This window comes from Microtus pennsylvanicus, chromosome 1 (genome assembly GCF_037038515.1).
Source record: "Microtus pennsylvanicus isolate mMicPen1 chromosome 1, mMicPen1.hap1, whole genome shotgun sequence".
Taxonomy (NCBI): domain Eukaryota; kingdom Metazoa; phylum Chordata; class Mammalia; order Rodentia; family Cricetidae; genus Microtus; species Microtus pennsylvanicus.
The window spans coordinates 116312924-116456660 of NC_134579.1; the positions used below are offsets into that span (position 1 = coordinate 116312924).

General features: G+C 46.3%; 1 protein-coding gene and 1 pseudogene across 2 annotated transcripts; both read left to right on the top strand.

Annotated features, from left to right (window-relative positions):
- The first annotated feature begins 5963 nt into the window (after positions 1 to 5963).
- Ptpn11 (protein tyrosine phosphatase non-receptor type 11) lies at positions 5964 to 81266 on the top strand. Of its 2 annotated transcripts, none has more exons than XM_075980807.1 (16): positions 5964 to 6143; positions 28153 to 28275; positions 32460 to 32654; positions 35700 to 35892; positions 37367 to 37483; positions 39767 to 39880; positions 50132 to 50228; positions 52446 to 52525; positions 52627 to 52785; positions 55478 to 55609; positions 59905 to 60059; positions 60903 to 60970; positions 61449 to 61600; positions 70653 to 70765; positions 76883 to 76975; positions 77558 to 81266. In XM_075980807.1, exons 1-15 carry the CDS (start codon positions 6130 to 6132, stop codon positions 76950 to 76952), a joined length of 1782 nt encoding a protein of 593 aa, XP_075836922.1. In that variant the 5' UTR covers positions 5964 to 6129; the 3' UTR covers positions 76953 to 76975; positions 77558 to 81266. The 2 variants fall into 2 exon arrangements, with proteins under 2 accessions (XP_075836922.1, XP_075836912.1); XM_075980797.1 differs by having other exon boundaries at positions 5967 to 6143; positions 59893 to 60059.
- On the top strand, positions 18156 to 19075 carry LOC142840880 (large ribosomal subunit protein eL19-like; annotated as a pseudogene).
- Positions 81267 to 143737: the final 62471 nt, after the last annotated feature.

Here is a 143737-nt window from a genome sequence, read left to right on the forward strand (position 1 = left end):
AAAACGAGGTAAGGGAGGTCCTTTGTCTTGCTAGTGACATTCATGTGGGCAGATGCAGGACTCCTGGGACCCTTCCTCTTAGATTCCTTGAAGGAGTCCTAAGCAAGGGCAGCTGTCTTTGCACCACAAAGATAGGAGAGGCTTCTTATCCCAGAGGAAGATGCCTCCAGTCTGAGGTTATAGGCAGAAACCTGGGTCCTTATGGGGGAAAACCCTCCAGGGACAGGAAGTAGATTGTTTCACAGCCCGTGGGGGTGGGGACTGACGTCACTCAGTGTCAAGAGAGAAAGAGGTGAGTGGTGGGGAGGTAAGGGAGTGGAGAAGCGAGTTGGGTTTGTTGGACCATGTATTCATTCCAAAAATTTAGACCATACCCTAAAGGCAGTGAGAAGCCATGGAAGGACTCAGTGTGAAGAGTACTGGGCTGCACTGTAGATGAGATCACATACTCAGCGTGCATGGAGATGAGCTCAGGGACCCCAGCACAAGACTGAATCCCAAAGGTGTTTATAACCTGTATGTAAAACGGCACAGGTGTAGAACCTGTACACATCTCCCATATACTTTGATTCTTCTTTGAATGATGTATGGTGTTTGATCCAATGAACATAGTTGTCACCCTGTATTGTTTAAGGAATTATAAGAAGAAACTGAAGCCGGCGTTGTAACTCAGTGTTAGAGTGCTTGACTAGTCTGTGACAGGCTCTGGGGTCCACCCTCAACATCACAGCAGAGGGTCAACTTTATTTAAGCATAGAAAATGTGTGCCTATAACTCCAGTGCTCCTTGGGAGGTGGAGAGAGGAGGATTGGAAGGCTAGTCTTGGCTAGTCTTGAGTTTGAGGCTAACTATTCTGACCTACATGCGATGTTGTCTCCTTTTTACTTCTCTCTCTCTCTCTCTCTCTTTCTTTCTTTCTTTTTTTTTTTCCTTGAGTCAGGGTTTCTCTGTGTAACAGTTCTGGCTGTCCTGTGACTCACTTCATAGACCAGGGTGATCTTGAACCCACAGAGATCTGCCTGCCCCTGCCTCCCAATTGCTGAGTTAAAGGCATGCGCCACCATTGCCTGAGACCCCATTTCTTTTTTTTTTTTAATATTTATTTATTATGTATACAATATTCTTTCTGTGTGTATGTCTGAAGGCCAGAAGAGAGCACCAGACCCTATTACAGATGGTTGTGAGCCACCATGTGGTTGCTGGGAATTGAACTCAGGACCTTTGGAAGAGCAGGCAATGCTCTTAACCGCTGAGCCATCTCTCCAGCCCCCGAGACCCCATTTCTTTTCTTTTATCTTTTTTTTTTTTTTTTTTTTTTTTTTTTGGTTTTTCGAGACAGGGTTTCTCTGTGGTTTTGGAGCCTGTCCTGGAACTAGCTCTTGTAGATCAGGCTGGTCTCCACCGCCCGGCCTGAGACCCCATTTCAAAAGTAAGTAAACTAAGCTGGGCGGTGGTGGTGCACGCCTTTAATCCCAGCACTCGGGAGGCAGAGGCAGGTGGATCTCTGTGAGTTCGAGACCAGCCTGGTCTACAAGAGCTAGTCCCAGGACAGGAACCAAAAAGCTACAGAGAAACCCTGTCTTGAAAATCAAAAAAAAAAAAAAAAGTAAGCAAACTATTTGGGAGGCAAAGGCAGGCAGATCCCAGTGAGTTAGAGGCCAGCCTGGTCTACAAAACAAGTTCCAGGCCTATAACACAGAGAAACTGTCTTGTGAAAAACAAAACAAAGCCAGGCAGTGACGGCACACACCTTTAATCCTAGCACTTGGGAGGCAGAGGTGGGTGGATTTTTGTGAGTTCAAGGCCAGCCTGGTCTGAAAGAGCTAGTTTCCAAGAAAGGCTCCAAAACTGAGAAACCTTGTCTTGAAAAACCAACCAACCAACAAATAAGCAAACAAAAAAAGTAAGCAAGCAAGAAAAAGAAAATAAGAAAGAATGAAAAAAAGAAAGAACCACTTGGAATGTGATTATTTGTGTGAAGAGTTGGGAATGGTGCCTCTGTGGGCCTAAGAGTCCAGGTGCTAATGTTACATCCATGGCCCACATTAACTGCTTGAACACTTCTAATGAATATGTTTTGTATATTCATTGGCATAAAAACAATTAAATTATTGTTCATCTTAGTCAGGATCATTTATAGTCCAGGGTAGCCTTAAACTATTATACTGCCAAGACTGTCATTGAACTCCTGATCTTTTGCTCCCACCTTCCAAGTGCTGGGACCACTGGCATGTGCACTGTTGTGCCTGGCTTTAAATTTGTGTGTGATGTGAGTATGTGTGTATGTGAGTGTGATGTGTGTGTATGTTGATGTCAGTGTGTGGTGTGTATGTGTGTGTGTAATGTTTGTGGAATGTATATGTGTGATGTGCATGTGAGTGAGTGATGTATGTATGTGTGAATGTGATGTGTGTGGTATGTATAGGAATGTGTATGTGGGAATGAGTGATGTGTGTGTGAGTGTGATGTATGTGAATGTGTGAGTTTTATGTGTGTTTTGTGTGTGAGTGTGATGTGCATGTGTATAATATGTGTATGTATGTGATATTGTAAGACTTTAAGACAATTCTGAAGCCATTTCTGACAATTCTGAATCCTCTCAGCCTCCGTGCCACAGTGCTTCCCCTCCTCCCCTGGGAACCAAGGACCTAACAGCTACACATGCACGTACTCAGTTCCTGAACAATTACCCTTATACATATGTTTTGATTCAGTTCCCTGGGAAACGGGGTCAAAATGACCTCTTACCTCATCTGATCTGGCAACAGCTCTCCGGCCAATTATTGGTAATAGCCCTTTCGAATAAGCCAATCATAATAGTCAAAGAACAACCCCCCTTGCTTCTGTGGCCTTCTCTTTTAAAAGTAGCCTGTGCCAGCTATTCGAGGTCTCTCGGCTTCCCGAATGCTGAGGGACCCTGTAGTGACAGAATTAATAAAAATCCTCATGCTTTTGCATCGACTGTGGTGTGTGAGGTGGTCTCTGGGGGTGACTCCTCCTTGGTGTTTGGATGCTAGAGTCCAAAAATATGTATGATGTGTGTTGTGTATGTGGTGTGTGTGAGTATATGATGTATGTGTGTATATGATGGGTGTGTGATGTGTGTATGTGAGTGCTGGTGTGTAGACAAATGAAAGTCAAAGGACAATTTTAGAAACCCATTCTCACTATCACCATGATACTCCATCCCCCCCCCCCACAAACCAAAGGTACAGATAGCCTATAGGACTGAAGCCTATGACTACTCGACTACTTTCTCCTTCCCTTTATCTATTCATCTTTTAAGAAAATCCCCCTCTCCGTAGCATTGGCTGCCTAGAACTTTCCCTGTAGATCAAGATGGCCTTGAACTCACAGAGATCCTTTTGCCTCTGCTTTCGCTTCCTGAGTGCTGGGATTAAAGGCACGTGCTACCATGCCTATATCTACCCTTTTCTAAACTCAGCTCCTTGTGTTTCTTCATTGTCTCTCCACTTTACACAGAGACCTTCCCAGTGTTTTCCAAGTACAGGAGACAACCTCTGCCACAGGGTTTTTGCAGCAGCCTCTTTCTGTGCTTGAATTGATATTCTGCTAAATTATTCCTCACAGATTGCTCCTTGGCTAGACATGTATTCAAATGTCACTTCAGAAAAGCCTATGCTGCCGGGTGATGGTGGCACAGGCCTTTAATCCCAGCAACATAATGCAGATGTGGGCGGATCTCTGTGAGTTTGAGGCTACAGAGAAACCCTGTCTTGAAAAACCAAAACAACAACAAAACAAACAAACAAACAAACAAAAAAAGAAAAGCCTACGATAACTATCCCATTTAGAATGGTCATATGGGGCAGCAAAAGGGCTCCATGGATAAAGGTGCTTTTGTAAGACTTTAAGACAATCCTGAAGCCATTTTTGAATCCTCTCAGCCTCTGTGCCACAGTGCTTCCCCTCCTCCCCTGGGAACCAAGGACCTAACAGCTACACATGCACGTACTCAGTTCCTGAACAATTACCCATATACGTATGCTTTGGTTCGGTCCCCTGGGAAACAGGGTCAAAATGACCTCTTACCTCATTTGATCTGGCAACAGCTCTCCAGTCAATTATTGGTAATAGCCCTTTCAAATAAGCCAATCAGAATAGTCAAAGAACAACCCCCCTTGCTTCTGTGGTCCCTTTAAAAGTAGACTGTACCCGCTATTCGGGGTCCCTTGGCTTCCCGAATGCTGGGGGACCCTTTTATGACAGAATTAATAAAATCCTCATGCTTTTGCATCGGCTGTGGTGTGTGAGATGGTCTCTGGGGGAGACTCCTTCTCGGTGTTTGGACGCTAGAGTCCAACACTTTCAGCACAGGACTGTTGACCTGAGTTAGATCCCTGGAATAGACCCTGAGAAAGATGTTCACTGATCTCCACACACAAGCTGAGGCATGCATATGCCCCCTGGCCCTCCCCCAGTAACAATAATAATTGAAATAAAAGAAATGGCCAGAGTCCGGGCAGTAGACCTCTGAGGTCAAGGCCAACCTGGTCCACAGTGCACACAGTCCGGGACCCTGTAGAGAAACCTGCCTCACAAAACCAAAATAAAGCCAGGCAGTGGTGTCACGTGCTTTTAATCCCAGCACTTGGAGGCAGAGATAGGCAGATCTCCGTGAGTTGGAGGCCAGCCTGGTCTACAAGAGCTAGTTCCAGGACAGGCTCCAAAACTACAGAGAAACCCTGTCTTGAAAAACCAAAGGGGGGAAAAAAATAATGGTCATGCTGGTTAGCCTTTCCTACTTTTTCAGAGTTTTGCTTTCTCTGTTATCCACAGCCAACTGCAGTCTGAAGCTATTAATTGAAAAACTCCAGAAATACTGATCAGGGGTCCAGAAGAGGGAGTCTGACTCTTAGAGCTGCCATGTGGGCGCTGGGAATTGAACCTGGTCCTCTGCAGCTGCAGCTAGCTCGCCAATCTGCTCACCCATCTGTGCAGCTCCTAGATCATCAGTTTTAATTTCAAGCTTCAAGGTGCAGCTGTTCAAGAAAACCTCAGCCCCCACCCCCACCCCGCGCCGCCGTAATGTACTGATACTAACAACTTGGACATTCCGAAGAGAAGTTATGAAGTGCTTCTTTTAAGTGAAAAATCTTAACTTAGGAAAACAAAAACAAACCAACCAAACGATACAACGCCTGCCAAGATTGCTAATCGGATGTGGGTGAAACCGCAAAAACGGAGAAATTCGTATTAACTTCAACTTTTACTTCAAACTGAAAAATTATGGTCACAGTGCATAGGTTGTTTCTTTTCTTAAAAACAAAACAAGGCAACAACAACAACAACAACAAAACCCATCCCTCTCACCCCTAAGCAAACCATTGGGGCGGCGGGAGAGGTCAGCAGTTAAGCTAGTAAAACACTGCTTTTGTTTGTTTTTCGAGACGAGGTTTCTCTGCGTAGCTCTGACAGACCAGGCTGGCCTCGAACTCATAAGGGACCCACCAATCTCTGGGCCCCTAGTGCTAGGATTAAAGGAGTGCAAGTCCACCAATAGGCAAAAGGAATAAATGTTAAAACATTTAATTATGTGTATATGTACGAGTGTGTGCAGGTTGAGTGCAGTGTCTGCGGAGCTAGGAGAGGACGGCGGAGATACTGGAGCTGGAGTTAAAGGTTGTGGGCCGCTCACTATAGGAATGGGGAACCGCATTCCGGTCCTCTGCAGGAGCAGCAGCAATTGCTCTTGACCGCTGAGCTGCCTCCTTATCCCTGATCGCCTGCACTGGAAGCACACGGTGTACTCCCATTGGCGTGCAGCGCCCAAGGTCTAGAGGAGGAATGGCCTCCCACGAACCGGTGAAGCTTAGAGGAAGCCCCCGGGCAGGGCAAACCGGAAGCAGGAAGTGGAGGTGGCGCGGTGCTGACGTCACTCAAGCGCCAGCGGTAAGGGGCGGGGCGAAGGCGGAGCGAGCCGGGCGGCGGGGCGGCCGCGCAGTGTCCGGGATCCAGGCCTGGCGGGGGTAGTGAGCGCGGCCGGCCGGCTCTGCCCGCACCGGTGTCGGCTCCCCAGCGGGGCCTCGGTCGGGTTCCCCCATGTGACGGCGCCCCGCGGAGCCTGAGCGAGCAGCGGGTCCGTGCGGAGCCGGAGGCGGGAGGAACATGACATCGCGGAGGTGAGCCGCCCGCAGGGGCCGGGCCGCGGCCTGGGTCCCCGCCGCCTCCCATCTGTCCTGCCGTAGGGAGGTACACCCGGTGTCCCCGTCGGTCCAGCGTCCCCGCTGCCCCACTGCCCCGCCCGCGAGTCCCCATTCATTTCCTGCCGCCCCAAGTTCCTGCTCCCGCGGCCCGGGATGCCCGTGGGGACACCCGCGGCTCGGCCGGCCGCCGCATTCCTGACCCATTGCCTCATGAGCGTGGTCTCCTGGGGATTCCGAAATAACCCCGTGCGCTCGAGGAGGCGCTTGGACCACCGGGGGGCCTTCAGGCGGGACCCATTAGGTGCCCCCTTTTTGCGTCTTCGCCCTCGCCCTTAAGTGCCAGAAGTGGGAAAACTGACGCTGTCTGCTGCCCATGAGAGTATTCCCTACCCCTGTGATCTTCTCTTTGAAAGGTGGGAGGGAGGGGAACCTTATCTGGTCGTGGAATCCTTCCCTCCGGTAACTAGTGTGTTCCCGTTTTACGGATGTGGAAACTGAGGCTCCCTCCTAACGTGCTCGTGACAGGACAGGATTTGAAGCTAAGGTCTGGAGGAGGATTAGTGAGTTAATGGGCCCCTTTGAAACGTCAGGGTAACAAGACTCAATTGCTGAAATTGACTTTGGTCTTATTAGAGGCCAGCCTAATACGTTTTGGTACCGCATTCCTAAGAGGTCAGCGGTGGTCTCCCGAACTAAAGATGAACAAATTGCCGGGCGGTGGTGGCGCATGCCTCTAATCCCAGCTCTTGGGAGGCAGAGTCAGGATTATCTCTGTGAGTTCGAGGCCAGCCTGGTCTACAAGAACTTGTTCCAGGACAGCTAGGGCTATTACACAGAGAAACCCTGTCTCAAAAAACAAACAAAAGAACAAACAATAACAACAACAAAAGATGAACAAATAGAGTTTTTAGAATTAAGTACATTGTCGAATGTTACCCTCGGAAGTGGTGAAGACAGAATCTAGATGTTAATTACTACGTAGCTGTTATTGTTCTGTAACTGTTGCTAATTATTTGGAAGCTATAATTTTGTTGCTAAACACTGGGGTGACCTCTGGTTTTTAAATAAGGATGGGGCTGTTTCTGTGTGTCTCCAGACCACTCTCACACACGACCCATTGTCTATTCTTTTCCATGATGCTTCATTTTTATGGCCACCAACTGAGACATTTGAAAAATGGTTTCAAGCTGTTGGTGTGTACCTGAAAAAGAGACCTTTCAAAATATTAGCTCCTCAGAAATACACCTGAATGGTATTCCTTCGTGGTTCAGAAACCAAAAAACGTCGAAAAAAAAGAAAACTGAAAACTTGTAGGAAATGAGTGACTTGAACAGGTCTCGTGGCATGTGCTTGCAGATCCGGGTAATAGCGAACTCCATTTCAACAGAGCAGTGTATAGAACTCAGATGTTCTAATTCTTCGGGGAGCTTTTTAAATAAAACAGTTGTCTATTCTTTAATCTGTCAAATAGTCATTGAGTCTTTTGTCCCTCTTGTCTGCTCTTCCAGACTTGTAAGAATCTGCTGCTTTGGGAGACAAAAAGACGGCCCTGGGGGTAGGGAGAGGAGCAAGGAGTAATAGACCCTACATTGTTCAGCTTCCTAGTGTAGAAGCAGGGCTGTGTGGGCACAACGTAAGCAGCAAGTGGTCGGGATGACAGTTTGGAATAGAGTTGTCCCTTCTCCTCAACCCTGGCACGTCTTGCACCTATTGTAGAAAAGTGTTTCCTGAAGGTCACTTTCTGGAACCCAACACACACAAAGTGTCCCTTGTGTATTTTTTTAAGTTGTGAGGCTGATGAATTGAGACAGGGCCTCTCTCACTTGTGTTGTCCAGGTTACCCTCCAACCACATCCCTTTGACCTCAACGTCACAGACTGGATCACTGTGGGAGCTTGTTTTATTTAGTTTTAAAATCAGTTTTATTAGATAAGTTTCTTCTAATTCAGCGTGCAATTTGATAAACCTTGACTTTTGTGCACACCTGCGAGACTGTTAGGGCAGTCAAGATAATAGACGTATCTATTACTCGTGCTGAGATATCCGCAGCTCACTCTTACCAGTCCTTTGTTCTCCCTTGACCACTATTCTGCTGTGACCATTGTTAGTTTGCATTTCTTAGAACTTTATGTAAATGGAACTAGACAATATGGACCCTTTTTTTGGGAGGGGAGTCCTGATAGTTTATTATTGAAAGTTTTGTTTTTTTTTTTTTTTTTTTTTTTTTTTACATTTACTCATTGTGTGTGTGGCCCATGTCATGACTTGGTAGCAAGTGCCTATGTTGCCAAGCCATCTTGCCAGCCCTGTCTCACCCTTTTTTTAAAAAACAAACATTTATTTGGTGTGCTCATGCAGTTTTTCGAGTATATGAAGATCAGAGGGTCTGTGCTTGCCCAGGTTGTCCTGGGGTTGAACTCAGATTGTCAGGGTGGTCAACAGGTGCCTTTAACCACTGAGCCACCACAAGGCTGTGCTTTTTATTTTTCTTCTTTTTTGGGAGGCTGTGCTTTTTATATGCAGCATACGTATTCCTTTTTTTCCAGGCTTCACTGTGGAGCTCTGACTGTCCTGGAGCTCACTCTGTAAACCAGGCTGGCCTCAAACTCACAGAGCTCCTTCTGCCTCTGTGACCCAAGTGTTTCCTCCACTGTCTGTTTTCCAGCCATACTCTGAGATTACATACAGCTTGTTCATATCTTCGCTGAATTTAATACTGTCAGTCCTTTTAATCTGAGCCAATTTTGTGCAATGTCATATGTCAATTCAGTTCTGATTTCTTCTTTTCTTTTCTGTTTTTTTTTTTTTTCCCCGAGACAAGGTTTCTCTGAGTAATAGCACTGGGTGTTCTGGAACTCACTTTGTAGACCAGCTGGCCTTGAAGTCACAGAGGCACCTGCCTCTGCCTCCTGAGTGCTGGGATTAAAAAAAGGCATGTGTCACCACTGGCCCACCTTTTTTTTTTAAAAAAAAGATTTATTTATTTTTATTTTGTAGGTATGGCTGTTTTACAGGCATGTGTGCCATACACATGCCTCATTCCTGCAGAGGCCAGTAATTCATTATTGTGTGACATATTGGTACTTCTTTTCTGTGGCTGTTCAGTTGCCCCAGTACTGCTGCTGGGGAGCCTGTCTCCATGGTAGAGGCTGCTCTATTGTTGAACAACACTTGACCTTCATGTGGATTTGTTTCTCGACTCTGTTTTCTGCCACAGATGTTTCTTTGTCTTCATGCCAGTTCTGAGTGGTCTTGGTTCTTTTTTTAAAGACAGATTTTTTATTTAATTATGTTGTGTGAGAGATGAGGGTGTATGTGTTCACATGGGGAAGTCAGGAAACAACTTTGTGGAGTCACTTCTCATTTCCACCTTTGTAAGCATTCTAGGGATCAACTCAGGTCCTTATGCAAGTGTTTCTCCCCCCCCACCCCCCAACCCTCTTACTGCCTGAGGATCTGAGAACACACTGAGTTTTGATGGGGATTCAGGGAAGGTCTTTGAGGAAGTGATCATAGGAACTGACACTTGAATGTCAAGCACAAAACTGACATTTGTTTTACTTAATTATCACAATAACCGCCCCCCCCCTTTTTTTAAAGACAGTGTCTCACAGTGTCACGCTGGGTTGTCTAGAACTTGCTACTTAGTGCAGGCTGACCTTGAGCTCACAGGGATCCAACTTTTGCCTCTGAATGCTGGAATTCAAAGTGTGTGCAACCACCCCCAGCCCTAAAATAGTTCATTCTGATTAGTGTCTGCAGGCTTTAGATCTTATTTATTTACTTATTTTTTGGTTTTTTTTGAGACAGGGTTTCTCTGTAGCTTTGGAGCCTGGCCTCGAACTCACAGAGATCCGCCTCTTGAGTGCTGGTATTAAAGGTGTGTGCCAACATTGCCCGGCTTGCAGGCTTTAAATTTTTGTGAGCATTCAATAACCAGCATGTTGGTCTATTCAGTGTGTTGACTTCTCAACCTTGAAGTTAGGGAAACTAAAGCATGGAATAATTAAATGACTGGTCCTGGGGAATCCAGCTGAGAATAATGAACTTGGGTGTAAAAATTTCATATATGCCCTACCTTGCCCTCACCCAGCTGACAAAACTGCCTGTCTTCTCAAGCCTTCTTCCTTCAGTCTGCTTTTGTTCCTCCAAAAGATACGTGTGATGGCTTGAGCTGAGGGTGGAATGCTGAGCTGTCCTCACTAGAGGGTTCTGGTTTGTCATCGCAGGTCAAGCACATTTTGTGCCAGGTGCTCTCTGGCAGCCACATTGGTTTATCTCCTGGGGGAGAAAGTAACCTTGTGCTGCTGAAAACCAACAGTCCCTGTGCCTCTCCAGTGGCATCTCACTGCCTTTATTCATGTTGTGGCCTCACAAAAAGCCCAGGTTTGGGCTGGAATTGCCCAAGAGCATGGGTTCTACCTGTTGCTTTCCATTCTTGCTCATGCTCAGTGTGCACATGGTTAGGAGATACACATGATCTTGGAATGGCAGAGCCAAGTCATGTTTGCAGTTGTCACTAGTAGACGCTGGTAGACGTAGTTAGGCAGCCACAGAATGATAGGGAGATTACTTTTTGCTTTAGAAAACAGATGGTGCTCGCCATCTGAGGCTGACATTTTTAGGGGAAGGGCAAACACTGCTGTTTGACAGGTGCCAGGGGAGTTTTGGATAGTACCAGTTTTTGATACCCCTCAGATAGGTTCAAATGCTCTAAAGTGCAATCCGATTCATTATCGTGACTTTGAGAGTGTCTTGTGTATTTAGCAAAGGTGCCATTGGTACTTGGCAGAGCTGACATGGGAAAGGCTCTGTGGATTTTGCATCTTTGCAAGGAGCATTGAGTTTATGGAGGAGCCTGACTTCTTTTCTTTTTCCTTTTTTTTTTGTTTTTTCGAGACAGGGTTTCTCTGTGGTTTTGGAGCCTGTCCTGGAACTAGCTCTTGTAGACCAGGCTGGTCTCGAACTCACAAAGATCCACCTGCCTCTGCCTCCCAAGTGCTGGGATTAAAGGCGTGCGCCACCACCGCCCGGCTAGGAGCCTGACTTTTTACCAGCACCAGATGAATTGGATAAAACCAGTTCCAAGTTGAGATCAACAGTTGATCAGTGTGTAATATACTGTTTAGAATACATTTGTTTGTATACATTGTGATGTATACATTTGTGCAACTGTGTATATGTATCTAAGTAATGTGTGTGTCTGTACACACACACAGAGAATTTGTTTTAATTAGTGTAGAGACAAGGTGTCTATGTAGTTCAGGCTGGTATCAAACTAAGAACCCTCTTGCCTCAGCCTCTCCTGAGTGCTGGTATTACAAGCATGTGCTACCACATTCCAATTCAATTTTTGTAGTGCTAGAATTGAATGTTGAGCCTCTTGCATTTCTACATAGTCTACTTTTTAGAATTATCTAAAGATAATTTTGGGTTTGGTGCACACCAGTAATCCCAGCACCCCGAAAGCTGAGGCAGAGTTGCTGCTGTGAACTTGAGGCAGCCTGGGTATAGGAAGACATGGATTTAAAAAGCAAACCAGAAACAAATGCAATACCAAATTTATCAGCTCACAGTGATGAAATTGTTTATTCACAGACGTTTATTTTGTTCACTATGACAAGTCTTATGTAGCCTGGCTGGTCTAAAACTTTACATGTAGCTGAGGATGTTTTTGAACTTGTGATCCTCCTGCCTCTACCTCCATAGTGCTGGGATTATAGGTGTGTGCCACCATGCCTGGCTTATTTATTTAGAGACAGAGTCTCACTTAACCTGGGCTCATTGGGACTCAAGACCCTCCTGCTTCAGTCTCCTCAGTGATTGTAGGCATGCTCTACTCATGGTTCACTGAACACAGGGTGAGATTACTGGGCCAAGGAAGCAGTGCTCTAAAAGTACTGAGCTGGGGGAAGTCCTAGGGCTGTTTGTGATCAGGAGGGAGCATGTGTAGGGCCTGTAAGACTGGGGGTGCATGTGTGGTAGGGATTGGACCATAAAAAAAATCCATCCCCCCCTTCCTTGTGCTGGGGATGGAGCCTAGAGTCTCGTCTCGTGTGTGCTCAGCCTGTGCTCCTTCACTGAGCTACATACACCCCCAGCCCTGTGGGGACTCCTAAGGTCTTCAGTGTCATTTGCACCTTAGCGCAAATGAAAACCATAGAAGGCTGTAATGGGGAATGGCATGAGCTGATCTGTTTAAAAATATCCTTCTGACTCCTGGGAAGGTAGGCTCGTAGGAGGGGTTCAGTGAGATCAGACAGAGTGAGGCTTTGACGTGGGGGAGAAGCACTCTGGAAAGAAGCTTTTGGAGATATTTTCTTTTATTGCCTTGTCATCAGAGTAGAGATGCTGACCAGTGAGACTTCAGGAGAAGACATATGTACGACAGAGTGTCTGCTACCCCACAGTGATTTATACGGACAAAGTGTCTGTTGCTCCAGAAGAGCTGTTCTTGCGACTTTTTTTGTAGCATCTTGCTTAGATTGCTGTCCCTAATGACTACCTTTCTTCGTGACTTAGCCTTTTCCTGTAGAATACTCACATTTAACTAGGGAAGAGGACTGTTGTCACCTGCACAGTGCTCTTTCTGTAAGACATGTGATTTTTCTGGGGCCAGAGGTGAGAAGGGTAAAACAGGGTCACTTATTTGCTGGCAAGAAGCTGAAAGGAGACTACAGACCTCCAATTTTAACCCCTTCTTCACTGCAGCTGCTCTTTCTGTATCCCTGTGGGGGGAAGCTCTCATGAAACAAATATCAGCACTGTCATATTTCATCGACATTTGTTTTATTAAGTTTTATCTGTTATTGTCGTAGAGGCAGGAGAATCTCTGTGAGTTTGAGGCCAGTCTGTTCTACATAGCAAACTCCAGGATAGCCAAAGAGAGATCCTGTCTCAAAAACAACAAACAAACAAACAAACAAAACCCATTTTTTTCCCACTTGACACAGGTTCCTATCCCCGAAGAGCAGAGCTTTGGATTTTGTTTGTTTGTTTGACAAAGACTGGGTTTCTCTGTGGCTTTGGAGCCTGGCTGGCCTTGAACTCACAGAGATCTGCCAGCTACCTCCCTGAGTGCTTGCTGGGGCTAAATGCCTGTGCCACCACTGCCCGGCTGAGCTTTGGATTTTTTTTTTTTTAAGATTTATTTATTTATTAGGTATACAGTGTTCTGTCTGCATGTTTGCCTGCAGGCCAGGAGAGGGCACCAGATCTCATTACAGATGGCTGTGAGCAACCATATGGTTGCTGAGAATTGAACTCAGGACCTCTGGAAGAGCAGCCAGTGCTCTTAACTGCTGAGCCATCTCTCCAGCCCCAAGCTTTGGATTTAAATTAATTAATCAATGCAGTACTGAGGATTGAACCCGGGACCTCCTGCATGTTAGACAAGTGCTCTACCACTGAAGCACTAATCAGGATTTAGATTCTCTTTGAATTCCCTGTAGTTTTTTTTTTTTTTTTTTTTGAGCCTGTTCTGGAACTCGCTCTATCTCTGCCTCCCGAGCGCTGGGATTAAAGGCATGTGCCACCAGTGTCCCCCCCCCCTTTTTTTTTTTTAAAAAAAAATTTTTAGGCAGGACTCATATAGCTCAAATTAGCCCAGTTAGTCCCTCTGTACTAAGAGTGACCTTGAACTTCTCATCCTCTTCCCTCCACTTTATGCATGCTGGGATTATAGATGTGTATTACCATGCCAGATTTTGTGTGTTTGGTGTTTTGAAATGTGAGACGGTCTTATGCACCCCATGCTGGCCTCTAGAACTTGCTGTGTAGTTGAACTGGCTTTGAATTTACAGACCTGATATCTGGGCTTCCACTTGGCTTGAGTTTATAGCTCTTGCAGGATTATGACTTTTATTTTTTCAAGCTCACTCAGCAGAGGGTTTCTGTCTAGTAAGTTCTAAAACCTCTTCAGATGCTGATTTGAGGCTCCTTTTTTTTGAGACTGGGTTTTTCTGTGTAGCCCTGGCTGTCCTGGAACTAGCTCTGTAGACCAGGCAGGCCTCTTCCTCTGCCTCCTGAGTGCTGGGATTAAAGACCACCAGCAGCAGCACTGAGGCTCTTTCTCATAGGTACTTCTGCTGGGGATGCTCTGGTGCTCGTGCATCTTTCTGTGAAATGGGATCCACCTGAGACATTATAACCAGAGATCCTTCTTTGTTTTGAGACAGGGACTCACTATGTAGTCCTGGCTGGCCTAGGACTCACAGACTGGTTTTGAACTTGTGGTGATCCTCCTGTCTGCTTTCCAGGTGCAGTGATTACAGGCATCTACTACTTCCATGGCATGTGTGATCCTTAATAAATATAGGTGGTTACCAGAGGTTGGCATGAGTGACAAGTTTCAGAATGAGCAAGAGAAAAGCACTCACTTCTCTCCCTCCAGCGTCTTTGAAATTTATTTTATGTCATGGCTCTGCAAATTAAGCACAGGCTACACATGCTCTGTCACTGAACCACACCCCAGCTGTCCTTTGTTGTCTTGGTCACCAAGTATCAGTCACTTCATTGGTAAGCTCTTTGAGTCATTCCATGTGCCTTCTTTAGATAATACAGACACAGCTCCATGGTGGCAGGTGTGACTGGTTTGTGGACTAGTCCCTACTGTAGTGAATTCTGCTAGGTAGAAGGTGGGAGGAAGAGCTATTTGGAGACTTTTGTTTGTTTCAGTACCTAATGTCCAAAGTAGTAGAGCCAGAGTCTGGGGTAGTGCAGGCTTATAATCATAACACTTGGGTGATAGAGGCAGGAGGATCAGGAGTTTGAAGCTAACTAGCTTGGGCTACTCAAAACCCTACCAAACCAAACCAAACCAGAAACAACCCCCCAGAACAAAAACAAGTGCTGGGCCCAGTAGAAGGCTGCATATGTCTGACCAACCGAATACAGTCCAGGCTCCTGCTATGAAGGAAAGCACTGACTCCCATGATTTGCCCTCTGGCCTCTAGCACACTGTGGCATGCAGTACACTCATATACACACATCATAAACACATAATAATAAACCAAATACTAAAAAGAAACAAAAAAATCTCTTAAGTGCATAGAGCCCTGAAGGCCAGTCCTATGAGTCCTGTCATTTCTCTGCGTCTCCTCAGTGGGATTCTCAGCAGCTGGAGTCACTGCTTCTCACTAGCCAGCATGCTGCCAACCACAGAACTATTTTATTGTCCATATAGTTGAGGGAAAGACTTTGGTCATCGGAAATGCTTTTGGAAAAATTAGCTAAGAGCGGGGTTTAATGTATATTCAAGCTCAAGGGGATGGCTTATGGCATGGAAAGTTGGATTAGTAAAGATCTATTTGAAATACCATAGGGACAGCCCCAGAGCCGCACAGAAGCGAAGTGTCGGAACTGAAATGACACACTAAACAGCTTGTGGGAAACGATCATAATTAAGCATAAGAGCTCTGTCCCTCGGGACATCCACCAGTAACAACGGCGGGAAACTAATGCTTATTAACCCTTTCCTCTGTTGGTCCTCTGCACTAAATACTGGTTTCTGTGGTTCCCCTGGAAACAGCCCTCTCATCTGCTCACCCTTAATAACAGGACGGGCCTAATTACAAGTTGTAAATGAAATGCGGCAGTCTATTTAATAGAAGGGTAAGCAAAGGGCCACCTGCCTTATCGCCTGCTTCTGATACTGCTGAGGGGTAAGGGGTGTTTACTGGATCTTGCCTGAGATGCCGCAGCAGTTCTGCCAGGACCTCCCACACCTACCTCCGGGTTCGTAGTGATGCTCTAGGGAAGAGAGGAGACTGAGATAGCCAGGGTGAGGACCCACCCAGCCCCGAATGAGAAATGAGACTAATGATTAACTTTGATTTCAGGCTGTATGTGCTTGTTCACTATAATACTAGCAGTTTGGAGGCTGAGGCATGTGGATTGCCAGTTGGAGGCCAGCCTGGGTTACACACAGTGAGACTGTCTCAAAACAAACAAACAAAAAGGAAAAAAGTTATTTTTATAGTTTTTGTTTGTTTGTTTATTTAACAGGGTTTTTCTATGTAACAGCCCTGGCTGTCCTGGAACTTGTAGACCAGGCTGACCTTGAGCTCAAAGAGATCCTGCCTCTGTCTCCTGGGTGGGTGCTGGTGCTAAAGGTGTGTGTGTGTGCCACCATTGCCTGGCTTAGTATTTTTAAAAATATACAAACCTTTTACAATTTATAATTTATATTATAGTTTAGACGTTTTAAAAATGCACTTTTTCTTTTGAATTTATTTTGAACTTACGATCTTTATTTTTTTTAAAAAACTTGCATATGGGTCTTTAGTGTGGGGCTATGAATGTGAGCACAGGTACTCCAGAAGCCAGAGGTGATGAGTCCCCTGAAATTAGAGTTACAGATGGAAACTGAACCCAGGTTCTCTGAAAGTTTAGCAAGTGCTCTTAATGACTGAGTCATCTCTCCAACCCTCACTAGTGTTAACATTTTAATTCCATTTTGTTTTATTATTTTGTCTCTTTGCTCACTCCATGTATGTGCATATCTGCAGATATATAGTATTTTGCAACACTTTTCTGAACATTCAGGGTAAGTTACATAGCTCATAACGCTTTATTGCTAAAAGTACTTAAGAATATGTTTTCCTTTGTTCAGTTTTGGTGCTTAAATCCAGACCCTTATGCATACTTAGGGCAAGCTTTCTACCATTTATCTACCTCATGCCTTTGAAAGATTCAAAAATTTTCATTTATGTGTACATGTGTGTTCTACATGTCTTTATACACATTTATGCCTTGGGAGACCAGAAGAGGACATTGGTTCCCCTGGAACTGGAGTGACAGGTGGTTGTGAGCTGCCTGATGTGGGTGCAGAGAACTGAACGCCAGTCTTCTGCAAGAGCAGCAAGTGGTCTAATTATGGAGTCATTTCTCTAGCCCCTTGTAACAACTTTTGTGAAAACGGTTTTTATTCAGCTGTATGTATATATGTCCTGGAGACAGTATCTGTCTGTCCAGCCCTGACTGGCTCTGCTGTGTAGCCGAGCCTGGCCCTAAGCTGTGGGCACTTGCACCTTTTCCTTCTGAGAGCCAGGGTTACAGGTGCTCACCACCATGCTTGGCTCCAAATTTCAGCAATTTTTACAAAATTTTATTTATTTTTATGTGTACGAATGCAATGTCTGTGTGTATGTCTATTTACTATGTGACTATGGAAGCCAGAAGAGGGCATTGGATCTCCTGGAACTGGCATCACATACGGATATGTTGTCTCCAAAGTTTAATTGGAGACAGGATCTTACCATGTTGCTCAGGCTGGCCTGGAATAGTTTATGAAGCCTATGGGGGCTATCTTTGAACTGTCTGTATAGTCCAGATTGACCTGTAACTTGATGTAGCCCAAGCTGGTCTCGAACTTGCAGACTTCTTGCCTTGACTTCCCTCAACCTTGTAATAGCTGGGATTATAGGAATATGTCATGTGCTTGGCTTCTACTGTACATTTCTTTTTCCTTTTCTTTTTTTGATGTAGCTCTAGCTTTCTGGGAATAAACAACTCATGAAATTATTAGCACTTTTATACACATTGAAATACCTTTTTTCCAGTTAGATCACATATTGATAAAACCTGGTGGCTGGAGAGACAGCTCAGTGGTTGAAAGCACTGGCTGCTCTTGCAGAGGACTGAGGTTCAATTCCCAGTACCCACATGGTGGCTATCAACTTTCTGAACCTCCAGTTTCAGGTAATTAGCACTCTCTTCTGGCTTTCCCAGGCACTGCAGGCAAAACACCCCGTATATAAAATGAAAATAAAATCTTGTAAACAAAAATAAATCCTTCAGGGGGCTGGGAAAGATGACCCAGAGGATAAGAGCACTGACAGCTCCTCAAGAGGACCTGAATTCAATTCCCAGCAATCACATGGTGGCTCACAACCATCTATAATAGGATCTGATGCCCTCTTCTGGTATGCAGGTATAATGTAGAACACTCATACATAAAATATAAATAAATAGGCTGCGTCCGCAGCCATGAGTATGCTCAGGCTACAGAAGAGGCTTTGCCTCTAGTGTCCTTTGCTGTAGTAAAAAGAAGGTCTGGTTGGACCCCAACGAGACCAATGAAATCGCCAATGCCAACTCCTGTCAGCAGATACGGAAGCTGATCAAAGATGGGCTGATCATCCGGAAGCCTGTGACTGTCCATTCCTGGGCTCAATGCCGGAAAAACACTTTGGCTCGACAGAAGGGCAGGCATATGGGCATAGGAAAGCAGAAGGTTACTGCCAATGCCCCAATGCCTGAGAAGGTGACCTGGATGAGAAGGATGCGGATCCTGCGCCGGCTCCTCAGGAGATACAGTGAATCCAAGAAGATTGACCGCCATATGTATCACAACCTGTACCTGAAGGTCAAAGGGAATGTCTTAAAAAACACGCGGATTGGGGGCTGGAGAGATGGCTCAGAGGTCAAGAGCACTGCCTGATCTTCCAAAGATCCTGAGTTCAATTCACAGCACCCAGATGGCAGCTCACAACCATTTATAATGAGATCTTGTGCCCTCTTCTGGCCTGCAGTCATACATGCAGGCAGAACACTGTATACATAATAAATAAATAATTAAAAAAGCGGATTCTCATGGAGCACATCCACAAGCTGAAGGCAGACAGGCCCGCAAGAAGCTCCTGGCTGACCAGGCTAAGGCTCGCAGGTCTAAGACCAAGGAAGCACGAAAGCGCCGAAGGAGCGCCTCCAGGCCAAGAAAGAAGAGATCATCAAAACTCTGTCCAAGGAGGAAGAGACCAAGAAATAGAGCTTCCCTTGTGTCTGTACATAGTGGGCTACCTGTGGCCTCAGGTGGATCAGTCATTAAAATAAAACAAGCCTTTGTCTGGTGTCCTGTTAAAAAAAATAAATAAAATTAAAAAAATAGTTCCCTAAACAGAAACAACCCAAACTCCAGAACTGCCCTCTCCCTCACCCCCGGTGTTTATTTTCTTTCTTTCTTTCTTTCTTTCTTTCTTTCTTTCTTTCTTTCTTTCTTTCTTTCTTTCTTTCCTTTCTTTCTTTCCTTTCCTTTCTTTCTTTCCTTTCTCTCTCTCTCTCTCTCTCTCTCTCTCTCTCTCTCTCTCTCTCTCTCTTTCTTTCTTTCTTTCTTTCTGACAGGGTCTCTATGTAGTCTTGGCTGTTCTGAAACTCACTCTGTAGACCAGGCTGTCCTTGAATTCACAGAGATCCATCTGCCTCTGCCTCCTAAATGCTGGCATTAAAGGCATGCACCACCACTGTCCTACCAGAACTGAATTCTTAACTCTCTCTCTCATTAGGTCCTGAAGAATCATCTAGTATTACAGCCTTATTTTGTATATTTAATGCTTATAAAAGTACAACTTGTGTTAATAAATGAAAGTGCATGTATTTTTTTTTTAAAAAAATACATGTCCTTATTAACTTTATGAGAGGGATTTCCAAAATGTGTAAATTTTAAAAAATTGTTAAATGCACTTAATAGAAATAATGGCTGTTGGGGTTGGAGAGATGGCTCAGTGGCTAAGAGCTCTGGCTCCTTTTCCTAGAGGACTTGAGCTCAGTTCCCAGCACCCACATGACAACTCCCAACTGTCTATGACTTCAGTTCCAGGGAATCTGATTACCTTCACACCAGTGCATATAAAATAAAGTTAAATAAAAAAAGAAAGAAAATGGCTGTCTTTTCATACTTCAAGACCAAAGGTGAAGTTTGTCTCTGTGTCTGTACTGACCTTTGGAGAGCTGTTTGACACTGGGTCGTTTCCTGTAGTGCTGAGCATGGTAGACCTTCCTGGTTATGTCAAGAGGAGCTTCCAAGCCTTTGCTGTGGAATATATTTGGTGCGCTTCACTGTGCGGTCTACTTGAGCTGTTGGTTGTGTTGAAAGACTCTTGGCCCCTGTTGTTTTAAATTTGTGTTGGTTACCAATAGACACCGCTTTGTGAGTGATGGTCTTGGGACAGAACTGGGTGAGGTGATGCTAGGATGCCAGTGCAGCAGTGGCAAGAAACGGCAGAATTCTCTCCACCAGTGATAAGCTAGTGAACATACGGAAATTTGATATTTCTCATGAGAGAAGCTTTGGAGCAAGCTTTTAGCTTAGGCTGATTCCTTAGATAATCGCCTTTATTTATTTATTTTTATTGAGACAGGGTTTCTTTGTGTAGCCATGATGTCCTGGAACTTTTTCTGTAGACCAGATTGTTCTGGAACTCACAGAGATCTGCTTGTCTCTGCTGGGATTAAAGGCATGTACCACCACTGCCTAGCCGAATCCAAATTATTATTATTATTTTTTAAATAATTTGTTTACTTTTCTTTCATTTGCATTTGTATGTTGCCTGCATGTATGTCTGTGAGGGTGTCAGACCTTGGACTTAGAGACGATTCTTAGCTTCCATGTGGGTGCTGGGGATTGAACCCTGGTCCTCTGGAGAGCAGTTAGTGCTCCTAAACACTGAGCAATCTCTCCAGCCCTGAGTCCAAATTCTTAACGTTTCTGCAGTAGCCTTTAGATCAGCTGCGTGTGTCCAGTATAAGGGATATACTAGAACCAATAGTGACTCTATGCCATCAAGTGGAGCCGCTTCTCCACTGAGTATTGCATTTCTGTACCCAAACTGGGAAGACTGGGGCTCTGGAGTCTCCTGGGCTGCAGAGTGAGATTCTAACTCCAGAATACATTGCTGCATGTTAGCCCTTTGCAGGAGTTTGGGGTCCACTGAGAAAAAGACACATCTACCTCCATGGGATTGCTGGTCCAGCCTTGAGTGTAGCGGTTGTGGAGCTCTGTGATTAGACACTGAGCTGTGCATCACCCAGGGGAAGTATGGGACTCATCAGGAAGGTGAGATGGGGTATCTGATTGTGGAGCTGCAGAGGGCCACATAGGTCACCACAGAGGCTGCCAGAGCACAAGAGGCAGTAGGGACCCATTAAAATTTGTGACTTTACTGTGTTTTCTTTTAAAATTATTTCATTAAATTTTTTTATTTTATTTAGTTTAAAATTTTGCTTTCTTATTTTATGAGTGGGAGAAAGTGTGTGTGTGTGTGTGTGTGTGTGTTTGTCTGCCGCTCAGTGTGGTTAGAAGACAGCATTGGAGATTCCAGGGGTCTGACTCTGGCTGCCACGATTGGCAGTAAGCGCTTTACCCACTGTGCTGTCTCACTGGCCTATTTATTTATTTATGGTGTGTGTGTGTACACTTTGGGGGGAAGGCACATGGGTGCCATGACACACATGTGAAAGTCAGATGGTCAGTCATGATGGCGAGCGCCTTTAACCCACTGAGCCATCTTGCCAGCTTTTCTTTTCACTACAGTGCTCTGCTTCCAACGCACCGAGCTGGCCTGCACATGACAGTGTCTTCGTATTAACTTATGTCCATTGCATGACAGTGCCCACTCAGTTTCATCTCTTAGCGTAGCAGGAAACTCAGAACCCACAATGGAAACATCTCACAAATTTAACTCCATCAAGAGGAACTTCTGTAGGAAAAAAACAACCAAGGAAGAGGGGACAAAAGCAAGAAATACCTGCCATACTTGTAGTTAAGGATAATTTTCCGGCTATGTCATAAGCTTCTACATATTAATAAGAGGAAATTTCAAAAGTGGGGAAGAGTCCCAGCACTTGGGTGAGGCAAACAAACAAAAACAAAAATGGACTGACACCTCAGGAAATTGGTAGAAAGTTATCAAAGAAATGCAAATTGAGCTAAAGCCACTTTACTCTGGTCAGAGGCGCAGACAGCGTGATAATTATGCTGTGTTGGTAAAGATGAGGGATGGAATGTCTGGAAGGTATGCCTTGTTAGGGTAGTCGGCGGCATTTTTCACCATAGAAGTTAGGGGCTGGGGATACAGCTTAGTGTTTAGTGTGTACCACATATGTCCAAACAAAAGAATCCCTTAAAGTGGGCCTAATGGTGCGTGCTGTAACCTCAGCACTTGGAAGATCTTTCGAGCTCAGTGTTGCCTGGCAACAGAGCAGCCCTGTCTCAAGACAAAACACAACTGAAAAATTACTTCTGTAGATTAAACATTTTATTGCTACATTAATTGTTTTAATTGTTACTATTATTGTGGAGGGAGCATGCTTGCCATTTGCATGTGGAGGGTAGCACTGCTTCTCTTCCACCTTTACCTGGGTTCCAGGGACCAAACTTGGGCTGCTGAGTCATCTCACTGACTTAATTTCTAAAAATCTGATTACCTATGTGAATGTGTCCAAAGATGAGTGAGTGCAGCATTATCCCTCCCTCCCTCCCTCCCTCCCTCCCTCCCTCCCTCCCTCCCTCCCTCCCTCCCTCCCTCATCTTCCTGCCTTCCTTTCTTTCTGATAAGGTCTGGCTACAAGCCTGGGATAGCCTGGAATGTGCTGGGACAAGGCTGATTGTACTCTGCCTTGTGAATGCCGGGATTGCACATGAGCACTACTGTGCTTGACTGTTCCTTTGTTTTTTTTGAGACAGTCTTGCTGTGTTGGCTAGGTTGGCTCTGTCACTCAAAAGATCTACCTACCTCAGCCTCCTGAGCACTGATATTATAGATGTGAGTAACCAAAGCAACTGCATAAACCTCTTATATCAGGGATATAACTGTGGTGACACATTCATACAATAGAATATTCTGTACTGGGCTGGAGAGATGGCTCAGTGGTTAAGAGCGTTGCCTGCTCTTCCAAAGGTCCTGAGTTCAATTCCCAGTAACCACATGGTGGCTCACAACCATCTGAAATGAGATCTGCTGCCCTCTTCTGGCCTTCAGGCATACAGGCAGAAAGAATATTGTATACATAATAAGTAAATAAATATTAAAAAAAAGAATATTCTGTACTTATGAAAAAAAGGTATTCCCACAGGAAGACCTCAAGTTGTAGGTTAAAAGTTGGGTGGTGGTGGCACACGCCTTTAATCCCAGCACTTGGGAGGCAGAGGCAGGCGGATCTCTGTGAGTTCGAGACCAGCTTGGTCTACAAGAGCTAGTTCCAGGACAGGCTTCAAAACCACAGAGAAACCCTGTCTCGAAAAACAAAACAAAAAAAAAAAAAAAAGAAAAAAGAAAAAAAAAAGTTGGGTTCCTGCTTGTGTGTGCAGTGCTGAGTTTCTCACAGGTGACTTTTTTTTTATTTTTTATTTTTGATTTTTCAAGACAGGGTTTCTCTGTGTAGCTTTGGAGCCTGTCCTGGAACTTACTTTGTATACCAGGCTGGCCTTGAACTCACTGAGATCCGCCTGCCTCTGCCTCCCAAATGTTGGGATTAAAGGCCTGCGCCACCACTGCCCAGCTGTGACTTTAGTTTTGAGAGAGGGTTTCTCACTGAATCCAGAGCCCACATAAAAGTGGAAAAACCATCTCCACAAGGTTTTGGCTAGAGTATCTGGCCAGCAAGCTCTAGGGGCTCTTCTGTCCTCACCTCTCTGGTACTAGAGTTATACAAGCCACCACACCCAACTTCTACATGGGTGCTGGGGATCTGAACTCAGAGAGTCCTATGCTTGCATGATAGGCACTTTACTGACTGAGCCATCTCCCTAGCCCTGATGTACTGGTAAAACATCCACATATCAAGGATACACAGTCTTAAAAACAACTCTTGGGGATGGAGAGATGGCTCAGAGGTTAAGAGCACTGACTGCTCTTCCAGAGGACTTGCGTTCAATTCCAAGCAACCACATGGTGACTCACAACCATCTGTAATGAGATCATCTGGTGCCCTCTTTTGAACATTGTATACATAATAAATAAATTCATATATAAAAAAATCAACCCCTGATGATTGTAGGCTTAAGGGTAATTTTTCAAACACTGTAAGATTTTTGTTTTTAAAATAGAAGGAAGAGAGGACAGTGGGGACAGATAGGCCAGCAGGTAAATGTTAGGCCCAGACTAGATAACTGCACAATGAAGCAATTGCCGAACCTGCTATGCTCAACTCAGGAGTACTGATAGTAGGCCTTGACTCCAGAGAGGGAGGCTGGGAGTGCTTCACTGTCTATCCAGAAGAAGCACCATTTTCCCTATTAGTGTCCTGGTAATTTGGGACTGGAAAGAGCCTCTTGGCTAAGAGCACTTGTTGCTCTTCTTGAGGACCTGGGTTTAATTCCCAGCACCCATGTAGCAGCTCGCAACTGTCTGACTTTAGAGGATCTGATGTCCTTTTTGGCTTCTGGGTACATGGTACACATTTGATGCACCAGTAAAACACTCCTATACATAAAAGTATAAATAAATCTTGTAACTCTGATTATTGCAGACTTACGGATAATTTTCCAACACTACAAGATATCCAGCATCATGATTTAAAATAATTAAGAGTCAGCGAGATGGTTCAGTGGATAAAGGCACTTGCCCTTGGTCCTTACAACCTGAGTTCCATCCCTAGGACCAAGTGGTGGAAGGATAGAACCCACTCCAAATTGTCCTCTTATCTGCACGTCAGTGCCACGGCATGAACACACCCATACAGAAAATTAGAATCTTAGTAGAAGCAGGAAAATTCTGCAGATTACTAAAGAGCTAAAGTGAAAGTTGACAATGATGGGTATAGCCAGGCACTGGCCTGGAACCCCAGCAAGCTGTGCCCCCACCCAATGACTGATTTGAACAGAACTTTGCAACCTAAACTCTGCTTAGAAAATAAATTGGCACAGGGGAAACATTGGCTAAATCACACAGACACAGGCAGAGATAGTCGGTTCCTGAGAACAGGCAGAGCTGTCTTGGAAGAACACAACCAAAAACACCTAGTGACCTGTAGGCATAGCTGGGGCAGGTGTGTGACTCCTTTTGGTGCCTTGACCACTTGTCCTCTAGACCTGTGAGAGGCAGGCATTCTGTCACCCACATCACACTGGTGAAGAGAGCAGAGGCACGAGACCTATAAGCTTGCCCAGGATGACCTTGAACTTCTGATTCTCCTGCTTCCACCATCAAGGTACTTACCGCCGTCTGCCACAGTGACATCTAGGCACTATTCTAGGCAGTTCTGTGCTTTATGAGCTACATTAACTCATCCTCTCAACCCCCTGTGCCATAGGGGGTTCTTCCTGCTTCATAGATGGCTTAAGAGGGGTTAATTAACTAGCAAGGGTCATTGAGCTAGAATTTGAACCAAGACAGTCTGGCACCAGTTTAGGGTTTCTACCTTTGAAACCGTACTATCAAATGATTTTTCATCCACTGGAGGGTGCTTTTAGCAATAACACCATAAATCTGGTACTCTGATAGATTGATTCTGTCTCTGACCTGTATTATGAAATTATTTATTTATTTATTTATTAAAGATTTCTGTCTCTTCCCCGCCACCGCCTCCCATTTCTCTCCCCCTCCCCCAATCAAGTCCCCCTCCCTCGTAAGCCCAAAGAGCAATCAGGGTTCCTGCCCTGTGGGAAGTCCAAGGACCACCCACCTCCATCCAGGTCTAGTAAGGTGAGCATCCAAACTGCCTAGGCTCCCACAAAGCCAGTATGTGCAGTAGGATCAAAAACCCATTGCCATTGTTCTTGAGTTCTCAGTAGTCCTCATTGTCTGCTATGTTCAGCGAATCCGATTTTATCCCAGGCTTTTTCAGACCCAGGTTTTTTAGGGGTGCACCCATACACTGAGACAATGAAATAATTTTTTAAAGTCCCCCTCCCTCTCCAGACAGGACCTTACTGTGTAGCCCTGGCTTGATCTAGAACTCTGCAGGCTTTGAACTCTTAGAAATCTGCTTGCCTCCACCTCTTGAGTGCTAGGACTGATTTAAGTCGTGCAACACCACACCCGCCTGTTTTTTATTGTGATGAATAGAAGGTGTTCATGCCTCTCAGCTTTAGACTGCCATGCCAGAGTGAACGCTTTTAGAGGTTTGTAGATGGAGTAGAAGAGACTTGGTGTGGGTAAGGCAAGAGTATTGAAGAGCTGGAAACCCACCACTAACTTGCATTTTGACTCCTGATGGGACTCTTTGAGCTCCTAGATGGGAGCCACAGTTCAGAAGCTGCGGCAAAGACTTTTTGTTGTTTTGTTTTTCAAGAAAGGGTTTTATCTTGGAACTCACTCTGTAGACCGGGCTGTCCTAGAACTCAGAGATCCACCTGCTTCTGCTTCTTGAATACTGTAATTAAAGGTATGGGCAGCTACTGCCTGGCTTTTTTTTTTCTTTTAAAAACAAGACAAAAAAAAATAATGGATGGCTGAAATTATCATTCTGAGTGCCAGAGTATTGGATGCTGGGTTAATGGGTTTCATAAACCGGGGTCATTGTGTCCCTCGGTGAAATTCTCTCTTGCTCTTTTGACCAGCTCTCAGAGGGAGAAGTAGACAGTCAACTCCTATTTTATTCTTTTGACTTGAGTCTTGAGCCTTTTCTCAGATGAGGTCAAACAGAATGATGTTCTAGGCCTCTGCAACTGGTAAGATGTAGTGATGTCCATGCAGGACTGCTGTGGGTTTGTCAGTCCCAGCTTGCATGTTGTTAGAACAGAATGTACTTATGAATTTAAAGACCAGCTCCTAAGATTGCTGCTTACTGAGGATCAGGCACTCAGTGACTAGCAGGCAACTCAGACTGCAATGGCTCTGCCTTATTCTTCACCCTTCCCAGGTTGCTGCCCAATTGTTACCTTTGGAACTGGGCATGTCGCTCAGTGGGAGAGCACATGTAGTGTGTGTAGAGCCCTCAGTCCTATTCTCAGTAGCGTACAAAAAGCTTTTTTTTTTTTTAAATGACAGGGATTCATGTAGCTTAGGCTGTAGCTGAGGATGGCCTTCACCTCTCAAGTACTGAGATTTGGGTGTGTACCCCACTCCCTGTTTTTTGTGGTATGGCTAATGCAATACTGAAGTGGAACCCAGGGTCCCATGCATGCTAAGCAAGGACTCTAACATTTAATATTGACTCTTATTTTCTGGGAGTATTTAGATATTTAGAAATAACAGCCGCTAAAAACACAGGATCTTAACATTAATTCACTTAACATGAATCTTGGTGATTTGAAGTCCATAAAGGAGATCTTAAATATTTTATTTAAGTAGTGTGTGTTTGTTCGTATGTTCATGTGCACACTCTTGGATGAGTAGGGGTGCCCTTGGAGGTCAGAAGACGGAATCACATTCTCTGGAGCTAGGTTACAGATTGTTGTTAGCCACCATGTAGGTGCTAGAGGAAGCAAAAAGGAGAAGTTGCTGGAATTGGGGGGAAATCTTTTGAGGCAAATGCCATCCACAATGATCACTTTTGTCTTCTAAAGGACTTTGTATTTAAAGTGCCCAGTGTGGGATCTGGAGGCACACAGTCTGCTATTTGTAACAGGTGACACTGCCAGTAGGGCATGCCACTGTGGGCATGGTGTGGGAGAGTTCAAGTTCTAGGCTAGCCTTGGGTACCTAGTGACCCCTGTTTCAAAAACAGAAAAGAGAAAAAGAAAGAAAACAATTCTGTTACTGTGATGTTTGTCAGATTTTTTTTTAAAAACAAATATTCTATGGGGAGGCAATTTATGTTTATTTTTGGAAATACCTTGTTCTGCTCTTATGTCTGTATTTTTGTCTCTACATGTGTATTCAACGTTAAGTTTGCATGGGTGTCTCCCTTTGCAGTCTGGTACCCTGTGAGTGTTCTGGTGCTTTAGCAGTGTGAACCTGGCTCTTGTGAGCCTCCGAACCTGTCTGATTCATGAGGTAGTTTGTGTTTGTCTGGTTTCATTGCTTGCAGACAATTTCCTGATCATATGGATGACCTTTTGGGGCAAAAAAACCCACGAGTTCATTGTGTGAATAGCCCAGCCCTACTGGCCGTGCCCCTATCCCACCTCCAGTACCTGCACGATGGCAGGATCTCAGTGTTCCACCCAGGAAAAGGGACTAAGGAAAGGGGAAGGTCTGGCCTGGAAACTAGCTGTCAGCTGCTGCTCACAGGCCTCCACCATGATGGTGTGAGGGTTCTCAGCTGTGGTGGTGTGGGTGTTACTGAGGTGTCTGGTTTTCAATGTTGTTTTTCCTCCTTCCAGATGGTTTCACCCCAACATCACTGGTGTGGAGGCAGAGAATCTCCTGCTGACCAGAGGAGTCGATGGCAGTTTTTTGGCAAGGCCCAGTAAGAGTAACCCTGGAGACTTCACTCTGTCCGTTAGGTAAGTTGGAAGGTAAAGGGAGACACTCAGGGTGTTTTCAGAGAAAGGGCGAGGCCACATTTGACTGCCTCACCCCTTCCTGCAGAGCTTGAGGGCCTGTTGCCCTGTGGAGCCACTCAGGGCATTGGCCTGCTCTTAAGCTTTTTTTTTTTTTTATGATTTTATGTGTATGAATGTTCTGCTTGTATGTATGTGTGTGTGCCTTGTGTGTGCTTGGTGCCCACAGAGGCTAGAAGAGGGCATCAGATCCCCTGGAACTGGAGTAACAGATACTTGTGAGCCACCATGTGGGTGCTGGGAACTGAACCTGACTCCTTAGGAAGAGCAGCCAGTGCTCCTAACCGATGAACCAACTCTCCAGCCCCAGTTCCCATGCCTTTTGTGGTCACCCAGAGTCACAGCCTTGGGAAGCAGTGGAAAGGTTACTGGGCTTCTGCTTACAGCAGTAACCAAGCATACCTTGGGCAGAGATATACACCTGGAGCCTCCAGGGCTGAGTCCTGCCTCCTGGTTTTTCTTTTCGGCTATGGATTTTGTCGGGGAACGGGCTCTGTTAAGGTTCTTCACATCACTTTCCTTGGTCAAGAATGAAAACCTCTGTGTAGTAATATGGAGCGGCGGTGGGGCTGCGTCCCCAAGACCCCAAGCCGCCTGCTCCGGCTAGCTTATGCCCCGAAATAATTACACGGACACTGTATTCTTTTAAACACTGCTCTGGCCCATTTCTAATCATCTGTGTAGCGCCCCTAGGTGCGCTTACCGGGAAGATTCTAGCCTAAGTCCATCCTGGGTCGGAGCTTCATAGCGTGCGTCTTCCCTGGAGCAGGTAGCATGGCGTCTCTCTTGCATCTGCTCCGGAGAGGAGAGCTGTCGAGTCTGACCTCACTTCCTCTTCCTCCCGGCATCCTGTTCTGTTTACTCCACCCACAGGGCCAAACAGTTTCTTTATTGCTTAACCAATGAAATCAACAGATTGATATATGACACTCCCACATCACCTCTGTGAGGAAGTTGTGGTCCCCTTGAGTCCCTGCCCTGTCCCGTTTCCATCCTCTTTCCCAGAGGAAGCCATTGTCCAGAGTTTGCATGGATCCTCTTGCTGTGTTGCATACTCGACTGCCTCATGAGCTCTGTGTTCCCAGCATGTTAATCATTCTGTAGTTCATGTATCCATTGAAGTGCTGTTTGAGCTGCATGCTGGGACATCTAGCTGTTCATTGTAATGGCTACTCGGTGGTCAAACGATGCAAACATACTAACTTCTTCATTCTTCTAGTGATGGACATTGGGAGGCTTTGGTTTGTTTTAAATCCTTGGGGACAGTGTGGTGCATCCTCACAGTCCCATTGAGCAGGCATGGGGGAGTTTCCTAGATGATGATTTCTATATGCCTTTTCTAGCTATTTAAACTGAAGTGTATGAGTTTGATTTTATAGACATTACTTCCACATAGGGAAGAGTAATTCATGTCCTTGAGAATTTATTTAGAATCTCACTGGGACTTAGGAAGTGCCCATTTATTTAATTAATTCATCCATCCATTCATCCATCTATCCATTCATTTATTTTTATTTATGACACAGGGTCTCACTAGATAGCACTGGCTGGCCTGGAACTTGATATACAGACCAGGTTGGCCTTGAATTCACAGAGATTTACTTGCTTCCCTGTTAGGATTACAGGCATATTTCACATCACGCCAGATTCTTGAGCCTTTTGAAAGAAAGGGGATCCGTAGGAACTCAGCCTGAGTCTTACATGAAGAGTTGTTATTGTCGACTGGACAGTGCATGCTAGACTTCTGTATTATTCATCAGGTTTTAGATTTCCTTGTTCATTATGTGTGTGATGTGCATCTGCCACAGTCCCCTCCTCCTGCCTCAGTCCTTTCCTCCTGCTATAATCCCCTTCTCCTATCCAATCTCACCTCCTCCTGCCTCTGTCCCCTCCTCCTATCTCACCTCCTCCTGCCTCAGTCCTCTCCTCCTCCTGCCACTGCTCCTTTTCTGTGGTTCCATGGACTAGGCTTAGGTTGTCAGGCTTTCCCTGCAGAGCCAGCTAACCATCCTCAGATTTGTTTTTTTTCTTTTTTAACATTTAGATTTTTTAAAATATTTATTTATTTATCCAATAATATGCATTATTTATTTATTTGTTTGTTTGTTATGTATACAATATTCTGTCTGTATGCCTGAAGGCCAGAAGAGGGCGCCAGACCTCTTTACAGATGGTTGTGAGCCACCATGTGGTTGCTGAGAATTGAACTCAGGACCTTTGGAAGAGCAGGCAATGCTCTTAACCACTGAGCCATCTCTCCAGCCCCAAAATATTTATTTATTTATTATGTATACAATATTCTGTCTGTGTGTATGCCTGCAGGCCATAAGAGGGCACCAGACCTCATTATAGATGGTTGTGAGCCACCATGTGGTTGCTGGGAATTGAACTCAGGACCTTTGGAAGAGCAGGCAATGCTCTTAACTTCTGAGCCATCTCTCCAGCCCCAACATTTAGATTTTTATGTACTATTTTTTTTTAACATTTATTTATTTGTGTGTGTATGTATGTGAAAGTGTCATGGCATGAATGTATAGGTCGGAGGACAGCTTTGGGAGTTGGTTTTCCCCTTCTACAATGTGCGTCCTGGGACTCAAACTTGATTTGTCAGGTCAGCTTTACTAGCAAGCCCCCTTTACCCACTAAGCCATCTCACTGGGCCCTGTTGATTTTGGTTGTTGTTGGATCTTTTTGTTTTGTGTTTTTGAGACATGGTCTCATGTATCAAAGGTTGGCCTTAAACTTCTGATCCTCCTGCCTCAGCCTTGCAGGTGCTGGGTTTATAAGTGTGTATCACCATACTTTTTAGGCAATATTTATATATTTAAAAGCAAGCCTTTAAAATTTGTTACTTATTTGAAACATTGTCTTGCTCTGTAGTCCATTGTTTTCCTGTCTCAGCCTTCCAGATGTCTGGCTGTTGATATATTTTTTTGATAAATATTTTGAGTTTCTATCTTTTATTTGTCTACTTTTGAAAGTCTTTTTGGTACCTATTCATTTTTATTGCCTTTGGGCAAAATGATTAGGAGTGGATTTGCTGGACTACAGGGAAAGTGGGCGTTTTATATTTATATTTATTTAGGTATCTTTGACAGTCTTGGAACTAGCCCAGTAGACCAGGCTTGTCTTGAACTCAAAGAAATCTGCCTGTCTCTGCTTTCCAGGTGCTGGGATTAAAGGCGTGTGCCACCACTGCCTGGCTGGGTGTTTGATTTTAACCTTAACTGTGTGTCCTTCAGTGTTTTTTTTGAAACAATCTTTTCATTTTAAATTATCAATCCCAGTTCCCCCTTGTAGGAGGAATGGGCTGTGTCCCTCCACCCAGCTAGTTTAATCCCCGAAATAATCACACAGAAACTGTATTCATTTAAACACTGCCTGGCCCATTATTTTTAGCCTCTTATTGGCTAACTCTCACATCTTGATTAACTCATCTCCATTAATGTGTATTCCCACTTGACTGTGGCTTACTGGCATGAGTCTAACCAGCATCTGTCTCAGGCAGGAGAGCCATGGCGTCTGCCTGACTTTGCTCTTCTTCCCAAAATTCTGTTCTGTCTTCCCTGCCTACCTGAGTTCCGCCCTATCAACTAGGCCAAGGCATTTTCTTTAATGACTAATAAAAGCAACACAAATACAGAAGGACCTCCTATACCACCCCCCCTTCCTCCTGCTCCCCCTACCTTCTCCCCATCCCACCTTCCATCCACTCTGCAGAGAAGATAAGACCTCCCATGGGGAGTCAACAGATCACATTGAGGCGCAAGACCAAGGCCCTTCTCCCTGTATCTAGGCCAAGCAAGGTATCCCTCCATAGGAAATGGGCTCCAGAGAGCTAGTTCGTGTATTAGGTGCCCTTGATTGTTAAGAACAGTAATTGTTCTCATTTAACCTATCCTGTAAAATAGGCCACTTGTTCAAAATGGAAGCTACACAGGGCACAGGTGCAGATACAGTGCTGTGGGTTGGCATAGTTGAGGGGGTTCCTTGACCTTCAGTTCCTGGGATAGGGTAAATCTTTTCATTGGGTTTGTTCCAGTTTTTGGGTGAAATCTACCAAATGTGAGGTCTCTTTTTCCAAGTATTGGTCTTTTGACATCTCTCCTCCCAATGGACTATTTTAGACGAAATGGAGCTGTTACCCACATCAAGATTCAGAACACTGGGGACTACTATGACCTCTATGGTGGGGAGAAGTTTGCCACATTGGCTGAACTGGTCCAGTATTACATGGAGCATCATGGGCAGCTGAAAGAGAAGAATGGAGATGTTATTGAGCTCAAGTACCCACTGAACTGTGCAGACCCAACCTCTGAAAGGTCAGTGCCATCTTAGTGAGTACAAATCTGTACTCTAAGACTGTGTGCTGTGTGCCTGCCTTATGGGACACAGAGGATCTGTGTGACTTCAAAGCTGGTGTCTGTCCTTCGTACTGTTAAAACAATTGTTTTGTTTTGTTTTGTTTTGTTTGTGACAAGGTCTAGTATAGTTCAAGGTGACCTGGAACTCACTGTGTAGCTGAGGATGACTGAATTCCTGATCCTCTTGCCTCTACCTCCTGAGTGCTAGGGCTACAGACATGCTTTACCATGCCTGACTTATGTGGTACTGGAGATTGAGCACAGGCTTGGCCATGCCAGGGAGGCTCTCTACACACTGAGCTACAGTGTATTAAAGTAAGAATGATGGCTTTGGTTTATGCAGAATGCCCTTTTCTTGCAGCAGCTGCTGTCAGTGCACCTTACAGACTCCACAGCGCTCTCGCATTTTCCCTGAGTAGATTTAGATGTACTTGAATCGTAAGGTTTATCAACAGCCGATGATAGAGATGCTGAAACAGCAGCAGTGCTCCATGGTGGCTCAGACCAGTTGTTCAGCAGCACTACCAACAGAGGTCAGGCTAAGCCCATGGCTTTTCATCCTCTTTATAATATCTTCCAAATGCGTAAGCGTGACTGTCTGCAGAGAATTGCCACTGTGTCCATTGGGAACTGTCATGTTGTGGAGCTCTTGCTGTGTGTTTGGAGTTGAGAGCTGGTACTTGCTTTATTTGCCCTGACATTGGCTTCTGACTGCAGATTCTGGGTCTGTATATCTTGTCTTTCTCCAGCTTCTGTATTATGTGCTAGTAGTTTGTTTCTCTGGCTCCTGTAGCCTCATGCTGTCTCCACCTCTAGTTCTGCATGTACTTTTCCAGCAATGTGTAGCTGGTCAAGGCTTCGGGGATGAGCGTTACCCACTAGGGTGTGCTTGTTTTCTTACTTAAAGCCATGGCATTCCTGTGACTCTCTTATGATGTTTCTGTGGTCACTTAAGAGCTGGGTTGTCTCAGAATCTGCCATTTGATGGCCCTAGACAGCCTGCATCAATATTCTCCAGCATAATAGTTAAAGTACGGCCTTCTGGGTTCCATGTAGACATTGCTCTCTCTGCTTGTACGAGTTCACACTCTTAGGGAAATCTCTGTCCTTGCTCCAAGATGTACATACCATTAAAGCTTGACTGATAACCCAATGTACTTGAAGAACTGGACAGCAGCTCTAGGGAGGCAGGCAGAGGCAGGTGGATCTTTGTGAGTTTGAGGCCAGCCTGGTCTACAGAGCTAGTTCCAGGGCAGGCTCCAAAACTACAGAGAAACCCTGTCTCGAAAAACCAAAAAAGAAAAAAAAAAGATTCATTCTTATGTAATGTCAACAAACACAGATTCGTGATTATTTTGTCTGTTTCATAATTTTTTAAAAAAATATTTATTATGTGTACAATATTCTGTCTGCGTGTATGTCTGCAGACCAGAAGAGGGCACCAGACTTCATTACAGATGGTTGTGAGCCACCATGTGGTTGCCGGGAATTGAACTCAGGACCTTTGGAAGAGCAGGCAATGCTCTTAACCACTGAGTCATCTCTCCAGCCCCTCATAATTTGTTTATTTGTTGCTTGAGTTCAGGTCTCCTGCGGGCTGGGCTTGCCTCCTGATGGCTGTGTAGCTGAAGATGACCTTGAGATCCTCATTTTTTGCCTCCACTCTCCAGTGTCTGATGTCTCAGTCAGGGTTTCTTTCTTTTTTTTTTTTGTTTGTTTGTTTTTCAAGACAGGGTTTCTCTGCGGCTTTGGAGCCTGTCCTGGAACTAGCTCTGTAGACCAGGCTGGTCTCGAACTCACAGAGATCCGCCTGCCTCTGCCGCCCGAGTGCTGGGATTAAAGGCGTGCGCCACGATCGCCCGGCTCAGTCAGGGTTTCTAGTACTATGATAAATACCACAGCTAAAAACAGCTTGGGGAAGAAAGGGCTTATTTCATTTTACAGCTTATAGTCCATCATTTAGGGAAGTCAGGGCAGGAACTCAAGGTTGAACCTGAAGGCAAAAACTGATGTAGAGGCCATGAGGGAATGCTGTTTATTGGCTTGTCCTCTTGGTTTGCTCAGCCTCCTTTCTTACAGCACCCAGAACCACCAGCGAAAGGATGGCATGACCAACAGTGGGCTATGCCCTCCCTCATCAATATTCTATTAAGGAAATGCACCACATTCCCATCTGGAAGGAGTTATTGTCTCTATTGAGACTCTCTCTTCCCAAGAAAACTAGTAATCACACATGAATTCTAGGTATAGGCCACCATGCCCAGGCTGCTAACTTTCTTATCTTTTCACTAAATGGCTGCAACTCAACAGTTGGTTCTTTTAGGGTTAGGCACTTAAAAAAAGTCAAGTGCATTTTTAAAAGATGGGAAGTTTAAAAGAAAATAGTAAGCATTGAAGGTATTGTTTTCCTTCCTTCCTTCCTTCCTTCCTTCCTTCCTTCCTTCCTTCCTTCCTTCCTTCCTTCCTTCCTTCCTTCCTTCCTTCCTTCCTTCCTTCTTGAGACAAAGTTTCTCTGTGTAGCCCTGGTTGTCCTAGAACTCACTCTACTCTATAGACCAGGCTGCCCTTGAACTCAGAGATCCATCTGCCTCTGTCTCCTGAGTGCTGGGATTAAAAGCATGCGCCACCATCATCTGGCAAATATTGTTTTCAAGTGATCCTGGGCTCCTTTTTTAATTTTAGTGGAGGCTAGGTGTGGTGGTATTGCCTGTGATCTCAGCACTCAGGAACCTGAGGCAGAAAGATCCATGGCTCATGACCAACCTGGGCCACACAGTGAGATTGTCTCAAAAAAAGAAAAACAAACTTTAGTGTCATTTTTAACACATTTTTGTCATTTTTCCTATCTGTTTGGGATGTAGAGTCTGTCTAGTCAGACCCTCTGCCCCTTGGAGGAAGTTGTCTGTTTGGAATCTGTGTTGAGGAGTGCTGGCTCAGTGTGTTACATGAAAGAATACTGCATACCCCAGCTGAACTCAGCTTGTTTCCTTTTCAAACACTTAGGTGGTTCCATGGTCACTTGTCTGGAAAAGAAGCAGAGAAACTGCTAACGGAGAAGGGTAAGCATGGCAGCTTTCTTGTCCGAGAGAGCCAGAGCCACCCTGGAGACTTTGTTCTCTCCGTCCGCACCGGTGATGACAAAGGGGAGAGCAATGATGGCAAGTCCAAAGTGACCCACGTCATGATCCGATGTCAGGTAGAGCACCAAGGGGACTGTGGGTCTGGTGCAGTGGCATCTTGGGGCGGGAGGGACGACTGACTTCTGCTGAGAGAACACTAGACACCCACGTTGAGATTATCTTATCTTTGTTTACTTGCTCATGGCCGACTCTCCTGTGTAAGTCTCATCGTTTTGAAGCACTGTTACTTTTGTTGTTTTTTTTCTTTTTTTTTTTTTGTTGGCTTATTTTTGTTTTTGTTTTTGTTTTGGTTTTTTGAGACAGGATTTCTTTGTGTAGCCCTCGCTCCCGGAGCTTACTCTGTAGACTGGCCTGTAATTCACAGAGATCTGCCTGCCTCTGCCCAGTTGTTTTTGTTTTTCTGAGATAGGGTCTCTCTGTGTATCCCTGGCTGTTCTGAAATTCACTATTATGGTTAGCCAGGCTTGGAACCTACAGATCTCTGCCTACCTTTGGTTCCCTAGTGCTACCACCTTGCCCAATTTTCCCTTCTAGTTTTTCTTTTGTGTCCATCTCTGCACATGTTCAGTGTACACTGGCTGTCCTAAGAAGTGTCACAGGCAATTGACACTGTCTGTGGACACCCCCTGGGGTCAACAGTCTTGAGCATCCTGTCTATCCAAACATGTGCAGGCTTTCTTGTCCCATCTAGCTTCTCAGCTGTGTATGTGACATTACATGAGCACTGATGCCACGCTAGGCATTTTGAAGAGTCTGGAGGTGATGGGAAATGTCTTGCAGCTGTGGAGCTTTTATTTGATTTCGATTTAATTAACTTTTGTATCATTTCTTGTCTTTGATGATGGGATGAAACATAGCACCTGTTCCACCACTGAGTATTCCGAGTCCCCCCCCCCCCCATCCCCTCATCAGTGCTGTTGCTTCTTTTCCTTCACAGTACTATGGACATTGAGAGTCAGTCTCTGGGCTTCAATCGATAGTGTTTAGTTTTTTTTGTAGTCAGTCTCATTAAGTGTACCCATCATCTTGTAACACTTCAGATGTTCTCTTGGCAAATCTCCAGTGCATGTAACCCTGTCCACTGTTGTCACCATGCTGCGGATTGGGGTTCCTGAGCCTGTTCACCATACAGAGAGGGTCTGTGTGTCACCAGTGGCTTCTCCTGTACCCAAGTCCTTCATAGCCACCATTTGATCTCTTTCACTCTGTATTAGATTTTTTTTTTTTTTTTTTTTGGATCTACACGTAAATGAGGTGGCACATGTTCCTTTTAGCACTTGGCTTATTTGATTTATTGGGAGGGTCTCTTGCCTCACCCAGTTGTCACCAATGACAAGACTTTCTTCTCAAGGCCCAGTGTGGCTCCACTGTGATGACACGGACATGATACATGTGTGTCTTGTTCTCATCATGCCCTCTAGGCAGACAAGTGTACAGGTTAAGTGTCACTAAGAACACAGTGGCTTCAGGAGAGTGGGAAGACAGTAACCTAGCTTCAGGTAATGAACACCATCTGTTTTGTTTTGAAAGGAACTGAAATACGACGTTGGTGGAGGAGAGCGCTTTGACTCTTTGACAGACTTGGTGGAGCATTATAAGAAGAATCCCATGGTGGAGACTCTGGGTACCGTCCTGCAGCTCAAGCAGGTTAGGAAACTGAAGCTGCTTCTCCTAGGAGAATGTTAGCATGGAGTCTCTCACATGTGTATACCAGTCAGCACCCCATCTCTGTGACAAGATGCATGAGGACTGGTTAATAGGGGCAAGAGCTAAAGGAGTCAGCCCACAGTCACTTGGCCCTGCTGCTTTGGGCATCTGGTGACACCTTTACTATGGTGGGAGCACATGGGTATTGTTTACCACATGGCTGAGAAACAGAGACAGGAAGGGCTCTGATCTGCTTCAGTGACCTGTCCCTGACTGTCTTCCCTAGTCTTTTAGGTAGACCCTACCTTTTAAAGGTTCTGCTACCTCCCAGTAGCACCTAGGGTTGGGATCAAACCTTCAACATGTGGCCCGTTGGATGATATTCAAGATCCATAGTGTAATGCAGAAGTAGATAGGATATCAGCAGTTCCTCATACCGTACCCGTCTTCAGTGGCTGGGCATGCAATCTCTAGTTTCTTCACAAATCACCTCCTTTAGTATGCGGAAACATCTAGATGCCGTGTCATTTCCACATCTGTGAAAGATCTCATAGAGTGAACCCAAGGCACACCACACTTGAACTCTGGCATATATGACCTGCCTTCTTTCAGAGGTTTTTGTTTTTTTCCTTCAGTCCTAGGGAATCAAACCTTAGGGATTTGCATGGTAGGCAAGTGCTCACCACTGAAGTACATCCCAGCGCCCACATGTGTAGACTTTATTTTGTCCTTTACTTTTGACAAATAGTCTTGCCATGTAGCCCTGCTGGTCTCATGACCTTCCTGGCTCCATGCTGGGATTATACATATTTACTATTGTGCCCTTTAAAAGAAATCTTCAGTGGCTGGAGAGATAGCTCAGCAGTTGGAAGCATTGGCTGCTCTTCCCTAGGACCCTGGTTCAATTCCTAGCACCCACCTGGCAGCTCACAGCCGTGTGTAACTCCAGTTCCAGTGATTCTGACTCTTTCCCACAGACATGCAAGCCAAACACCAATGAACATTAAAAAACAAAAACAAAACCAGAAGTGTTCACTGCAAATTACTGGTAGTTCCCTTTGGGGCACATACTTTCTCAGCTTTGAGTCTTTGCTATTTCACTTTTTTTAAATAAAACTTTTTATTGGTTCTTTGTGAATTTCACATTATGCACCTCAATCCCACTTACCTTCCCATCCCACCATGTTCACCATCTGCTCTTGCAACCTTCCCTCCAAAAGGAAACAAAAAAATAAATAAACAAAAATAAATCTCAGTGGAAGCTGCTGTGTGACATGGTGTGTCACACAGTAAACCCTCTTGTCCAAACAGCTTCGTTTGCAAATGTTCGCTGCAATGAGTCGCTGGACTGGGTCGAGGCCTCTGGCTTCTGATATACTATCAATACTGGGTCCTCACCCAGAATCCTCTTGGATAGCTTGTTGTTGCCCTGTGTGTGGAGATGCCGCAGCTGTGGTTCTGTAGGACTGGCCACTTCACGTGCTCTAGCAGTTCATGGATGGGGTACATGTTGGGTTGGGCCAACTCAAAGCCCAGAATGTAGGTTTGGGTGGGAGCTAAGTTGGTCAGCCCTCCTACACCCTCGCAACCAGGGCCAGCTCTCCTGATTTGCCCAGGTGAAGGGAGGGGCCAGTTCTACCTATGGCAGCTGGCAAGGGGCAGGACAGGCTCTCCTGAGCTCAGCTGTTTCACTTTTATGAGAGTGGTCCCATCTGAAATCGTGCTGTGATTTAACAATTAAATCTAGAAATCTAGATTTGAAATTGTGTCGGCCGAGTTCCTAACGTGTTCATTGAGAATGAAGAGACTTTTCCTGATGGAATAGAAGAGAAAGTAAAAGTTCATTTCCAAGTGATCTTGGGGCTCAGGGTGGCTTAGGTAGAGTGTTGGTATTTTTGAGTTCTATCCCTGCAGCCCACCTAAACAAGGAAGGGGAAAACCATCTCCTCAGTACTGCCCCTGATCTCCACACATGACACATGTCACTGTCATGCCATATGCACACACATCACATGTACCACACGCAGACATGCACACATGCACCGGCACACACAGAGATACACATCACTCACAAACACTGAACACACTACACAAACAAACACAGCCCACATGCATGCATGAATACATGGATGCACATAGGTGCACACAGGCATGCATAGGCACACACTTGAACACATTTGGGATGATGCACACCCTGCCTTTGCTTTTGTGAAGTCTTTTTCGTTCTGTGTTAACACTGTTAAACATGTTTTCTTCCTTTCCCACCACTGCTGAACACAACAGCCCCTCAATACAACTCGTATTAATGCTGCTGAAATCGAAAGCCGTGTTCGAGAGCTAAGCAAGCTAGCTGAGACCACAGATAAAGTCAAACAGGGCTTTTGGGAAGAATTTGAGGTAAGTCACTGACAGGTTGGTTTTATGTGAGTTATTAAGTGCTTTTTTTAACAGGTGAGAAGAATGTCTTTGCTGTGGCATGGAGCAGGTCTCTCAGGGGACTTGTTTGAAGCAGAAAGGCATTGTGTTCCTGGGAAGGAGTTGGCAGCTTTTCTCAGATGGATGAGCCAGCAGCTCTATTTGTTGGTTCAGACCACTGGCAGGACCCCAGAAAAACCAAAGGATTGAAGTCCTCTGGCATCCAAGGGGCTTCAGACAAACTGAAGCTTCCTTGCTTTTAGTGAAACCAGGAGAAGGGCCCAGGTTTGTTTAGCTATGAGTTCACACTAATAACAGGGAAGTTAAGGGGTTCAGATGTTGATGGAGGAAGGTCATTGGTTAAATAAAAAGAAACTGCTTGGCCCTCATTGGTTAGAAGATAGGTGGGAGGAGTAAACAGAACAGAACGCTGGGAGGAAGAGGAAGTGAGCTCAGACTCCACAGCTCTCCTCTCGGGAGCAGACGTCTCAGAGAGACGCCATGCTCCCAGCTCCCAGGCCTGCCCTGTGGACCTGTGTGCTCATAGGCTGCTGACCCATGTATCCTCTAGTCTTTTTTTCTCTACTTGTGCGTTTGTCTGGAGCTTTGGCCTCTTTCCTTCCACAGTCACACTCCTATGTCACTCATGTCTGCATACAGTTCATGTTTTTTTTTTTTTTTTCTCCCCAAAACAGGGTAGACCTGGCTGTTTTGGAACTCACTGTGTAGACCAGGCTGGCCTTGAATTCACAGAGATCTGCCTGCCGCTGCCTCCCGAGTGCTGGGATTAAAGATGTGTACCACTATGCCCAGTTTAAAGAATATTTTTAATTTATTCTTTAATAGTTTGGTATACAGCTATCTTGCTGATTCCTACCCTCTTCCATTTCCACTCTCCTCTCTCCACTTTCTGTTTTACAGGAGTGGTTAGGCTGTGCTTTGTATAGGACTTGAGGATTCACAACTTTGTGTGGCACCATGTGCCAGACAGCTTTCGGAGAGGAGTGCTAGTTCCATTCCACAGAGGAGTGTGAGATAGAGAGGTCTAGTAGATGGCCCACCTTCTTTAGCACAGATGCTGATAATCCTAGCCCCAGAGATGGGTCCATTCTAGAACATTACTGGTGCTTGCTCCTCAGTGATGGGTCTGGTCTCATACTAGGCATTGGGGTGGGCTCTTCAAACACATTGGAGAGACACAACAGACAGGGTCTCCACCATTCGGAACTTTCTTGTTGGAAGAGAGAAACAACAGGGATGAGGGTGTCAGTGAAAGTGTGATGAGAGCAGAATAAGCCATGAGGTCATCTTAAAATTCTTTATTTAGAGGGGCTGGAGAGATGGCTCAGTGGTTAAGAGCATTGCCTGCTCTTCCAAAGGTCCTGAGTTCAATTCCCAGCAACCACATGGTGGCTCACAACCATCTGTAATGAGGTCTGGCGCCCTCTTCTGGCCTGCAGGCATACAAGTAGACAGAATACTGTATACTAAATAAATAAATACTAAAAAAAAAATTCTTTAGTTATTGATCCTGTGGATCAAATGCAGGACTTTGTGCCGGCAGAGCGTGTTACTGAGCTGTAACCCATCCGTCTTACCTCTTTTTTAAAAAGCTTGAATATGCTGGGCGGTGGTGGCGCACGCCTTTAATCCCAGCACTCGGGAGGCAGAGGCAGGCGGATCTCTGGGAGTTCGAGGCCAGCCTGGTCTACAAGAGCTAGTTCCGGGACGGGCACCAAAGCTACAGAGAAACCCTATCTCGAAAAACCAAAAAAAAAAAAAAAAAAGCTTGAATATGTCTATAAAGATGAGCCTTTTGTCACCAGTGCAGCGCCAGTACCTCCATACTTACCAATCAAATACTGCATTCATTTCTTTTTATTCAGTTAAAAAAATAATGTTCTCCAGCATATTAATTGCTATAAAATAAAGGGCATCTTAATACAAATTTCAGCATAAAGGTTAAGAGAGAAAGAGGAGCTGGGGAGATGGCTTAGCTATTGAGAGCTTGTTGCACTTGTAGAGGGCCAGAAGTCTTAACTGCTGAGCCATCTTCTCAGTGCTCAGCCCTGGGTCTTCTAACTGTTTTAGTGATGTAGGACAGGTCCCTCTCACCCAGTTTTGGCTTGGTCACCTTACAGATAGAGGAGATGATAGGCTACAGCTTGAGGTAGACATGTTTAGGTTTGGCCTCAAGCACAGCCTGTACCATTTCAGCCAGAAGCCAGTCCTGCTGTGGGGGAAAAAAAAAGGCTGCCATGCCAGGCCCTTATCTCAGGTCAGGAGATGAGGGAGAAGCTGGGAGTTTGCCACCCTCCATGTCTATCTTGACCCCTTTCCCTCTCTGCGCTTGTCAAGGATCAGCCTTGCTTCTAGTCCCTCGCCTCCCTCCCAATGCTGGGATTCCAGTATGTACCACCTGCCCAGCTCACCCTTTGCTGTGGCCGTGGAAAACATTGTAGATGTCCCCCTCTCTGACGAATCAAATTCAGCTCACATTTTATACATGAATAGCAACATAAAAGGGCAAAAATGAGTTGGGCAAAAATGAGTGTGTGTGGTCTGGAAAACAATGAGAGTCCCATCTATACTGCCAGGGTTAGACATTGTTGGAGCATTGAGGAATCCTGCAGATGAAGCTGTCTGTGTAGATGAGGGCCTGCTCATGAGATCTCTTATTACCCTTGCCTGCCTCTCTAATTCTTTCAGCTTTAAGAAACTGCGACCCCTTCAGACTGGAGTCAGGGGTGTGAGACTAAGGACCAAAAGGCCACTTCAGGAGTTGGAAGTGCACCCTCATAATTGCAGCCCCCATGAGACTAAAGTTTGAGCCACATCCGCAGGATGCTGTTCTGTTAGTGAGCACATCAGAATTGCTTCCTGGAGGATGATTAATGCAGCATCCTGTCTTCCTGAGGATACTCGAATGGGAGGACCCAGCTTCCTCAGGTGCTCGAATGGGGGGGATGATCTTAGTACACTCAGTTTTTTAGAACACTTCTTGGCGGAATCCCACTTTTCTCCATGTGCTCTGATGGTGTTTCAAAGGAGCCCAAATTCTAAACTTGAGTTGCTGTAGGGTGCCATTATTAGAAGGATAGGCTGGAGAGAGCAGGCTGTGAAGCCACCAGCTTTTACTTGGTACATATTAAGAGGGTTTTTGTTTTTTGATACCTCTTCAGTCTTCAGCTTTCCCCTCTGGGAGTTTTCTCAGGGGAGCCTTCCCTATCCCCCATCCCCAGTGTAAGCTGAGTTCTTCCTATTGAACGTGTGCATAGGAATTTGTGAGTAATCCATGTTGCTCTTGTTTTAATGCACTACAAATCCATAGGAACAGTAACATTAGTGATCTGTGGGGGAAGGAATGCTTTGCCAGATGAAGCTGCTGGGGGAACAAAAGGGTTTGTGCCATCTAGGATGGTGACACAATGAGGACCCCAGGGCAGAACCTGCTTGCTTGTAGCTGACCCCCTACCCAGTCCAGCAGACAGAACTCTCACTTCCCCACTTTCAAGTAGGCTTCAGATAAAGTTTTGTGGATGCACTGAGTCTGAACTCTTCAAGCACTGTCTTGTGTTCAGGTCTAGAGTGGGTGGTTTAGAGCAGTGTCTGGGCTTTGTTTTGTTTGTTTGTTTGTTTGTTTTTTTTTTTTGAGACAGGGTTTCTCTGTAGCTTTGGAGCCTGTCCTGGAACTAGCTCTGTAGACCAGGCTGGCCTCGAATTCACCTAGCGAGATCCGTCTTTCTCTGCCTCCTGAGTGCACCACCACCGCCTGGTTTGGGTTCTGCTTTGAGATAGTGCACTTTACTGGTATACATCTTGCTTTCATGAGTCCCTGATGGAATCCTGGGGTGTGTGCAGAGAGTGAGATCTCTGAACATACATGCCCTAGGTATTCTGATTTAGGCTCACAGGGCTTGGTTACAGAAAAATTTTAGTTTTTAAACTCCATGTTTCTTATTCAATCCGAAACACATGACAAAGGGGAAAGAAATCTAACAGACGAAAACCCCAAATCCCAAACAGACAAAATTATAGAACATTTGTTTTACTGGAGTTACTTTTCCCATTAAAGTAAACTCCTTTTCCTTAGTAATCTAGAGTGCAGTCTCCTGCCTTCAGAGGTCACCTGGCCTGCAGCTTTGGTGGCCAGAGGCTGGGAGGAGCCTGGGGCCTTCACCTGCAATCCCCTCTGATTTTTCCACAGTGATTCTGTCCTGCTTACAGGCACTGTGATTCTCCTCCAGGTGGCTTTACTGAAACAAGCCTTTTAGGTGTACCCCAGGGCTCTGTCTAGAGTAATAATTCTTGCTGGTGATCTCTGGTGGACGTACTCCCCTGGTGACTAAGCAGTCAACATTGAAGGACAGCCACCAGTCAGGCTCCAGCTGCAAACTCCAAATGTTCCAGGTCACAGGCTTGTAGCAAACCAGAACCTTCCCTAGAGGCCCCAGCTTGAAAAAAGAGCACATCTTGTTTAGTAGAGCAGTTTGAGGGTCTGAGATTCCTACACCATAGCTCTCGGTCTGTTCGTACACCATAGCTCTCCCTCTGTTCCTGTTCCTGTTCCTACACCATAGCTCTCCCTCTGTTCCTACACCATAGCTCTCTCTCTGTTCCTGTTCCTGTTCCTACACCATAGCTCTCCCTCTGTTCCTACACCATAGCTCTCCCTCTGTTCCTGTTCCTACACCATAGCTCTCTCTCTGTTCCTACACCATAGCTCTCTCTCTGTTCCTACACCATAGCTCTCCCTCTGTTCCTACACCATAGCTCTCTCTCTGTTCCTACACCATAGCTCTCTCTCTGTTCCTACACCATAGCTCTCCCTCTGTTCCTGTTCCTACACCATAGCTCTCTCTCTGTTCCTACACCATAGCTCTCTCTCTGTTCCTACACCATAGCTCTCCCTCTGTTCCTACACCATAGCTCTCCCTCTGTTCCTGTTCCTACACCATAGCTCTCCCTCTGTTCCTACACCATAGCTCTCCCTCTGTTCCTACACCATAGCTCTCCCTCTGTTCCTACACCATAGCTCTCTCTCTGTTCCTACACCATAGCTCTCCCTCTGTTCCTACACCATAGCTCTCCCTCTGTTCCTACACCATAGCTCTCCCTCTGTTCCTACACCATAGCTCTCTCTCTGTTCCTACACCATAGCTCTCCCTCTGTTCCTACACCATAGCTCTCTCTCTGTTCCTACACCATAGCTCTCCCTCTGTTCCTACACCATAGCTCTCCCTCTGTTCCTACACCATAGCTCTCCCTCTGTTCCTACACCATAGCTCTCTCTCTGTTCCTACACCATAGCTCTCTCTCTGTTCCTACACCATAGCTCTCCCTCTGTTCCTACACCATAGCTCTCTCTCTGTTCCTACACCATAGCTCTCTCTCTGTTCCTACACCATAGCTTTCCCTCTGCTGCCCCTTTTCTACACCATAGGTCTCTGTGCTGCTCCCCTGTCCCTACTCTGATGCCGCCCCGTTTCTGACACCATACTTCCTTCTCCTCTGATTCCCTCTCATTCTTTTCTTTGAGGGTTTAGGCTGTGGACTATCCATGCCCATATGCTCTTTCCTTTCTGTTACCCCTTGACATGGATGACCATACTGCTTCCTTTTAGGGCATGAGTGGCCCTGCTGCAGTTTCTGTATTTTTTAAGCCCTTTACTTATTGAACCTTACTTATTTTTTTTGTGTCCCCCGTGTACTGAGATGACACATTGAGAAGAGGTCAATGAGATTTTTTGTTATTTGAGACAAGGTCTCATGTATCTCAGACTGGCCTGGTCTCAAACTCATTATGAGGCTGGGGAGACCATGAACTCCTTGCCTCCACCTACTAAGTAGCCAGTTTACACAGTGCTGGGGATTGGACCAAGGGCTTTGTGTGTGCTGGATAAGCTTACTACCAACTGAGGCACACGCTACCAACTGAAGCACACACTACCAACTGAAGCACACGCTACCAACTGAAGCACACGCTACCAACTGAGGTACATGTTCAGCACCTTTTCCCTTTTTTCAGTATTTGGGACAAAGCCTTTGTTGACCTCAAACTAAGTACTGCCTTCACAGACATTCACCAACATGCCTTGCTTTCTTTTCAGTTTGAGACAGGGTCTCTCCTTTTCCCTCTTCATCTCCTTCCACTGCTGGCTCCCCATTCCTTCCGGTTTTCTGCCACAGGAGCGTACCCCATTCCTTCTTGCTGACTGTCCTATGGTTCCTGCATTCTTTTCCTGCCTCCAACTCAGCATGTGACTGAGCCTCATTTAGCCCTAGCACCTGCAAGCTTGTGTTGTTTTGGTGCTCTGATTTCATGGTTTGAGAGTTTCCTACTCTGTTCTCCTGTCTTTGCTGCAAACTCATGCTTTCCAAACAGGCCATTTTCCTCTAGAGACCAGTTTCTTTTACTTGGTCTTTGGAGGTTCTGCATTACTCTGGAGCTGAAGGCGGGATCCTTGGTGCTCCTTGATGCAGTTTTCTTTTCTTTCTCTCATGACTAGACATTAGAAGTCCTCTTGTTCCCTTCTAATATGTGTCTGTCTTCCTTGGGAAGGAAGGTATTTTTATCATCTGCGTCCTGTTGAACGTTGAACCAGGTGCGCATCTAGTTGTATCCCCAGATGCTTGGAGAGCTATGTGCCAGTCCAGGATGGCTCAGGTGGGCAGGGGATAGAGACAGGATTCCAGCCTGATGCTCAGGTCTCTGCCTCTGTTCCACCAGCCTCTGCCCCTGTACACACCCTTTATGATAGTCTCAGCATTCACACCTTTCTTTTCAAGAACTTTCAGTGGCTCCCTGTTTCCTTTTGGAAGCATGACATTTTCATTTTGAAGAACCAAGAATCTGACTCTCAGAAAAGAAACTTGTCTCCAGGGATGAGGCTGGTAAATGGTTTAAGCTGGTTTCATGTCCCATTCTGAGTTGGCTGGGTTGTGCTTCCTTCCTCTAGGCTGAGATTGTTCTGCCTGACCCTCTAGTCCTTTGCCATGTTCCTCACTCCTGTCTCTCCTCACTTCCTTCCATTTCCTGGTACACGGTATCTAGATGTGCTGCCCAGTCTCTTCCCTTGCCTTACCTGGTGCTGGAGTATCCAGTGCTCCCTTCATTTCTGTACGGCCCTGTGACTTCTTCAGGAGAGCTGTCCCAGACCCAGCACAGATGAATGAAGCATTGTCTTTCACAGAGCTTTTTGAGTGTATGGGTGTTTCCCCTGTATATATGTCTATGTTCCACATGTATTCAGAACCTGTTGAGGTCAGAACAGGATCCCTGAAACTAGAGTTATAGAATGTTGTGAGCTGCCATGTAGGTGCTGGGAACCAAACCGGGGTCCTCTGATTGAGCAGCCAGTGCTGCTGGGCCATCTCCAGCCCCTCATAAAGCTTTTTTGGGTTGCATACTAGAATGGTGCCTCTCTACCTCTGGCTCTGTTTGAACTTCTGCAGTTGACCTAGCAGTTGCCTCTGCCTCTTTTCTTAGCTCATGGTTTGGTTGTAATTCCTGGGGAAAGGGTATTGTCAACCTGTGTCCCAGTTATGCTTTTTGCTGTTTGCCTCTGCCTTATCCTTAGCACAGCTACTGAGTGATAGTGCATGTCCATGGGAGTGAGTGGGGAGCTGCAGAACACAAACCTTTGGGGAGTTGTCTTCCTTTTGGGTAGGGCTACTAGATACAATCGGACTCCTACCCCCATTAACCTGATGCCCAGAAGGAAGTGGGTCTTGGTGGAGGCTAGCTGCTAATCTTGGGTAGAGCTGGGGACAGAGGATAGACAATCCTAACTTCTGAGTTCTTATTGGTTGGACAGCTAGCGGCCCTCACTGTAGGAATGAAAAGGTCTGGATGGTTTTGGTCCTGGAATGCATGGGGAGAGGTGGTAGAGGTAGAGCAATAGAGAACAAGCTGAGGTAGGCATTATTATCCATTTGCCATCCCTGAAGGTTGCTATCTGCTAGCAGTCCCACTGCCTGGACGCAGGGCCTGGGTTTTACCTCTCTGGGGGCCTCCAGGGCTCACAGCACATCATGACATCCACAGCATGTGCAAGAGGCAGAGCTCCTAATGGGCAGTCCAGCAAATGCATGGAATTGTGTTGATGAAGGTGCCCTGACCTGAACTCTGGAGTTTACTCTGGCACCCCAATTGCAGTAGCTAAGATGAACCAGGGAGGCACAGGGCCCCACCTTTTACAAATATTCCCTGGCACCTGCACTTATGAGTAAATATCACATGAGGTTTGGCCCATTGATGGTCAAAGTTACTGCTAAGTTTAAGCAAAGCTGCAGGTCCTGTAGTTCCTCACTCTACTGCTGTTGAAGTGATGGATCTCTCAATACTTGAACTTCTTTTTGAACATCATTCCTATGATGTATCTAAACATCAAGGTCTAGAGTTGCCTTCGTGGGCCAGTTCGAGGTCAGGGAACATCAGCTCCCAGAAGGCAGATGGCTTTAGTTACTTGATTGGAGCTCATTAAGAAAAACTTGAATAAGCATTGCTCTGTCCAAGTTCTGCACTCCTTGTTTTCTTTCTGTTCGGGTCCTAGCTAAGGACTTTTGTTACTCCTGACAGAGATCTTCCCAGGTAGCTGCTTTGGCATTGCATAGAGGAAAGAAACCTTTTTGTCTTTAGCTGCCTTTCACTTTCTTTATTTGTCTGTTTCTGGTCTTAGTGGTGAATCACTGACCTAGCATACGCCAGAGACCCTGGACTCCATCCTCAGCATCACAGAATCCACAAGCTAGGCATGCTGAGAGATAATGAAGAGAACTTGTTTGTCATTCTGAAAATGAAACCTACTCCTGACTGTGCCTCAGCCTGCCCTGTCCTTCTCTGGACTGTCCTTGCTACCTTCCCACTTCTGACTGGGTCAGTTAAACTATGACTGCCTGATTTATCTCTTTCTTTAATGGCGTCCCCAATTCTTTGCCCCCATAGAGCTGTCCGACACTTTCTTCTGGAGCCCATCCTTACTCCCTGCCCTGTCCTTCTAGGCCTGACTCCCCACATCTTGTCCAGGTTTCCCAGGGGAAATGAGGGCAACAGGCTTCTGGACACAGCTGTCATTGAGATGCTGACTTGGGTTTGACACGAGAGGACCCTGAAGCTGTACTAACAGTTGCCTTCTTCCAGTGGCACCAAGCTGCTTCTGCCTCTTCCAGTGTCCACATTCTAAGACTGCCATGGGGGCTTGTCGTGATTGAGCCGATCCTAAACTCCTGAAGTGCACGGCTCATGTGCTGCTTACACATCCCATTCCAGCTCTCCTAGTGCAGCCTTCTGTGACTCAAAAGGCCTTTATGCTACACATACTGGAGAAAGTTTAGGGGCAAACAGCAAAGGAAACATATCAAGTCAGTCAGTCAAGCAAACAACCAAACAAAAGGACAAGAATTTCTGAATTCCACTTCCCTGCTCCCTCCTTGGTGTGTGTGCTGCTGCCCAGGCAAATGTAAGCATGTGGCTCACATCCTACTCTGTGAGAGTCTGACCCACTGTGACCGTCTTCCCAGGTGGTAAATAGTCCCTAGACTGACTCTGTAGAGCCGTAGAGCGACCAAGTTCTTCTATGTGACTGGGTTGTAGAGTTTTGTTATTCCCTCATTCCTTCCCAAGGTTGTGCTGTGGTCCAGGCTGGCTTCACCCCTGGATCCTCCCTCTTGAACACTGGATGATATGACATTGTACCTGGGTGGCCCATGATGACTTAGGAAGCCTTCTCTTGCTGGCATAGTTCACTGTGAGTGCTTCTGTCAGGTCATGCTGTGGGGATGGGTGTTGTTGTTTCCATGGGCCTGACTTACATTCTACAGGGTGAACCCTTAAAGCAGAACACAGGCCAGGCTGACTTGCTTCTCTTTTCTTCCTTTCCCTCTTCCCTCCCCCTTTCTTTTTCCCCTTCCCCCTTCCTTCCTTTTCTTCTCCTCTCTCCTCGCTTCCCCTTTTCTTCAATTTTTTTTTTTACTTTTTTAAGGGAATACTTTTTATATCCATGTTTATTTTTCACATTTATTGATTTACTTTTGTGCATGTGCATGGATGTCCCATGCCATACCATGTGTGGAGGTCAGAGGACACGTTTCAGAAGTTCTTGTCTTTGGACATGTGGTTCCCAGGAACTGAACACAGGTCTTCAGATGTATACAAGTGCCCTTACCCACTGAGCCATCTCAGCTCTGTCTTTTGGATACATTTGATACATATTTACTTTTCTGTGCTTCTAGACGCTACAACAACAGGAATGCAAACTTCTCTACAGCCGGAAAGAAGGACAGAGACAAGAAAATAAAAACAAAAATAGATACAAAAACATCCTGCCCTGTGAGTATCAACCCCCTGCCTCAGTAGCAGTCACAGTGTCTGGGGTCACATTCTAGCTAATAGATAACCAGCCATAATGGGGATGGATGTCCTCATAGTACCAGTAAAGCTGTATAGTAGGAGGCCCTCTGTGGCCTTCTCTTCCTCCTTTATTCCTGTTCTACCTACATGTAACAACCCCAAGGCTCTTGGTGACTCAGTGTTAGACTAAGGAATGGGTCTCAGATCTGAGAGCTGTCTCTGCTCCTCGTGACTTGTCTGTAAGATAGGGGTAGGTACACCTCCCTCTGGGCCTTGATTTCTCATTTGGAGAAAGGAGAATCTACTGGGCTTATCACCTTCTGCTGGCTCAGCTTCTACAGATAAGGCACCTTGTGAGTGCCACAAAGTTGGGCCTCCCTGTAGCCTGCACCAGTAAGAACCCCATCTTTACACAAGTTGGAGCTCATCTCTCCATGGAGGTGACTCTGCTGTTGCACATCCTGGTGTGACCTCAGCTGTGACTAGTGTGGGCACAGAACAGGGTGCTTTGGAGTGCTGGGGATTGAACTCCAGGCCTTCCACACTCAAGGTGAGCATTCTGCTACTGTGCTATATCTCCAGCCCTCTTGGTGCATTTATTCCTCTGTGTGTGTGTGTTCCACATGGCTGTCTATCCGTAGGTGAGGATGCGGTACTGGAGAAGATGGGGGCAGGGGAGTGGACGACAGGGAGTCATTGCTCTCATGAGAAAAGTAAACAGGAGTTTGCAGAGAAGTGTGTATAGGTAGCTGTCGAGAAAGGGGTCCTGGCAGTCTTGGGGAGCCTCTTTGTTTTTTGTTTTTTTTTAAAGACAGGGTGTGTAGCCCCAGCTGTCCTGGAACTCACAGAGAATTGCCTGCCTCTGCCTCTCAACTGCTGGGATTAAAGGTGTATACCACTACCACCCAGCTAAAATAAATTTTAAAAAGTTTTGTTTTTAGAGACAGGGTTTCTCTGTGTAGTCTTAGCTCTCCTGAAACTTGCTCTGCAGATGAGGCTGGTCTCAAACTCACAGAAATCTGCCTGTTTCTGTCTCCCAAGTGGTGGGATTAAAGGTGTGCACCACCACAGCCTGGCGAGCCTCATTCTTTATTTCTTAAGTTTTCTCCTCTCTGAGCTCTGCTGGTTCTCACTGTAAAGTGCAGCTGTAGGAAAGCTGAAGGGAGCAGTTGCTCACAGTGTCTCAGATGACTTACCTACTGCTGTGGTAATGAGCCCATCAGATGTTTCCACTGAGCCTTTTTTTTTTAATGTTGGTAATTGAACCCAGGGCCTTGCTACACCAGCCCTTAAAATTTTTGTTTTGTGACAGTTTCCCTAAGCTGCTCAGCCTTGAACTTCTTTTATTTTGCGACAGTTTCCCTAAGTTGTCTAGGCCTTGAACTTATTTAATTTTGCGACAGTTTCCCTAAATTGTCCAGGCCTTGAACGTCTGGTTCCCCTGTTTCATCCTTCTGAGTAGCTGGGATTCTGGGCCTGCACCATCCTATGAGCACTGTTGCTAATTCCCATTGTAAAATATGTTGTTTTTGATAGAGCACTCAGATTTTTATACCAGTAATGTATTTTGGTATAGATAAGGACAACTGATACTTTATAAATTCTGTTCTATACGTTCTGTATATTCCTCTGCCTCTTTAAGAAACTTTTTACTATGGGGGATTTGGAATATGTTAACAAATAGAAGCTGAGTGTAGCTGTAGCCTAGCTTCAGCAGCAGCCAGCTTGTGTGCAGTCTTGTTTTGTTTGTTCTCTGAGCCACTTCTCTTTCCCTGGATGATTTTGAAGAGCTTAGACGTCATTGTTGGTATTTTAATCTTTTTAAAAACAAAAACCACTTGGGGATATAGCTCAGTGCACAGTGTTTGCTTGGCATGCTCCGGGTCCTGGGTTCAATCCCCACCTTTATCACCAAACCCAAACAGGAAGAAAGCCAACAGGCACCTTAACCTTTACTCATGGGAAGTTACAAAAATGACTTAGAAGGTGCTCAGCACACAGTCCTTGCCTCCCTCCCCTTGCTGACTCCTGCACCTACAGCATCACCAGACAGGGAGTTCTGAGAAAGCGCTGTGCTGTGCCTTGTCACGTTTTGGTTGATCTTGTGAAGTACTCACTGTTAGATTGGCTTGGCTTAAGGCCGCCTGGCTTGTGCTGAAGCTCTGAGGACTGACTGACTGTCATCTTTCTCCTCAGTTGATCACACCAGGGTTGTCCTGCATGATGGGGATCCTAATGAGCCCGTTTCTGATTACATCAATGCGAATATCATCATGGTAAGCTTGACTTTCACTGTGTTTTCTGGTCTTATGTTGTTAGTGTCTTTATACCCGTGACACCACCTTTCAAAGGTTTGAAGACTTTTCTTAATTTCTAGCCTGAATTTGAAACCAAGTGCAACAATTCAAAACCCAAAAAGAGCTACATTGCTACTCAAGGCTGCCTGCAGAACACAGTGAATGATTTCTGGAGGATGGTGTTCCAGGAGAACTCTCGCGTCATCGTCATGACCACAAAGGAGGTGGAGAGAGGGAAGGTACACACTCTGCCCCCAGCACCTGATAAAATGTTCTTAAAGTATCGGTTGTGTGGTTCTTCTGCACTGGGTCCTACCCCTAGCTGTACTTTCCTGCAGTAACTCCATTTTGCTTCTTGGTGGTGCCTGTTTGGAAGCGTCTTTCAATATTAGCACACTGTTAGTACACATTGTCCTGTAGCTTTGTGTTTTGTGCTATGGGCGAACCAGTCCTCTAGCTGCTGTAGGGTGGTTTTATTCAGCTGAACAGTCTTGTTTTTCCCTTCATTTCTATGCAGACTGTGGCCTATGTTTTCCTGGATTAAATGTCAAGAATTATTGGGTGTCTATGTGTATGTGTTACTTTGGATCAGCCACCTAGCCACCCTCTAGAACTGTCAAACCCTACCCCCCCCCAAACCTCATAGTCTTGAGCTGAGCTCCACACACTCTTAGGGTGCTGTGGGTTCCTAGAAGTCAATGTGTCACACTTCCAGGAAAGCAAACATCTTGAAAGTCCGTGTTATTTTTGCATCATCTCAAAGTGAAATCCATTTATAGGTTTTTAATATGGAAGCATCTTGGTTTTTATTTGTGTTCTAGCCAGAGTTTTTGTTTGGATATTCTTTATTGGTTTATAAAAAGATTGAGTACAATTTTATAGTCACGTGTAGAAGCTAACCTGAGACAGATTGGGCTCTTGGGAGTTGAGCCTGGCAACTGAGGGGCAAGTGGTTGTGCAGGGTTCTTGTTGGTGCGCTTCTGCATGCCTTCAGCAGTGATGTCAGGTGTCCTGAGTTCCTGGGTAGTTACAAGTTCTCCCAGTTCCACTTACTTGATGCTCTGTAAGATGTCACGTTGGGCCTGTAGTTGAAGAATTGGGTCAGCCACTATTGGAAGTACAGTTGGAAATTTCAGAGTAGACAGATTGGGCAGAGATGGGCCTGGTACTGTGGCCTAGCCCTTACCTTCTTGTATTCTCTGTTGAGGTCTCTGTAGTGCCTAGAGCAATCCTATGAATTGATTGTCCAAAAAACAGGACTATACATTGAGGATGATAGAATCCTATCAGATCTGTCAAACACAGCCTCTCCTCCTTCCTTGGGTGTCCTCTCTGGGTTAATCACTGAGCTCTGTAGGTAACTGTGCTCTTGTTTCTTGTCACCTGTAAGCTGCTCTGTATTTCTAGTCCTGGGTGCAGATTTCTTTTGCTGATGCTGGCATTGTTGGTTTTAGAAAGTGAATGTTGTAGGTGACTACTTCCTAAAAAAGAGAAACAACACGCTTTGCTTCAGACTTGTCACCTGGTAGATGCAAGTTCATCTCTCAGATGGACAAGACCTCTTTTCTTTACATCGTTACTATCTTTCTCCACCGCCTGGTGTTTTTTGTTGTTCTTGTCTTTTTGTTTGTTTGTTTTGAGACTGTGTTTTGCTCTATAGTTCTTACTGGCCTGGTATTTACTATGGAGACCAGACAGGGTTTCTTCATGTAGTCCTGGCTGTCCTAGAATTCACTTTTTAGACCAGGCTGACCTCAAACTCATAGAGATCCACCTGTCTCTGTCTCGCAAGTGCTGGGATTAAAAGCGCGCACCCTCACCTCCTAGCTGACCAGGCTGGTCTTAAAAGTGAAGTAATTCTCCTGTCTCTGCCTCTGGAACTACAAGTGTGCACACTCAACTTTCAGTCCATCTGTTCAGGATCCCACTATGCAACTCTGGTTGGCCTGGAACTTGCTGTGTAGAGCAAGTTGGCCCTGAGCTCACAGAGACCCACCTGCCTCTGCCTCCCAAGTGCTGGAACTAGTAGTGGAGTGTGTGTGTCCCACCTGTTCTTAAAGCCAGCAGCAATTGCAGACTGTGTTCTCAGTTCTGGGAAGCTGGTGTGTGTGTGGGGCCGGTAGAAATCTGAATATAGAGAAAGCAATGGTGGGACAGTGTTAGCATGCTTCTCATTCCCAGATTCCTTCCTTGCTTTCCCCTCAGAATGACTGGTGGAGTGTTGGGATTGGAAATTCTGCTTGCTAGGGACAGTCTTGGATTGGCTGGTCGCTCCTCTTTTGTTGCGCCCGCCTGGACCAGCAAGGAAGACGCAACACCGGAGCTCTTCTTGCAAGCAGTTTATTCAGGACCTTGTTCACAGCAATCTTTCTCCTTCTCTTTCTCTTTCTCTCTCTCTCCCCAGGCAAACCTCTCCCAACCTTTAGAAAGGCACGGGCCGCCAACCCCGGATTGCCACGTGGGCACTGCCCATAGGTTCATGCATATACAAGCAGCTGACGATCATTGCGTGATAATAGCATGAGTCAGGCCTTAGCCATATTAGGAGTTGATTATCACAGAGAGCACTCGCTTTCGGGATCGCGGAGGGCGGAAGCCAGCACCATCAGGTGCAGCTCCACGCAGCTCTCTACACTCTTTGCTTCTGTCATTCTCAGAGCTGACTGGGCAGGTGTTGACTCTGCTTTGGCAGGTGGGCATTGGGGTGGGGACAGGGTGGGGACCAGGCTGATCTACCACATCTCCTCTTTTCCCTTTTTCACCTGCTTTGCTTATTTGAATTATTCCTTTCTTTTCTTAGTAACCTAAGGGAAGGTGGTAGGCTCCTTTCCTTGTTGATGTCATGAGCAGGACTGGGACACTTGTTTTCTGCTGGTTTGGACTTTCATTTGGGGTTTGGACATTAACCTCTTTTCCTCTGGTCCCTTCCAGAGCAAATGTGTCAAGTACTGGCCTGATGAGTATGCACTCAAAGAATATGGGGTCATGCGTGTTAGAAATGTCAAAGAAAGTGCCGCTCATGACTACACCTTAAGAGAACTTAAGCTCTCCAAGGTTGGACAAGTAAGTATATTGTCGTATTCTAGAGACTGTGACTTCCCGTGGTTCACAGTCATTGTGGTGCTCCTGCCAGCATTAAACCTCTGTCCTGTCACTCACCGATTGAATGGCCACATTGGGTGCTTTGTAGATGCTGGGTCTGGTTCAGCACTGCCATGTCTTGTGAATAAGACAGGCACAGGTCCTGCCCTCACAGAGCCTGGAGAGATGTGGGTAAATGTAGCTACCAGCTGCTGGCCTTCAGCTCCTGTGACGTGTTCTAGAGTGACTGGTAATCCGGGCAGTGGTGGCGCATGCTTTTAATCTCAGCACTTGGAAGGTAGAGGTAGGCCCTGTGAGTTTAAGGCCAGGCTGGTCTACAGAGTGAGTTCTAGGACAGCCAGGGCTACACAGAGAAACTCTGTCTGGAAAAACAAAACAGAAAGTGACTGGTACAATGAGGCAGGATGCATAGGGGAGGGCCCCTGAAGGTATGATGCTTGCTGAGATGACAAGTGGAGGAGCCATACACGAAAGCAGAGGAAGTAGGGAGTACCCTGGGCCTCTCTGTGATCAAGGTCAGTGTGGCAGCTTTTTTTCTCCCCTCGAGACAGGGTTTCTTTATATAGTCCTAGCTGTCCTGGAACTCACTTAGTCAGACCAGGCTGACTTTAAACTCACAGGAATCTGCCTGCCTCTGTCTCAGAGGAGTGCTGGGATTAAAGTCGCATGTGACCACGCCCAGCTTTTGTCAGCTGTTTTTCACGGCTCGTGGCTCAGGATTGGTCATGGAGTGGCTAGCTCCAAAACAAAACAGGATTTGTTTTGGAGTCATTTTTATTTCATATTTAGAAGGGCTTAGTTTAATGTCTTTGGGGACTCCAAGAAACCGCTCTTGTCCTTGTAGATTATATCCATGCACAATGAGAAGCCATGCTTCAGGCCGATGTGTTCATTGTGGCTTCCCCTGCTGTCTAATTCAGCCTTCTGGGCTTAGGTATTATTTGTGTCACATACTGAAGTTCTGGCTTTAGGAAAATGGGATATAGGGTAGGAGAGGTGGCAGGGCATTGAGGAAATGTTCTCTGGTTAGGCCACATTGGGAAGAATCTTTTAAAAAAATTAGTTTGAGCCAGGTGGTGGTGGCGCACGCCTGTAATCCCAGCACTCAGGAGGCAGAGGCAGGCGGATCTCTGTGAGTTCGAGGCCAGCCTGGTCTACAAGAGTTAGTTCCAGGACAGACTCCAAAGCTACAGAGAAACCCTGTCTTGAAAAAACTAAAAAAAACCAAAAAAACAAAAACCAAAAAATTAGTTTGACTTATTTATTTATATTCTTATGTTATTTATATTCATCATTATATATTATACTATATATATTATTATATTATTCTTTTATATTATACACTATACTATAATCTACTTTATAATATATTTATATTATATTATTATATAATATATTTATATTCATTATTATTATTACTATTATTATTATGAGACAGGATTTCACTCTGTATCCCTGGATACAGAACTGGCTATAGAGACAGGATGACCTCAAATTCACAGAGATCCTCTTGCCTCTGCCTTTCTAGTGCTGGGATTAAAGGTGTGTGCCACCATGATTGGCTGAATATTTTTTTTTTATTTTATTGTGTTTATTTATTTCATTTGAGAGTTTCTCATTTTGTAGCCCTGGCTGACTTGGAACTTGCAATATAGGCCAGGCTGATCTTGAACTCACAGAGATCCACCTGCCTCATTCCTGTGTGCTGGAATGAAAGGTGTACAATGTCTAGACTGCTGTTCTTGGTCCTTTGGTTGGGAACAGACTAGGAAGGAAGCAGTGTCAGGCCCTTGGAAAGTCATTTGCAGGACATCGGGACAGTTCAGCTATTGAAGGAGAAAGAGAGACCAAAGTGTCTTCGAATTTAGAAAGTCTGACTGGACAATAGTGTTATGTCAAATGTGAGAAAAGCCAAAAGCAGAGCTGCTGTGTGGATGTCGACTTCCTTCTGGATGCATTGAGTCGAGCCTTTGAGAGGCATGTACATCAGGTGTCTGGACAGTTGTGAGTGTAACATTTGTTCCTAGCATTGTGCTGCTTGCTAGAGACAGCTGGGGAGTAACACAGATATTGCCCCCACTCTCTCAAGTTACACTCCACTGTTTAGAGTACTTTGAACCCAGGAATCACACACCCTAATATGTCACTGTAAAGTGCAATTAGGGCCAAGTCAAAGGATGCAGTGTTTTGAGATGGGTCAGGAAGGAGGTTGGTATTTACCCTAGTGATGTAGGTAGCTGGAGCTGGCACTTACACTCTGCTCTGTAGAACTAGAGGGACTAAGGTATTTGCAGGTAGAGTTTAGGACCAATTGGAGGCTACTACTTACCGTGGTAAGATGGTGGGGCTTGGCTGGAATGGTAGCAGTGGAGTGGGACAGCAGAGGGCTAGCTTGGGATTCTTATAGAGGAAAATGATGGGTTAGGTGGTGGTGAACACAGGATGACCCACAGCCTCCAGACTGCCTGAGTGGGCTGCAGGAGGAGCAACAGGAATCCTGTAGAAATGCCTTTGATCCATGGAAGTGCAAGTATCAGAGAGGCTGGGCAAAGGACAGTGACCCATGCATTGTGGGTGGGCTGTCTCCCTTATGTGCTGAGGGAAGGAGGAACAGAGCCTAGAGCTGGTGATGAACAGAAAGGGGTCTGTTTCCTGTACTCTCTGAAGGGTGTGTGCATGGGGTGTACATGCTACAGGAGGTGTGTTCATCATGGCACGCCTGTGGAGGTCAGAGGACAGCTTTCAGAGGTTGGTTCTCTTCTACCGTGGAGATTCTGAGGATTGAACTTGGGTTGTCAGGTTTTGTGGCAGGTGCCTTTACCCACTGAGCTGCCTTGCCAGCTGCCCTCTTGTGAGGTTTCATGATGAACTGCCAGGGTTGTCAGTATTTCTGAGTAGCAGGCAGTTTCTTTCCCTTGGTGCTAGTGAGAAGCCATTTGTCTTGGCACCCCCACCCCCACCTCCTGCTCCCCTGCCTTTTCCTTTGAAAGGTGTGACTCTACTGTGTGTCTTCTCTCTGGGTACTGAGATGATGTTGCTGGTCTTGTTCCATCTTGCCTACCAGGAGATTTTGAGAGGAAGATGTGGGAGATGTTGGCACACGTGTGCCTTTACAGTGGTCTGGGGGGCTAACATGGATCCCTCTGGCTCTTGCCTTGCTGATAACAGATCACCCACGTGTACAGCTCTGATATACAGCGATGCCTTGGCTCAGAAAGGTATTGCTACACAGTGAGTCTGTGCATGCTCCATTTCTCTTGCTGGCCTGTCCGTGACCCATGAAGCTATTTGAGTTTCAGGTAACTTAGTAACAACAAGGCAGTTTTTCCATGACATCAGCAAATTAAATGTGTGTAGCACACAAGAGAGTTTTTCTTTTCTTTTCTTTTTTTTTTGTTTGTTTTTTGTTTTTGGTTTTTCGAGACAGGGTTTCTCTGTGGTTTTGGAGCCTGTCCTGGAACTAGCTCACAAGAGAGTTTAATCATGGCAAGAGTCCTTGGATATGAAAAGGTTCACCAGTGGTGATTAGTATTGTAGCCTTCCTCCTTCTGTCCTCCTGTCTTTCTCTTCCTCTGTCCTTTCCTCCCTCTCTTCTTCCTTTCCTTTAATCTGTGGTCCCAGTGGCCCTGGTTCCTCTGTTGGTCCTTGGCCATTGTCACTCAGAACAGCCAGGATGTCCTCAGTTCCCAGTTACTTCCTGCTTGCTGGGAGGAGCTCTTTGTTCAGCTCCTTTAATCCCTCTGTGTTAGAAAGATTTCTTTACGAATGGATGTGAAGGCTTGAGTTATGCAATAGTGACTCTATAGTAAGGGGCTCCCTAGGATCCCATATAATTCACAGAGCCCATCTTCCAGCTATGGCAGTGCTGTCATGGGTGTGGGTCTGAGGCACCGAGGGGGAGGGTACAAGATGACGGGAGCAAATACTTGAGGGGAGGCCAGAGTTTGCCAGGTTGCAATTCCTGGAGTTGAGTGCCACCTGCCCGAGGAAGAAGGGGAGCATGGCCTAGTGTGATGATTCAGGGCTGCGCTTTGGCTACAGTTAGCCAGAGAGCAAATTGCCATGCTGGATGTTTTAGATCATCTGACAGGCAGACTCTCCCTCCAGGCTGGTCCATTGATTCTTGGAGAAGCACTCCTGGGAGCCAGAGATTCTGGGTTTTCCATTCTTGAAGGTTCTAGGAAAGCTCAGAAGCCATGAATCCTTAACCCTTGATTTATTTAATTCTGTTCTGGCTTTTCTTGGCTCTACTCCAGGGAAATACAGAGAGAACCGTCTGGCAGTACCACTTTCGGACCTGGCCGGACCATGGTGTGCCCAGTGACCCTGGAGGTGTGCTGGACTTCCTGGAAGAGGTCCACCACAAGCAGGAGAGCATCATGGATGCAGGCCCTGTTGTGGTTCATTGCAGGTGACAGCCCATCTTGGTTTCTTTTAAACTCAGAGGTCTGGGAGTCTGCTCTCTTTGGAGATGTGACCCAGTCTTCCCAGGACTCTGCTCTTCCAGCCTCCAGTCACTTCCCAGTTGGGGCTCTGGAGGCTGCTCCAGGGTCACATGGCAGAGTGTGTGGGCTATGGGATTGTATTTGGGATGGTTTGTTTCCTAAACTCTCACCTGAACCAATCTAGAAAGGAGGAAAACTTCCATTGTCCAGAGGTTTGTTTGTTGTTATTTTGTGATAGGATTTCACGATGGAGGCCAGGTTGACTTCCCCTGCTTCTTCCTTCCAAGTGCTGGGGTAGCAGGCCTGTACCACCATGACCGGCCTCCCCCCCCCCCTTTTTTTGTTTTGTTTTAAGACCACCATTAATGTAGGCTTTGCAGCTGGGTGGCTATTTAGGAAAGAAGTGAACACATTTCTTTCTTTGAATGTCTACTATGGCCTTTAAGACAGGAAGCCACGAGTCTGTGGGCAAGTTTCTATGCTCAGAAGTGCCATAATTTTCCAATTGTTTTCAAGTAAACTTGGGAGTAGAGAAAAGATGTCATGGGCTGCTCAGGGCCTCCATGCTCAGCACTGTGAACCTCGGGCAAGCCCCCATTGCACAGATGAGGAAACAAGGATACCCTAAAGGCCCATATCAGAAACAGGGAACTGACAGCTTAGGGATGGGGTGGGGAGAAACTGATGTGTACTGTGACCAATGTTGTCTAGACCCACAGAGCAGAGCCTGTGGACATTAATGGCTTGATTCCAATGTGAAACCCCCACAAGTGACTCTAGCCTCCTGCTATTTATTCTTCTACCCACAGTGCTGGAATCGGCCGGACAGGAACATTCATTGTGATTGACATCCTTATTGACATCATTAGAGAGAAAGGTAGGTCATCTGGAGGGCAAGAAGGCACAGTTTCAGTTTCTAGTTTGTGAGAGGAGAGTGCCAGGGAAAGTAGCCTGGGAGAGAGAATTCACAGGAGAAAGAAGTGGTCGTTTAAATGTGGATGAGGTTTACTTTCAGTGAGTTCCCCTGTTGAGCTGTGTTATAAAACAGTGTCCTAGAGTTCTGCTCCCACCACTGTGCCTTCTGTTACCCCTGTTGTGAGCCCCTCCAGCCACTCGTTCCTTGCCTGTGAGGTGAGCTGGCATTCTTGGGAACTGAGGGGCTTTGGACCCTAGCACTTTGTCCTAACAGCTCCTGACATTGTCCTGAGCATTAGCTCAGGAGTCCTGTTGTGTTCCCCGTGACTAGTGGTGTGGGAAAGACTAGCTCTGTGTCCCTTCCTGCTGTGGAAAGTGGATGCCCAGCAGCTCTCCCTGGCCTCATGCATTCCTGCAGCTTCAGAATCTTTGTTTTGCAGGTGTGGACTGTGACATTGACGTTCCTAAAACCATTCAGATGGTGCGGTCCCAGAGGTCAGGGATGGTCCAGACAGAAGCACAGTACCGGTTCATCTATATGGCCGTCCAGCATTACATTGAGACGCTTCAGCGCAGGATTGAGGAGGAGCAGGTATGGAACGAGGGGCTGGCACATGGGCTCAGCTCCAGACCAGGCCGCCTGGACTTGTGCTCTTAGAGTGAGAACATGGGCTTTCTTTTTCTAGAAAAGGTTAACACAGATTCCCACCCCTGTGGTCTCTCTGGAAGGTATGGCCATCCTCTGCCTTCTAGGTCAGCGAAGTGTGGTGCTATTGTCATGAGCTGACAGTCCAAGGCTTTGCCATACAGAAAGGAAGTGACTTTTATGTGCCAGACTTAGAACTCAGCCTACAGTTTCCAGCTTGCTTCAGCTTTGATCTAGGCTGGTCTATCCTGATTTCATCTTGTAAAATGAATGCCTTGTTCTTAATAGAGCATGGCAGTTTGAGCCACTAATTTGGCTGCATTGAAACAGTGAATTTCAATTTTAATAAGCTGTGCATAATGAAGAGTGTGCAGTTGGAGCCTTTCCATGTGAGGCTATTCAGAACAGATACAAAGCTGAGTTAATTAGGATGCGATAAGCAGAGGGAGATGAGGAGAGCTGTTCTTTTTGGGGAGCTTTGCTTATTCCCCTCCCGAACCCCATTGTGCTGCAGCAGATGGATGATATCTGAACACCAGCCACATTTGTCCTTTTTACTGCTATTGCTTTCCAAAAATCACAAGACAGGGGACTCAGTGTATGTCACAATGTGGCAGGCTGTTTTTTAATGGGTAGCTTTATTTTTTTTTAAAGACCATCTCACTGTGTAGCCCTGGCTGGCCTGAAACTCACTATGTAAATAAGGCTGGTCGTGTACTCATAGAGGTGCGACTGCCTCTGTCTCCCAAGTGCTGAACAAAGGTATGTGCTTCTTTACCTGGCCTAGAAAGATAGAACCACATCATCAGCCTTGGCAGAGGGAAGTGCCCCTTTCTGAGCTTAGGTACTCACCCAGACACCCATGTTAGGCTTCATTGTGCATACATTGAGAAATAAAGTGTACATAAGTATGTGAGGTCATATGATTGATTGACAAGCCACCTATCCTGAACTTCAGTGTTTTAAATCTGAATTCAGCGTGAGCCATATATATTTATGTGGCTCTAAAGAACAAACCCAGAGCTTCATGCTTTCTAGGCCAGCACTCCACCACTAATCTGTACCCCAAACCTCTAAATGTAGATGATTACTCTGAAGTTCTTTTATACACGACTTCCAGTTACATTAATTGGGGCTATTAATAGTTTAAGAGGTGCTCAAAGGATAAATTTAAAGATGTGGCACTGTGATTGCTCAGTCTGGCCAGGGACAATTCAGGAGCACACTGCTATCTTGCCAGGGGTTCTCTGTTTCGCTTGGATTTGTATGCATGTTAGAACTGAGAGGTAGAAACAGGTAGATCAGAAATTCAAGGCTATCTTTGGCTATGTATTAAGTTCCTGGTCATTGTGAGCTGTGTGGGACTTGGCCACAAAAAACCAAAACAATAACAAAAAGAAACCACCGCTACATGAAAAGAACCAACCTTTTCCCCCCACTTATTCTTAAATTTATTTAAAATATGTACGAGCCTGTGTTCGCATGTGGGTGTGTGTCCTCAGGTCCTTGGAGCAGGATGTGCACTTGGTTGTGCAGCACTGCTGAGGGGACGTGTGCTTCCCGCTGCAGGAACACTTTGTTTGCACTCTTGTTTGTTTGGTTTTTTCGAGACAGGGTTTCTCTGTGTAGCTTTGGATCCTGTCCTAGAACTTGCTCTGTAGACCAGGCTGGTCTTTAATTCACAGAGATCCACCTGCTTCTGCCTCCCGAATGCTGGGATTAAAGGTGTGTGTTGCCACTGGATGGCCCGTTTTGCACACTTACCCGTCGCCATGGCTCCCTCTTAAGCCAGGCAGATCCTTGAATTAAGGAACAGGACAAAACTCATTCAGGATAATGAATTATTTTGAAATGTAGTAATTTTCCAATTTAGGATGAGTTAAAGCCCTTTGGGAGTAAAAGAATTTGCTAGAGAAGGTTAAATGAAAACAAGAAAGTGACATTTGAGTGGAGAGCCGTGGGAAAGGAAGGGGAGAGAAAGAGAGACAGAGAATATACACACTTGCCAGCAAGAAAGAAATACATGGGGAAGTGGTGTTAGGGACAGTCATGAGTGTCTGTGTATAATAGGCCTCTTTGCAGTTTGAGAGATTGTTTTTAAAAATTTCCATTTATAGTAGTAAGTACTTTATTTGCAAAAGCAGTATGTGGTATTTCTTTATCTGACTTATCTGAATGTGAGATGTTAATATAAGCATTCATTCTCTCTTTAAACTTTGAAATGTATGCAGTATTTAAAAAGGAACATTTATAAGTATTTATATCTCTTTGCTTCTAAGTGCGTTGGTATGTATTTTCAAAAATACAAGGACATTCTGTTACCTAGTCATGATTCAGTTACCGAGTTGAGGAAGCGGACACTGATAGAAAGCTCTGTATAACCTCAGATCAGGACTGGGGCTGTAGCCCAGTATGAGAACACTTACAGGATCCTGAGATCCATCCCAGTATTATATACAAGCATACCAGGTAGAGCTACATACTTGTGGAATTCCAGTGCTTGGAGGTTCAGGCAGAAGGACTGAAAATTCCAGTCTAGCCTGGGCTACATTAGACCATCTTTTGATAAAACCGAAACCAAGCAAGAAACCAAAAATCTGGCCTGCTTTTGTAGAGGACCTGAGTTCATTTCCTAGCACCCATGTCAGGTCAGACGGCTTAAAACTGTAGGAAACTTCAGCTCCAGGGCATTCAACCCCTACCCCCAGTTCTGACCTCCGTGGGAACCTGGTCTCGTGTGCGCACATGCGTGTCCACACACACACCCCAGAAAGCTAAAATAACCCACACATCACATTCAGATTTTACAAGCTGTCCTGTCTGTGGTCAGGGTCACACCATGTTTGCAACTGTCGTGTTTCTTTGTCTTTCTTCTGAGTGACTTCTCTGTCACACTGTCCTCCATAGTTGGGAAGCTGCCTGTTGTTTCCTCTCCCAGAGACTCCAGCCATTCTGTGTTGTGCCCATTGCTGAGTTGATTCAAAACAGTCAGGTTAGCTTTGCTCCTTGAAGGTGACAGTCAGGCTTCTTCACTCAGAAGTTATTACAGGAACCTCGTGTGCATGCATGTGTGTGCATACACACACACACACACAAACATACACACACACACACACAGAGATACAAATACACACAGACACACATTGAGACCCATACATATACATCTATCTCACTTGGGGAAGAAAGATTTGGACCCATTTAACTGGGGATGTGGCACAGTGCTTAACTAGGATGACCTGAGCTTTGAGCTTGACGTCCACCATGAGAGGGAGGTGGGTGTTTGAGGAAGTAGCCTATTTTTTTTTTGCCTACTAGTTATACATTTATATAATATATATATTTATACACACACACATATTTTTTTGAAGCAGGGTTTCTCTATGTAGCCCAGGCTCTCCTAGAACTCCCTGTAGACCAGGCTGGCCTTGAACTCAGAGATCCACCTGCCTCTGCCTCCCAAGTGCTGGGATTAAAGGTGTGCACCATCACCACCTGGCTCTTTTTTTTTAATGAATGAATGAATTTATTTTTATCTGCCTTGGTGTTTTGCCTGTATGTGTGTTTGTTTAAGGGTGTTGTGTCTCCTGGAACTGGAGTTATAGTTGTGAGCCACCTTGTGGGTGCTGGGAATTGAATCTAGGTCCTCTGGAAGAGCAGCCAGCATTCTTAACCACTGAGCCATCTCTCTAGCCCCAGTAATTCTTGCTTATAAACATTAGCATAGCATTTGACAAATGACGCTTGCTATTTTTTCAGTTGTCTCCCTTTTCTCAGTTTGAGTGGAACAGTAAAAATTATGTATATTGCTGGGCATAATGGCACACGCCTTTAATTTCAGCACTCGGAGGCAGAGGCAGGTGGCTCTTTGAGTTTGAGGCCAGCCTGGCCCTAAATTGCTAGTTCCAGGCTAGTCAGAGCTATATAGCGAGATCTTGTTTCCCACCAAACAAAAGTACTGTATATATTTATTGAGAATGTACAGTGTATTTGGTGTGTAGAAACACTGTGGAGTGATTGCCATGGTCAGGTGGATCATCGCACCCAGCACCCTGCAGCCCACTTCTTCCTGTATGATGGAGGAAGGTCATTGGTTAAATAAAAAGAAACTGCTTGGTCCTCATTGGTTAGAAGATAGGTGGGAGGAGTAAACAGAACTGAACGCTGGGAGGAAGAGGAAGTGAGCTCAGACTCCACAGCTCTCCTCTCGGGAGCAGATGCCTCAGAGAGACGCCATGCCCCGTTCCCAGGCAGACACACGCGATGAAGCTCCGACCTAGAATCTTCCCAGTAAGACAGGTGCTCACAGATTATTAGAGATGGGTTGATCGGTATATCAGAATTAGCCAGTAAGGGCTAAAGCTAAAGGGCCAAGCAGTGTTTAAATGAATACAGTCTGTGTGTTGTTATTTTGGGGCAAAAGCTAGCCGAGCCAGGCAGCCGGGGTGCTGGGGACGCAGCCCCGCCGCCCTTAATACTACACCTGTGTGTGCTGAGACCGTGGAGTCTACTCTCGGCAGAGTTCCAGTTTCCTCTGCCCTGTCCAGTCTAGTGCTGAGTGTGAGGCCTCCAGAGCTTAGGATGTTATGTTTGAGGATCTGTACCTGCGACCAATGTCTTCCCACCACTAGTTCCTGATGACCCCTGCCCCATCACAGTTTTTAGGAATTGTGTGTGTGTTTCTGTGTGTGCGCTCCCTCCTTTGCCTATCTGTCTCCTTCCCTCTTTCTTTCCCTGCCTTCATCCTTTCCATGACTGGAAACTTGTGACATGGCTTGGTCATGTCTTGGTGTGTAGGAAACAGGGATGAGACCAGAAGCATAGCACCTGGGGACCTACTTCTACTTGCTGATCACATGTCAAAGGTTCTGTCAGTTCCCCAAACACCATCACCAGCTGAGGGCCAGGTGCTCAAACACGAGACTGTGGGGACCTTTCCATGCAGGCTGGAGCAGGGCCCTGGGAAGGCTGCACACTATTCTATGGAAACTATTAGGCAGTTGGAAACAGAGGAGTGGTATAAAATATCCTTGATTTAAGAGAGGACCCTGCCTCCCATGGAACAGTGAGCACCAGGATTGGGCACTGGAGCCAAAACTGATGATGATGTATATAGGTGGGAGGCTGAATGGGGGAGGGTTAGAAAGGTGAAGACTCTCTGATGGGGGTGTGGGAGAAGTCAAGTTCTGTGTTCCAGCCAGGGTCAATTGCTCTCCCATCCTGCTCTTGGCCTTTAGAGTTGAGGAAAGGTCAGAATATCTGCCCATGGAAAGTGCTTCACTGCAGATGGCTTTCGCCTGCCTGCCCCTGAGCATCAGTTGGCCATAGATGAATCACAGACATGCAGATCTTTGTCCGGGGGTTTCCTAGATACTGGAAACACAGAGCCTCCCCTCACCTGGAAGTAAAACAGAACCCCTTATCTCCATGGGGCTGAGACAAGCCCATCTGGCTTATCGATGTTCTTCCTAAATGACTAGAAGAATCTGAGCTTCTTGGGCTGCTCTCACCATCCAGATAGTTCTGCTCTGCCATATCAATTGCTCCTCCCTAGAAAACACTGGCCACTTCGTGCAGAAATAATTGGTTTTGGCTTTCAAGAAGGTATTGAGTAAGGAAAAAGGAGGTGGTTGCTCTCAGAGGGAATGTCTTCACTGCCATGCAAGTTGAGAAAGTTTTGTAGATCTTCTGTGCAGCACAAATACACTTGGTACATGCAGATGAAGTTTTGCTAGCTGGAGGAGCTTCTCCTGTTTTTGCTCTAATTCTTTTTGTGAGCATCACCCATCCTGTACCCTCTCCTCCCCCACCTTCCTTTGCTCTTCCCGTCTTCTTCAGTGTCAGAGATGAGATTTGAGACAAGGTCTCTTTCTTTTAAAATATTTATTTTATTTATAATTCTGTGTTATGTGTGGGTATATTTGTGAAGGTCAGAGGTGACAGACATCCTGGACCTGAAGTTATAGGCAGGTGTGATCTATCTGAGATTTGATCTTACCTGTTATGCCATCTCTCCAGCCCAGAGTTGAGGTTAGGTTCCTGTTTCTCCTGCCTCCTTCTCCCAGGTGCTGTGATTCTGGGTGTGCACAGCCACTGGGCTTGTTTTCCTTCCCAGGGTGTGCTCTCACACCCCTGTGGCTCAGGAGCTCTCCTTGCTGCTCATTTCCCCAGAGTGAAGAGAGAGTGGTCACCATGGGGTCACAGCCTTGATTGGATTTGTTGTCACAGATGCCTTGTTGCCTTTGCTCTGGGAGCACATCCATGTGTGGTGTTTAACTCCTCACCCAGTGTGGTCATCCCTCAGCATCCAGGGAGACTTAGTCTTAGACACAAGGTCTACAGATTCTCTTGTCCCTTGTGGAAGGTCTTAGCTTTTCAGAGAACTTGCTCTGTCCTCATGTAGCCCAGGTTGGCCTTGAGCATGGGAAAAGTCTGTGCATGCTTAGTACAACATTGTTTGCGGATATTTTTGATTCATGGTTGAATCTGTGTAGAAGCCACAGATATAGAGGGTGACTGTATGAAGTTGATAATGTTCCCTCTCTCACCTCCTCTGCCTCAGCCCAGAGTGGGGCTGGGATATTAGAAATGGCCCTGTAGAATGTAGGCTTGTGCTGTGATATCTCTCTGCAGGGACCCCATCCTCCAGGGCTCACCTGAACTTTGGGTCTCAGCACCTTCCTGAGGAGTTTGTTGCAGTGTGAGTAGCTTATGTCTGGTATCAGCTGCCTCCTTCCTGTGTGTGCAGGCTGGTGTGCTATGCTCCGTGGTCTGTGTGCAGGGACCTTGGTCCTGAGTACTTGTGGGTCTGCTGGGCTCCAGTCAGTCTCTGTCTGGTAATGTAGCTCAGTTTCTCTTTGATACCCTCGCCCCCTGTCATCTGTCTACATTCCTGGAACCCCAGAGCAACCCTAAGCTTCATACTATATTTACTTGTCTTCATGTAGAGACAAGAGCCAATATAGCCCAGACTTGCCTCTGACTCCGAAGCTGAGGATGAACTTGAACTTCTGATCCTCTCTGAGCTCTATCTTCCTAGTACTGAGATCATGAGTGGTTAGTGTGCTCTGGGGATGGAAGCCAGGGCTCCTATGGTGGGCAAGCAGTCTACCAAATGGGCCACAGCTTTCGTTCCCAAAGTGGCTTCCTTTGTTTAAAGGACATGTCCTGGAGAAGAGGTTCAGTCACTAAGAGACCTTGCCACTCTTCCAGAGTTCCTGAGTTCAGTTCCTGATAACCGATGTTGGCAATTATAACAACAGCCTATAACTTCAGTTTCAGGAAATCTAATGTTCTTTTCTGGCTTCCAAGGGCACTTTGACACATGTGGCATGCACACAAATAGAGCATTGTACATATATCAATTAAACACAAATATAGACATCTTGAAACTGCATAGACCCCATTGTTCACTAGTTCAGATATTGACCAGTGGGATCCGGAGTATTATTGTGTCTTTTACTTATCATTTTATTTTTTATAACTTATTTTTTATTATATGTGCATTGGTGTTCTGCCTGTTTTGTTTGTGTGAGGGTGTCAGGTCCCCTGGAATTGGAGTTACAGACAGTTGTGAACTACCATGTGGCTGCTGGGAATTGAACCCAGGTTCTCTAAAATAGGAGCCAGTGTTCTTAACTGCTGAGCCCATCTCTCCACAACCCCCCCCCCCAGGCATTTTATATGAATCCATTTGCACACAGTCCTCTTCTTTCCTCTCCTCTGCTACACACTGTTTTACTATATGAACATATAGTTCTTTTGCTCCTTTAGGAATTTCTGAAGAGCATCACGTGCTAGTTACCCTATAATCCCTGTACAGTTTTTAGGGTTCCATGGAAGGGTTTCCCTGTGAAACATGGATGCAGTTCATCCAATGCATGCTTTTTTATTTTCACTAAAGACTAGCTAGTTAGTGCCACTTTCACTGTTGAGAACCAGATAGCATCTTTTCTTTTCTCCAGTGCCAGGGGTCAATCCCAGAGCCTTGTGCAACCAGACAGGAAGTACTTATTACTAATTATGTCCCCAGCCTACCAGTTTAACCTCTCTGAGCAACTGATGGTGGTTCTCAGGAGTATGTCAGTCTTTAGTATTAGCACTGCCTAACAGTGCTCCTGCTCCCTTGATGGATTCCACTTTGAGAATTGGCAATCTGCAGGTGAATTTGCAAAAAGGTGACCGGCCAATGGGATGGTACAGTGGTTAGAAACACTTGCTGTTCAAACCTGATGACCCTAAGCCCAATCCTCAGTGACTTGGAGGAAGGAGAGAGCTGACTCTATAGGTTTGTCTTCTGCTCTCTACACATGTGTGGCACGTGTGAGCCCTTACACATCACATATACATATAAAGACATTGTGAGATGAGATTGTATTTCCATTGATTCTCTTGTTGGTTTCCTTGCCTTGCCACATCATTAGAGTCAAATAACATTTTAAGGAGCTGTGTTCTTTTCTGATGTGTATTAGGAATTAGATTGTAGGGTTGGTGGAGTATCTCAGTGCCAGAGCACATGCTCAGCCTTGTGCAAAGGGCTCTGGGTGCCATCCATCCCCAGTGCTAAATGAATAAAGTACATTATTGTGCCTTCTATCCCTGCATGCATTTCTACTTGAAGTGAGTCCTTCTGGAGTATATCCCTTTCTTACTGTCATCTAAACATGGTGGAGTGGGCACATGCCCGAAGTGGTTAGAGTTCCTTGCAAAGGCAGCAGGAACTCTGCACATAGGAGCAGGGTCTCTGGCCTGGTTCAGTGGGCATTTCCTTCATTCCTACAACTCTGGGAACTCTGGGATACTGTGGTCACAGAGCACCCCTCTTGAGGATGCTGGGGCAAGGAGGAGACAAGCTCCTGACAGTGTGTTCTTAATGTTTTGGCCCCTCCATGTCTCTCTCTTTTTCCTTGATAAAGTAAAAAGTTCTTTTGTTTCTGTATTCTTAAAAAAAAAAAAAAAACAAACCCACAGCCGTCTTACCTGTGTTTTTTCCAACTTTCAGAAAAGCAAAAGGAAAGGACATGAATATACCAATATTAAGTATTCTCTGGTGGATCAGACGAGTGGCGATCAGAGTCCCCTGCCACCTTGCACCCCAACACCACCCTGTGCAGAGTAAGTAGTGATGTGTCAGCTTAGCTCTGGTAAAAGCTAATGCAGTTGTTTACAGTATTTCCCTTTCACACTTGCTTGCTACCCACTGATAATACATGGGAGTGGTTGGGGTTGAGGCTCTCTAGGAACTGTGTGGACAATGTCTAAACAGAGTTTCAAGGTCCCTAACCAGTATGCACATGCAGGGCCCTGTGTGACCTCAGCCTGTTAGGTCAGGGTTCTCAAGGGGAAGTCTAATTTTCCTTTTGCAGGAGAATTATTTCAGTGGAAGGTGCTGTCCCTTACAATGTACTTTGGCTCGTTGACAAGTAAGAATAAATAAGTTCTCTATTCATGTGTGAGCATGACTATGGTCTGCCAGTCTACCTGCCAGGCAGATTTTTGGTTTTTTTGAGACAGGGTTTCTCTGTGTGTAGCCCTGACTGTCCTAGAATTCACTCTGTAGACCATGTCAGAGAGAGATCCACCTGTGTAGTAATAAGGGGCGGCGGGGCTGCGTCCCCAGCACCCTGGCTGCCTGCATGGCTAGCTTATGCCCCGAAATAACAACACACAAACTGTATTCATTTAAACACTGCTTGGCCCGTTCTCTTCTAGGCTAATTCTCACATATTAATTTAGCCCATTTCTAATCATCTGTGTGTAGCACCCCAAGGTGCGCTTACCGGGAAGATTCTAGCCTACGTCCATCCTGGGTCGGAGCTTCATCGCATGTGTCTGCCCAGGAGCGGGGCATGGCGTCTCTCTGAGACATCTGCCCCCGAGAGGAGAGCTGTGGAGTCTGAGCTCACTTCCTCTTCCTCCCAGCGTTTTGTTCTGTTTACTCCTCCCACCTATCTTCTAACCAATGAAATGGGCCAAGGCAGTTCCTTTATTAGCCAATGACCTTCCTCCATCATTTCCCCTTTTTCTGTTTAAACAAAAAAAAAGGCTTTAACTTTAACATAGCAAAATTACATATAACGAAACAGTTATCAAGTAAAAGTTACAATAATCTTTATCATAACTAAGGAAAACTATAACTATAACTAACTATTCTTAACTCCATCAAAGACTCCAGAAAGATACAATACTACATAAGCAAACAAGAAAAAAGCAACTTTTAAAACTCTAGAAATGACAGAGACATCTCGCTGCCTGGACAGTCACCCAAAGTTCCTCTGTACCATTGGGGCATCCATCTTCAGCCTTCAGGCCCATGGTATCCAGCAGACATTTCCATAAAGCAGGAAAATTCAAAGTCAGTTCAGTCACTGTCTGTTGTGTCCTGCAGAATGTCTCGCAGACTCTTTGATAAATCAGGAACCCCAAAAGACCATCTCACCTTAGGCAAGTTCAGTAGTCCTCTCTCTGTGGATTCTCTGTGTCCAGGTTATGCAATAGTCCAGGCAAGAGCAGTTTCTTGCCCAAATGGCTATCAAACTCCATAACGAGCCTCTTCGATGCCCATCTTCTTCTTGAAGTAGATTGGTGCTGCCAGGAGCAGAGTGTCTCATTGTCATGAAAAGTCCTAAGTTATTAAAACATTTAAAATGCCATATTCTATAATCTTTGAAAATATGAAGAATGCCTATCTAAAATATATCTATGCACATCTAGAAAATCTTAACTAACATGACTACAAACTTGACTATTATGATTATCTATTAACTACCTAGATACATTACATTTTTAAATGAACTACACAATCACAATACCTTAATAAAGATCAGAAATACATATACATATAACAAAATTGACCTTAAATCTCTATCAATAAAGCAAAATCTATACTAATGCAAATTATTCATATCTATATCATATCCCCCTTTAAATGTAAAAGAACATTTATAAACCATATTTGGGAACATGGGCGCAGTTTTTTCTCTCCAAACTGCTTCCTGCTGAATGGGGGCGTCGTTAATTAGGTCTTTCATGGTATAACCTGTGTGCTAGTTTCATCTCAGTTGGCAGTTGAGCGAAGCAATTTTCTGAAGATGTTCACAACAACCTTTCAGGAGAGCTTGGTCTATCATACCAAATTGGAATAGAAGAAATCCACAGGGTCTGGTCCTCTGTGAAAACAAAAGAAGACCCTCTCCAAAGCATCGTATTCTTAGACCCAAATTTTGAAATCGTAATACCCTTATATCCATTCTGGTTTAGCTTGGTAATGAAATGTCTCTCTGTACTTAGCTCCTTTACAGTCAAAAATTTTAAAGAAAGCACAATGTACATAATCCAGACTCTCTGTGAATTTTCCATTTTTACGTGGCTTATTTTTCTTTATTTCTTTTAATCTCTTAACTATCTGTACTCTGTCTCTTTAAAGACTTTACCTTTTTTTTTTAAACCATTAACTTTATTCTCTATATTCTTTTTCTTCTCTCTCTCAAGCCTACGTACATTCATCCAACAGTGTGACTTATTTAGTGGTCTGAATCTGTCCTATTGTGAATCTGCAATTTTTTACTATCCAGGAGCACTTTTGATTTGCGCCTTTAAATCACTAGGCGCTTAAGAATCTAAGCTGTGACATTCCTAGGTTAACTTTTTGCTTTTTGAGTGTATATCTTTGACCTGGAATAACTGTGTAGACCAGGCTGTCTTTGAACTCTCAGAGATCCACCTGTCTCTGCCTCCCAGGCACTGGGATTAAAGGTGTTTGCTACTATACCTTGAACTCACAGAGATCTGTTTGTCTCTGCCTTTTAGGCACTGGGATTAAAGGCGTGTACTACCACGCCTTGAAGTCACAGAGGTCAATCTCCCTCTGCCTTCCAAGTGTTGGGATTAAGGTGTGTACTACCACACACAACAACTCTCTTTCATTTTTTACTTTTAAGAACTTAACTTTTAGTTTGCATATATTTTTAACACACTGTAAATTATTTTTAAAATTTTCTTTGTCTTTGACGCTCTCTTTACTGTATCTCTCTCTGTTTTTCTGACCACATGAGTCTTTAATTTACCAAGCAATCTCAGTAGGACTAAAGCCATGGCTTTGACGGCTAGATCCAGTCCATTCCTTAGCTTTCCAGCCTCATGGCTGAGGTACTGGCTGTAGCCATGTTTACTGCCACAACTCTATGGCATTTCAAGGTCCCTGCCAGCCAGCGAGCTACAACAGACAACACTCAAGTCCTCTCTCTGTAGCCGGCCCTCCTGTCTCAAACAGTCAGAGTTTGCCCTGGCAGGATGGCCCAGAAAGCCAGCATTTTTAAATGGCGCAGCTTTTTCCCTGCTCTGGCTGAAAACCGAAAAGCATGCGGTCAGCTTTTCGTCAACACCATTTAAGTGTTTCGTGGCAGGACCTCTTAATGAGCTGCAGGGTTTTGCAGCTAAAGCTGAGTCAGGAAGCTTCTCTTAGATGAGAGCACTTGCTTGCCTCTAGCAAGCAGAGTGCCACAAATGCTTTAAAGCCAGAGTTCACACTGGCAGCACAGCCCCAAGAAGCTGCGCTTTAAAATGACACAGCGTTTTTTCTGCTGCTGTTGCCGAATCAGGAAATCTCTCTACTGCACGCCACCAACAAACAGCAAAAATCTGTGTTAAACTCTCTCTCCCTTATTTTTAAGCCTTCTCAGGTTTTTTAAGTGGGTTTAGTCCATCACGTCGGGCGCCATTTGTAGTAATAAGGGGCGGCAGCGGGGCTGTGTCCCCAACACCCCAGCCGCCTGCTCGGCTAGCTTATGCCCCGAAATAATTACACAGACACTGTATTCATTTAAACACTGCTTGGCCCTTTAGCTTTAGCCCTTACTGGCTAATTCTGATATACCGATCAACCCATCTCTAATAATCTGTGAGCACCTGTCTTACCGGGAAGATTCTAGGTCGGAGCTTCATTCGTGTGTCTACCTGGGAGTGGGGCATGGCGTCTCTCTGAGGCGTCTGGTCCTGAGAGGAGAGCTGTGGAGTCTGAGCTCACTTCCTCTTCCTCCCAGCGTCCAGTTCTGTTTACTCCTCCCACCTATCTTCTAACCAATGAAATGGGCCAAGGCAGTTCCTTTATTAGCCAATGACCTTCCTCCATCACGCCTGCCTCTGCTTCCTGAGTGCTGGGATTAAAGGCGTGCGCCACCACTGCCTGGCCCAATTAAGTTTTTAAGCACAAGGGTCAGAAAGCCAGAGCCCACAGACCTAGCTTTGTTTTTTTAAAGGAGTTTTTAAAGAAGAAAAAGGGCATCTATCCCAGTAGGAAATGATGGGCAACTATGAATAGGCTTGCTGCAGAAGAAGCAATGGGCGGCTTAGGACACACAGGGAACAAGAAGGGAAAGCTTGAAGCTCTCTCCGCTGACCAGATGAAGTCAGAAAGGCAGTGTCCAGCAGTGATGAGGATAGTTTTGTTTTCAACGAACAGCTGTCTATCCCACAGTAGCAGTTCAGGACCTTGGTTCAGCTCCACGGGACAGCTTGCCTTGGCAACTCCAGCCAGAGCCTTAAGAGTACAGTGACCTTTGACCTTGTACCTTGGAGAGTTCGTCTTATGGAAGCGCTCAGATCTTGGGAATGTTTTTCTTCCAGAGGCATTCAGCATGACATCATCTTGATAGTTTAAGAATTTGGAAGATACTTTAATAGTACACCTGTGACAGGAAGCCATTTGATGTTTCCAGCATGTGAGATGAACTAGAGACATTCCAAAGTGGAGTGCTGAAGGACCCATGTCCTGTCAGTCAGACTTCACATAGCCCTGAACTTTGGATGGAAAAAGGAAATTAGTTCCTGACTTTACAGTTAAATACTACAGAGTCCCTAGTATTCAGCAGCTGTGGAGTTGTCAGGGTTTTGAATATTTAACCAGCAGTGTGCTATATCTGTCTCTACAGATCTATGCCTGTGTCTGTTAGATAGACACACTCTTGAACCTGGAGCCACAGGCTGATGCTTACCACTTTCTTGAAGGCAACTAACTGTCTCCAGGGCATTTGGGGGTGAAGTACCCCAGTCTTCCGTGCTGATGCTCTGTAGCATGTCTTTAAAGACTCTCAAGAGAGGCAGGACTCTGACAGGACCCATATTCACATTTCAGGATACCCAGGTTCCTGCAACTTAAATGATAGTTTTCAGGGCTATTGGCACAGGTTAACACTGAAGTCTGCTGTGATCTTTCCTCCTCATTTTGCTCCTCCTGTCACCCCAATGCCTGGTGTCCTAAGGGCCCTGGCTTAGCCACAGTCCCTCAGACCATACCCCTCTGCCCCTCATGCACCATGGCCTGGGAAAGGAAAACCCCAAAGCATAACACACACATTGGTTCTTTCCAGAAGACCTTTGCCAGTTCCTGGTTTAAAGTGAAATACATCAGGACAGCCTTTGTTAGCCTAGTCATGTGGCTAGCAGCTTTGCCATTTGTACAAAGTCACTGTCCGTCATAACATTTACTTTCTGTCCCCTGGCATCTGGCTTGTTTGCCTCTGCTGTGGGCTTTTAAAGCCCCACTGACTTTAATATTGGCACTACATGGCTCTGAGAGCAGATAGAACCCTGTGTTTACATTCTCTCTCTGTTAAACACAGGGATGAAGTCCTGTGGCAGCAGTGTTCTCTCCTGAGTCACTTTCCCTCTTCCTGTTTCCCTCTCTCCCAGCAGACTGCCTGGGGATGGTGGTGCTTTAAGCCACTAGGTGCGGTAACTTGCTGGGGAGCCAGCCCCTTTCCCATGAAGCTCACCTGCTGCTGACAGGCCACTCTGCCTCATCCTTCGTGCATATAGAATGCACATCTCAGGTCCCTGGGGCTTCTCAGAGTTCCCATCCTCCTGGCCCACACAGACTCCTCTGATACCCTTCTTAACAGAAGGAGGCTGGCCCTTGGATGTTTTTTTAGATCTTCACCCAAGGTTCTAAAGGTGTCTGGAGCCTGCCTTCCTGTTCTGATGCTTCTGTCGGACATGACCACAATTCCTGTCTTGTGTGCACAGGACCCAACTCCTTTGTTATCCTTCAAGCAGCCTTCGCTCCATTCACACTCAGAAGGCATAGGACTCAAGGCCCCTGCTGCTTTTCCAACTTCATAATGATACTGCACATAAGTGTCTGAGAGCTCCTGAGTGAGAAGGGGGTCTTAGCAAAGCTAGGCCAGACAGCACATGGCAGGAGTTCAGGTGTCTTCCTTCTTCCTTTCTCTGCAGAATGAGGGAGGACAGCGCTCGAGTCTATGAGAATGTGGGCCTCATGCAACAGCAGAGGAGCTTCAGATGAACCCCACTGGCGGCAACACGCAGGTATTTAAACACTACAACGTTTTCTGGGACTGTGTTTCACAGCGTTCCTAGACAGGCAGGTGATTTGTGTATGCTAGAGCAAAACATACTGCGATGAAGCTTTGCAAACCAGCCTCTTTCTCTGGCCTTGTCCCTCTCCAGGCCGGGTTTAAGGTTTACAGTTCACTGAGCATTAAAATCAGATCAGATAACTGCATGGGGTGGGGCTGGCACATAACAGCAAGCAGTTGGCTGTGGCAAAGTTCTGCAGATAGAACTGGGCTTGAGTGGCACAGGCCCTGCTACCTGTGATCTCTTGGCATCAGGAGCAGCCGTGCCTCTCATGGCGTTTGATTGGGTCATTTCCCTGTGAAGTGCCTCCCTATCAGTCACCATTGGTCCATATACATGATGCCAGCTTGTATGGTACGTTAGAAACACACAGTATAGTATCACAGCTAAAACTCTTGTCAGTAACAGTGTAGTTTAGCAGAGAACATTTGTCTAGCATGTGTGTGTGACACGCTAGTTTTGGTGCCCAGCACCTTCCGGAAAGTATGACACTTTCCATGCTTATAGATGTGCAATTTCTTTCCACCCCAGATGCGAACTTTCACCCCTTCCCTAAAAATGTCACGAATAGACGAGAAAGTCTCCAGGACCCATGTGTTCAGAAGCTCGCCCACCTGGGTTGTCTAACTGCTTTTTGAGAAGCAAAGTTTGGAACCATTTGAAGAGCACGCATCTAATCGGCACCTCCCTTCCTCAGATAAGGAGAAACCGCTCTGCGTTGTCAACAGTGCTGTTTTTATAGAATTGGCTTTGAATTGTGGAAGCAGCTAAATTGTGCTCTGTATTTTACACATTATGGGACTCAAATTCTAGTTATGGGCAGGATTTTGTTTCTTTTAATGACCTTAACTGATTTGATTCCCCCACCCCCCACCCCCTCTCTTTGGGGAATCATGGGCCCCTTGTAAGAAGAAAGGATTTGGAAATTCAGGAACAGCTTCTCCAAGAAGCCAGCAGTCTGTAAACCACTGCTCATTTTACACTGGCCAGGGGTTGCTTAGGGCTGCCCATCATCACAGACTCACTGTTCAGTTCCAGGGACTGGGAGACCAGGCTGTAGTGTTGCACTGGTGAGGGCCTTCTGGCTGTGCCACGGCAGATGGGAAGAGTGAGGGCTGGCCTCACTCTTAAGGCAAATCAGTGACTCCACCTTCAAGATCCAGCTGCTCCTGAGCGTCCCAACTGTCAACACCATGGCATCCGGGATTCTCTGCACTCCCTACAGATGCATATTGGGGCACATTCGACACAGAGTGACCCAGTCAAGGACAGTTCACTTTGGTAGCAAAATGATCGTTCAACCAGTGATGAGAGTCAGGATAAAAAGTCATGACCAAAAGGCCATGGGAATTGGCAGATGAGAAGCCTTTCCTCTGAAGGTGACCCCTTGGCTTCAGGTGGTGACAGACAAGCTGTTTGGGAAAGTGGCTGTTGTCTCTGCACTGCTGTCACCATCTGTATTAGTAAGACCCTGGGTGAGTGGCATTTGTTCTTCACTTGTTCCTGACTGGCCCACACCACCCCCATTCTTCGGTCTTATCTGGGCTTGCATGAGCCCATCTGCCCTGTGAGGGTCACTTGGGGAGTTGGCAACATGGCTGAGACCCTTAGCTTCTGTCTCAATGCGCTGTCTTCCAGGTCTCTTCTCCTGGGTGTCCGAAGAGACACTTAGCTTCTGTCTTCCATATCTCTTCTCCTGGGTGTCTGTAACCTCACTAGCAGGGAGGCTGGGCCTTTTTGTGTCCCCCAGGGCTTAAAGGCAGAAGTGTTCTTCTTCAGATTCAGGCCTGGAATGACCATGGCTTCTTCCATGGCTCTCTGTGTGGTAATCAGACTTATCCTTAGGTGTTTAGTGGAGGTGCCATGCTCTAGGGCCACCAATCTGTCAGATGGCCTCAGACTGTGCTGTGGGTGAAGCAAGTGGCTGTAGTTATCAGGCTGCTTATAGTAGCTGGTGTAAACTGTGGGTCAGATGAGAAATGTAGAGCCCATTCTAGAAGCTTCTGAGCCAATTTTTCTGGCACCACACATGTGTTGCACTACCCTTACCTGAAGACCTGGTGTGGTAAGGGTGTGAGTGTTTGGGAACGAATGGAAGCTTGTTCCTGAAGCCCTGCAGATGAGTGAAGGTGATGCTTCATTGGGCCTTGGTTGAGCGTGAGGAGTGGCAGTCCTGGCCGGGCCTCCTGTCAGGTCTGGTCAGCCACTTGTGCTCTCACCAAGCAGCAGGATTTGCTGATGTTCTGCCATAAGTGCCTTCTCCAGAGACACCCCGTCTGCCTGCGTGCTGATCGTTGAGAGCATGTTTCAATGAAAGCATTCAGATATTGATGCTCATGACAGAGAGTGGCACAGCCTCCACTCACATTCCTGAAAGGAAGGACTGGACTCTTGCACTCATTCCTTTCTGAGGCTTCCCATTCCCTGGCAGCCTGAGGTGGTTGGGCAGTACAGGGCCCCCATTTTCTCAGAGCATGTGTGTTGATCCTTGGCCCCTTCTCCACTGGACTCATTGCTTCAGAGCACAGCGTGGCCTTGGCCGTGTTCCCTCATCAGGGGAACGTGGGGACTGCTACCTTCTCACAAGCCTGTGACGATCAGGATCCCAAATCCTATTTTGTAGCACATTGTCACAATGAATAATGTTGGGGATGATGGTAATATCTAGACTCTGGACTCTGGGGACTACGTCTCTCACCAGCACACACAGGTTGGCTGTCCAGCTGATCTACTGAGTTAACGTCTCTGCCTGCAGCTCAAGATCCCGGAGCAGACTTGTTCTTAGCCCACTGTGTTCAGTACAGCATGTGGTTTCCTTTGGCTCCCAGAAGCCAGCCAGTTGTCACGCCAGTAAGGGAACAGATTCCTACGAGTCCCTGGGTCTCCCGGATCTGTCAAGTGTGGTGGGTGCAGTGTCTCAGGAGAGGGTGCTCTGTGTTGGAGGCAGGAGCAGTGTCTGGGAAGGTATTGGAGGTGTGGATTTGAAACAGTGGGAATGAAAGTTGCAGAAGTGGTTCGTGGGCAAGTTGGAGAGCAGACTAGATGTGACACACGCGGTCCCCTCACTGCTGAGCCTTTTAAATTAGAAACATAGGATTTTATATATGGGGGAAATTGTCTAGCACATGGTATTGGGGTTTCTAGAAAGCCACACTTAAGTCTTAGTAAGAAGGCTTGCCACACTGGTGTGTGGCCCTAGTGATGCCCCAGGTTGCCTCTGCCATCATAGTCGGTGCCTTTCTGATGGAGAAATTGGGGTTAGAAAAGACTGTTGGGTGTTGTCAGCTATGTTCTTACAGAGCTGGTGGCCTTCAATGACTTTGAATTGGTCAGGGAATTCAAGAACATAAGCGTTGTTTTCCTATGCCAGGACCGAGGCAGGTGCACTTGTGAGGTGTTCTGTAGATTCGTGATCCTTAGGGAAACAGACTGCAGGCAGAAGTGCAAGCCCAGTGCAGGCTTTGCTCCTGTCGGTTGTCAGGGGTCGCTTTACAGCACACAGTCGTCCTGGTTTCAGATGCCTTCCTTAGGGCATCTGTGCTAGTCTGCCGTTTACTGAACCTTTCCCCTTTTTGGAAAGAAGCTCCTGAGTAGAGTTCATTGTGTCTCCCATCACTAGCAGCTGCTGCTTTTCTGGGTGGTCTGGACACAAGTGAGAGCAAAGAGCAGTTGCTGTCGGTGCTGTAGAACTTGGCTGCGCATCAAACTAATTTTCACAAGTATTCCTCCTAAACCTCAATCATGGGATTAATAATTTGCCTGTTTATTTATGACCTAATTGTGACTCCTATTAATAAAAGCTAATGGGAAAGGCCCCTCCCTGAGGCTGATGACTAGACTCACGTTTAACTTCCCTACAGCATTATGAAGCACCAGGCAGAGTATTAAAGAAATATTTTATTGAAAATTCTGTCCTTTAAAAGGAACATGTTTTTGGGTGTCATCATTTTGGTGTGCATCATGTAAGTGTTGGCTGTTTGCTGTTTATTACACTATAGTGGCAGGAGATGCACTCAGCTGCCGTTCTGCCCACACCATGTAGTCTGCGATTCTTTTTTAAGTGACTCTAACAGAATAGTTCATGTAGGGGAACCTCAGAGGTCATCACCTCCCCACCTGTGTCATGAGTGTCAGCTGCTTTCTTAGCTGAAGTCATCAGAGTGTATCTGCATACAGAGGCAGTGTATTTGTGAGTTGTCTGAAACTAAAAAATAGAATACAACCATTTTCTTGTATTACAGTATTTGTCATTTTCTTTGTTGGCATGTCTGGGCGTGGGGTGGGAAGCAGGGGGATGATGGCATCTCAGGCAGCAGTTCTGCTGGAAGGACTCTGCAAGGTAAGGGTCTCATTGCTGGCATGCCTTTTGTGGCTTCCAGGGACAAGCAGGAATTCTGGCTACAAGGACTTGGGAGTGAATAAAGATCCCAAACCGTGTGACCACTGTGGGACCGACGTGAAGCAGGGTTGGGGGAGTGATGTTCTGGTGTGTGCACCAAGGGACAGCACTACACTTGAGACATCAGTGCTCCCTGTACAAGGCATGTCCAAGCAAGAGTGGGTGGGGTCTTTAGTTTGTAACCCTGGAGGGGTTACACCTATGTTAACCTGGGGCCTCACCTATGTTAGTACTTGAGTCCACTGCAACCCCTCACTGGGGGATTCTAGACAGGCTTTCTACTGCCAAGCCGTGATGCCTAGCTCTGGGCCGTGTTCTTCCGACCACAGCATGTTATTGGACAGGAGGAAATCATTTCATAAATACCCAAGCAGGTGCTTGTTCATCTTCTGTTAGGAAGGGAAGGCACTGGGTTACTTCCACTGGGTTCAGCCCAGGCATGCCATAAAGATGATTGGATCCACTTGGCTCTCCAGAAAACACAGATTACCTTTAAAATGCCAGGCTCTGAGCCATGCAAGATGGGTGAACAATAACCAAACCGCCCTACACGGTGCCTGCCAGCTAAGAGAAGCAGCCCCCTGGCACAGATTAGAAGTAGCTAGTGGAGTGTTACCCTGAAGGTGTCTGGCATGGCTGAGACCAAATGGAGGAGCTGAAGACCGACTCAATGCACTACTGGCCTCTCCATTCCTTAGTTCATATCCTTCTGAAATTCCAAGCTGTACATGGTGGGCGGTGGTGATGCCAAGAGGCCATGAGCCTACCAGTGCTGTGCTGTCCAAGATGGGCAGGTGAGATGCAGTTTCTTCCCTGTGGAAGCATAAGCAACAAACACCTGTCCCTTTTTTATACCGTCCCAGTGACAGACCCGAGTACAGTTCCATCAGAGTTCATTCTGGGAAACCAGTGAATTTATTGAGCACCTTACAGAGTGTGGGTGAAGGGTGGCTGGTACTGTGGGTGACCCTAAAACATCACACTGTATAGTCTACATGGGTGATGGCTTCCAATAGCTGCATAGATAGAGCCCCTTTCAGTTAGCCTCCCCAGCCTTTAATACTCAGTAACTGCTGAGGCCATCTCTTGTTAGCTGGGAACTGCGTGCACAGACCAGGAAGGGTGAAGGCCCTCACACCTGCCCCGAGAGGGTATGTCAATAGTCCATACATCTCTTGTTAGCTGGGAACTGCGTGCACAGACCAGGAAGGGTGAAGGCCCTCACACCTGCCCCGAGAGGGTATGTCAATAGTCCATACATCTCTTGTTAGCTGGGAACTGCGTGCACAGACCAGGAAGGGTGAAGGCCCTCACACCTGCCCCGAGAGGGTATGTCAATAGTCCATACATCTCTTGTTAGCTGGGAACTGCGTGCACAGACCAGGAAGGGTGAAGGCCCTCACACCTGCCCTGAGAGGGTATGTCAATAGTCCATAAGCCATACAGGATGGACTTGCTTGCAAGCGTGGCTGATCTGATGAAGATATGATGATGGCGGTTCTTTCTCCTGGAGGACCAGATTCTACATCAAGGAGTCCACGATGTTTGGATTAGGTAGGTCGCCTTTCCACAGAGAAGTTCCTGGCCCAAGTACCCTCCGTGTGGTCCAATCTCGCATCTGCTTGTGTCCTCCCATACTCTGAGGGGGGCATGAAATGGGGCTGGGGCTTGACAGCTTTGACTTCAGACACAACCCGACCCCCAGCTAGTTCAGATTCCAAAGTGAATTTGTACAATAATGAGCAAATCCATAGACTCATTGGTGATAATAGTTGTCCTTGTCTGCTTTTCTGTTGCTGTGATACACACCTTCACTGAAAACAACTTGTAGAGGAAAGGGTTTATTTGGCAGACAGTTTTCATCATTAAAGGAAACCAAGGCAAGAACTCAAGGAGCTTGAAACCGAAACCGTAGGAATACTGTTGACTGGCTTGCTTAGCTAGTTGCCTTTTTTTTTTTTAATATTTATTTATTATGTATACAGTTAGCCAGAAGAGGGCACCAGACCTCACTACAGATGGTTTGGGCCACTATGTGGTTGCTGGGAATGGAACTCAGGACCTTTGGAAGAGTAGGCAATGCTTTTAACTGCTGAGCCATCTCTCCAGCCCCCACTTTTTAAAATACAGCCCAGGCCCCACTTGCCTAGGGATGGCACCACCTACAGTGGACTGAGCTCTGCTAGTCCAGTCTGCCCACAGTTCAGTATGATAGAGGTAATTCCTCAGTTGAGGTTCCTCCTTCCCGTTGTGTCAAACTGATAACCAAGATCAGCCATCACAGTATTCCAGTTACCAAAGTTTGTCATTCAATCCCAAATACCGTCATAATCAGAAGTATGGATACTGGAGGATGGGGAAAGAATGATGAATGAGCTCAGGGGTGCAGTTTGATAGGATCAATAAAGCCTAATGTTCTGTAACACAGGAGGATGATTGGAAGCAATTAATTGTGTATTTCAAAATAGCTACTTGAGGGATTTTGAGTGCTCCCACTCTTCGTGATATGTTTAATGATAACTATGTAATACGATGAATATGCTGCATATCCCAATCTGATCACACCAATATATACCAGATTGAAATGTCACTCTAACCCCAGAAATACTTAAGATTATTTCTTTTTTTTTTTTTGGTTTTTCGAGACAGGGTTTCTCCTGCCTCTGCCTCCCGAGAGCTGGGATTAAAGGCGTGCGCCACCACCGCCCAGCAAGATTATGTAATTTTTTTAAATTGAAGAATATAGTTACTGAAATAAGAGTTGAAAGCAAGCAAACTGGATGTGGTGGCACGTGCCTGTAGTCCTGGGAGGTAGAGGTAGATGGGAGTTCAAGGTCATCCTTTGCTATGTATTGAGCCTAAGACTAGCCCGAACTACATTCAGATTCTATCTCAATAAAACAAAGCAAATTAAGCCGGAGAGATGGCTCAGACGTTGAGAGAACTGACTTCCAGAGGACCTGAATTCAATTTCCAGCACCCATATGGCAGCTCACAACTGTCTGTGACTTCAAGAGTTGACACTCTCACACAGGCAGGCAAACATGCAGATAAAACACTAATGCAATAAAATAAAAATAAATTATTAAAAAAAAAGCAAGTCAAAAGTTAAAGGAGGCAACCCTGCACTGAGTCTAATGTCTCCTCTCTCTGGGTAGAACATATTTTGCTTTGAAATAGTCTCAGAATGTGGCCCTAGCTGTTCTGGAACTCGATCTGTAGATCAGGCAGGCCTTGAACTCGCAGAGATTCACCTGCCTCTGCCTGGGACTGAAGGCATGAGCTACCACAATAGCAGGAACAGCTTTATACTAAAATATATAATATTTATTCTGAAAATAATTTGGGATCCAAATCCTCTACTCCTTAGCAAAGATTCAACCCCAAGGTAGGTTGGTCATTTTCTGCCCAGACACAGTGCAGCCATGAAGATACCAATGTAGATTCTGGTTGGAGTGGGCAGTTCCTGGACCAGGGGAGAGACCCTGGCTGGAGCTGTGGGTTGAGAAGGGGCAACAGGAGAGGGAGGAAGAAGTACCTGGTGACTCTTTCCTCCTCTCCCAACTCTAGCTGCATTGTCCTAACCTATGGCAAGTCAAGAGGGCCAAGTGACACAGGCCCTGCAGCTAGAGGGGCTTGGGATCTGCAGGGGGCCACAGTCCACCATGACCCACAGGGCTCAGCTTCCCAAAGCAGAGCCAGTTAGAGAATGCTCTTTGGTGGAGGCTCATTGGACCTTCCCTTCTAAAGAATGGTCACTCTTCTGGATTGCTGGCAATACAGTCTCAGGGCCCACTTGTGCCCCACTTGATCAGATCTATCTGCCTGCCAGCCTGCCCCCAACCCCTGTTCGTCTGTCAGTCTCTCCCAATCTCCCTTCTTTCCTATCTTTTTGGACCAGGGTGAGATTCTTATGTAGTCTTGGGTGGCCTCAAACTCAAGCTGAGGATGACCTCGAACTCCTGATGTTTCCGCCTCCACTCCCCAAATTCTGGGATTATAGGCATGTAATGCTACACCTGTCTCAAAACTTCCTTTTGCAGTGCTGAAGGTGGAACCCAGAACCTTGCAGTTTATACAAGCAAGCACTCTACCCCGAGCAGTAGCCCCAAATATGTAGCTTCTCAGTGTCGCCAGGATACCCATCTGTCCTCCTGTAGTCTGAGAATAGCTATACAAGCAGATTTCCCTGTGTAGGTAAATGTTCTTGACGATCATGGCCAAGTCTGTGTCAGTTCCCCTGGAGGTAAGGATCTGAGTTCTTATTTTACCCAATTAAAATTAGCTAATCTTTTGAGAAAGTTCTCAGTATGTAGACCAGGCTGCTCTTTAATGCCGCCTGCCTCTGCTTCCCAAGTATTGGGGTTAAAGGCATGCACTTATTTTTTAATTTGATTTTCATTTATGTGTATACATGTGTTTGCCACATGTCTGCAGTGCCTGTGGAGGACAGAAAGGGGCGTCAGGTCCCCCTGAAGCTGGGGTTACAGGCGGTGGAGGGCTGCCATGCAGGTTCTAAGAATTGAACTCCCATCTTCTGCAAGAGGAGCTGCTGCTCTCAGCCTCTGAGCCATCTCTGACCCTTGTTCTGTTTTACGTTTACTCATTTGTGTGTATGTGTGGGGGAGAGTGCATGTGCCAGCACATGCATGTGGGGGTCAGAGGACAATAAGTGGAACTCTGTTACCTCCTTCTGTCATGCGAATCTCAGGGTTCAAACTCAGTTCATCAGGCTTGGTGACATCTTGCTGGCCCTGGGATCTGAAGCCTACTTGGTAGCATTGGCTCACCAAATGTTCAGGCTATAGAACAGATAGGGGTCTACTGACAGGGGAAAAAAAACAACCAACTAAGACAAGCAGTATCCCAGACATCTGGGAAGCAGCTTCAGATATTCTTAGACATCACGCTCATCGCCCTAGCTTGTGGAACCCCAAAGCACTTGCCAGATCCCTGTAACCATGGGAAGAGAAGGCAACAGAGAACAGGAAGATGCTGAAATTAGTCTTCTCCGGACGGAGCTGCAGATGTCTGAGTCTTGACAGATTTCTAGGCTTGAAGGAAGTCATGTGCATCTTCATTCATGGGGCTTCCGTTGTTGCTTCCGTCACATTGGAATGGGTTCCACATGGCGGCTGAGGACCCATCTCCCTAGGTACTGGTGTGTGGCAGCATTGCCCACCCACCTCCAGCTTCTGCAGCCTGAGCATTGGCACAAAAGTCCCTTGGCTGCATGTTTGTGGCTGTACCCTGAAGGCTGGAATGTGCCTACATTTGGTGACACTACGTCCTTGTAATACATTCCCCCAGCAGATGGACACGAGATGGTACTGTCCTGGTAGTGATGATGCCTCTCCCCTACTAGGCATGAGCTTTTGACCAGGTTTACAGTACTAGGCATGGGGTCTGGAGAGGTGGCTCAGCAACTAAGAGCATCTGCTGCTCTTCCAGAGGACCAGGATTTGATTCCCAGCACCTACATGTCCGTAACTCCAGGTCCAGGGAATACAATGCCCTCCTGGCCTCTGTGGGCATTGAATGCACAGGGTGCACATACCCACATATAGGTAAAACACCTGTAACACATAAAGTCAAATTGAAAAAATCTCCTATAGTACCAGGCATGAATTGCTTATGTAGAGTGGGTCTGTCTCTCCCCTCCTCCTTCCCTTCCCTTCCTTTCTCCTTTGTCCTCTTTCCACCCTTCTTTCTCCTCTACAAAAGGCTCCCCTTTCCCCTTCCTCTCTCAATCTGCTTCCTCTCTTTCTGCCTCCCTCCCTTCTTCTTTCGAGACAGGCTCTCTCTCTCTCTCTCTCTCTCTCTCTCTCTCTCTCTATATATATATATATATATATATATATATATAGCCCAGGCCGGTCTTAAACTTGTTTTCCTGCCCCAGTGTCTCCAGTGCTGGGGTGACAAGCTTGTGCCACCATATCCAACTTCAGTTCTTTTTCCAGGTGAGGAATCCAGACCCTGAGAGAACTAAGTGCCTCACTTTCTGCCAGTTTCTACTGGTTTCATTCCCGAGTCTGGCGTTTTTATTAAGAAGTGTGTGTGTGTGTGTGCTCGCGCGTGCACACGGGCATGTGTGCATGTGTGTGTGTGCATGCGTGTGTATGTGCATGCATGCGCACGCATGGGTGTGTGTGTGCATCAGGTATCATTCTCCAGGAACCATCCAGCTTGGTTTTTGAGACAGTCTCTCTCACAGGTCTGGAGTAGCTGCTAGGCTAGGCTAGCTGGCTTGCCGTCCTCCTGTTTCTGCTTCCCCAGGGCTTGGCTGCACCCGTTCTGAGTGACAGGATGATGCTGAAGGAACTTCAAGTAGGAAGTGGCATCCCTGGCTGCTCCTGGGCTTGAGGACCCTCTGCCTATGTTTTTGAGGTCTTCTTCCTCCTCCATGGTCTTCCCCACCCCCCTCTGGAGCAAGTTTACCCCACTAAGAGGACAGTGTTTGCATAATCTGAATAACAATTTGCATAATAGCAGCTGGCACATAAACGGTGCCAAGGGCTCCAACTTTCTCTCCAGATTATTAATCATCCATTTATCCATCCAGTAAGAGCTAAGAGGATGGGACAGAAAACATTTACAAAAGACGGAAAGAATCAAGCAGAGGTTCCCAGCATTTCTAACAAAAGCTTATTTTTGAAAAAGATTCTTTGGCCCTTTCAGATGGTTCAGCAGGTAAAGGTGCTTACTGCCAAACTAGTTGACCCAAGTTTGATTTCCACATGGTGGTGGGAGAGAACTGACCTGAAAGTTGTCCTCTGCCTTCCACATGTCAGACACACACACACACACACACACGTAAAATTAATATTAATATGATATGAAACAATGAAAACTTTATTTATTTACTTTGCTGGGCATGGTGGGGTATGCCTGCAATCCCAGCACTCAGGAGGTAGAGGCAAGTTCAAGGACATCCCAGGGTATAGAGTAAGTTCAAGGCTAGCCTGGACTATATGAGATACTGTCTCAGGTTAAAACAACACACACGCACACTCATGTATGTGCACACTCACATATGTGTGGAGGGAGGTCAGTGGTCCATGTCAGGTGTCTTCTTCATCTCTATATTCATCTCTACATTAGTTTTTTTTTTTTATTGATAAAAGGAGGATAAAGAAAAGAAAAGAAAAAAAAACAAATTTCCACCTCCTCCCACCAGCCTCCCATTTCCCTCCCCCTCCTCCCACTCTTCCCCTCTTCCCACTCTTCTCCCCCTCCTCCCACCCCTCTCCCCTTCCCCCCACTCCTCTCCCCCTCCCTTTCCAGTCCAAAGAGCTGTCAGGGTTGCCCTGTGGTAAGTCCTAGGTCCTCCCCCCTCCATCCATATCTAGGAAGGTGAACATCCAGACTGGTTAGGCTCCCACCAAGCCAGCACATTGCGTAGGATCAAAACCGCGTGCCAATGTCCTTGGCGTCTCATCAGCCCTCATTGTTCGCCATGTTCCGAGAGTCCAGTTTTATCCCATGCTTTTTCTGGTAACAGTCCAGCTGGCCTTGGTGAGCTCCCAGTAGATCATCTCCACTGTCTCAGTGGGTGGGTGCACTCCTCGTGGTCCCGACATCTTTGCTCATGTTCTCACTCTTTCTGCTCCTCATTGGGACCTTTCTACATTAGTTTTGAGAGACTCACCAAACCTTGAGCTCTCCAACTTAGCTAGATTAGCTGGCTAGTGCACCTCAGTGTTCCTCGTGTATCCCCCTCATCTGGTACATGTTGCCATATCCAGTTTTCTACATGGGTGCTGGAGACTGAACTCAGGTCCACATGCTTTCACGGCAAGTGCTTTACTGACAGAGCCATCTCTCAGCCTCCACACGTCCACTCTTTTAATGTGACTTGGTGGGTCTGATTGTTGTTTGCCCTGGTTCTGGGGATGGCTGGGACTGAGTTGGGTCTAGGTGTGAAAGTGCTGTTAGGAAGCAATGTGTCCACTTCAACCTCCTGTGTGCCAGGATGCCCTGGCAGACACACCTATGCCACGAAAGCTCTTTGGACTTCAGCTAATAGCCATTAGGGAAGACAACAGATAATTACCTATTTATCTCTCTCTCTCTCTCTCTCTCTCTCTCTCGCTCTCGCTCTCTCTCTCTCTCGCCCTCCCTCCCTCCCTCCCTCCCTCCCTTCCCTCCCTCCCTCCCTCCCTCCCTCCGTCCCTCCCTTCCTCCCTCCCTATTTCACAGGATTGATATGTGCAAAGGCCCTGGCAGTCCGAGACTTTTCTTTTTGTTTTTTTCGAGACAGTGTATCTCTGGCTGTCCTGGAACTCACTGTGTAGACCAGGCTGGCCTTGAACTCACAGAGATCTGCCTGCCTCTGCTTCCAAATGCTGGGATTAAAGGTGTGCACCACCACCGCCTAGTCTGAGATTTTCTAAGGGAGAGCTGGAGGCTGCAGTTAATAGAGTGGGGTGAGGAAACAGAGAAGCAAAGAGAAAGGCTGAGGCTGGACATCAGAAGGAAGGCCAAAGTTGAATCAAGGATGGCCATGAGCTGTGACCTACCCTACTTTCATAGCCCTGGTCTCATCAGCTCCTCAGAGTCCACTTCTGATCAGACCCATTTCTCTTTAGCTCTATGAAGCCACAGGAGATGGACTCTAACTTTAATACAGCAAGTCATAGAAAGCTTTGACACATGATAGCCACAAGGGAAACAGAGACTCAGGGAGGATTTGTAATGTGCCCAATATTTGGAATGTGTAGGATTTGATCTCAGTCCTATTTGGATTCAATTAATTCTGCTGGTTCTACTTCTGACTATATCAAAAACTGTGCCTCATCTATCCACTCTATCCTGACCTCCATCCGCTCTATCCTCACCTCTGCCTGCCGTATCTTCACCTCCATCCGCTCTATCCTCACCTCTGCTTGCCCTATTCTCACCTCCATCTCTATCCTCACCTCTGTCTGCTCTATCCTCACCTCTGTCCTCTCTATCCTCACCTCCGTCCTCTCTATCCTCACCTCCGTCCTCTCTATCCTCACCTCCGTCCTCTCTATCCTCACCTCTGTTCACTCTATCCTCACCTCCATCCTCTCTATCCTCACCTTTGTCTGCTCTATCCTCACCTCCGTCTGCTCTATCCTCACCTCCATCTCTATCCTCACCTCTGTCTGCTCTATCCTCACCTCTGTTCACTCTATCCTCACCTCTGTCTGCTCTATCCTCACCTCTGTCTGCTCTATCCTCACCTCTGTTCACTCTATCCTCACCTCCGTCCTCTCTATCCTCACCTCCGTCTGCTCTATCCTCACCTCTGTCTGCTCTATCCTCACCTCTGTCCTCTCTATCCTCACCTCCATCCTCTCTATCCTCACCTTTGTCTGCTCTATCCTCACCTCCATCTGCTCTATCCTCACCTCCATCTCTATCCTCACCTCTGTCTGCTCTATCCTCACCTCTGTTCACTCTATCCTCACCTCCGTCCTCTCTATCCTCACCTCCATCCTCTCTATCCTCACCTCCGTCCTCTCTATCCTCACCTCCATCCTCTCTATCCTCACCTCCGTCCTCTCTATCCTCACCTCCGTCCTCTCTATCCTCACCTCCGTCTGCTCTATCCTCACCTCTGTCCATTCTACCCTCACCGTTGTCCAGTCTATGGTCTTCTCAGTCCAGCAGCCCCGAGGGGTGCTGGATCCTTCAGCTTAGAATTCTTCTGTGACTCCCATCCTCCCTCGGCTGACAAGCCCCCTTGCCCATTGCTGGTCCTTACCTCCTCCTGTGCATCCCTTGATGTACTTTAGTCACATGAGCCTCCTTACTATCCTTAATCAGACCAAGCATACTCCAACCTCAGGGCCCTTGCTTAGCCTGTCCCCTCTGCCTAGAATCTCCTTCCTCAAATAGCCACTTAGGCTTATCTCCTGTCTGGTTCACAGATGTAGTGTGTGATCCCTTTAAAATCATAACCTTTTCTGGTTACCCTGATTCCTTACAGCCTTTTTTAAAAAAAACTCTTGGAGGGATCCACCACTTAGCTACCAAATAAATACATGGGGACTTTATTCTTACTTATGAATGCCCAGCCCTAGCTTGGCTTGTGTCTAACCAACTCTTCTAACTTAAATTATCTCATTTCTCTTTAACTACATTTTGACCCTGGGCTTTTTACCTTTCTTTATTCTATATATCTTTCTTTCCTTCTTACTCCATAGCTGGCTGTGTGGCTATGTGACTGTGTGGTTGGTGGCTGGCCCCTGGTGTCCTCTTCTCTTTTTCTTGCTCCTTGCTCTCTTCCGTAGATTTCTTCTAATTATTCTTTCTGCATGCCAGCCCCACCTTTTTCTCTCTCCTGCTTAGCTAATGGCTGTTCAGCTCTTTATTAGACCAATCAGATGTTTTAGGCAGGCAACGTAACACAGCTTCACAGAATTAAACAAATGCAACATAAAAGAATGCAACACACCTTTGCATCACTAAATAAATATTCCACAGCATAAACGAATGTAACACATCTTAAACTAACATTCCACAACAATTCCATCTTTTTAAAAATCTCTCTCCCCAACAAGGTTTGCTAACTAATTCCATTAGCTTAATTTACCTGTGGCCCACTCTTCTCAGCTGGAACACCAGCTCCCTACTGTAAGGCATCCAACCTCATGGGCTCTGTGGTACCCTTGAACAAGGAGCAGTTGATACTTGGCATGGCAGGAACTTAGTCCAGACTCATCAAATGGGAGCTTCTGAGCTTCGTTCTATCTGACACATGCTCATTGACACCTCCCTAGATGGACCTCTTGTCTTGCAGAATTCTTCAACGTTGCTAGCACTTGGTGTTGTCAAGCTCATGGTATGCTCTTGTGGGATTTTTTTGGGTTTGTTTTTGAATTTTTTAGGCTGGGTCTCATGTAGCCCAGGTTACCCTGAAACTTACTCTGTGGCAGAGTCTGGCCTTGAACTCCTGATCCTTCTGTGTATGCTCCTCCCCCATGCTGGGATTATAGGTGTGTGCCACCAAACCACATCTTTGGCCTTCTTGTAGATTTTTAAAAAGTTAATTAAATTGAGCTAGGGTCTTACTTTATAGCCCTGGCTGGTCTGGGGCTCACTGTGTAGACCAGATTGGCTTTGAACTCACAGAGATCCACCTGCTTTTGCCTTCTAAGTGTTAGGATTAAAGATGTGCCCTACCACATATGGCTGGTAATATTTTGTTTGTTTGTTTGTTTGTTTGTTTGTTTGTTTCTTTCTTTCTTATTTCTCTCTCTCTCCCTCTTTCTTTTCTTTCTCCTCCTCTCCTCCCCTCCTCTCCCCTCCCTCCCTCCCTCCCTCCCTCCCTCCCTCCCTCCCTCCCTCCCTCCTTCCTTTTTTTTGTGTTTTGAAATAGGGTTTCTCTGTGTAGCCCTGGCTGTCTTGGGCCTCAAACTCACATATGCCTGCCTCTGACTCCCTAGTGCTGGGATTAAAGGTGTGTACCACCGACTTGATCTTTTTTATTTATTTTTTTTTGAGGATTTATCTTGTGTGTGTGTGTGTGTGTGTGTGTGTGTGTGTGTGTGTGTGTGTACACAAGTCCAGGTACCTTAGAAGGTTAGGAGAGGGTGTTGGATCTCCTGGAGTTGGAGTTACAGGTGACTGTGAGCCCCCAATATGGGTGCTGGGAGCCAACTGGGGTCTTAGATAAGAGCAGTCTGTGCTGTTAACTGCTGAGCCATCTCTCTTGTGGTTTGAAAATGTGTGTTTCTTGATGAGCTAGGGAACTCAGGTGAGAGACACAGGGAACTAATGTCATCTAAACTTGAGTGCCAAGGAAGGCTGTCCACATTTCTTGAGAAAATGGGAAATGGGCTTTGGTTTGGGTTAGAATCAGACATGTACTCCTCCAGAGCAAAAGCCAGCAGCCGCTCTGTGTCCTGGGTTTGATGTTGGGGCTAATTTAAACCCAGGAAACGGCAGGCTTATTAATAACTAGCCAGGATAGTGGTGGTGGCGGTGGTAGTGGTGGTGGTGTGTGTGTATATGTGTGTATATGTGTGTGTGTGTGTGTGTGTGTGTGTGTGTGAGAGAGAGAGAGAGAGAGAGAGAGACAGAGACAGCAAAAAAAGAGCCCTAGAATCTTAATTGAAAAGGCCACATACTTAGCATCCAAAATAGGACCCTGCTTAGCGTTCCGCTGTGCTCATTTGCAAATTAAGGGGGGCATTGTTTTGAAAATAATCGAGTCTAATTTTACAAGTTTGGGAGATGGCTCCGCACTGCTTAGAATATCTTTCTGACACACTGAATGCAGTCTGCTCTCAGCCGCTAAGCTGAGCTGGCTGCTTTTGGACACCCAGATGCTCAGTGGAACTCGTCGCTGCTGAAGCTGCCTTCACAGAAGAACAAGATCCAGTCAGCTGCATGCCTCTCATCCCAGGACTCAAACATGGCCTCAGCTACATAACAAGTTTGGAGCCAGCCTGGGCTATATGACAGTCTGTTAAAAAAAAAAAAGTGGTATCTAGGGTCTTCAAGTTCTCTTTGGAGTTCTGTGAAACCAGCTAACTTAACTTCCTTTCCTCCATCTTATGGACATGAGAGTGAATGCTCAGAGAGGTAAGGAATGTGTCTAAGATCACACAGCAAGGCAGTGGCAGAACTTAGACTAGAACCCATTCCTCTCCCAGGCTCAGCAGTTGCGTTTTCCAATAAACCATTGCTTAACGTCCCACATTTAATCATGTGTTTGAGCATAACTTCTACACACACTGCTTTACTACAGTTCACTGAATGCTATTTCCCTTTTAAAATACATTTACTTTTGAAAATGTGAAGACACTGGGGCTGGTGGGATGGCTCAGTAGGTAAAGGTGCTTGCTGTCAAGCTGGAGACCTGAGTTCGATTCCTGGAGCCCACATGGTAGAAGGAGAGAACCAATTCCTGAACGTTGTCCTCTGACCTCCAGCACACCCACTAGCAGCCCACGAAATAAATGTAATAAAACTTTCAAAAGACATGTAAAAAAGAAAAACATACCACAAATATAAATGGAAAATTTAGATTGCCCACCAAACTAGAAAGCAAGTAAAAATTAAACCAAGGGGAATAAACAGCACTAGTAAGCTTGAACTGGGAGACTGTGGTGGCTAAGACCTTGTCCCAGTTAGCTTAACCTGTCAACTTGACAGGACCTCTCGTAACCTGAGGAGGGAGTATCCCCTGGGGGATTGCCCAGAACAGACTGACCTATGGCCTTGCCTGTGAGGCCTTGTCTTGATTGCTAATTGGAGGGCCCGGCCCACTGTGGGCGGTGCTATTCCTAGGCAGGGGTCCTGAGCTGCAGAAGAAGGCTAGCTGAGTTAAGCCAGAGAGTGAACCAGCGGGCAGCCTTTCTTCATAGCCTCTCTTATGCTTCCTTGGCTATGAGTTCTTGCTCTGATTTTTTTTTTTTTTGTTTTTCGAGACAGGGTTTCTCTGTGGTTTTGGAGCCTATCCTGGAACTAGCTCTTGTAGATCAGGCTGGTCTCGAACTCACAAAGATCCGCCTGCCTCTGCCTCCCAAGTGCTGGGATTAAAGGCGTGCGCTACCACCGCCCGGCTTCTCTGATTTCTTCAATGACGGGTTGTGACAATATGCCTGTGACTAAGATGACTTTTTATCATAGGAAACAACAAGTGCTTCAACTACAATTAACATTCCTGGGCGTCTAGGTATGCCTGATTGCCTAAAGCTCAGGCTCTCCCATTGCCAGGAGAACATCCAGCGCCCAGTAGCACCATGCTGAGACTGGCATAGTCTGCCTTGCCCTTAGGGTTGGAAGTGGATGGAGAGGGATGCGTTTCCCAGGTGACTGTACTGCTTCGTGTATGCTGTCTCAAGGACCTGGGGCCCCACTCCCGATGGAGAGTGAGGATGCTCACCTTCCCTTGCCTGATGGCAGTTCAGACCCATTTATAATTTGAGTGTGAGATGCTGCCCCAGGCATACATGTTGAGCTGTTTTCTGATCCACTGAGATGAAAGGAGTCTCTGCCTCCCACTTTCATTGCTATGGTGAACTCTGCCGTTCCTAATCTGATGGATCCTTTTCTCTCAGACTGTGAGTCAAAATAAATGACTTCCTTTTAATTTGCTTGTGGGGAATTTAGTCACAACAATGAGAAAAATGGCTAATGGCTCATGTAGGCTGGCAGGAGCTAGCATCCACGTTGGTCCTTCTGCAGAAGATGACTTAGCCTTCTGTGGTGGCCAACCTCCAAGATTTTTCCAAGAGGGACACATGGGGGCTCAGCAGGGTCCAGTGGTCACTGTTGAATTCAGAGCACAGGGGGAAAAACGAGTCTCCCCCAACATGCTGCTTCAGGAGTTCCTGGAGTGGGTAGGAGGGACAAGGAGGAGGAGAGGAAAAAGGGGGGCGTGCAGTGGAGTCTAGCCGTCACTGGAGAGCATGTAGCTGAGAGTGCTGGTTGTCCCCAGCATTGGCTCTGCCATGATTTCTTGGACTCCCAAATTTGATAGGTCAATTAGTCCCCTAGTAGGAAGACTGTGACTCTATTCTCCTTTGAGACTAGGTGACCCCATCTTAGATGATGCAGATGGGACTTGTTGGGCCTCCCAGAGATCTTTTCTAAAAGCAGCTGTTAGACCCTTGTTTTTATTTCATCCGTTCTTCCCTCTGGAGCTTGGATGTGATGGCTGGAGTCAGGTAATTCTTTTTGATAATGAAGTGAAGTGACCATGAGAAGGGAAGTTTTTTTTTTTTTTTTAATGGTGGCCGAACAGTGCAGAGGGAGCCTGGTTCCCTAAGCCTCTGCAGTTTTATTTATAGATTTACTTTTTGGAGCCAGTCTGTGTAGTGCAGGCTGTCTAACTTGTAGTCTTCTTGTCCCTGCCTCCTGAGTTGTGGCATTACTGGGGTGCACTCCTTGGCTTGACACTGTATTAATGTCCCTGCTTCATTGGTCTCAACTGTTACCAGTGAGTATTTTGGTATAAAAGGAGTATAATCAAACTCTGAAGGAGCCAAGGAGATTCAAGTTCTCCTGTGTGGACATTCTAAAACCCTGCTCTCAGATGGATTTCTCTCCAGCTTCCTACCCCATGAGAATCCGGGTGTGGAAGGATGTGGGCACCCCAGCCTTGCCACCTCTAGCACCCGTTTCAGGTCTCCAGTAAGGCCCAATCTTGATGACACTTGGTCCTGAAGAATGCTGTTTTGATTCCAAGGCTATGGTTGAGAAGGGGGTTGCTGACAAAGAGGCAGGCATGGACTGGGTCCATCACAGGTGTCACCCCAGGGAGCAGGCCACAGAGATACAAAGGGACCCACAAGCGCTAAAGCACTCTTTAGAGGCCGTCCAGATTGGGCTGACCGAGTGTCTTGCTCGCTCAACAGTGTCATGCAGGGAATGTGTCTGTCCTTACACTACCTTCCCTTCTCTCTGAACAGCCCAGGGCCTCACCCATCCAGGAACAGACAATGCCCTGCTCCCTCTCCTGGGTCCTCAGCTGTATATGCTTGCTACATATTTTAACGAAAGCATTTAAAATCGCTCAGAACTCAGCACCCATCACCATGGATACTCATCACTGAAATCCTTTGTTGCCATGGCAACCTTCCACCCTTCAACCGCCCTTCCCCAGCCATTCAACCCCCCCCCCCCCCCATCTTGCCTGTTTTCCCTGAAACTGACACACCAGTTTGGGTGAATGATGGATACATTTAAAGAGGCCTCAGAAACCTGGGCTGTCCGCAGGAAAACAGGGTATTTTTCCATTATTGTAATAAGTCTATTTCACTCCCCTGTTTAGGCACGATAGATGGTTGTGATTACAAGGACAAAGATGGAGATCAATACTGAATTAAGGCTGTAGCAAGCCAGTGCTTTTGTCATCCTGCAGGTGATTTTTACTAACCGTCCTGGGGTATTGGAAGTGCAGCCGGGAGCAATGGGATGGCAGGCTGCCCGCTGCTGCGGTTTCCCAAACCATCCTTCTGACATGTGGTGTCTTGCTAGTGTCTTCTGAATGGGAGATAAGAAATTGCCACTTGCTGACAGGAAGGGAGAGGATGAGGGAGGGATAGAAGAAGATGAAAAGGAGAGAGGGGAGGAAGAGGATGAGGGAGAGATGAGCATTTCCCCAGGCACAACCCGACTGCACTGGAAGGAACAGGTCCAACATGCTGCATACTTAACCTGCTTTATGGAACTAAGGTTGTGTGAGTGAGGGAAGATACAGTGACAGCAATGACAGAGTCTGTGCCCAAGCAGGACTGGGCAGTGTGGAAGAATCTCTCTCTCTGTCAGGCTGGCCTCAAACCCCAAATGCTAGGATTACAAGTGTGTGCCATCATGCCTTGCTTTTCAGTTTGGTCTTCAAGATACTGAATTCCATTAAGTCCCAGAGTTCAAGGCTGGGGACATAGCTCAGTTGGTACAATGATGCACAAACCTTGGATTTGATCCCCAGCACCACCTAAACCCAGGTGAAGTGGTGCCCACCCTTCATCCCAGCACTGTGCAGATGGAGGTGGGAAGACCGAGAGTTCAGTGTCAACTGGGGCTATATAACGGGCATGAGCCTAGCCTGGCCTACAGGAGACCCTGTCATATTATACGCAATTAAGCATCTTCATCAAAGACTGGGAAGGATAGGAGCAAGCCTGAGGATGGCTTCATTTTTGCTCCTGATACCAAGGATTCTCACCTGGGTATTTGTGTCCCGAACACACACACACACACACACACACACACACACACACACACACACACACGACCCTATGAGGCTTAGACCAGGCCTGGGCAGCCATTGTCCAAGGAATCAGTACTTAGAGTCTGCCCTAACTGCAGTGTGGTAGGAATCTTCCTGCCTCCGTCTCCCAAGTGTTGGGATTGCAGCATTCAGCACCATTTCTGGCTTGATTTATTGAATCCCTCAGTGACTGATTTAGTTTTTCTGGCACGAATCCCAAAGCGCTCGGCATCCAGTTGTTATTTTTAGGCTCTGTCTAAGAAGAAAAACCAGAACAATTTTAAAATACTAAATTAAAAGCGCCTCTCCAGCAGGAAATGACCACGCTCTCTGAAAGCCAACCCACCTGCCTCTGCGACCACCTGGGGCAGTTCACCACGCGCCTCCAAGACTGAAAGCAGTTTCTGGAAAGCAGAACCATCCAAGGACCCAGCAGGGGACAGGCCCCAGGTTGGGCAAACCATGCTACACACTGCATTACCTTCAACTGACTTCCAGAATGACATGTCTCCCTCAGGAAATGTCACCTGCAATTACCATCGCCAGTAGAGAGACGACTCTGGGCACTGCTCCTGATGCTTTCCCTCTCCTTCCCCATCTACCCATCATCCACTTCTCCCCCACAACTGGACCACCAGGCTGGGAGCTGGGCATCCCCATGTCACCTGTGTTTTATTCTCCACTGAAGGATGGGGTGGGGCTTTAGAAGCAGCCCAACAGCTCCTAACAGCAGACATTGTGAATGCCCTGTCAACCCCTTGGTACCCCTTTCCTTTCCTGCCCTTCTTTCTCTCTTTTCCTCTCTCCTCCTCTCCTCTTTGCCTCTCCCCTCCCATCACCTCCCCTCCTTTTCTTCCTCTTTCTCTGTCTTATGGTAATTCATTCTATATCAACAGAGCCATGCCCACAGCCTGCAGGGTACACATTTCTGGGCCTAAGGTCTCTGACTTTCAATGGCATCACCTTTGACCTTTTTGTGTCACTACTAGAAACTGAACCCAGAACCTTGGGTATGCCAGGTAAGGACTCTACCACTGGCCCACTCTAACTTTGTTTATTTGGACAGTTATTTATTTAGAGGCAGGCCTGGAACTCACTCTGTAGCTCAGGATGGCTGTGAACTTGGGATCCTCCGCCTGTGATTATAGGCGTGTACCACTTGACCCAGATTCAACCCGGACCTTTATCTGGCCACCTAAAGGGTACTCATCTTGCTACCTGTGCATCCACCAATGTCACCATTGGCTGGGATTCCAGTGAGTGTCCTTGGACCTCAGATGGCATCTGGATGCAATTGTCCCAGCAGCAACCTTGAGTGACGCATGGGTGTGCTGCTTTCCTGTCCCCCACTTTCCTCTCCCTGTGCTTCCTGAGCTCCACAAAGTCCACCTCACATTGCTGACCAGGGGTGCAGCTGGGATTCCGAGTGAGGACGGACACTCACTGCTACTCTGAAGATGCTGTGCAGGAATGTGGCAGCACAGGCTAAGAATCCCAGCACAGGGGAGGCTGAGCCAGGAGGACCAAGTTCAAGGCTAACTTGGGCTATACTGCAGAACTGTGTCTCAAAAATACAAGACCTCCTGCCCAAATCCAATATCCCATCATGCTCTCAAATAGGATACTATACTTCTCATCAAGGGGGCACAGGCAGGTGTGATAGCCACCCCGCAACAGTTACTTCTGGGTCCTTGTAGGCCGTGTTCCCATAGGTATTTTCACCCCCTTTCAGTCCCCCACCCCTCTACCATCCCCCTTTTTTATCTTCACAATTTCATCATTTGGTCAGATATATTTATTTGCCCTTTTTACTTGTTTAATGCCTACAGCAGACATTGTGGGTGCCCTGTCAACCCCTTGGCATCTCTTCCCAAGGCTGCTAGGGACTGAAAGTGAAATGTCTCCTCGTGGTTTGAACACTCAGTCCCCAGCTGGTGGCACTAATTCTGGGAAGCTGTGGAGCCTTCAGGAGGTAGAGCTGGAGGAATTGGGCCATACACAACTTTTGAAAGTTACGTCCACCCCTTCTTCCTGGTTCCTTGGGATGGGAAAAGCCACCTGTAGGTTCCCATCACTGTAGACGTAGCTGCTCTACCAGGTCCTGCCCAACCATGATGGACTAGAACCTTCTTTTTTCATCTCTGAAGTTCTATGGTCACACAGGTATAGAAGTGTCTTAGTCACTGTTCTATTGTTGTGAAGAGACACTATGACCAATGCAACTTTTCCCTGTGTAGACAAGGCTGGCATCGAACTCAGAGATTTTTGCCTCCCAAGTGCTGGGATTAAAGGTGTGTACCATCACGCCCAGCAACCTGTTATACAAGAGTTATAAAAGAAAGCATTTAATCAGGGGCTGGCTTACAGTTTTAGTGGTTTAGTCCATTATCATTTTAGTGGGGCATGGTGGCATTTAGGAAGGCACTGGAGCAGTAAGTGAGCTGCATCCTGATCTGTAGGCCGAGGGCGGGGGGATACTCAGTTTGGCATGGGCTTTTGAAACCTCAAAGTCTACCCCAGCGACATACTTCCACCAAGTCCACATCTAATCCTTCTCAAATAACACCATTCCCCAGTGACTAAGCATTCAAATAGACAAGCCTATGCGGCTATTATTATTCAAGCCACCACTCACAGCCTTTGAGGAATTCCTCATCTGCCTTGTTCATGGCTGAATCCTTAGAGACCATTTCTTAGAGATGTTCATAAAGGCTCAGTTGGTGGAGGGCTTGTCTAGCATGCAGAAGGCCCTGGATTCCATCTCCAGCACTGGATGCCATGATGGTGTGGACCTAGGGAAGCAGAAGCAGGGGAGGATTAGGAATTGAAGATCATTGTTGGCTATGTAGGAGTTCGAGGCCAGTCTGGTCTACGTGAGACACTAAGAACAGAGAAGGAATGAGAAGGGGAAAAGGTAATGAGTGGACATGGAGTGAGGAGGTGGGGGCATTGTTGTGCCCATTTCATTGAAGGGCAAAGTGATGTGCTCAGTGTTCACTTCCCAATGGTTGTGTTTGGACATCAAAGGGCCTGAATTTGAACCCACACTGTCTCCAGGTATGGCCTTGGTGAGTTTGATGGTGAGTATGTCCTCATCCTGGTAAGTGCCTTCAAACATTGCCCAACATCCTTTTAAGATTCCCATTGGCTCTGTATGCAAGTTCCAGCTGCCTGCATCCTCGACAACACTTGACATTGTATCAGATTTAACAATTCCAAGTGCACCTGCTGTGTTGTCTCATGGTGGCTTTATATTTCTCTAATGTGAATGATGCATGCTATCTGTTATTCTTTTTGTTTGTTTGTTTTGTTTTTCGAGACAGGATTTCTCTGTGTAACAGCTCTGGCTGTCCTGGAACTCACTTTGTAGACCAGGCTGGCCTCGAACGCACAGAGATCTGCCTGCCTCTGCTTCCCTAGTACTGGGATTAAAGGTGTGTGTCACCACCACCCAGCTGGGTTTAGTGGCCATTTAGATATTTTCCTTTCTGAAGTGTCAACAACAACAACAACATCTTGTGTGGGCAAGATAGACCAGTAGGTAAAGGCACTTGCTGCCAAGCCTGAAGATCTGAGTTCAATCCCTGGGGCCCACGTGGTAGAAGAAGAGAACCAGCGCTCCCCAGTTGTCCTCTGACCTCCACATTGCACCATGGTACATGTATGTGTGTGCACACATACATGACAAATATTGCTGGGATAATCGAGGACTTGGTCATAGAATAGGATGGAAGCATGGGTGAGAAGAAACCAGGCCAGCCCAGAGGGGAGAGCAAAGTTGTGAAGTTAGAAGATTAAAAGTTGATGGAGGGGAAAATGTGGGTCGTATTTATCTAGGGAAGATCTGGGTGCTGCTTGTTGTATGTTCAACACTGAACCTGTCTGCCACACTAAGTATTTGTGGAATGAATAGCAAGCCAGCCTGATGTTTTTGTTATCTGTCTAAAGACTGTCTACCCTTCTTTCCTCTAACTTTAGTGAGTATAATCTTGATCCGCAGGATTAACAAGAGGCATGGGCTGAATGCCTGACATGATTTGGACTGGCTGATAAGCTTGGATCCCAGCTTTGCCTGCTCCCTGGGACCGAGGTAAAGGCTGTAGAGGTATTTGTGAACAGCCGATTTGCTGGCGAGTGGGGGAACAGCGCACAGTGTGTAAAGCGCGCACAACAGAGTAGTATTCCTTTGGAAGTGGTGAAAATGTCTTAGTCATAATGGTTTCATTAAAGGCCACGTGGAACTGAACATTTTAAAAAGGGTTAAATGAACTTTACCTGGAAAGAATGTTTGTTTCAGTAAAGGCCAGAGGTCATCGCAGCTGGTCTGACACCTTGAATGAGGCCATTAGGTTGCTCAGGTCCATGATGGACCCCACGGTCTCGTTAATGAGTGGCTCCCCCTGCAGGCCGTCCGGCTCACGACTCAGTCTGATTTGAGTCTTCATTGGACTCTTTCAGTGGGCAGCACTCTCTGCTCTCCAGTCAGTAATCCCCCAAACTGGAGCTGGGAGCTCTGGCTGATGGCCCCCAGGTAGCCCAGCTGCTTCTTTCTTATGGTGTCCAGTCCCAGGCTGTCAGGATCTGTCGAGGGTCACCGCTGAGGCGTGCTTGGTAACTGCATGCAGCAGGGGCTGCCCGCTACCCAGTAGTTGGGTGTGTGATGTTTGATATAGAAAAAAAATCATTCTATTGCAGTTTTCCACTGGCCTGTGCACAGTTGGAGCAGGACCTGGCATTTTAAAACAGTTCAAGCCAGGTGTGGTGGACTAGGCCTCATATCCCAGACCTCTAGACACCAAGTAAGAGGACAGTTTGAGGATAGCCTGGGCTACAGAGATTTTTTTTTCCTGAAACAACAGCAACAACAACAACATCCCGGAGCGAGGGCTCCGTCAGTAAAGAGCCTGCTGCTTAAGCAAGAGGACCCAAGTTCAAATCCTCAGCATCCTTGTGAGAGTCGGGCATAGCCAGGGCTGGGGTTGCAAAAGTCACACATTTTACCGACTGAGTGATCTTTGCAGCTCCCAAACAGACACCGCTTTGACAGTTGAGTGTCAGGTCTAAAAATAACTTCGGGGACCATGAGACCTGGAGAGACCCGGAGGACCGGTTAGGAGTGGGAGTGGGAACTCAGAACAGCGGACGGGCGCAGCTGCTCCTGGTACGTGGGCTTTGTGAGCCCAGAACTGCGCAACCTCACACGACCTCCTCAGCTCAGGCCTTTTGATTTCGCAAGCGGCTGTTCAGAGGGAATTTACCAACTAACTACAAAGAGTAAAATAGAAAGAAAGCAGCTTAAAAAAAATAAGAGGGGAAAGGAAAGGCCGCCCACTGTTGCCGGTAACTAAGGCTGGATGCAATAAGACACATTTTCAGTTTTTGTCAAACGTTGGTCTTTTTCCAAAATACTTAAATGAGAGAAATATGGAGGCGGCGTGAGTGTGGGAGAGGGCGCTGCCAGCCCAGGTGGAGGCAGGGGGTTTAAACTTCTGTGAAACCCAACAAATTGGTATTGAAAGTATGCTATTAATACTTGTGGCTTGGCACAAGTACTTGCCTGGCTGAGTTACTTAGGGCGTAAGATTAAACACTAGGTTCAAATTTCCATTCTGCCTTCTATTAGCTAGGTGACTTTGGGCAAGTTACTAGGCATCTGTGAATCTCAGTTTCCTTACTTACTGAATATATATATATATCTCAGAGAGAGAGAGAGGGAGAGAAAGAAAGAAAAGCTCAATATTGCTCTTCAGGACAGCATATAAAGCCTTTTCCTTGGGAGGGAACTGGAGAGATAACCTAAAAGAGAAGTGTCCTGGCCGGTTTATGCCAATGTGACAACTTCAACTAAGAACATGCCTCCATGAGATCCGGCTGTGGGCCAGGCAGTGGTGGTTTATGCCCTTAATCCCAGCACTCCAGGGCAGGAGCCTGGCTACTGCTTCCACCAAACCCTGGGCAGGGCTGTAGATCTTTCAGGGGGACGATGGGAATCAGGGCACAATCTGCCTCTGCTTGATCAGACCCTGTAAAGCCCAGGGTGGGGTACTCCAAGTTTGTTAGGGACACCAAATGAGAGACAGTGTTAGTGGCTCAGGAATGATGACTGGGAAGAACAGAAACCCGAGTCAGATCCCTTGGTTCTGTTCCTGTCCTTTCCTCAGGCATTCTGTCTGCAGCCCTCTGCACACAGGGAGCCTCTGTGTGACCTGAGCTTGCAGCTTGATGTCTCTCATCTTACAGACTAGGGGTGTGAGACTTGCAAGGTCCCGGCATGTGCCTGCAGTTATGTGGTAACAAGTAGCTAAACAGGATTGGAACCCAGGCAGGTGGTGCCAATCTGTGCAGTCATTGCCATTGGGAGGGGGCTTGGGCTTGTTGTGACCAAATTGCCCTGTTTCCTGAGAAACCAGCACTTATAAGTAACGGTTTTTATATTCTAGCTATGAAAATTCACACTTAAAATTTTTGATTGATTGGGGCTGGAGAGATGGCTCAGCGGTTAAGAGCACTGGCTGTTCTTCCAGAGGTCCTGAGTTCAATCCCCAGCAACAACATGGTGGCTCACAACCATCTGCCCTCTTTTAGCCTGCAGGCATATATGTAGACAGATCACTGCATATATAATAAACATTTTTAAAAATATTGATCAATGATAGATAGATAGATTGATTGATTAACAAGAGCTCCCAGTGTAGTTTGGCCTATATCTTCTGGCCCTGGCCTCCTGAGTGTTGGGATTACAGGCAGGCACCACCCCAAGCAAAATATGGTACTGCTGATGTCTGACTCTCAGTGGTTTGACTTTAGTCTTTTTGGCTTTACCATAGTGGTGATGCAGAAAAGCATTCGGTAGGAATCAGTCTTGGAGCTTTGATTTGGGGATTTGTTCCTGAGCTAGCAATATGCCCCAGGATCCTGTTTTTAGTACTGGGTGGTGGCAGGGAGATGCAGGTACCAGGGAACCATCGCATCACAAGGAGAAGCAATGGAAAGTCAAGGGATGCCGCGTTGCTGAGCGATGATATTGGACAGACTTGGGATTTTCAAAGCCTTTCACTTACGGTGCATTTGGCTTATGATGGTGCCCTGGGCTGTAAGTTTAGGAAGATCCATGCATTTTCCTTAATATCTCTCCACCTCATTTTTTGATACAGTGTCTCTCTCACTGATTGGCTGGCCAGCGATCTCCAGGGCCCCTCCCTTCTCCGTCTCCATAGTGCTTAACACCCTTATAGCTTAGATTTGGCCCCAGAAACTCTGACAGTGAGAAGGATTTTCTCATGGCACTTCAGCTGTTTAACATGTCTTCTTGTTAATGATCACAGAGTTGTTCTGAAAATGAGATGACCATTGTAAGTAAGAGTAGGAAGTGGGAGGGAGGGAGGGAGGGAGGGAGGGAGGGAGAGAGAGAGAGAGAGAGAGAGAGAGAGAGAGAGAGAGAGATATGTTGTGAGATATTCACCAGAGAAGACTGCTCAGACATGGGTCCAAGCCAATAATAGAAAGTCTTTATTAGCCAACCGGTGTCTACAGAGGGCATTCAGGACCCCAGTGTGGTCCTGAGCCTTTCTCAGGGTGAGCTTTTAAGCACAAAAACCACATCCTGGGTTGATACAGCTCGGTAAGAACAGTCAACCAGAAGCAGAACTACAGGAGTTGAAGAGCAAGATTAGTGCTTAGGGACTTCCCCAGAGCTATGGACTTTGATGGATTAGGTCTTTGTTCTTGTTTTGGCAGGTGATGCTGCCTGTGTGCTGGGTTCCATGGTCTGAATTATCCTTCCATCATGGTGTTAGCTGTGCTGAGGTCTGGGGGCCTACTGTGGGGTGGGGGGAAGGGAGAGGGAGAGAAAGAAAGACATGAGAGAAGCCGGGCGATGGTGGCACACGCCTTTAATCCCAGCACTCGGGAGGCAGAGGCAGGGGCAACTCTGTGAGTTCGAGACCAGTCTTGTCTACAGAGCTAGTTCCAGGACAGGCTCCAAAGCCACAAGAAACCCTGTCTCGAAAAACCAAAAAAAAAAAAAAAAGAAAGACATGAGAGAGAATATATATTTTTATTAGTTTTAAGAGATGCTCCCACCCAAGTGTCATAGCACACACCAGGGTTGGAGGACTTTCTAAGGGACCACTTAGCCCCTGCCCCTTTATCGTCTTTACTCCTTTTTCTCCATAAATGAGATAATACAATGAGCTCCAGATTCCCTGGATAGGACTTGCACTCTGATAAGGTAAAACTTTAGGTCACAGTGTCACAGTGGGCTAAGATAGGGCTTTTATCCACTAAAAAATTGCAAGCATGCAACAGGTAGGGTAGAAAGGCCATGCATAGCTGTATATGTCTAGGCTTTAGGCATGGTTCATTGTTTTTTTAAAATCACTTTTGTATGTGTGTGTGTGTGTGTGTGTGTGTGTGTGTGCATGTACATTTGTGCACACACCCTAACCCTAACTCTAATCTATGTGTACACACATACACAAGTGAGTATGTGTACATTTGTGTGGAAGTGAGAGTCCAGCTTCAAGTGATATTCCTCAGGAGATGTCTTTTTTTTATTTTAGACAAGGCTCACTGATTCGTCTGGCTTGGCTGGCCCTTACATCTCCCCTCCCCCAGCATCAGGATTACAAGTGCACATCACCGCACTTGGCTTTTTGACATAGATTTTGGGGATTGCACTCCAGTCCTCATATTTGTGAGATGAGACTGTTATCTGCTGAACCATCTCCTCAGCTCATGTCTGATCTTGACTCTATGTCTTTCCCTTGTATAGTGAGCTGGGCGCCCATTGCATCACAGGCCTTAGGCCTCCTGAAAGTCTACATGGGCAGTGGTAGGCACCTCATTTCTTCAGCTTGGTTGGGTGGCCTGGGCATAGCATCATTCACAGGGCTGGTGGGTGACTGGGTCCAGCTCAGGGGTGATTGCGTCTTTTCCAGCAGCAGTGGAGGGATGAGAATTAGACAGTGAATTTTCATGCAGTCTCCACAGTGTGTACAATACAGTGTTTGAAAAAACAACTTAAGTGGTGGCGCACGCCTTTAATCCCAGCACTCGGGGGTATAGCAAGCAGATCTCTGTGAGTTCAAGGCCAGCCTGGTCTACAAAGCAAGTTTCAGGACAGGTAGGGTTACACAGAGCAATCCAAAAAACAAACAAAACAAAACAAAAATTATAAATTCACATTTAAAAACCAAGAGATCTTGGCCTAGGGATATAGCTCTGCTGGTAGAGTGGTCACTTAGCATTAAAATAAGAAACCTTGTCAGGGTTGGTGAGATGGCTCAGAGGTTAAGAGCACTGATTGCTCTTCCCGAGGTCCTGAGTTCAATTCCCAGCAACCACATGGTGGCTCACAACCATCTGTAATGAGATCTGGTGCCCTCTTCTGGCCTGCAGGCATACATGCAAACAGAACACTGTATACATAATAAATAAAAAAATTAAAAAAAGAAAAAGAAACCTTGTCAGAACTGGAGTGGGACGGAACCAGCTACCTAGGACAGAGAGTGAATAGCTCTACCAGGAGCAGAAGCCAGGAGCAAATGCAGTCCCGGGACACTGGCGGATCAGGATTGAGCCAGTGACCAGATCCAGAGTCAGCGATCTCCACCACAACAGGTTCAACTCGAAGCCTGGGACTTCTGCAGGAGGGGATCCAGACCAGGATTTACAGAAACAGGGCAAAGCTGGCAACCTAGGCCAAAGTAGGCCTGAGACAGCAAACTGCAAGGAAGCAGAGCAAGGCACAGGAAGGCTGAGTTATCTCCAGGAATACCGAGTAACCAATGGGGTAATTAGAACTGTGACACTGACTGTACCACGAGGAACAACCATCTGAGCTTTGGATTCACTGGCACCTAGAAGATTATTCAACAGAATCTCAGACAGCCCCAACCACACCTATTAGAGGAAAAAATGATTAGAAAAGATAAGATCGGCATCACAATCCCTAACTTCAAACTCTACTACAGAGCTACAGTACTGAAAACAGCTTGGTACTGGCGTAAGAACAGACAGGAGGACCCATGGAACCACATAGAACACCCGGAAATCAATCCACACATCTTCTAACACCTAATCTTTGACAAGGAAGCAAAAAATATCAAATGGAAAAAAGAAAGCATATTTAACAAGTGGTGCTGGCATAACTGGATATCAACATGTAGAAGAATGAAAATAGATCCATATCTATCACATGCACAAAACTCAAGTCCAAATGGGTCAAAGACCTCAACATAAAGCCAGCCACACTGAACCTTATAGAAGAGAAAGTGGGAAGTACACTTGAACACATTGGCACAGGGAACCACTTCCTAAATATAACCCCAGCAGCACAGACACTGAGAGAAACAATTAATAAATGAGACCCCCTGAAACTGAAAAGCTTCTGTAAAGCAAAGGACACGGTCAACAAGACAAAACGACAGCCTACAGAATGGGAAAATATCTTCATTAACCCCACATCAGACAGATGTCTGATCCCCAAAATATACAAAGAACTCAAGAAATTGGACATCCAAAGATCACATAATCCAATAAAAAACTGGAGTACTGACCTAAACAGAGAACTTTCAACAGAGGAATTTAAAATGACTGAAAGACCCTTAAGGAAATGTTCAACATCTTTAGTCATCAGAGATATGCAAATCAAAACAACTCTGAGATTCCATCTTATACCTGTGAGAATGGCCAAAATCAAAAACACTGATGACAACTTATGCTGGTGAGGTTGTGGGGAAAAGGGAACACTTCTGCATTGCTGGTGGGAATGCAAGCTGGTATAACTCCTTTGGATGTCAGTGTGGCGATTTCTCAGAAAATTAGGAAACAACCTTCCTCAATACCCAGTAATATGACTTTTGGGTATATATCCAAAGGATGCTCAATCGTGCCACAAGGACGTGTGTTCAACTATGTTCATAGCAGCATTGTCTGTCATAGCTAGAACCTGGAAGCAACCTAAATGCCCCTCGATTGAGGAATGGATAAAAAAAAATGTGGTACATTTACACAATGGAGTACTACACAGCAGAAAAAAATAATGACATCTTGAATTTTGCAGGAAAATGGATGGAACTAGAAAACATTATTTTGAGTGAGGTAACTCAGAGACAGAAAGACAATTATCACTCATAGGTGGTTTTTAAACATAAAGCAAAGAAAGCCAGCCTACAAACCACAATCCCAGAGAATTTAGACAACAATGTGGACACTAAGAGAGACTTACATAGATCTAATCTACATGGGAAGTAGAAAGTAGAAAAAGATAAGATCTCCTTATTGGGAGCATGGGGACCTTTGGGGAGGGTTGAAGGGAGAGGGGAGGGGCAGGGAGGGGAGTAGAGGAAAAATATAGAGCTCAATAAATAGCAATAAAAAATACAAGGCAGGCTCGTTTTCCTCTGGAGAAAAATATTCTTGTTATTAGTATATTTTTGTAACTTTATACCCATAAAACATACAAAAATAAAAGAATAAAATTAATAATAATAAAAAAGAAAGAGCCAGGTGGTGGTGGCATACGCCTTTAATCCCAGCACTCAAGAGGCAGAAACAGGAAAAATAAGAAAAAAGAAATAAGAAACCTTGGGGGGATTCTCATGCACATTAAATGGGGTGTAGGGTGGTGATGGGTGCCTGTAATTCTTAGCACTTGGGAGGCAGAAGCAGGAAGTTAGAACTATCTGCTGTGTGGGCTACATACACAAAGTCCAGAACAGTCTTAAGATACAGGAGGCCCTGTCTCAAAAACAAAACAACCAACAAAAGAGCTCACTGGAAATCTGGGCTACCAACTGAGAGATATGATCCCGGCGGTCAAGAAGCTTGGGGTGCAAGCCTTGGAACCTGAGCTCGAACCTTAGAATCCGGATAGAGGTGGAAAGAGAGAACTAACTTACAACATTGTTCTCTGATTTCCACATGCACGCCATGACACGTGTGACCCCTCTGTCATGTATGTACACACACACACATAATAATGCTAATAACAAAGAAATTGAAAAATAACCCCAAACAACCACTTAGAGGGTTGAGAGCAACTGTCCTTTTTAAGTGAGCTGGGGAGTCAGTCCCTGTTTGTCCCCGTGAGGAAGGAGGACATTATTCTTCCTCAGTGTTCCCTGTAGGCATTTTGGTTCCAGGATTATCCTACTGGATCTGCTCCCAGCACCAAGCACCATCAGGCTCAGGCTTCCAGAAAAGGACCTAGATCAGTCCCTGGCAGGGAGTCATGCCAAGCGGCTTCATGGAGCCCACGGGAATCGTGTGGCCTTGTTTTCTGTGATTGTTCTTTGGAAGAAAACCATCACCCCAATGACAGCTGGCAGGGACAGATGACTTGCTGAACACACGGCTGCGTGTGGGGACAGCCAGCCATCTCGTTCTTACCTGTGTGAGCCGCACTCTGGAGCCTTCAGTCAGGCGGGGCCACCTGTCTGAATCCAGTCTGGCACGTAGCACTGTGGTAAAGATGTTTTTCTTTATGTGGTGGTGACTGTGTTGCTATGGCAGTGACACTCATGGAATAGTCTCTGTGTGGCAGTTCTCAGTACACTGAGATACGTGGCCAGTTCTGACTGAGGCTAGTATAGCCCATTCTCCGCATGCTCCATTCCTCTGTGCGATGGTCGGCAGAAGGTCTCCTGGTCTAAGCACGTGACCAGAATCATTGAGAGGCTGGAGAGATGGCTCAGCAGTTGAGAGCATCAGAGGTCTCAGGACACATGTTGAGCAGCTCACAACTGCCTGTAACTCCAGCTCTCGGGGATCCTTTTGGCCTCCTCTGGCACTTGCACTCGTGTGCACACAAACCCACACACAAACACCCACATAATTAAAAGTAATAGAAATTTAAAAGGACTTAAAAATCTCTTTAGCAGAAACTTGCTCTGCACAATGTGTGTCCACACCTACAGTTCATATGCTGAGATCGTGACTCCCTATTTGACGGTGTTAAGAAGCCACTGGGGGTGACAAAGTATGGAGGGTGGTGTGATTTGATTGGGATCAGTGCCCTCATATGATGAGATTTGGGCCTGGGGGTGTGGCCTAGTCAGAAAAGCACTTGCCTTGCAGGCTTGAGGATCAAAGTTCCACCTTGAAACCTCCATAAAAAACCAGGTGTGGTGGCCTGTCATTCCAGTGCTGGGGAGGCAGAGACAGGCAGGTCCTTGGGGGCTTGCTGGTCAGCCATGATCACTTAATTGGAGAGCTCCAGACCAATGAGAGACTGTCACAAAGGAGGTGGACAGTGTTCCTGTGGGTCCTTTGCAAGAGCGGCGACTGTTCTTAACCGCTGTCTCTGAGTTGTAGCGCTGCGGATTTCAGATGAGAGGTTAATTGGGGATCTGAGTGTGCCACACCTTCCTCTCAGGTGTTTGAGATGCTGGCAATTAACCTCTGCATTCCAAGGTATGCCCGTGAGTCATTTGTTTTCCCAGTGTTCTGCTTCCTGTCAGCATCGGTATGCATCTTTCCACTCCATCGCCTGCTGTATTGGTTTTGACACATTTCCAGAATGGTGGTGGAGATACACAAAAGTGAGCCACAAAGTGTCTTGTGGAGCAGGAACCAAGTGACATTCTATCTCTGGAGCTGAGATGTCTGTGGGACCTGGGAGACCCAGAGCTGGTGCTTTGAAGCCTCAGGAGTCAGGGTGAAAAATCTGTGCTCAGCTAGGAAATCAGAAACTGTGAAGTAACAGAAGAAAAACAAAATCCAAAGGGACAGTTTGTCCACACACAATGTAACATTTCACCAACTTGTTAATGGCAATTAACTCAATTCTCTAGTCTAGTATTATGATTTTTTTTGTGGTTACATTTTAATTTTTTTATTTCCCCCTGTCTTTTACTATTTTAAAAATGTGTTTGCTGACATTTTTATACATATGAACAATGTATCTTGTCCACATGCTGTGGGATAATGGTCTTATGCACTGTAAAGATTTGTCATTTCTACTGTTTTAATAAAATGCTGATTCACCAGTACCAGGCAGAAAGAATAGGCAGGGCAACTAGGAGAATTCTGGGAAGAGGAAAGGCGGAGCCACAGTAAAGGTATCAAGCCACTTGGCTAAACAGTGATGAGAATTATGGGTTAATTTAAGTTGTAAGAGCTAGTTAGTAATAAGCATGAGCAATAGGCCAAACAGTTTATAATTAATATAATCTTCTGTGTGTTTATTTGGGACTGGTGGGACTTCTGTCTACAACTGTGTTCATTCCCATTCAGCCCTCTCATCACCTTAGATACACCAGCACATCTCCTTCCATGACTGGCCTGGGTCTCTTTATGTAAGCCAGACTGGCCTTGAACTCACAGATATTCCCCTGCCTCTTAAAGGCATGTGCCACTACTCCTGACCTGTGCCTTTTTTAAAAATGTGAGTTCCCCGTGCTTTACTGCTTTACCAGCTGAGTTATCTTTTCCCAGTCCCCTGACATTTCCTTTTCCTTCCTTCCTTCCTTCCTTCCTTCCTTCCTTCCTTCCTTCCTTCCTTCCTTCCTTCCCTCCCTCCCTCCCTCCCTCCCTCCCTCCCCCCTCCCTCCCTCCCTCCCTCCCTCCCTCCCTCCTTTCTTTCTTTCTTTCTTTCTTTCTTTCTTTCTTTCTTTCTTTCTTTCTTTCTTTCTTTCTTTCTTTCTTTTTCAAGACAGGGTTTCTCTGTGTAGTCCTGGCTGTCCTAGGAATGGCTCTATAGACCAGGCTGGTGGTGAACTCACAGAGATCCACCTGCCTCCCCAGTGCTACGATTAAAGGCATGTGCCTCTACCGCATAGCTTTCTTGTTTTAATTTAAAGGTGATAGTCTTGTCTGTCCTGTCCTTGTCCTTGGTATAGTGATGGGTAGGTGTGTGGTATCCACTACTTCCTATGCTTGCAGCCTTGGTTAAGTGACTTTACCCTCAGCTGCAGCCTCCTGGGTATTGTGAAAACTGAGTTAATATTTTTTAAATTTAATTTTATTATTTCTTAAGATTTATTTATTTATTTATTTATTTATTTATTTATTGGTTTTTGGAGACAGGGTTTCTCTGTGGTTTTGAACCTGTCCTGGAACTAGCTCTTGTAGGCCAGGCTGGTCTCGAACTCACAGAGATCCGCCTACCTCTGCCTCCCGAGTGCTGGGATTAAAGGCGTGTGCCCCCACCACCTGGCTTAAGTTTTTTTAAAAAATTTATTTATTTATTATGTATTCAGTGTTCTGCCTGCATGTATCCCTGCAGGCCAGAAGAGGGCACCAAAGCTCATTACAGATGGTTGTGAGCACATGTGGTTGCTGGGAATTGAACTCAGGACCTTTGGAAGAGCAGGCAAAGCTCTTAACCCCTGAGCCATCTCTCAAGCCCCTGAACACTGAGTTAATTTGCATTAAGGATTCAGGCAGATGTTCAAACTGGTGCAGCTTCCACACCCATTTCTGGGTACCTGGCAAGAAGAGTTACACTCCCACCGATAGCTCAAGGGGAGCCCCTTCCAGTGCGAGAGGATTTAGAGTTCTCCCTGGGTCCGGGTGGGGAGAGGGAGGAAGGGGAAGTAATTAGAAAAGGGTTTGGGGAAAGGTGTGATCTCTTTTCCTCTTCTTTTAAATACAGATTATGCTGCAAACCACTGTCCATAGGTGGCTGAATAAAATAAAGCCAATTCTGACAGACATCCCACTGGGACCCCAACACGGTTCATTATGACCAGGGACTGAGGGCTTATGCTGTGCTGGGCCCTACTTGTCTCCTTTTCATGGTGAGTCTAGAGTTAAGCAGAGTAGGGAGAATGTTCTGAATTCAAATCCTCGTCTTAGCACCACTGAGAAGCAGGCATGTCTTCAGGACAGCTCCACCTGTAAATGCTGCTGCTGCTGCTCTGTCGGGGAGATCGAACTGAGCGTTACATGCTTTGTGGATGAGAGGTTCTTTGTGAGGGGTTGTAGGTGATCACACGATCATGTTAACTTTGGTGAGCATTTCCTTCTCCAGCTTTCACAGAAGTCCCCTGAGGTTGGTATTAAAGACACGGCTCATTCTATGTGTCTGAAACACAGGCACTATCAACATTCAATTCTCTTTGGGCACAGTGGGTTTGGGAGTTGGGTGGAAATTTGATCTTTATTGAGAAGAAAGTGGGTATGTAGTAAATATGCCATATTTCCCAGAAGAAAATGATCTGGGGCTGTGAACCCCCCAAACACATTAAGAGAATAAAGGTAAGTTGTACAGAAATACATAGAGCATGGGAGCTATTTAAAACTTAAAAACAAAATGGGGCTTGCAAGATGGCTCAGCACTTAAAGGGGCTTGCTGCCAAGCTTGAGGATCTGAGTTCATGCCCTGGGATCTACATTATAGAAGGAGAAAACTTCTCCTACAAGTTGTTCTCTGACCTCCACATAATATATATATATATATGTATATATATATATACATACATATATATATATATATATAACACACACACTCATTTGCCATGTTGAGGATAGAACCCAGGGGCCTCCACATGTAAGGTAAATACTCTAATGCCAAACCACATTTCTACCTCTTGGGTTTTTAAAAATTCTACAGTATGTATGTATGTATACATATATGTCCATGTGTATGTGCCCAGGTGCCAGTGCATGCATGAGTGTGATTATGTATGGAGGTAAATAAACAACTTGCAGAGGTCAGATCTCTGCCTTCCATCATGTGGATCCTGGATATCCCCTTCCTTCCTTCCTTCCTTCCTTCCTTCCTTCCTTCCTTCCTTCCTTCCTTCCTTCCTTCCTTTCTTTCTTTCTTTCTTTCTTTCTTTCTTTCTTTCTTTCTTTCTTTCTTTCTTTCTTTCTATGTAGACCCAGCTATCCTGTGTAGTGATGAGGTGAGCAGGCCTGCTTTTCGTCCCTCCTGACTCGCACATGGTTAGTTTTACACCCGAAATAACAACACACAAATTGTATTCATTTAAACACTGCCTGGCCCATTATATCTAGCTTCTTCTTGGCTAACTCTCACATCTTGCTTTAACCCATATCTAGTAATCTGTGTATCACCACGGGGTCATGGCTTACCGGGAAGATTCTAACGTATGTCCATCTCGGGCCAGAGCTTCATGGCATCTGCCTGACTCTGCTTTCTTCCTCCCAGAATTCTGTTCTGTCTTCCCTGCCTACCTATGTTCTGTCCTATTAGGCCAAGCAGTTTTCTTTATTAATTAACCAATGAAAGCAACAGATATATAGAAGACCCTCCTACATCAGTCCTGGAACTCACTCTTTAGACTAGACTGACCTTGAACTCAGAGATCTACCTGCCTCTGCCTTCTGAACACTGGGCAAATGTGTGCACCACTGTGCCTGGCTGGAGGGTACTGGACTTTCTCTCTCTCTCTCTCTCTCTCTCTCTCTCTCTCTCTCTCTCTCTCTCTCTCTAAGATAGGGCTTCTTTGTAGCTTTGGAGCCTGTCCTAGAACTTATTCTGTACACTAGGTCTCGAACACACAAAGACCTACCTGCCTCTGCCTCCTGAGTGCTGGGATTAAAGGTGTATGCCATCACTATCTGGCTAGGCACTGGATTTCTTTCTTTCTTTTTTTTTAAGATTTATTTATTTATTTATTATGTATATAGTATTCTGTCTGCATGTATGCCTGCAGGCCAAAAAAGGGCACCAGATCTCATTACAGATGGTTGTGAGCTACCATGTGGTTGCTGGGAACTGAACTTAGGACTTTTGGAAGAGCAGGCAATGCTCTTAACCACTGAGCCATCCCTCCAGCCCCTAGGCACTGGATTTCTAACTGGCTTAGCAGTAATCACCTATGCCCTGAGCCATCTCATTGGTCACCTCATAGGGTTTTAAGACATCTCACTATGTGTCCAGTCTAACCCCAAACATGTAATTCTTCTGACCCAACCTCCTAAGTGTTGAACTTACAGGCATGTGCCACCATGCCTGCTTCAAAATCAGAGTGTGAACTCCTTGTATCTCTGCATGGTAATTTTTTAGACATTTAGTCTAAAAATTTTTACACTTTACATGTATGGGTGCTTTCCCTGCATGTCTATATATGCACCACGTGTGCACGTTGTATGAATGGAGGTCAGGAGATGGCGTGTCAGATCCCCTGAGACTGGAGTTCCAGACAGTTGTGAGCTGCCATATGGGTGCTGGGAACTGAGCCTGGGTCCTCTGGAAGAGCAGCCAGTGTTCTTAATCTCTGAGCCATCTCTCCAGCCCCGCAGTGCGATGAGCTTACTTCAGTTGGAATTCTTTTTTCTAAGCTTTGGGCCACGTGACTATGAACGGTTTGAACCTGTTTTGGGCGGCATTTGCTGTCTTTACTAGAGGTTTGTTCTGTTTTGTTTGTTACTGGATCTCACTATGGATCAGACCAGGCTGGTCTTGAAAGAACCACAGGCCTCTGCCTCCCAAGTGCTGAGATCAAAGGCATGTGCCATCACAGCCAGCCTTCCTGGGGATTTAAGGGGAAAAAGTATATATAATATTCAAAATCTGAAACATGAAATAAACATAGAAGGAATCTTTTTGGAGCAGAGTGTGGTGGCTCACACCTCTAACCCCAGCACTTGGGAGGTGAGGCAGGAGGAGCAGGAGCTCAAAGTCACCCTCAGGTGCATAGCAAATTTGAGGCCAGTCTGGGCTACATGAGACCCTGTCTCCCACCTTGTCCAGGCAAAAGAAGAAATATTTCTAACCAATTCTTTCTGCAAGCCTGTAAGACCTTTGTAGAATGTATACTCTGAAGACAGCAAGGCGTGGGCTGTGTTAGTGTTTTGGTCTCGATTTTTACACCAGTTTGTTGGTTTGGGCTTCACTGTGGGTCTGGCTTTGCTTTGACAAGAGCCAGGTGGTGGGATGGCTGCCCAGATGCCAGGAGTGGACAAGGTCTTGGAGGCTGGAAAAGCAAGTGGACCGCCCCTGTAGGCCAGAGAAGGGTGATCTGGTCTGCATATGCACCACAGGTAGAAGACCATTGGCTGGTGGTTGCTTCCTAGGGGAACTCCTGTTAAGTCCTGCCCAGGAGAGACTCCTAGTGAGCAAAGGCTGAACACAAACTCCTGGATTGTGCCTTGGGGAACATTCCTGAGCTCCAGGTTAATTGTTTCATTAATTAAGGGAGCCTTGGGTAGGCTTTTCCCGTGGCTTCAGTTCGGATTGCTAGTAAGTATTGACAAGATGGTAGAAAGCTAATACTCCTTCCCCATCCCCTCCCCTCTTTCTCCTTTCTCTCCCTCCATCCTCCCTTTTTTTCTCCCATTCTTCCATCTTTTTTTTTTTTTTTTTGGTTTTTTGAGACAGGGTTTCTCTGTGGTTTTGGAGCCTGTCCTGGAACTAGCTCTTGTAGACCAGGCTGGTCTCAAACTCACAGAGATCTGCCTGCCTCTGCCTCCCGAGTGCTGGGATTAAAGGCGTGCGCCACCACCGCCCGGCCATCTTTTTTCTTCTCTGTAGCCCACACTAAGCTATTCACCCTGTAGTCCAGGCTAGCCTAGAACGTCAGTCCTCCTGCCTCTGCCACCCAAGTGCTGGGATTCCAGGCACGATTCTTTCCCCCCTGTACCATATTTTGGACTCTCTGCACATTTTGCCATTGTAGACCATGATGGTTAGTTTTAATTGCTGCACTCTAGACTCACCAAGGAAGAACTTTTATGAGAGATCGTCTAGATCAACATCTGTGGGGGATTGATTGCCTCGGTTGTCTTAATTGCTATGACGAGACCCAGCCTGAAGGTGGGCAGCACCATCCCCTAGGTCTGGGCTCCGGACTGTGGGTAGATAACGCTAGCTGAGTAACAAGCATGCCTGATTTAATTTGTTTAATTATCCTCTTGACTGTGGATGTGATGTGCAGGCCTTCCTGTTACCCTGGCTCCCTGCTGTGAGGACTGTAATCCGGAGCTTAAGTGAACCCTCTCTCCCCTGGTGCCTTTCTTTTTCTTTTTAAATATATTTATTTATTATGCATATAATGTTCTGTCTGTGTGTATGTCTGCAGGCCAGAAGAGGGCACCAGACCTCATTACAGATGGTTATGAGCCACCATGTGGTTGCTGGGAATTGAACTCAGGACCTTTGGAAGAGCAGGCAATGCTCTTAACCACTGAGCCATCTCTCCTTTCATCAAGATGTTTTGTACCACAGCGACAGAAGTGAAACCAGGACATGTCACATGCCACTTTGGAGACTACACGTTCATCAGAACTGTTCACTCTGAATTCGGTCTAGACTTCAGAATGTTTACGGTGAGTGAAGCAGAAATGCCTTCCAATGGCGGAGTCATAAGATTAACTCCTTAAAACTGCACAGGACAGGGCTGCATCTCCCATCATACAGACCCATTTCCCACCACGGTGAGTGGTCCTGTGTGGCTGTGACCCAGCATAGCAACAGAACTGCTGTGAGTTTCCATCCCCCCCCTCCCCCAGACCATGGAAACTCATTTTTTCCAATGGCCTCACCATACATACAATTGACCTGGGGGTTCGAAGTTCCTGGATTCACCCCAGCATCCCACTGCTGAACCCACCATTCCCAGTTCACATTCCCATCCTTCCCCTAACTCTATAGTCCAAATCTGTTCTCTCTCCTGGGAAATGGTAATCACTCCTTAATAGGGACCCAACTCCTGGCTTCACCCTGCACTCCGCGGACTCTGCACTGCTGTGACCTGGGCCTGATAACACATCTTGAGTTAGAGGCTGTGCCCAAGTGAGTTTGCCATCTTGAATCCGGTGAGAGGCAGCTCCTTGGTGAGAAGCAGACCAACTCCACTTTCTAGAAAGGCAATCCCTAGACCACAGTGTTCATATCTTTTTGTTTGTTTGTTTGTTTTCAAGACAGTGTTTCTCTGTAGATTTGAAGCCTATCCTGGACCTCACTCTGTAGACCAGGCTGGCCTCTAACTCAAAGAATTCCACCTACCTCTGCCTGCCCAGGGATTAAAGGTGTGCGCCACCACCACCTGGGTAGTGTTCATCATGTCCTACTGCCACAGGTGGTTGGGTGCTAGGAATCAAACTCGTGTCCTTTGGAAGAGCAGTACATGCTTCTTCCTAACTGCTGAGCCAATTATGTATCGCCCCTCCCCCAATGAGATTTTTATTGGGATTACTTACAGGAGCAAGGAAGCAGTAGCATCCTTGAAGTCCACCCCAATACTGGTGATCTCCAAAACTCACCCCAACACTGGTAACCCCAAAACTCACCCCTGCACTGGTTACAGAGTCATGGCAGCTGCAACCCTGGAGCTGTCAGCCAGAGTCTTATGACCCTCTCTTCCTTGGCCTTCCTGGAGGAGTGTCAGTTCTGAGGGGAATGCTATGCCGTACCCTTCCCCAGGCAATGTTCACCTTGTTTCTGAGATGAACTCTCACTGACCTAGACCCCACCTTGTAGGCTGGGCTGGCCACTAAGCCCCGGGGATTTGCCTGTCTTTCTCTCCTCAGTGCTGGGACTGTGGTCGTATACCACTCGCCCTGCTATTTATTTATTTATTTATTTATTTATTTATTTATTTATTTATTTATTTATTTAAGATTTCTGTCTCCTTCCTGCCACCACCTCCCATTTCCCTCCCCCTCCCCCAATCAACTCCCCCTCCCTCATCAGCACAAAGAGCAGTCAGGGTTCCCTGCCCTGTGGGGAGTCCAAGGACCTCCTACCTCCTTCCAGGTCTAGTAAGGTGAGCATCCAAACTGCCTAGGCTCCCACAAAGCCAGTACGAGCAGTAGGATCAAAACCCAGTGCCATTGTTCTTGAGTTCTCAGTAGTCCTCCTTGTCCGCTCTGTTCAGTGAGTCCAGTTTTATCCCATGCTTTTTCAGACCCAGTCCAGCTGGCCTTGGTGAGTTCCCGATAGATCAGCCCCATTGTCTCAGTGTGTGGGTGCACCCCTCGCGGTCCTGAGTTCCTTGCTCGTGCTCTCTCTCCTTCTGCTCCTGATTTGGACCTTTCGCCCTGCTTTTTTATATTTATTTTTAACTTGGCTTCTGGAGACTGAACTCAGGTACTCATGGTTGCAAGGGAAATGCCTTAGTGGTGGACCATCTCCCTGGCCAGCATCCCGCTGTCTCACTACTAGTCCAGTCGTGAGTTTGGGGCAGAGCCCATGTACTCTTTGACACTTTTCAGTTTGCTAGTCAGTTTTGTTGGCCAAGTAGGATGGTGTGCTTCCCTTTGCATGAAGACTCCTCAGTGGAATGGGTTTAGGCACAGTGAGTGTAATGTCTCCAGGGTTCCACACAGGCCATCCTGCATTCATGCACCCTGTGCCAAGGCTCAGGCACTCTCCCCTATAGGCAGACGTTACTTTTGCCTCTTTTCATAAACCCTCTCCGCGCTGCCCAGATCCACTCTCATCTTACCCTGTGCGTGTGCGATCACTATGATGGTTTACTTGAACATTTAATTCTGAATAATAGACATATTCTTTGGTAACTGCTGTTTCTCTGGCTAGGAAAAAAAAATTAATTAGATTCCCCTTAATGAAATTAGCAAGATGCAGTTACATAACTGTCCCTCTCACCCCTTCATCTAAATGGATGTACCTGTACATTGCCACATACTGACCATCAGCCAGAACACTAGCTGGCCCTGTTGCTGTCCCCTGTGGGGATTCCTGTACTTTTAAAAACATCATGAAGGCTGGGCGATGGTGGTGCACGCCTTTAATTCCAGCACTCAGGAGGCAGAGGCAGGCGGATCTCTGTGAGTTCGAGACCAGCCTGGTCTACAGAGTTAGTTCCAGGACAGGCTCCAAAGCCACAGAGAAACCCTGTCTCGAAAAACCAAAAAAAAAAAATCATGAAGTTTCTGGACCATAAAGACTCCAGTTAAGTAAACCGAGGAGCTGGAGAGATGGCTCGGTGGCCAAGAATGCTTGCTCCTTTTGCAGAGGACCTGAGTTTGAGTCCCAGCACCCACCTGGTGGTTCATAACCAACTGTAATTCTAGTCTCAGGTGATCTAATGCTCTCTTCTGGTCTCCTTGGGTACCCTCACACATATTCATATAAACAAAAAAATTTTTTCTTTTCTTTCTTTCTTTCTTTCTTTCTTTCTTTCTTTCTTTCTTTCTTTCTTTTTTCTTTTTTTTTCCTTTGAGATAGGGTTTCTCTGTGTATCCCTGACTATTCTGGAACTTGCTCTGTAGACCAGACTGGCCTCAAACTCAGAGATCCACCTGCCTCGCTCTGTCTTGGAGTGCTTGGGTTAAAGGCGTGCACCACCACATGCAGCTTGCCACACATGTTTTTTTTATTATTTATTTATTTATTTATTAAAGATTTCTGCCTCCTCCCTGCCACCGCCTCCCATTTCCCTCCCCCTCCCCCGATCAAGTCCCCCTCCCTCATCAGCTCGAAGAGCAATCAGGATTCCCTGACATGTGGGAAGTCCAAGGACCACCCACCTCCATCCAGGTCTAGTAAGGTGAGCATCCAAACTGCCTAGACTCCCCCAAAGCCAGTACGTGCAGTAGGATCAAAAACCCATTGCCATTGTTCTTGAGTTCTCAGTAGTCCTCATTGTCCGCTATGTTCAGCAAGTCCGGTTTTATCTCATGCTTTTTCAGACCCAGGCCAGCTGGCCTTAGTGGGTTCCCGATAGAACATCCCCATTGTCTCAGTGTGTGGGTGCACCCCTCGCGGTCCTGAGTTCCTTGCTCGTGCTCTCTCTCCTTCTGCTCCTGATTTGGACCTTGAGATTTCAGTCTGGTGCTCCAATGTGGGTCTCTGTCTCTGTCTCCTTTCATCACTTGATGAAGGTTAATATTCAGGAGGATGCGTATATGTTTGTCTTTGGATTCACCTTCTTATTTAGCTTCTCTAGGATCGTGAATTATAGGCTCAATGTCCTTTATTTATGGCTAGAAACCAAATATGAGTGAGTACATCCCATGTTCCTCTTTTTGGGTCTGGCTTACCTCATTCAGGATAGTGTTTTCTATTTCCATCCATTTGTATGCAAAATTCAAGAAGTCCTTGTTTTTTACTGCTGAGTAGTACTCTAGTATGTATATATTCCATACTTCCTTCATCCATTCTTCCATTGAAGGGCATCTAGGTTGTTTCCAGGTTCTGGCTATTACAAACAATGCTGCTATGAACATAGTTGAGCATATACTTTTGTTGTATGATAGGGCCTCTCTTGGGTATATTCCCAAGAGTGGTATTGCTGGGTCCAGGGGTAGGTTGATCCGGAATTTCCTGAGAAACCGCCACACTGCTTTCCAGAGTGGTTGCACAAGTTTGCATTCCCAGCAGCAATGGATGAGTGTACCCCTTTCTCCACAACCTCTCCAGCAAAGGCTATCATTGGTGTTTTTTATTTTAGCCATTCTGACAGGTGTAAGATGGTATCTTAAAGTTGTCTTGATTTGCATTTCCTTGATCTCTAAGGAAGTTGAGCATGACCTTAAGTGTCTTTTGGCCATTTGAACTTCTTCTGTTGAGAATTCTCTGTTCAGCTCAGTGCCCCATTTTATAATTGGGTTGATTAGCCTTTTATGGTCTAATTTCTTGAGTTCTTTATATGTTTTGGAGATCAGACCTTTGTCAGTTGCGGGGTTAGTGAAGATCTTCTCCCAGTAAGTGGGTCCTTAGTGACAGTGTCCTTTGTTTTACAGAAGCTTCTCAGTCTCAGGAGGTCCCATTTATTCAATGAGGCCTTTAATGTCTGTGCTGCTGTGGTTATACGTAGGAAGTGGTCTCCTGTGCCCATGTGTTGTAGAGTACTTCCCACTTTCTCTTCTATCAGGTTCAGTGTGTTCAGACTGATATTGAGGTCTTTAATCCATTTGGACTTGAGTTTTGTGCATGGTGATAGATATGGATCTATTTTCATTCTTCTACAGATTGACATCCAGTTTTGCCAGCACAATTTGTTGAAGATGCTCTCTTTTTTCCATTGTATACTTTTAGCTCCTTTATCAAAAATCAGGGCCACACATGTTTTAAATAAGCACACTGTTTAGGGGTAACTTGGACTGGCCTGTCAAAATATTTTTCGATGTGGGGAGCTTGCTGTTCATTTGAAATGACTCCAAGACGCTCTTAATTAGAGCCTCTGGGGCCTGCATGTTGCAGAACGGCGCCGGCACCCCTTATTTCTTTATCATGTCGTGTTGTTGGCTTTAGAGCATCTGCTGGGTAACTGAAATTAAGGGTACCATCTCCCTTGCCTCCAGTCCTGAGAGAGCTTCAAGATTAACACAGGCCGTGGGCTAAGAGCAGAGGATTGTGGTCATTTCCCCTCAGGAAATGTGCCAGCAGCATACAGTTCTGTTCCCTTAAAACTTTGACTGTGATCAAGGTTCTTTTCATTGTGCCTGAGATGCCCTGATGTTTATCTGTGTCTAAGAGGTGCCCAGGAAGGGCATCTGGGCTGTAGGAGAGAGAATTCTATTTTTTATTTTATTTTAAACATCTGTCTGTCTGTCTTTCTGTCTATATATATGTAGGTACATGTGCCATGGTGTCTATGCAGAGGCCAGAGGACGTTTGTAAGAGTCAGTTCTTTCCTTTAACCTTGTGGGTTCCTGGGATCAAACTCAGGTCATCTGGTTTAGTGGCCAGTGCCTTAACCTGCTGAGCTGTCTTGCATTTTTTTTTTTTTTTTATTTTTCGAGACGGGGTTTCTCTGTGGTTTTGGAGCCTGCCCTGGAACTAGCTCTTGTAGACCAGGCTGGTCTCGAACCTACAGAGATCCGCCTGCCTCTGCCTTCCAAATGCTGGGATTAAAGGCGTGTGCCACCACCGCCCGGCTTCTTGCATTTTTTTTTACACAATATTTTTATTGATTGCAGCCAAATCACCCTTACTTTCCCGTCCTCCCTGGTCTAGCCCTGACCCTTGTGGCCTCCTACACCAAAAAGACAAAAGAAAAAGTACAATCTGTATTGTCCATACAGTCACTGGAGCGTGGGCAAACTCCTGGTGGCCACTCCTGAAAGAAAACTGCGTCCTTCTCCAGTCCCGCCTGAAGCCATCTATTTGGAGAGATACACGTCAGCATTCTTATCACGATTTTTGTTTTGTTTTGTTTTTAGAGCTGTAGGAGAGTCAGTCTGAAGAGTTTCCGGTCCCTGCCTCTTTGTACCTCAGCAGAAGTTTGTGCTTGGGCAGAACTCTCCAAGCCCCTATTTCATCTGTGCAATGGGATGACAGCAAATGCACTCACAAAGGAGATAAAAGGAGTCGGCACAGGCTAGACCTTGCCATCTAGATGTGTCTCGTTGGGTATTATTATTGCTGTGTCATCAACAGAGTCAGGGATGAAAGCCACCTGGACAATGAAGAACCTAAAACAAAACCCACCGAGGAGTGGCTTCGTGTTGCTTAATCTGTATTTTGGAGTGAGTTTATTGTTTTGCTTTTTGAGACAAGGTCTTATATAGCTCAGGCTGGCATTGAACTTGTTGTACAACTCAAGATGACCTTGAACCTCTGATCCTTCTCTGTTCTAGCTTTAGTCCTGTTGCAGTGATAAAAATACCTCTGTCAAAAGCAACCTAGGGGTGTATTTGGATTACACTTCCAGATTATATTCCATCTTGGAGGCAGTCAAGACAGGAACCCGCAGGTGGTCTGCTCGCTACTCCACACAGCATTATTGCCAGCCAAGAAGCATGGCAGGAATCATGGGATTGCTGCTTGCTGGCCAGGCAGGTTTATGTGAATCGGCTAGCTTCCTCATACAGTTCAGGACCTAGGGAATAATGCCACCCACAGTGGGCCGAACCCTGCTATACAAATTGTCAGTAGTCCTCCACAGATACAGCAACAGGTCAGTCTGATCCCAGCAGTTCCTCAGTTGGAGCTCTCCTCTCAGATAACTCTAGGCTGAGCCAAGGTGATGGCTAAAGTTCATCAGGACCTCCTGCCTCCACCTCTGATGTCATCCTTCTGCCTCAGTCTCCCAGGTGCTGGGATTACAGGTGTTTGATACTATCCCTGCTCCCATGGGGGTTCTTAGTGCTATTTATACTGGGGACAGGTAGTGATCAGGGCTTTCCCTGTAATTATATCCAGGCACCCTGGGAGTATCTGTTACACAGAAAAACTAAGCATGATTAAAGAGAGAAAACTGGGTTCCTCAGGTCTAGATTAAGGCTGTGGCTCAGTGGTGCTTGCCTAGCATCCAGGAGGCCTGGGCTTGAGCAAACTGAAATGTGTGTTGCTCTGCAGTTTCTTTTTCTGGGTAGAGGCATCACCATTTTGAAGAGAGCCTGGCAAACCTGGATCACTTGGGTCTCGTGCTGTGGAGTGTTCTGGCTTCCGGCCCTTCAGCCATCTGGTGACCCTATCGCTGCCTCCTGGGCCCCCAGTGCTCACTCCTCAGCCCTGTGCCAGCTCCTTCTTTCAGCCTCCTGCCACTTGGCCTCAGCTCCTTGCCCTGGACCCTGGAGAAGTGGTTTCCATGGTAACAATTTTCAGGGGACAGGGATGTCTGCAGTAAGAGGGAGGGAAGGTGTTGTGGCAGCTAGCTGCTCTCAGAGACCCAGGGTCTGATGCTCAGGCCCGCCGTAGCCGTGTCTGTGTCGAGTGGGGCTGGGGCTTGGTAGTGACTTCTACTCCTCCCGATTTCTCGTTTTTCCCTATCCACACTCTGCAGCCCTATCCAAGGACTCATGCTCATGCCTTTAGAAGTCCATGAGATGCTGAAAAGACTCTGAGATTTCAGCACAGTTCTTCCACGTGCTGCTGAGAGACCCAGATTGGGTTGCTTTGCTTCTCCAGCCTCACTCTCCTCACCTGTGAAATGGGCTCTGTGGGAACACGAAATAGGGAGGGAGGCTGTACAACTTTTGCACAGTTGAGGTCAGTAACATTTTGCTCCCATCTTCTGATGTTTGCAGTGGGGAAACTGAGGCCTGGATCTTCTCTCTAGGACTCTGTATTATTGCTTCTTCCGGAAGCTTGTTGATCTTCCTTCCCCAGACAAAGCTTACCTGCCTGTTGCCACCCAACTGTTAAACAACTGCTTTGTCTATCTCAGGTAAACAAATCCACTTGCAAATCTTTGAGGCTTAGTTGGAGGTCTTTCAAGGGATTGACAATTCCAAGACAAAGTCTAGGGAGGAGAAAAGTCATGGAATGAAGAGATGGTGTCAGCGAAGCTGAGAAGCAGCATGCCCAGCACCACACAGCAGCTAACCACTCTCCTCTCTTTCCTCCATCTGCTTGCAGGATGCACAGCAGGTTACACCAATCAGTGGTCAAATGCAGACTTGTTTGTTTTCTGAGACAGGCTTTCTCTGTGTAGCTCTGGCTGTCCTGGAACTCACTCTGCAGACCAGGCTGGCCTCAAATTCAGAGGTCCACCTGCTTCTGCCTCCCGAGTGTTGGAATTAGAGGTGTGCTAAACTCAGACTTGAGAGCTTAAATATATGATGCTGTGCCTTCCTGGCAGAGAAAAAGGAAGCTGCGTGTGTCTCAGCTCAGCTGAATGAACAGGTGTGACCATAAAACATGGCTTTCTCCTAAGTAGTTCTGGTGCTGGGCAGGGAGTCGGCTCCCCAGCTGCTCCTAAAAATGCAAGACAAAGAGGGGTTGGGGAGATGTGTCAGTGGGTAAGAGTACTTAGTCCATGCAAGCATAAGGGTCTGAGTTCAAATCTCAGTACCCATGTAAAAAAGTCTAGGCATGATCGTGGGTATACCTGTAGCCCTAGCATTGTGGTAGGCAGAGGCAGGAGGACGGCTGGGGCTTGTTGATTGCTAGTCTGGCTCCAGGTACAGCGAGAGACCCCGTCTGGAGGGGATAGGGTGAACTGTGATAGAAGAGGCCATTCACTGTACTTCTCTGGATTCTGCACACGTGCAAATGGGTACACACAACTTCATACCCATGTTCTCTCACACCCTCCAAAATGTAAGAAGATAGATTTTCTCTTTGTGAGCCCTGAGCTCTGAAGTCAAAGCAAGAAGAGACGGTATGGCCAAGTCAGCCTCCCTCCTTGTCTTCTTGCTGTCCGCTCCTTTCTCAGGGAGCAGAGTCTCAAAAAGAGAGAAAGGTGACAGAGAATATTAAAGCCCCTACAGGCAGAGTCCCCCAATAGGCAAATGAAAGCCCCAGCTTCCTGTGTCCAGTAGGATTGCAAATCCCACTGTGAGGTGTTGGCACGAGTATCATCACTCTTGGGTACCTGGGGTCACCCAGCGTCCCCCAAATGGCTATTCTTGTTTTTTAGCCAATCTCCTAGGGTGAGCCTGGGTAAAAGCAGGTGGGATTTATTGCTGCCTGTGGTGTGGTCGATCTCACCAATAGAATCTGGACTCCTCTGCCCCTTCGCTCACTCCCCTGTTTTTCATTTGTCCCCAGATGCTTCCAAGTACTTTTTCAGGCTCACTATCAGTGGAACAAAATTACTGCCCCTCTGTGCTCCTGGAGCCTGCTAGTTTTTTCAAGTGTCTAGAGTGGAAATACAGGAGGGACATAAATGAACTATGGCGTCTGCTCCAGTGGCTCCCTGGAGAAGGTGGCATACATTTTTGTCATCTCTTCTCATCTGAGGATGTACAGTGACTTATACGCATTGTGACAAATTCAGACGTGGCCCAGTGTGTACATGTAAAGCACAGGCCCCTTTGTTCCTCGTTCTCCAGTCCACCTAGGTGTGCTTAGGGCCTGCAGGGCTTTCCAGTCCACCTAGGTGTGCAAAGGGCCTCCAGGGCTTTCCAGTCCACCTAGGTATGCGCAGGGCCTGCAGGGCTTTCCAGTCCACCAAGGTACGTGCAGGGCCTCCAGGGCTTTCCATTTCTCTATAAACACGAATCCCTGAGGCCAGTCTTCAGCCAGCCAGGATGAAGAAAGAACCCCATACCCCACACACCCTGTGAGCATTGTAGACACCAGGGAAGACTTCAGGAGAGAGGATGGTGGCATTGTGGGTGGACTGAGTGAGGATTTGTAGTTAAAGGCAGGGAAGCAGGGAGCACTGGTGAGAATGAGGGAGAGCAAAGTCAGCTAACAGGGCAGACTGGGTGGAGTTCCAGAGCCACCATGGAATCCTGGTGTCACTTTGGTGAATCTGGGAGCCATGGAAGGCTGGAGAAAGGAAGTGGCATGATGTAATGCCTTTCTCTCTCTCTCTCTCTCTCTCTCTCTCTCTCTCTCTCTCTCTGCTATCTATCTATCTATCTATCTATCTATCTATCTATCTATCTATCTATCTATCTATCATCTATCATATCTATCTATCTATCTATCTATCTATCTATCTATCTATCTATCTATCTATCTATCTATCATCTATCAATCAATCATCTATCTATCCTATCTATCTATCTATCTATCTATCTATCTATCTATCTATCTATCATCTATCAATCAATCATCTATCCTATCTATCTATCTATCTATCTATCTATCTATCTATCTATCTATCTACAGGGTCTCATTGTAACTTAGGCTGTTTTGAATTTCCTGCGTAGCTGGGGATGGTCGTGAAATCCTGATCTCCCGCCTCCTTAGCCCAAGTGCTGGGATTGCAGGCATGAGCCACCACACTCCAATTTCTGTAGTGCTGGGGATTGAACTCAGGGCTCCAACTGAGCTATATCCCAAGCCTCTGTGACCCACCTTTTAACAAGTGGGTCTGTACGTATGTGTGCACATTTACACACATGTGTGCATTTATACATGTGAGTTTGGTTGCTAGAACACACATAAGGGAGGAAGAGAAAATTAACTTTACAAAGTGGCTGCATGGCTTACATAAACACTGGCACATACACACACACACTGTATATAAGCGAGAGTCATCTGAATCATACACACACACACTGTATATAAGCGAGAGTCATCTGAATCATACACACACACACTGTATATAAGCGAGAGTCATCTGAGAGGAAAGAACCTCAGTTTGAGAGAAAAATGTCTCCAAAAGACCCAGCTGTAGGGCATTTTCTTAATTAGTGACTGATGGAGGAAGGGCCCAGCCCATTGTGGGTGGTGCCTTCCCTGGGCTGGTGGTCCTGGGTTCTGTGAGAAAGCAGGCTGAGTAAGCCACGAGAAGCAAGCCAGTAAGCAGCATCCCTCCGTAGCCTCTGCATCAGCTCCTGCCTCCAGGTTCCTGCCTTGTTTGAATTCCTGTCCTGACTTCCTTCAGTGATAAACAGTGATGTGGAAGTGTAAGCCAAACAAACCCTTTCCTCCCCAACTTGCTTTTTGGTCCTGGTGCTCCATCGCAGCAGTGGGGACCCTGACTAAGACATGCGGTAGGGAGCAGGAGAGTGGCCAGGGTGTGTCAGAGATGCATTCTTCCTTGACCCTTGAGGGAAGCATCACACCCAGCACTTCACAGTTCTGGAACTTTCTGTTTTAGGTATCCTAGGCCTTTAGGGACAGAGTGAAAACGTGTGTGAGCAGACAGCAGCTCATGTGATGAGTGTGGCTAGAGAAGGGCCTGAAGATTTGGGTCACCCCCTCTACATGGAAAGGCAAGGTACTCAGACACCTCCATCCCCATAAAGTCTCCTGGGGTCCAGATTGACTTAGCACTCAGGGCTTTCATGTCCCTGGGATGAGATCATCTCTCTCCACCCCCACATAAAGGGCCTGCATGTGTTGATTGTTATTTTACCATAAAGGAGGATGTGCTACTCAGAGCCCAGCCTCACCCTCTGAGACAATTTGTTACTGGTATTTGCTTTTTAGTGTTTCATTCTTCTAGCTGGCTGGTACTTGGCGTGACTAAGCTAACAACAAGAATCAAAATGATGGTAATAAAAACAATTGCCAGGTGTTCCTTTGGGAGCCAGGCCCTGTGTGCAAGGCTTCAAGTGTGCAGGGACTCACTGGTTTATAGCATATGCTGAGTTCCTGACATGTCTGGAGTTGAGGTGCTTGATCTAAACATCTGGTGGTTTGTCAGATGACAATCTTACCTCTATGGCTTTTTCTAGATTCTCTGAGTGTACATCAACCAGGCTTCTAACAGGTCTGCTTGGTTCAGCACCAGGAAGACTTGCTGCCCCCTGGAAGCTATGCTACGTTCGTACCAGAGCAAAGGCCCTCGAATTGTGTTTTAGGATGAGCAGCAAGCGGGGAAACAGCTCTACAAGTGGCGCTTGAACTAAATTGGAATCTTGCTCTGGGGAGCAGGCAGAGTGTGCTTCGGAGCTGAGAGGACTCTTCTTCCAAACTCTCCTCTGCTTTCCTAGACTGGGGCTTGAGTGTCCTCGGGCACCACATCACAGCTCGCTCGGTTCTCACAGGATGACTGTCAAGTATCTTAAGGAATTGTGCCAAGATTGCAACAGGAGATGGGTGCTTGGTGAAGTGCTTGTTGCTCAAGCATGAGGACCTGAGTTCAGATTCTCAACCCCCACACCAGAAGCTCAATATGGTGATGCATCCCTGGGATGGGGAGGGAGGCAGATACCTGGAGCTTGATTGACAGTCAGGAAAGCTGTATCAGCAAAGCTTTAGGTTTAGTGAGAGAATGCCTCAAAACCATAAGGTGGAGTGGGACTGATGAAGACTTCTTTTTTTTTTTTTGGTTTTTCGAGACAGGGTTTCTCTGTAGCTTTGGAGCCTGTCCTGGCACTAGCTCTTGTAGACCAGGCTGGCCTCGAACTCCCAGAGATCCACCTGCCTCTGCCTCCTGAGTGCTGGGATCAAAGGCATACGCCAACACCACCCGGCTGACGAAGACTTCTTATCAACTCCTGGTCCCCACGTGCATTTGTGCAGGCTCTCACATGTGCATGCATATAGTAATAAGGGCAGCGGGGCTGTGTCCCCAACAACCCAGCCACCTGCTCGGCTAGCTTTTGCCCCAAAATAATTACACGGACACTGTATTCTTTTAAACACTGCTTGGCTCATTTCTATCTAGCCTCTTCTAGGCTAACTCTCGCACCTGGACTAGCCCATTTCTTATCATCTGTGTAGCACCGGTCTTACTGGGAAGATTCTTGCCTAAGTCCATCCTGGGTCGGAGCTTCATCATGTGCGTCTGCCTGGGAGCTGGGAGCATGGCGTCTCTCCTGAGGCGTCTGCTCCCGAGAGAAGCCTGGGTCTGAGCTCACTTCCTCTTCCTCCCAGCGTTCTGTTCTGTTTACTCCACCTACCTATAATAAAATGGGCCAAGGCAGTTCCTTTATTAGCCAATGACCTTCCTCCATCACATGCATGCATCACACACATGCAAGATCACCTTGTTACTGCAAGATCAGACTCATAACTTTGCATGAGCTACAGTTACTTTCTGGATCTGTCTATAAATCTGAGTGGGGTTTGGGATAGATGTGGAAGGTTCGTTGAGAACCAGGGGCCTCTGTCTGAGGTTCTGATCCTAGCTCTGCCTTGAGTCTCTAAACCAGAAGATTTTTTTAAATTGTCTTCATCAGTAATGAAGTTAAAGTTACCACCCACCTATGAGTTGCTATATGGAAATATGCACATATACACACAATATATGCACAACATATATGTTATATATATTACATATACGTTATATGTTATGTATCTATGGTCACTGGTGTTCTGTCTGCCTGTCCGCCTATGTGAGGGTGTCAGAAGCCCTGGAACTGAAGTCATAGACAGGTGTGAGCTGCCATGTGGGTGCTGGGAATTGAACCCAGGTCCTCTGGAAGAGCAGCCTGTGCTCTTAACCACTGCGCTATCTCTCCAGTCCCTGGGGGATATATTTAGACAGAGGCAGACAGACCTCTGTGGATTCAAGATGTGGTGGCGCACACCTTTAATCCCAGCACTCAGGGAGGCAGAGGCAGGCGGATCTCTGTGAGTTTGAGGGCAGCCTGGTCTACACAGAGAAACCATGACTCAACCCCCCCCCCCAAAAAAAAAAAAAGAAAAAGAAAGGAGAGAGAGAGAGAGAGAGAGAGAGAGAGAGAGAGAGAGAACACGCTGTCATCAGTGTTTTTCATCTTGGCCATTCTTTCAGGTGTAAGATGGAATCACAGAGTTGTTTTGATTTGCATTTCTTTGATGGCTAAGGATGTTGATGTCTTTCAGCCATTTTAGATTCCTCTGTTGAGAGTTCTCTGTTTAGGTCTGTACTCTATTTTTTTTTATTTGATTATGTGTTCTTTTGGTGACCAATTTCTTGAGTTCTTTGTATATTTTGGAGATCCATGTTTAAACTACACCAAAGCTTTTGTTCTGTATTGGCATTTCCTGGTTATTTATCATTGTATCAGGAGTTAGGTGAAAATATGAATATGGTTTGAATTCCTCTTTGTTGCTAAGAGTCCCTGTTGATGGATTCGTTGTCCCACTAATCATATCTTTTTTTAAAAAAGGATTTTATTTTACTTTAATTATTTGTTTATGTGCATGGGTGCATGTGTATGTGGGTGTGTGGGCAGGTGCATGTAAGTGCAGTACCAGTAGAGGCCAGAAGAGGGCACAAGATCCCCTGGAGCTGGAGTTACAGGTAATTTAGAGTCTCTTCATGTGGATACTGGGAACCGAACTTGGGTCCTTTGCTAGAGTAGTATGTTGTCTTAACCCCCGAGTCATCTCTCCCGCTCCTATTAATCTCTGCTTACTTTTTATTTAGTGTGTGTGACCTTGTGAGATCATAAAAAGTACATGCATGCCATGACTCAGGTGGGGAGGTCAGAGGACAACTTTGTGGAGCCAGTTCTTTCCTTCCACCTTTGGAAGCAAGAGCTTTCCCCGCTGAGCTGGTCCATGTGTTTCATGTGAAACATAGATGTTTTTCTGGGCTTCATCCTCTGGGTCTTCAGCTGATGACCAATTCACCTATACACTCATTCATCTGTTCTTTCAGCTCTGCCTTTCTGAGGCCTCCAGGGCAGTGAAGTGTCCAGGGACCATCACTTCAAGGGTAGAACTGTAAGTGAGCCATGATTTAAGTGAATTAAAGAAAGTCAGGCTGGCATGGTGGTACATGGCTTTAATCCCAGCCCTCAGAAGCAGAGTCAGGTGGATCTCCATGAATTCCAGGGCAGCCTGGGCTGCATAATGAATTCCAGGACAGCCAGGACTATGTAGAAAGACCCTGCCTCAAAAAAAGGCAACAACTTAGACATCACAGGGCACAATTGTTAATGTCACAGTCGTTACTTGTTTTGCTACTTTTTTTTTTAAAAAAGATTTACTTATTTATTATGTATACAGTGTTTTGCTTGCACATATGTCTGCAGGCCAGAAGAGAGCACCAGATCTCATTACAGATGTGAGTCACCATGTGGTTTCAGAGAATCGAACTCAGGACCTCTGGAAGGGTAGTCAGTGCTGAGCTATCTCTCCAGTCCATGCTACTAGTTTTAAGACTTGAAGACCTTCTGGGTGGGCATGGTGCATGCCTTTATCTCCAGCATTCAGGAGGCAGAGACAGGCAGATTTCTGTGAGTTCAAGGCTTGTTCTGCAGAGTGAGTTCCAGGATAGGCTTCAAAGCTATAGAGACACTGTCTTGAAAAACAAGCAAGCAAAAAAGACTTATCATGAGGGGAAATTTAGGCTACGCATTTTCTTGACGCCAGAGTGTATTTAAGAAGTTGATTTCGTTTCCCTCTGTTGAGAGAAAGATGTCTATAACTTGGAGAGTAGTGTTGGGACAGGTGGAGACTGTCACGGTTAAGTTTGCTGTGGGTTTCCCACTGGTATCCCTTACATGTTTTAAATGGCCACGACTGTGGTCACTCTCTAGATCATAGGCAATTTTATATTTCCTCTTTTAACTCGACTGGTTCACACAGCTGGTCCCTAGGATCATGAACATTTGTTATTGTTGAGTAATCTTTTGCTGAGTGCAGTATTCTTAATGATCCCCCAGTGAACAGACACTTGGGTCACAGTCTGCTCGGCTTAGCCTCTACAATGCCTTTCCTGCTTGTTCGGTTTAGGTAAGGCGGCATCCTGGCAGCTCCCTACACAACCTGTAGGCAGTTCAGTGGACGACACCCACATCCTCTCTGCTTAATCGCCAGCCCTATTCATCTGCCAGGGTGGACAGAACAAGATACCAGAGCGTGGGTGACTGGGTTAGTAGGGCTGCCATCTCCCACGCATCCCAGAAGGTGGAAATCTAAGGTAACCGTGTCACTGGGTTCGTCTCCCTCATACTTCCCTTGCGGTCACAGTGAGGAGTGAGTGACGTGGGAAGGGACTCTGATCTTGAAGCATTGCCACCTGGTGTGGGTCCTGAATTGAATTTGGATCCTTTTCTCACTGTGACCAAATACCCAACAAGAAACTTCTGGGAGGAAGGGTCTGAGTGTGGTATATATATGGTTGGAGCGTGGTGTATATATGGTCTGAGTGTGGTATATATAGGGTCTGAGTGTGGTGTATATATGGTCTGAGTGTGGTGTATATATAGGGTCTGAGTGTGGTGTATATATGGTCTGAGAAGGGACAGTATGGTAGCAGGCCTCTCCCTGGCAATTAGAGTAGGTGGCTGGGGCTGCTCGCCCATCACCTCAGTCTTCCAGGGGCAGGAATCAGAGAGTGGACAGGAAGCAGAGTGGACAGGAAGTGGGGTCAGGCTATAAAACCTCAAGGCCTGCCCCCAGTGGTCTATGTTCTCCAGTGAGGCTTCATCTGCACAAGGTTCCAGAACTTTCCTAAACAGTGCCACTAGCTGAGGACCAAGTATTCAGATATGCCAAACGGGACATTGCGCATTCAAAATGCAAGGTGCGTACCCTTCTCCTTCTGTTTTCTTTTCTCTTCACCATGCCGACTCATTCACTCATTCATTCATTCATTCATGTATCCACTCACTCACTCATTCATTCATCATTTACTCACTCACGTACCTATTCATTCATTCACTCACCCATTCATTTCAACATGCATTTATTGTTGTCTTAGCTTTGCCTCCAATGTAGTCTTTCGAGCTGGGATGATTGACTGACAATAAGAAAGCAGGAGCTGGGGAGATGGCTCAGCTGCTAAAGTGCTTGCTGTTCAAATGTAAGGACCTGAGCTTGATACCCCAGAACTCATATAAAAAACAGGGCTCCGCGAGCATGTGCCTGCAATCTAGGTGCCGAAGAGGAAGAGATTGTAGAATCGCTGGCTAGTGAGCTCTGTGTTCAGCGAGAGACCCCATCTGGAAAAACAGAGCGGAGAGTGTTTCAGGAAGGTGACTTACGCTGGTCCACATTCACTGAGAAAATAGTTTGCTTATTACTTTAAAACACAAAAGCCAATAAACAAATAGCTTTCTTTAATTTTGTCCTTTATCTTATTATTTTATGTGCATAGCTGTTTTGTTTGCATGTATGTTTGTGCACCACATTCATGCCTAGTGCCTTTAGAGGACAGACGAGGGGTTCAGATCCCCTGGAATTGAAGTTACAGATGGTTATGAGTCATCATGTGGGTGCTGGGAACTGAACCTGGGTCCTTTGGAAGCCAATGCTCCTAACTGCTAAGCCCTCTCTTCAGTCCTGTAGGTACATAAATTAATTATAAAGTTTCAGGGAGTAGAGATTGCTATGAAAAAAATATGAATAAGGCTGTGGGGAGTGAGTGCTGGGCTTGTGGGTGCAGTTATTCTAGGTGGGGCCAAGAGATTCATCATAGACAAGGTGGCATGAGGACCTGGATGTGAGGGGAGCTTGCTGAGTGAAGGGGAACAGCACTCCACGCCAGAGAGAATACCCAGGGCTGAGGCCTTGAGGTAAGAACTTCCTGCTGAGAAGGTGGGAGAGGAGGAATCTGGGAGAGGAGGAAGCTGTGCAGAACCTTGAGGGCGATGGGGAAGCCAGTTGCCTCCGTCCTGAGCACAAGAGGGCATCACTGGGATGCTGACAGCAGGAGAGGTGGGGTCTGATTTCTAAGCTTAGTGTCATCTATAATAGTGCTGAGGAGATGTCAGATCAAGGACAAAGGCAAGGAAGCAGTTAGGGTGATGGGCGTGAGAGAGCATTAACTGTGGATGTTCTGAGAAACTCCTGGATTCTGGGGATGTTTTGACAAGCTAACCGGACAGTCTGATGGATTGTGTGGCTTGTCAGTAAAATAGTCTAAGGAAAAGGGCTGGCTGCTGCATCAGCAAGAATGGCTGCTAAGTGTTTGTTGGTTTGGTACAAGGTCCACTTAGCCATAAGGTGCGGCTCTCGTTGGGCTGGTGCCTGGATGTCAGAGGAACTGACCTGCAGCTCTTGGTGCCTGTGCCTGTGGTCTATCTATTCTGGCTTAGAGGAGGGAGAAGAAGATGGATTTGGACGATGAGGGCAACCACGTTACCTGTGAACATACTTCTACTGGCCACAGTCTGCTGCTGTAACCTATCAAGTCCAGGAATACTTTTTGTTTTACGTTTAATGCTTTTGAAAACGTTTATTTATTTATTATATATGTGCACACACACAGGCCACAGCATCTGTGTGGAAGTCAGAGGACAACTTGCAGGAGTTGGTACTTTCCTCTAACTAAATGGGCTCTGGGGACCAAACTCTGGTCATTCTGTTTGGTGCCAAGAGCCCTTATCCACTAAGCCACCTCACCAGGTATTTAATACTGTTTAAAATGGACTCAAACTTAAGGGAAGTTGGAAGTAGAGTGCCCAGGTTTTATCTAGCTTAAACCAATGCCATAGGCTACACCTCACCTCCATTTTCTACAGAAAGAGACCGCCTCCTGCTTAATCTCGATGCTTCCATCAAAGCAAGCAGCCGTCATGAAGGTATTCCTACCACCTACTATCTGGTTCAGTCTGATAGCTCTGAAGGCTTTCATATAGAAACTGGCATCATATTTAAACACAACTGGTCATGAGTCTTTAAAATCCTCTTTGGTCTGGAGTGGTTTCACAATGCTCCTTGGCTTTCAGGACCTTGACCCTTTGTAGGTCACAGGCCAGTTTTTGCAGAACATCCTTCTGTCTTGAGTACACATTCTGATGTTAGGGTCAGGCTGTACATCTTGCGAGGAAGAGTCACTGAGGATGCTGTGTTCTCTTTGCAACCCACTGGTGGCTTGCTTACTGACAGCCGTACTTCAGCCACAAAACAGAGCAGAGTCTGCAAATCGGGTTGCTCTTCCTTTCAGGACTATTTGTGGGAGGGACATTGAAGCTATTGTATGTGTCTCTGTTTATCATCTCTATCTATCATCTATCTACCTACCTACCTATCATCTATCTATCTATCTATCTATCTATCTATCTATCTATCTATCTATCTGTCTGTCTGTCTGTCTGTCTGTCTGTCTATCTATCTATCCATCCACCCACCCACCCACCTACCTACCTACCTATTATCTATCACCGCTATCTACCTGTCACATGTATCTATGAATCTATCTATCTATCTATCTATCTATCTATCTATCTATCTATCTATCATCTATCTATCTCTACCTACCTATCATCTATCACCTCTATCTACCTATCACATGTATCTATGAATCTATGAATCAATCTATCTATCTATCTATCTATCTATCTATCTATCTATCTATCTATCTATCTTCTATCCATCCATCTATCTAATTATCTATCTATCTATCTATCTATCTATCTATCTATCTATCTATCTACCTATCTATCTCTACCTATCATCTATCACTTCTATCTACCTATCACATCTATGAATCTATCTATGAATCTGTCTATGAATCTATCTATCTATCTATCTATCTATCTATCTATCTATCTATCTATCTATCTATTCATCCATCCTCTATTTCTGTCAATCCCTGAATCATCTATTAACTGTCTATTTATGCTGTCCCCTGTTTGGTTCATAGCATGTTCCATTAAAAATTTGTGCCAATAATTAAGGGAGGGTTATTTTAGAAACTCTATTGATTAAGTAAAAATTACACCTGTAATCCCAGCACTCAGGAGACTGAGGCAGGAGGATGGCAGGTTAAAGGTCAGCCTGGGTTACATAACTAGACTCTGTCTCACAAAACCAACCAACCAACCAACCAACCAACCAACCAACCAACCACCACCCACCAACCAACAACCAAACAACCAACCAACCAACCAACCAAAACAACAACATCCTGTCTTGGTTTCTATAACATCTTAGAATAAACTCACTTTCCACCATAGGAGCCCACTACATTTTGGGCCAGCTGGATTTGAACATCTGTAGGTATTTGAGCTTCAGGGTAGAGGCCATTCTTTCCTTTCCACACACAGCTGGGAGGAAAGTGCACCAGGATTGGGGAGTTCACAGCTAGGAGTGAAAGTGGACACTGTGTTCAGTTCTCATTCTGTGGAGTTGGCATTGCTTGCTTTGGGGTTCCATTCACGTTTTCTTTTTTCTGCCGTGTATTGAGAACTTGTTATGTCATTGACTGTGTGAAGCTTTTCATTTACTCTGGAGGAACACTTCCATGGTTTATCTCCCATTTAACTCATTCTGGATAAATATTTTTTTTGAATCAATGAGGTTTAATTTCTAAGTACAGAAGGCTGTACAGGGAAGTCATACATGAGAAATCTCTTTGGGTACATGGTGCCGCCCATCCACCCTGTGGGGAAGGCACTAGTATTCATAGTTTTAAGATTTATTTGTAGTTTTGCTTTGTGTGTGCATCTATCACATGTGTGGGTGCCCAAGGAGCCCAAGAGAGGGTGTCAGATCCCTTGAAACTGGAGGTACAGGTGGTTGTGAGATGCCTGATGTGGGTGCTGGGAACCAAACTTAGGTGCTCTAGAAAAACAAAAAGCACTTTTAACTGCAGGGCTAGCTCTCTACTCCAAGAGAGTATTATCATATCTATCTATAAAGAAGCACCCTAAAGCCCCAAAAGGTTGTAATATGTCTAAAGCTGCTTAGGATGAAGCCATGTTGTCTTCTATAAGTGGGGCCAGTGTGCTTCTCTTCTATTGCTGATATCAGGGGTTATCATACATTTTCCATACCAGGCCAGATAGTAAATGTTTTAGGTTTTGAAGGCCACACAGTTTTTCACAAGCACTACATTCTGCTACATCAGTAAGAAAGCTACAACCAATATGCAAATAAATGGGTGTTTCAATATTCTAGTGCAACTTTATTTACAAAATACAGTGGAGGGTCAATATATTTACTCCCTTTCTGTGGTCCTGACATCTGTCAATCATGGCGACTGACTTCCTGCACCTGTAGCTACCTGGCTGAGTGAGTCCATCAGAGAGTGGGAGTGTGGGCAGGGAGATGTTCAAGGGTGACCAAATGAATAGGGGGAGGTGAAGAGCGGAGGGCATGAGATAAGATTGTAGGTGCTTTTGAACTAAGTCGCACCAGATCTGACCTGAACATGTGCACTTAGATTCCCTGTATGCCTGTGCATTCATGTATTTTGAAATGGTAGTCGAGATTCAGCATACCCCCACTGTTCAGACTTACCATTCCCTGGAGGACTGTCCCCACTGTGTGATGAGACACAAGGCCTCCCCACACTGAAGAGACTAGACCAGGAGGAAGGGCACAAAAGGCTCTGACCCTGCAACAAGGAAGGGGCCCCTCCAGCTTGGGGTGGACATCGGCAAGAAAGACTGCGGGCTTCTCTGCAGATGGTGCTGGTGTTCCGCTTGGGCGTGGTTTCAGCATGGCCAGGAGAACAGCTCCCTCTCCCTAAAGCATTATTTCAGCATTTGGCTGTGGACAGCTCCTTGCTGTTTGCCCTGAGGCTTCTTTCTCTGTCCAAAGAGCCCAGTATCCCAAGGAGTCTTGGGAGGTTGGGGATGACCCACCATCAGTGGAGGATGGAGGTTGGTGGCTAAGTGCCAAGATTCCCCAAGATCTCCAGAGGTTTCCCTGCAAGGTTGGGCCCTAGTGCGGAGGTAACCAGCTGGCTACCGCATACAGAGTCTTTCTTTCCCTACCTCACTGCCTTTTTCTCCAAATCCTGCCCCCAGGAACACCTCCAAGTTAACCGCACCCAAGCCCACTTCTCGGACTTGGTGTTGAGAGTCCCAAACTAAAGAGGTCTCCAATTTGGAAGCCTTGCTTAGTTTATGGGCTCTAACTCCATGGGACTCACATATATAGGGAATACCAGCAATGAAAGGGTCACTAGAGACACGGGGAAGTAGAGGCAGGAGGATCAGGAGTTCAAGGTCACCTGGGATTTACCTAATGGAAACCTATCTCTAACAATAAGAAAGTTGTCCTAGAGATTCTGAGCCTCATGTGGCTAGGGCATTTAGAATACCCAGATCCGAATCCTGGTTGTTTCATTTACCAGAAGTGGACAGACTCCTCTGTCTCTGCTTCCCATTTGTAAAACAGAAAAACCACCATCCCTGTCTCTTAACTGTTATGAAGATGGAGGAGCAAATGCAGAAAAAGACTTACAGTAGTGCTTGATCCCAGCCCTGCCATTCTCTAAATATGCCAGATATCCTCCAGATATGCTGAACATTTGTATGCTTCTTGATTTTGGCTCTGTGTTTGCATGTACATATGTGGGCTCCCATATTCTGTCTGTTTGCTTTCATTTTTGAGACAGGATCTTGTGTATCCCCAACTGACTTTCAACTTGTTACATAGCTGAGGATGACCTCAAGCTCCTGATTCTCTAGTGTCTGTTTCTTCAGATGCTGAGGTCAAAGGCGTGAGGCACCACACCTCACTTAAGCAGTGCTGGGGACTGAACTTGGGGCTTTATAAGCCACATCCCAGTCCCTAGGAGTAAGTAGCTTTTCTTTGCTTTTCTCTTAGCCTTCCTTCTTCAAATGCAGCTTCTCTGCTCAGAGGTTTGGATAATAAGCAAACTCTTAATTGTATGATATTGGATTTACAGCTTTGGAGTCCACCAAGGGATTCAGTGGAAGGAGGAGACATTGATGAATGATGTGTGTGTGTGTGTGTGTGTGTGTGGTCCCCCTAACTGCTTCATTTTATTTCCCCAGGTGCTATGCTCTTGAGATTTCTCCCTGACCCTTATGAAGTCTTCATAGGGGTAAGGATGTTATAAAACAGTGGTTCTCAACCTGTGGATTGTGACCCCTGGGGTTACACATCAGCTATTTATGTTATGATTCATAACAGCAGCAAAATTACAGTTAGAAGTAACAACAAAAATGAATTTATGGTTGGGGGTCACCAACATGAGGAACTGTATGCGAAGGTCGCAGCATTAGGAAGGTTGAGAACCACTGGTAAAAGACAGGGGACTGCTTGCTGGAAGAAGTCTAGGCAGATTCTAAGGTGTAGGCCTGTAGTCCAATGTCCTTGCCACTCTCAGAACACATGCACGAACATCCCCCACTGCTGCAGCTGCTTGCCTCTACCTCACAGGGCAGTCGGTCCTACAGCTACAGCCCTGACCGCCCTCGCAATGTAGGTCGCCTATGGGGAATTAGCTCGCTGCTGTCTCAGACAGAAATGGAACTTAATGGCTTCTGTTTTTTCTCTGCCATGCAGTGCTGAGGGGCATTTTTAATGACTGTGAGGTGGGGGTGGGAGGGAGGGCTGGCAAGCGCTACCTTCCGAGCCCCTGTTTTTTGCATTTGATTGATGTCTATGCACTGAGTTGTCCCTGGATTTTGCAGAGCCCTCATGGCTGCAGGTCTTTGCTTTTGGAGGCAGCCTGTGCCTTTGGGCCTGATACTTCCTATTGGAACGAGTGCCACCCGAAACTCTTCCTATCACTGGTACCATCCAGTGGGCAGTGCAGGGGGTGAAAGACTGTTTTACTGTTTCCGTTCACACTTAAGACCCAGGAATAAAGAGGTAGGTGGCCATTTTCTTCAGCTGCAAAATTTCTTTTTCATTGAAGCAAAACAAACAAGTAGTCACTCAAATGGCAGAGGGATGCCTAAGTCAGAGATCTGGTTACAGGAGGTGCCTGTGTCTTTGCAGAAGGTTCTGGAAGATGGAGTGGGGTTGGAGGGTGTCTCCTCCATGTTTTCAACACTATCCTCAAAGCAAGAGTCTTAGAAACTAAGTTAACCACATCTTTAACTTTTTTACATCTACTAATTTACTTACTTTTTATTTGTGTATGTGTGTGTCCAAATGCCACAGGGCTTGTGTCAAGGACAGAGGACAACCTTGGGTGTCAATCCTTATCTTCTACCTTGTTTGAAAGAGGACCTCTTTTGTCTTTCTGCCTTGAACTCCAGGCTAGCTGGCCCATGAGCTTCTATGGGGATTCTCTTTTCTCTGACCTCATCTCTCCATAGAAGTGCTAGGATTGCAGAAGCGCACTGCCAAGTCCCACTTTACATGGGTGCCAGACACCCCGACTCAGGTCCTAATCCTTGCTTTACCTGTTGACCCAGCCCAATAGCCTGTGACGGATGTTTGTCATCGGTACCCAGTGTATCAGCTTGTACACAGCTGCTTGTGGGAGGATTCCCTGAGCCTTCTTAAGATTGTTCCACCGCACTGGTCAGGAGGGGTCTACAGAGAGCCCTTGGTGACCAGTGATGTTTTTGGAAAAAGCCGTGACCCCTCAGGTTGTCGCCTCTGTAGTTGGTTCCCCGAGCTGCACCTGGGCAGAGACTGAGGCAGCATGGAACTCATTCCGCACTCTCACTCCTCTGTGGGCAGAGCTGAATGTCAACACGGCATTCTGTGCAGGGATTTGTCTTCCCTGTAGCCTCAGGAATGATGGAAACAGACGAGACTCCTTCTCTCTCCTTCTCCAAACCCAGCACAGTGGCCTTACAGCAGACAGAGCTCCCAAGTACAGATGTGCAGGTTGCTCTGCTTAGCATGGAGGTGGGCTAGGAGGGTGTGAGCATTGCAGAGCCAGCACAGGGGGCTGAAAATGCTGTATGAGGCTGCCTCTGTTGCTATAGCAAAAAACCCGAGTCCAGAAGTTTGATTTAGTGGGCAGTTTTAGACACTGAAAACCCAAGATCAACCGGTGAGGAGCCTCTTCCTGCAGCCCAACATGGCATCACGGTGGAATTGTGTGTGGAAGGCATACGTGTTACATGGCAAGGCAGGAAGCCTGAGAGATTCAGAAATCAGGCTTGCTAATCTTTGAGACAGCTTGCTACATGAGAACAGCTGGGGTCCTTATGACCTAACCATCTTCCACTTCGCTCCTCCTCTTTAAAGACCCACACTTCTCAACAACAAGGGACCCACCTTCCAAAACACAAACTTTTTTAGAAATCCCCATCAGAGTCACTGCAGTGGGTCATCTCTCCCAGGACTGCTGCAGCTGCGGGTGATAGTGGTTTGGGCTCAGCCACTTTTTGGCTTTGTCGTTACCTAGCAGGAAAGAAGGACGACCTCCAACACAGTAAGGGAAGGGCTTGTTTGAAGGTTATATGAAGGCTCTTGGCCACCTCCCATGAGAATCTGAGGCCAGGAGTGTCTATGCCTGTTAACTCTGAGGCTGTTCCAGGAGTCTATTGAGACGTGGGGATCAGGGTTTTCATCCCAGCCTCCTGATCAGCAAGTTTTTCTTTAAACAGGTTCTGTCCAAAGAGCTGCAGAACAGCAGGATAGGGAGATGTGTTTGTATGAAATATACATTCCCACTTGATCCTCCTTTTCATTCGATGTGTTTTTTGCTCAGAGCTTTACTTCCTTGGCTTATTTTAAACATTCCCAGACAAAGCAAGGACTGATTTTTCAGCTCCTGTCACCACAGTGGCGACAGATAAAGATTTCTCAGCACTCGGGTCCCGTGGGGGAAACTTCCCAACCCTGGAAAGCAGTATTGAGCTCTTGCTGGCTCTAAAGAGACGGTGTCAGCGG

What these genes read in the sequence shown, in the direction of transcription:
- Ptpn11 (XM_075980797.1), top strand. An exon ending in AGCTCTCCAAGGTTGGACAA is followed by an intron (nt 55,610 to 59,892) that starts GTAAGTATATTG and finishes TGGCTTTTCTTG; the next exon opens with GCTCTACTCCAGGGAAATAC. An exon ending in CCTGTTGTGGTTCATTGCAG is followed by an intron (nt 60,060 to 60,902) that starts GTGACAGCCCAT and finishes TTCTACCCACAG; the next exon opens with TGCTGGAATCGGCCGGACAG.